Genomic DNA, 121,896 nt, shown 5'->3' on the forward strand with positions numbered 1-121,896 from the left:
TAACTTCAGGTTAGATTAGATATTTTGATAATATCTTTGAGACGAAAAAACTCTAGAAAACAATCTAAAGTTCATAAGGACACCTAGCTGAGTTATAGATTCATTGTTTTAGAATCAAAAGTACAAAGCAGACCAATCGTTATTAGCTGACATACTTTCCTTGCTAAGATTGATTGGTAATAAAAGAAGATGATTAATTCCTTGTACTCATTTCTGCCCTCAAGCTCCTGATAGAAAAAACTGTTGATGAGTGGGTAGATTTAAAGTAGAGCTGACTGACTGTTTTTCATGTATAAAACTTTAGGTTTGTGATTCCTTATAAGACTACCTTCCAAGATAAGTAATAAAGTAATTGATTCTTTCTTTGTAACTGAATATGCAGCCTGCCAGTAAAAGAAATGGCTCCGGGAAAAAAAAAAAACACTCTGTTAATCTATAACAAGTTACTTAGATGCAAATATGTGTAAATTCTTGGGACAATTTTGTTTTAATCATGTAAGGAAGATGAAAAACATGTTTATATCTATATTCATTATGCTCATACACTTGAAGAACAGAATATAACAACACTGTAATTTATATATTGCCTAAAAGATTTTCTTGGGGTATATAAGCTGTAGAGGAAAAATAGAGAGAATAAAGAAGAATAAAAATAGAGTTATAAGGAAAAAAATCAAGAATGAGAGCATTAGAAGGAAAAACATTAAGGGAATTAGAAGGAAAACATCGAGAGAGACCGAGGGGACATTTCTGGATAGAAAATATAGAAGAATAAAGAAGGAAACGATCAAGAGACTATGTGAGTGTCTTTTCCCTTAACCCCTCAGGAAAAAGTCACAGTACACCAACTCCGCAGATTTCCCTCTGAGCCATGCTGCTGCAAGCTAGTCCACCAGGCAGCGAAAGGGGTAGAACTGAGACCACCCACCTCCAACAAGGATGCTCCTCAGCAGGAAATGGCTAAGAAAGGATCTCCACCCCCCACTCCACATTTCTCTACTCCTTCAGGGTTTGGAATGATAGGTTGTCTGTCTTGGTTAGGCAGCTCCAGGAGAGGGTCTGGCCAGACTGCAGAGGAAAACGTGTGCTGCAGACATTCCCATCCCTACAAAGGGTCATAGCTTTCTCTTCCTCTGGCAGACCGCTCGACTTCCCCTGAGAAAGAGTCTGCTCCTTCACTGTGTGTCCAAGAAACACAGTCCTGTCTGCTGAACCATTAGAGACCTGTCTCTTTAGGCTGCCTCGTAGATCTAACACATACGCCCTCCCCCCACACACAGACTCATATGCAAGAAGAGAAAATACACGAAATACATATAAAATTTAGTAATTAAAATTAAAAGGTTCAATTTTAAAAAGTGCACAGAGTAAGGGCTTTACTAAATGTGCTGCCCTGGATTGGAACATTCATTTTTTTTTTCATCTCTCCCACTATGAGATATGCAAGATTTATTGGTGAAATTTGCAATGCAAGTTCCTTGATTCAGACTAGCCAGTGCTGTTTATATATCACAATGTTTCATATCCAAATCTTCTGAGCACTTCCTGTGGAGGCTTTGAAAGCAGCTCAATAATTCTCTGTCCCTAGGTGATTTCTTCCTGTATGGCTTTTTTAATACAACACATAAAATTGATCATCTTCATCATTTTAAAAGTATGGTTCAGTGATACTAATTATATTCATACTGCTGTCTGACAGACCTCTCAACATTTAAATCTTACATATGTATTAAACAACAGCGCCGTTTGCCTCCTTGCTCCGCCCCAAGTAGGTGGTCACTTTCTACTAATGTCACTACTAGTCACATTAGTTGCATGGATGTGACTGAACTAGACACCCACGTGAGCGCAATGGCATTGTGTTTTGCTTGTCTTTCCGTGACCGTCTTATTTCCCCTGGCATGAGATACGTCATTATCCTGTCATAGTCGTCCATGCACGGAAGTGTGATGAGAACTCATTCACCTATTTTTGTCTTTTTCTTTTTCGGGGGAGTGGGGTCATGGAAGACTACAGGGAATGAAAACTAATCCTCCTTCCTCCACTTCCCCAAGAGCTGGGATTACAAATGTGCACCACAAGATCTGGTCTTAATTTACCATTTGCATGCTAGGTTCTACCCCCCCCCCCCAATTTTTCAGAAGTATAACAAGGGGCTACAGAGATGACTCAGTGGTTGAGGGCCGTTACTGCCCTTCCAGAGGTCCCGAGTTCAGTTCCCAGCACCCGTGTCAAGCAATTCAGAGCAGCCTATAACTTCACCTCCAAGAGATGTGACGCCCTCTTCTGGCCTCTGGGCACATCAGCATTCACTGCACTCACCTGCATATGCGCACAGAGACACACATACATATACATAATTTAAAAATAAAATAGAGTATTAAAAGGAGAGAGTTGGCAGGTGACCCCCTTGCATTTCAATTTTACTTCACGTATTTCATTCCAAAGGACATTTACTGTCTATCTTAATGCTGAAATATCATTCTCACCTTGATTCAAATCGTTCTTGTTAATTTATGATTTGCTATAAAAGATATTGTTATAAACATTTTCAAACATACAGAAAAGTCTTGCCTTGGGTTCTAGCTCAGTGTTGGAGTACATGTCTGGTACTACAAAAGACAGACAGACAGACAGATAAGAAAGCCAGATGTAGGGACTCACTGATATAAACGACACTAGCAGGCTGAGACAGAAGCACTGGAAAACAGAAGTTAGTATGCATTTTGGACAAACCATGTTACTCCAGGGAGGCAGAAAGCATAGAGAAGGCTGTGTTTATGCCCAGAGATCCTGGGGCCAATAAAAACCACGTCTCATGAACTCCAGAGTGACAAGGTGTTCCTGGCACCTTGTAGTCAGAGAGACAGTAAAGCTTCAGAAGGTCTGAGGGATCCTTATAAATCAAATGGTATCATCTGACCCTGCACAGATTAGCACTGTTTCACACAAATGTGTGGTCCATGTAATGGTAAAAATAAAATGGCGCCATTCCCCGAGGGGCAGCAGTGGGCAAAGGGCCACGGGCCACAGGGGCAGCAGTGGGCAAAGGGCCACGGGCCACAGGGGCAGCAGGTCCCAGGCAGGGAGTCGCATGGGGGTTAGGCGGGCCAGCCAGACTCATGAGGAGCTGTGGCAGGAAAGACAGAGACAGACAGGCACGCCATGCAGAGAAAATGGGTATTTGTGTGGTTGGTTATGGAAGGGAAGGGGAAAGGCGAGAGGGAAGAAGGGGGATGAGGAGAGAGAGAAAGAGATAGAGAGAGAGGGAGGGAGGGAGAGGAGAGAGAGAGGGAGGGAGGGAGGGAGGGAGAGAGAGGGAAAAACAGAGAGAGAGGGTCAAAGATTCACACTTTCTCAGGTTCATGTCACGAAGTTTTCTTTCTGTGGCGCTGAGAATCTAGTGCCTTGCACACGCTAGTGAATGCTCTACAACTGAGCTGTGCCCCTGCCCTCATGGTCTAGTTTTAAAAGTCATTTCAAGCTTGATTTAGACTTTTACAACATTTATTTTTTATTATCCCTGCTATGTGAGGACTTTCACAACATTTCATAATTCATACAAAACCTTTCCCAGGTTTCCTTAAGAGAAAATGATAGAGACCTATATAAGACCCTGTTAATGGTTTTCTTATTCTGATGGAATAAAGGTAATTAAAAGAAGAGCAGGAAACAAAATTGAAAAGCTGTCTTGAGTGGGCGAGTGCGTGCACTTTACATAGGCGGCTTTGCTGGAAACTGGGAAGATACAGAACGTACATGCATAGGTGGTTTGCGGAAGGATGTTTGCCACACATCCTCTCTCCAGGTTTTTGTTTCTGTTTTTGTTTTTTGCTTTCTGTTTCGTTGTTGTTGTTGTTTGTTTGTTTTTAAGACAGGTCCTTACTATCTTAGTAGCCTAGACTAGCCTTCAACTCATAATCTCTCTGCCACCATGCCTGGCTTAATTTTGAGTTTTAGAAACTAGTACCTGGGCAAATGTGATTATATTGTCTTTATCTTAAGCTTTACAATACATAACTACTGGAAATGGAGAATATTAGCCTTCCGTTTTCTTCTATCCTTCTTTTTAAAATTATTTTATATAGTATTTTATGGGTATAAGTGCTTTTGCTTGTAGGGATGTCTGCGCCACATATGTATCTGGTGTCCACAGAAGTGAGAAGAGGACTTCAGGTCCCTGGAAGTGGAGTTACAAACTGTTGCAAGCTGCCATATGGGTGCTGAAAATCAAACTCAGAGCAGCAATTCTCTTAAGCATCTCTCCAGTTTGCTTCTGGTCTTCTCACCTTGTCACTTAACTATGTGTGACTTCTTCACTGTGACCTTCCAAAAGTTGTTCATTCACTGGGAGTGTGTAATCAGTAAATCTATTTGGAGGCACACAGACACCACAGAGAGGACCCCACAGGCAACCTCACCATCTTGGAAGCACACACCCTTTCCTTAGGGCCTCATGCACAGGCCATGAACCCTTATTACCTGTGTCCCAGCGAGGATATCAGTGTCTGTTGAACCAGCCAATATTAGCCAGGTTTCAAATAGAAATGAAATAACATCAGGCACGCTCTGTTTTGTCCTCACCTGGACTGTGTCAACAAGAGCATCTCTCCTGAGATCACTGTTCTAAAGGTTATGACCACGAGCTTTGCCCCTCCCACGGGCTGCCCATCACTCTCCAACCTCACAAGCAGCAGCTAATCAGAGCAGGCCTGTGGATGACAGTCCAGCCCCTCCCCCCAGCCACATTAGCAAGAAGTCACTAGCTCTTTCCCTCTACTTTTGCCTGTCTGCCCCACACTGCATTGTGTTCTTAACCGGCAGTCTCTGGCTCCCCGGGAAGGTATTACGCTAATGAAAAATGGCCTTCTGTCTGACAGTGGCAGAAACTCATTTGTAAACTGTACCACACAGCCATTTGAGCCATGATGTCCTCTGTCCCCTCCCCAAGCCGGTGCATCTGGGAGTGGCCTAGAATTCTGCCTTTATGTGCAGCTTTCAACTTGTTACCACAGTTGTGTGTTCAAATCAGAACCTCAGGATTACACACCATATTTCTGGCTAACTCATATTTTAGGAAATTTCTAAAAAGTCATGCTGTCAAAGCTTCCATGGTTTGTTGGCATGGACTTAGAACCATATCAAGGGCCTTGCGCTTGCTGAAAGAATAATTCCTCTCTGGATTTCCAGGAAGAAAATAACGTTTTGTGCTAGTTGCTTAGGAAGAAATCTACTTAGACGCTTCAATGAGAGACTGGAATGCAAGCTCATATTGAGTGTCATCATTGGAAGAAAGACGAAGCAAAAGATGGGTCGTCAGGAAGATTTGTTATTTTGTCTTACAAAGACCTGGAAAGAATTCTGTTTCTAAAAATCACAGCTATTTAAAGAAAAACTTCTGAGGCGCCATGCCGCAGCCCCCGCTATAGCTGCCCGATCCTACCGTTCCCTTCCTCTGAGAACATGGCTCTGCCTCCCACATATGCCGATCTTGGCAAGCCTGCCAAGGATGTCGTCACCAAGGGCTACGGCTTTTTCTTAATAAAACTTGATTTGAAGACGAAATCTGAGACCAGACTGGAATTTGCAAGCTCAGCCAACACAGGGACCACCAAAGTGAATGGCAGCCTGGAAACCACATACAGAGCCCACTTTGACCTTTACAGAGAAGTGGGACACAGACAACACCAGGGGCACCGAGATCGCCGTGCAAGCTGACCATTGATTCTTCCTTCTCACCTAACACTGAACGGTAGGGGGCAGGGAGGGGGTGTTAAAAACAAGACAGGGTGCAGGAGGGAACCTATCAGCCTGGCCTGTGATACGGACTTTGACCTCACTGGGCCCTTTGGCTATGAGGGCTGACTGGCTGGGTACCCGACGAGTTTTGAGACCTTGAAGTGCCCAGTGACTCAGAGCAACTCCACAGTTGGCTACAAGACAGGTAGATTCCAGGTTCATGCTAAGGTGACAAGACGGGACAGAGTTTGGTGGCTCCATTTACCAGAAGGTGAACAAGAAGTTGGAGGTTGCTGTCCATCTCTCCTGGGTAGCAGAAAACAGTAACGCTCACTTTGGAATAGCAGCCAAGTATCAGGTCGACCCTGATGCCCGCTTTTGGGCCAAAGTGATCAAACAACTCCAGCCTGGTCAACTTAGGGTACACTCATGCCCTAAAGCCAGGTATCAAACTGACTCTGTCAGCTGTGTGGGATGGCAAGAATGTCAATGCAGGAAGCCACGAGCTAAGCTTGGAATTTCAAGCATAAATGAGCATTGTAAATCGTTAATTTCAAACTATTTTGCAGCATAGCTACCTGCAGAATTTAGTGTACCTTTTAATGTACGTTGGGGATGCAAGAATTGATAGATATTGCATTAGATCTCCAGACTAAAGATGACTTGGCTTTAGGGTGTTTGCCATTTTAGAGGTGGAACAGAAAACCCCATCAGAAAGGGTCTGCGGCACACCACGCCCGTCTGCGCTCTATGTACCACCATACTGTTCGTGAACCAGGCAAGGGGCTGGAGATTGTAACACAGAAAGACACAGAGACACGGGTCATCCTCGAAACAGGAATGCCCCAAGAACGCCCCCTTTATTGTGTTCAGGGGCGGCTTATATAGGGATAGCCAAGCCCCAGCCAAACGCACCAGAAACCATTCCCCCGCCATCAGGAACTCCTGAGGGTCTCGTGCTCAGAGCAGCTGTAGGCACTCAGATCAGGGGAAAACAAGTTGTTTACAAGAAATTCAGAATCTGGGGGTTCACAGCTCCCAACAGGGTCCTTTTAGCTGTAGATGTGGGCTAGGAGGAGCCCTCTGGAGATGTCAGGCCACAGGTGGAAGCTGGGAATGTGTGGGACCCTTTGTAAATCTGTATCTAGTCCACAGGTAAAATTGTGACTTCCTAACCAAGCTTGGTGTCCCGAGACGGTAACTGCGGAGAAGCACGTGCACACCTGTGTGGCCTCTGTTAAAGCCTCACCGGTCTGTATTTTAGCAATTTAATGGGTACATTGTAGAGTCTTCCATTTTTATGGAATTAGCTCCTCCCCTTCAAATGATGTAATTAACATCACTTAAAATAAAACTTGAATAAAATATTAAAACAACCAAAAAACAGGGAAAAGAAAACCTCCATTCTCACTAGCTTTAAATGTTGTCTTGGGAGACTATGCTTTGATGAATTAAGCGATGATTGAAGCCACATGTGGGGTGCACATTTGGACTCCTAGCACGGCAGAGACAGAAGCATGCAGATCTCTCTGTGAGTTTGAGGCCAGTCTTCTCTACATAGTGAGCTCCAGGCTAGCTGGGACTACACACTGAAAGTCAGTCTCAAGAAAAAACAAAACAACAGAACAGGGATGGTAATCTTATATTGACTCACAAGAGTCCACAGTGAAAGCCTTGTGCAGTTGTACATTTGCCTCTGGAAATGGCTTCAAGTGAGATAGCCATCTGGGCTCTGAACCAGAAGGAGGATGAAGGTTCTAACGCAAACATGGGACCCAAATGCAGTGATGCTGCGATTGTGGGGAGGAGGATGTGTGAGCTGTGGAGAGGCCACGCCTGGGCCGCTGCTCTCTTCCTGTAGCAGAAATGGCAGAAGCAGCATAGCAATAGCCACTAATAAAACAAGGAATCTACAAAGAATTTGTCACTCAGGAACAGTTCTGGGCAGGATTTAAAAAAAAAAAAAAAACGGGCTGGGGTGGCAACTGCACCATGGCCCAGGGATGTTTATATAGCAGGCTGGGGCTCCTCCAAGAGTCTGGTTTATTGTGTTCTCCTGGGTTTTCATGAGCTGGGCTAAGGGCTATATAACACTTTGCAATAGAACCCTTCATGATTCAGAACCTCTTTTGCTTGCCATTCTAAACCAAGCACTTGACAAAGAGTCCAGATGGAGACAGAGAGTTTTATTCAAGTTTTATTTTATGCACACGGAATTGAGGCCAGACTGAGTTTCCTCCTTTGAGGGAAAGAGAAATGGGACCAGGCAATGCCCTTATCTTAGAATAATGTGGTTAGAATAATCCACCAAGGTAGACATGTGGGCGGGGCTTATATTCATTCCATAGGAAGGACATAACGGACCATCAATTGGTGGCTTAAAATAATAGAATAATGATCACAGTTTGGAGCTAGAAGCCTGAAACTGAGGTTCAGCAGGCCACACACTCTCTGAAAGCTTTGGAAGAATACATCCTGCTTCTGCTAGCTTCCCATCTTCCCGCAGTCCTTTTAGTCCTTGGTTACAGTGGTCTCTCACCCTGCTCTCTGATCTCCCTCTCTGTCTCTTTCCTCTTCTAGTAAGGATGCTCACCATATCAAATTAATGGTCCCATATTCCAGTATGACATTTTCCTATTTAACTATATATGCAATTATCCAATTTTCAATAAAGCCACATTCTTTTTTTTTAATGTGCATTGGTGTTTTGCCGTGGGTGTGGGTCTCCTGGAACTGGAATTACAGACAGTTGTGAGCTGCCATGTGGGTGCTGGGAAGTGAATCCAGGTCCTCTGGAAGAGCCATTTCTCCAGCCCCATAAAGCCATATTCTTAAGTTCCAAGTATTAAAGCTTCAACACAGTTTGGAGGGACATCATTTGAGCTAGCTAGGTTTTTGTTGTTGTTAACCTGACACAATCTTGAGTCACCCGGCAAGAGGAGCACTTAGTTAGACTGTAGGCAAGTCAATGAGGCTTTGACTGATTGATGTGTGAGGACCCAGCCTACTATGGGCAGTGCCACCCCTGAGCAGGTGGGCTTTGGTCGTATAAAAAAGCAGGCTAAACAAGCCATGGAGCAAGTCAGTAAACAGCTCTCCTCTGACGTTCCTGTCTCTGCTCGGCTTGAGCTCCTCTCCTGACTTCCCTCAATATTGACTGTGATAAAGACATAAGCCACATGTGGTGGCCTCAATGAGAATGGCTCTCATCGGACCATATTTTGAATGTCTGGGTCCCACGTGGTTGACTGTTTAGGGAAGTGTAGGGGGCGCCTTGTCGGTGGAGATGAATCACTAGGTGTGGACTTTGAGGTTTCAAAAGCGCTTTCCAGACTCAACCTCACTCTTTCTCTCTGCCTGTGACTTGTATATCAGATGTGAGTGCTCAGTACTGCTCCAGTGCTATACCTGCCTGCTTCCTGCCATGCTCCCTGCCATGATGGTCATAGATTAACCCTCTAAAACTGTAGCCCCCAGTTAAATGCTTTATTTTATAATTTACGTTGGTCACGGTTTGCAACAGAACAGTAACTAAAACACCAAGCAAGCCCTTTCCTTACAAGTTAGTTGGCTCATAGTCTCCGTCACAGCCATAGAAAGTGGAGTGGAACACAGGGCAGCCCCACACAGGACCTGCTGGAGAAATGACTGAGGCCCCTCCAGCACTTACAACCTGTGTACCTCTGAGACAGTCAATGTGAAGTGTTGGAGAATCCATAAATTACACATGTAAAGGGTCATGGCTACTTCACACGGCTGTCAACGGGGACAAGGCTGGCAGAAGACACCATTCTGACATCTAGCTCTGTGTCAGATTCTGCTTCATTCATATCTGGACGTGCTGGTCTGGCTGCTGCTAGGTGAGACTCGCCTTAGGGCAAAGGGACTGGCCCTTTGTAGCATCAGAGTTAGTCCTTCACTGTGGCTGTGGGGTAAGGGATGTGAAGGCGGAGGTTCCTGAGCAAGGACCCTACCCAAGGAAAGGTCCACACAGTGAATTGCTAGAAGCCAAAGCCCACATTAGTTGAGTGCCATCTGTGCTGACTGATAAATCGGGTCCTTGTGCAGATCTAAAGCAAAGTTTCTCCCAGCTCCCTGTCAAATGGAACACCAAGAGCATCCTCTACAGATGGTAACTGGTGAGTGAAAGAGAAAGGAGTCAGGTTATGATGACCCATACCAACAGATTATCCAAAACTTAAGTTGTGGGCCCACAAGATGGGTTAAAGCATTTCCCACAAAGACTGATGACCTGAGTTCAATCCCTGAGATACACACGGTGGAAGACAAGAACTGACTCCTCCAAGCCATCCTCTGACTTAGACACACACACACACACACACACACACAGGGTTGTGTGCATGACCATACACATACACAAAATAGACTAATGTAATTTTTGAAATTAAAATGCCCCATTAGGCTGGAAGTCTCTCTTTGTAATCTTGCTAGGAAACTCTGCCCACTGTGCCCTCTTAGTCCCAATGCCCAGAGGCTATTAGTACAATTTGCCCTGGTTCACTTTGGCTGCTAAAACCACTGCTAAAATTCAGTTAGACATCTCAGTGCATTTCCCACGCCCATCTCAGGGCAGCTTATGCAACTGGAAGCAGGCTTCATTTTGCTATGAATTATACATCTGAGAGCCCCCCTTATTAAGGGTGATTTAAATAACAGCAGGAGAGAAAACTATTAAACGAGGCATGCTTGTTGTCTTCTGTTTCTAGAGCACGTTCACTCTGTGATGGTGCTGGGAGACACTAGAGCATCTTGCTTGGAAAATGCTTCATAACAGCATTTTGCCCTGAAACTAGTTGATAGTTGGAGAATGATGGGGACTCTGCAAATTGTTACTGATTTCTGCTGCTTTGATTTTCTTCATCCTCTCCTACACAGCTGGCAGTGACTTGCTTTGTGGCACAGACGGTGTGAGAACTTGTGGGGCCATTAGATATGGAATGCAACAACGATGTGGTTAACTGGGGAGACCCTGGACTAAGAATAATCCCCCGAGATGCAGGATAAGGTTCAAGATCTGCCCCCAAGAGCATCAGAGTGGGGCTGATGGGACTTAAAGGGCACTCTGAAGCTTCTCAGAGGGATAGAGGATCAGGCAAGGACCTAAATCTCAGGCCTGCTCAATGGTGGTCTACCCTTTGACCACCACTGCAGCTGAAGCGAAGTGCATTGCTGGGCATCATAGGGTCACGGAGCCCCTTATGAGGTGGAAGAAAAGGGCAACTGGGAGAGGGAAGAGCTTTGCTTCTGGCCGCCTGGATCAGGAGGGATGAAAGTCAGAGGAAAGACTTTGCTGATTTTCTTGATCTACTTTCTATTCATAAAGGACATAATTGGTGGAATATGGTAGCACGCCTTCAATCCCAGCACTTGGAAACGGGAATACGGAGGATAGTATGTCCAAAGCTGCCCTGGGAACATATAGCTAATTCTAGACCACCTTTGAGACTTTGTCTCCAAACGAAACAAAGCAAGAATATCAGGACTAGGCCGGGCGGTGGTGGCGCACGCCTTTAATCCCAGCACTCGGGAGGCAGAGGCAGGCGGATCTCTGTGAGTTCGAGACCAGCCTGGTCTACAAGAGCTAGTTCCAGGACAGGCTCCAAAGCCACAGAGAAACCCTGTCTCGAAAAACCAAAAAAAAAAAAAAAGAATATCAGGACTAAAGTAAAACAGTGAGAAACAAAAATAGTTTTGTCCCCAGATTCCACATCATTCCCTACCTAGTATGAATATGGTCCTGTCTACTCTCCCCACCCGTACACATGCGTGGTTTTATATGAGTTGTGTAGATAGGTAGCAAGAGCATGTGTATGACAGCTACTCGCTATTTCATTTATAATTTACATCTGCCTATATAACTTGTTGACGGGCTATATGTGGAGATCAATGGTTGAACACTTGCCTAGCAGATGCAAGGCGCTGGGTTCCATCCTCAGCAACCTCTCAAATAAAGAAATGGGGTGACGACTGTACTTTCCACTTTACAATCCCTTGTGAGCGCTTCTCCCACAAGACCTTTGTGGTGGCTTGAATGACAATGGCCCTGACTCAGTTACTGCTCTGTTGCCGTGAAGAGACACCAAGACCAAGCCAACTTACTAAAAGAAAACGTTTAATCAGGGGCTTGCTTACAACTTCAGAGAGTTAGTCCATCATCATCACGGTGGAGAGCACGGTGACAGGTAGGCACCGTGCTAAAGCAGCTGAGACTTATGTCCTGAACTGATGGCAGCAGGCAAAGAAAGTGGAGCTGAGCTTGACATGGACTTTTGAAACCTCAAAGCCGGCTCCCAGTGACACACCTCCTCCAACAAGGCCACACCTCCTAATGCTTCCCAAACAGTTCTACTTCCTGGTGATTACACATTCAAATACAGGAGTTTGTGGAGCTCATTCCCATTCAAACCACCACAGGCCCCATGGGTTCACGCCGGAGCCTGGGTAAGAAAGTTGGGAACGATGGATGGGGCAGAGGGCAGAATGTTCTTCCCACAAGGCAGCCTTCTAGAAAGAATTGCATGAACTATGATACGTGAATGCACTTGGAAGCAGGACATGAGGGGACTGCCAGGGCATGTCCCCACTATCTCTATGGGACCGGCAAGAAGAGGCCAGGAAGGAGTATTCTTGGCTCTTTTCACATAACAAATGATGCTGAACGATGCATTCCTTCACTGTGCTCTTATTTGCTTTCGCTGTTTTCTTTATAAGCTTCCTTGGTCATGGCATTTCTCTTAGCAATAGTACAGTATCTAATATAAGAATGTTCTCTGAAATATGATGGTCAAACTCTGAAGTGACTTTTTGACTACCTACCTGTATCCCAGTGTGGACTCTAATGACTGGAGTACGATCAGCTGAGTGTGTTTTGAGTCAGTCTGTGGTAACCAGGGGTGATGAAAACTGAGGTCCTCGTCTGCTTCCTGCTACTGTCAGAAACCTTAACTAAAGCAATGTGGAGAGGCGAGGGCTTCCTCTTTGCCGTCCTCTTCCACCTCACAGTTCATCACTGAGGGAAGTCAAGCAGGACCCCAAGGCATGATACCAAAGGCAGGACCTGAAGCATGAAGGAACTCTGCTCACTGGCTTGCTCAGTTTGCTTTTTCTACACAGCCCTAGCCCACTTGCCCATGGCGGCACTGTCTGAAGTGGGCTTGGCCCCCCCACATCAATCATCAATCAAAAAGAAATTTCCCAGACTTGCCAATCTAATGAAGGCAATTCCTCAAATGGCATTCCCTCTTTCTAGATGACTCTAGCTTGTGTCAAGTTGACAAAAACAAAAGCCACTAATCCCCCACAACCTGGAGAGAGTCAAACCTGTCTGACTTGTGTTCAGCCCCACACAGGAGCCAACAGCCCCTGAGTTAATTGGAGGCTCCTGGTAGAACACAGGGAGAGGGCAACACATTACAGTTCTCCAGGATCCAAAGAGCATAATGCTTCATGGGCTTGTAGAACATCCACATACTTGCCCCCTGGCAGGCAATTCAGCATTCCCAGGCAATCAATACTGCGTATCTAGTGAAGGACACAGAGGTTAACATCTGCGTGCGGTAGAGTTAAGGAAAATTCTAAGTTCAAGTGTATACGTGAGTTAGTTGGCAACTTGATGCTCTATGCCAATTTTTTAAAAAGAAAATCTTATCAAGTGCCTTCTTTTACATGCTTATCATTACATAGATTTACTCAGTGTGTGCTCACTTGTTCATGCTCACAGCATATTATATGTGTGGAGGTCAGAAAACAACTTTCAGACATAAGGTCTCTCCTCCCACCAAGTGGGTCCTCGGAATGGAATTTAGGTCATCAGACTTAAGTCATCTCACCAACCCAATATGCCAACTTCCAGATCAATAGGATCCAGAGTCCTTAAATTATCTTTAGGAGGCAGCCAAGGAGAAAGAATACTAAAGGATATCGTTTGCTTATATTACTTGCCTCTATCTCTGCTAGGTCATCATTCATACGGCCAACAGAGTGGGCCTACCCTGAATGAAAAGCGCTTCCCAATAGTGGATCCTGTGCTCATGGAGTCTGATACGACGAGGAAAATGCATTTTTCTCACCCGCTTGCAGGCCGAGCAACATTCAAACTCATATAAGCAATACACAGACAAGATCTATTATTTTGCTTATTAAGTATCTTGACAGGAGACGGTGACAATTTCCATGGGAACAGCTTAGGGACAGAGATGATAATGATCTAGAATAATTAAATTGCTCTGCATAACAGTTTTGGTTTAGGATAGGGAAGCGGGAGGAAAGGAGTGGGGTGGAGGAAAGCATCTATAAAAGGACAATGCAATGGGAGAATGGGGCTCTGCTGTGGAATGAGACGTCCTCTGGCCACACCAGTCATTATCATCCTCAGAGCACCCATGACAATTCCCGTTCAACCCTCCAGATAAGCCTGCTGATATTTCTTCACAAGAGGAAGGAGTAAAAGGGGCCATTAAATCCTCAAGTAAAATGTGCAGTATGTGAGCGCCAAATGCTAAGGAAACACAGCTGGAAAGAGGAAAGGGAAGAGCAGGAATGCCAGTGCAGGCACAGCTGGATGGGTAGCCTGCTGAGAAGTGTGGAGCTTTCGGAGAAGCAGCAAGCAGCCAGGTAGATATGTGCTAAAGGCACACACACAAGAAAGTAGTGTATGCAAGAGAACAGAACACACAAGAGAACAAAGAACACGAGTGAATAGTACGTACAAGAGAACAGAATGTGCAAGACAACAGAGAACGCAAGAGGACAGAGCACACAAGAGAACAGAGCACACAAGAGAATAGAAAATGCAAGAGAACAGAGAACTCAAGAGGATAGAGCATGTAAGAGAACAGAGCACACCAGAGCATGCAGATGAATAGAACATGCATGCAAATAGAGCATGCAAGAGGACAGAGCACACAAAATAACAGCTTGTGCAAGTGAACAGCGCGTAAAAGAGAAGAGCGTGTGCAAGCGCTCACAGGAGGCCAGGGTGGTCTACTCTGAGCAAGTGAAGGGAGCAGGAGGAAATGAAACCAGACCTTGGCGGCAGAGTAAAAATTCCAGCTTTGGCTGGAGGGTTCAAGCGGAAGCATTAACAGTGTCGGGGTTCAGACTGGAGGTTTCCAGGTTCTTGGCATCATAGTTAAAGCATTGAAATGAGTAGACATAAATTCACAATGCAGCAAAGAGACTTGATTCTAAGCAAAGAGGTTGGACAGGTCAGAACATACTGTGTGAGAGCCGTGGGCCACATGTGTGAGACGGCATAAGGGATCCCAGCTGTGGTTTGGGGCTTTCATGGGGTTCAAGAGAAGGAAGAACTTGGTTGCTAAATGATGTAGCATGTGTGTCTCTTTTCCCTTAATAAATATATTTCAATTTCAGCAGAGGAATGTGTGCAGTGCCTGCAAAGGCCGGAGCTGGAGTAACAAGGCAGCTGTGTGCTGACATGTGGGTGCTGGGAGCTCTGGTCCTACAGAAGAGCAGCAAGGACTCTTAATCACTGTGCTATCTCTCCAGCCCTGCATGTACAGTTCTTTATCTTGATTGATGGAGTAAATTAAGCAGCCTCCCATAATGCACCACATTTTAATCATATGCACACTCAGTTATGCATAGGCATAAAATGGTAAATAGAGGATTCTCCCTAAAAGTTCACTCAGAGGACAGTTTGGCTTAGTGTGCATTAATCCAAAGCCAGTCTAGGCTGAATTGCCCCCATTTCCTGCCCATATATCCTGGAAATGTTTGAATAGAAAATGTCTAATTTAAAAAATTTATATTTTGCTGGGCGGTGGTGGTGCACGCCTTTAATCCCAGCACTCAGGAGGCAGAGGCAGACAGATCTCTGTGAGTTCGAGACCAGCCTGGTCTACAAGAGCTAGTTCCAGGACAGGCTCCAAAGCTACAGAGAAACCCTATCTCGAAAAAAATAAAATAAAATAAAAAATAAAATAAAATAAAATAAAGAAAGAAAAGAAAAGAAAAAAAGTGTATGTGTTCCACAAGTGACTTTGTTTTGTTTTGTTTTGAGACAGAGTATAACTGTGTGCTTCAACTATATTACTCAAAAAATAAAAATAAAACTGTATAGCTTTGGCTGTCCTGGAACTTACTTTTTATACCAGGCTGATCTTGGACTCACAGAAATCTACCTACCTCTGCCTCCTGATTGCCTGGCACAAGTGTTATTTGATATATTCTTATCACAGCCTGAATGGCAGGAGAAGAGCCTGGCATCAGTGCTTCCTGGGTGGTGTGGAGCTGAGACAAACAGGGAGGGAATGGTGTCCAATCATTCTGACATTTTCTCATGGTTTCTTGTCTGGCGACAAAGCCCTGCATTGAGCTGTCACTGGTGCTGCCTTTCACCGACCACCCCTGTGAGGTGCCCGCAGCTAAGGCTCAGACAGCAACTTTCCAACAGACCACGTGACTTTCCAATTCAGACTGTAATGGCTGCACACTGACTCACAGGGGCTCCGAAGCCGGTGCCGCCTCGCTTCTGCTCCGATGCTGGTTCATAGTGCAGTTTTCTCTGCTTCTCAGTGCCGTCTGCCCTTTTGGTGACATAGAAGTGACGCTTCCCAGAACACTGTCTTGTAAATTTGTTTAAGGGATGCTTTCTCTCAATTTGTTTAAGGAAAAATGATTCTTGTGGTTTTCCACGCAGTCTTTTTCGGGCTAATAGTTAAATGACCTAGACCAAGGTGTATTCAGGAAGCCTTGTGGCGGCATCTAGAACTGATTGTGACTCCGAACACTAATGCAGAGCCTTTAATATGCCCGACAATTGCCCTAATGACATATGGCGATTATAAATCATTCCTTTCTAAATCGGTGTCTCCTTTTCAGCATGTCCACTTAACATGTGGCCACTGTGCAAGTCCACAGGCACACTCTGCAGACTTGGCTTCCTGCAGGAAGAAAGGCTTAGCTAACAGAGTAGACTACATTCCCTCCCCCACATTGCCAGCCCTGGACACCCTGTGTAAACAAGATCTGCACCACAGAGCTCCAGTCTGCGTCCACGTGAACCAGGCACCCTTCAGTAAAAGCCAATTATCCAGATTTCTTACGCATGCGTTCCTGCCACTCCTTGTCAATTGTGGAAATCCTTCTACTGCTTCTAAGTTATAAGGATCTCAAGCCATGAAAACGCCACAGCCAACAACGTTACCCACTGGTCCAAGCCTGGTATCATAGTCTGTGTGCTCTGTGGGCATTGTCCCAGTCTGACAGCCTCCATCATACCAGAAAGCTGCCGTAGTAACAGTCAGTGGCAGTTCCAACTCCCTGGGAGCTAACCATTCCTGTGCCTTCACTGGCTTACAGCTGTGAGCACTTGTGACCAAGTGCACAAGAACTATCTCTGGTCCCATGGATGCTCTCAGCAGTAAGTGCAGGGGGTAGGGTATGCCAAAGATTCCATGTACCCAGAAAAGCTGATTGGAGGAAGGGCCTTACTCTTGGTGCTGGCAACTCTGAAGGCTCCCTACAGCATCACAAACTGCTGCATCCTACCCTCCACTGTCTTGTCTCCCTGCTTCTTCTGTGGTCCCTTCCAGCATCCCTTCACACAAACCACTTACACGCTCAGCCTCGTCAGACAAGCCAGCGCTTACTAGATGAGTTGATTCTGCCTTTAGATCTTTTGATTACTGTTGGTGTTGCTATTTTGTTTGTTTGTTTGTATGTTTGCCTTTAGATTCAGCTTTCGTTCTTCAGCCTCCAGAGTAGAAAAAGAAGTGATTATCCACAGAGGAATCTAAACTATGCAAATCCCACTCAGAGAGCAGAGTAAAACTTATGACTTCCGCCACTCTAAATATGCTCACATTCACCAAATACCAGAAAAGATGATGTCGAAAAAGGTTACAGAAAAAAAATGCAACAAAGCAATCAACCCCACCAAACACTCTGAGCCCCAGATGGATAAGCCTCTGCTGGAAGCAGCTCTGATCTCCAAAGTGGGGAGAAAAAAGGGAGAAGCAAGCATCCTCCCCTCCTCCTGTAACCTTCCTCTCCAACATCCTCACTGCCTTCTCCCAGCTTGGCTCACACCCTTGTTGTCCGTCCCTACCTCCAGAACAACCCTCAATGGGGCACAAGAACTTTGTAAGGAAAAAAAAAATGGTACCCTATCCAACTGCCAGGGGCTAGGAAACAACTTAGCAGTGTTTTCTGACTTGAGTTTTCTGTTTATTTGGTTGGTTTTCATGAAATGCCTGTAGCTCAGCTGGCCTGGAACTAGCTGGTCTTGGATTTGAAGTGGTGATGCTGCACATGAATCTAGTGCTATTTTAATTTTTGCCTGTGGCCCCACAGCCCCACAGTCAATACCCCACCAGCCACTCAGGTCGCAGCTTGGAGGGCCTTCTGGTCGAGGCCGCTGTATGTAGGCTTAAAGTAAGTCTCTATTGTTTTACTTAACAACAAAGATTCGGGAGTCAGATATGGGGGTAAAAACCTGATAGATTGGAGAAGCTGAGAAGCAACCAGCTGACCTTGCTTTTTAGCCAGCAAGAAACTTATCTCTTCACTCATCCCAAAACCAAAAGGAAGAGCCAAACACACGCATGCACACACGCACGCACACACGCACGCACGCACACACACACAATTGGGTTTTGCTGTTGTTTTAAACCCTGAACCTTGAATACACTGATCTAAAAATCTTAATATCTTGCAGAACTTTCAGCTTTGCTAGAATTTTAGTGAATTCCTCTGAGTCTTGTATGTACAGGTTTGTCTCATCACAAATTGAGATAGTCATTCTAGATGCCTTTTCTTCCTCTTTCTTGTGTGGATGACTAAGATCGTCAGCACAGTGTGGAATAGAAGTGATGGGAGCAGGCTTCCCAATCTTGCTCCCAATTTCAGAAAGCAGTGAGTAGATGTTGGCTTTTATCCGTCTTCTCTTCCTCACTGATTGTTATTACAAAAGGGTTTCAGATTTGGTCAAATGCTTCCTTTGCATTTATGAGGATAATCACATAGTTTATTGTGTTAGTTGATTACCAGTCGCTAACAACCTCACATTCAGTAGGCAAATCCCACTTACCTACAGTCATTTATGTCCTCACAAGATTTCCGGTCAACAATAGACTATCCATGTTATAGTGGCTCCACAGATTCTATTACCAAGTTATGCCTAACCATCATAGTTTGTGTGAGTACATTCTATGATGCTCACATAGTGATAAAATCATCTAACAATGGATTTCTCAGAAGTATTCCCACTGTTAAGCAATGCATGACTGTACAGCTTTTTGTATGATACTCAATTTAAGTTGCTAGCACTTTGGTTAGGTATTTTTGAATTTATTTTCCTAAGAGCTATTGGCCGATAGTTTTCTTTTCTCATACTGATTTTTCTGGTTTTAGAGAAGCACAAAAATAACCTCACAGAATGAGTTGGGAAATGCTCTGTCTTCTATTTTGTGGAAGACTAGAGTTTTAATCTAGGCCTTTTCCAGCATGGGAAGGAGAGTTACTAGTTAAATTTATTTGTTGCAAGTCTGTTCAGATTCTCTATTTCCTCTGGGGTAAGTTCTAATAGCTTGTGCGTTCTCCCATGAATCTATCTACTTTGTTATTTAACTTGCTGGCATACAGTGGTCTCTTATAAACCTTTTTATTTCTGTAAAAATGGTAATGTTATCTTCTCATTCCCGCCTTGGCTATTTAAGTACTTGTAATGGCTAAACTTGGTTATCAACTTGACTGAATCTGGCATCAGTTAAAACCCAACCAGTTCTGTGAAGGATTTTCTTTATCAGACTATTAAAACTGAAGGCTCACACTAAATGCAGATGGCACAGCTCAGATAAAGGACATGGAATAAGGAAATTTTGCTTGTGTTTGCTTGACTTTACTCTTGCTGACAAGTTCATCTATCCCGTTGCTATGGCATTCCTTGACCAGTATAAGAACCAACTTAATCATTCCTAGTCTGAAGATCAGCAGGTCTCCAGGAATCCTTCAGGCCTTCAGCACCAGACTGGGGCTGCCGAGACATCCAGTCTCATGGACTGTGACAGTGATTGTTGAACTACACCGACCACATTCTGTAGGTCTGTCTGATAAATCCCATATGTACTAAATCCTTATATTATATTAATTCTCCATTCTTTTAAGAGAATGAGGACTAATAGTCTTCTTTTTCTTCTTGCTTGGTTCTTGATAAAACATAAAGTTATCAATATAGTTGACCTTTCTAAAGAACGAAACATTCAGTCTTAGTAATTTTCCCAGTGGTTTTTTTTTTTTTTCCCCAAAGACAGGGTTTCTCTGTAGCTATGGTGCCTGTCCTGGAACTAGCTCTTGTAGACCAGGCTGGCTTTGAACTCACAGAGATCTGCTGCCTCTGCCTCCCAAGTGCTGAGATTAAAGGCGTGTGCCACCACTGCCTGGCTCTCCCGGTGTTCTTTTAGCCTCCATTTTCCTCTCTAATGTTTGTTGCTCTCTTCTTTCCGTTTAATTTAGGTTGACTTCTCTCCTTGTTCTTGTTTTCCTTCATCTTGAAGCATTTTCTAATTGCCCTGTGATTTCTTTCTATTCATTTCACAATCCATGATGTGGCTGTAACACAGGCAGCTTTCTCCAGTGCCTCAGGTGACAGCCATTAGGTTTGTTCTATTTGCAGCCATTTGGACCTCCCTTTTGCAGGGACATGGCATTGATGAGATGCTGCCCTAGGACATAGCTACCAAGGATGCTCCATAATCACACAGCCCTAAAAAATAAAAAATAAAAAAATCAATCATACTTCAACTTCAAATAGTACTCAATCATGTCAGAATCATTACAATCACATCAGCCAGAATTTTAACTAGCCTCAGGCTTCAAACAACCTGAGAGACAGTGTGGCAGTAAAATAAGCAATTATTCCTGACAGGTGAGACGGCTCAGTGGGCAAAGGCACTTGCCACCAAGCCCATCAACCTCAGTTCAATCCACGTGGAAAGGGAACCAATTTTGTAAGTGGTCTCTGGGAGAAAAAAAAAAGAATTATCAACCATTGCTTTTGAGTGTTTGTGTGTGTGTGTGTGTGTGTGTGTGTGTGTGTGTGTGACAGGCTCTCACCATGATGCCCAGGCTGGCTTCAAATTCATAGCAATCCTTCTTCTTTGATTCTCGGGCACTGGGATCAGAGGCGTGAGCCACCACCCCTAGCTGACAAGTGATATTCGATTGAAGAGCCAGGCAAGAGGACTGTCTTGGGGTCATGAGCAACTAAACCCTCTGACTCAATGTCACAATGTCACATTTCACTTTCAGAGGCGCTATAGGAAGTAAACAAAATGGTGCTAATAAAATCTTAGTCACAGAATAAGGTTCATTGCAGAGAGTTTTCAAAATATCACTAAACCTACTAATAAACCTTCCCACGCAGTACTGGAATGGGTTACAATTATTACTTTATCAGTTCAGGTCCTCGTGTATGTGGGGCAAACATTCTACTACCAAACTACATCCCAGTCCTATGATGGTCTATTTGACCAGCTATCCTTCTGATTAATAAGAGCCAAGGAATGATTTATTTGTCTCTGTTTATTATTTTCATAAGTGAAAGAACAATACCAGGCCGTTGACTCCTGTCACTGCCTGAGGACCAAGGCTCCTTATACCTATATCGTCTATGGTATACAGGGAAGGGAAGGGGAGGGGAGGGGAGGGGAGGGGAGGGGAGGGGAGGGGAGGGGAGGGGAGGGGAGGGAAGGGAAGGGAAGGGAAGGGAAGGGAAGGGAAGGGAAGGGAAGGGAAGGGAAGGGAAGGGAAGGGAAGGGATTCCCATCTCTAAACCCAGCGAACAGTTAGGCTAGATTCTACACATAGTTTCTCCCTTTCCCTAAATGCCTCAGGTTTGTTCTCAGAAACGTCTACCCTCCCTTCCCCAGGACACAGAATCAGCATCATCACCAATTGAAATTTCCCATCCTCAGTGTGTTGATGACAGGATTCAGCTGGTGAGTCACAGGAGAGCCTTGTTTCTTCCTCCCACCAGGCTTCTCATTGCTGAATCACTTGGCTGGCTAGTGTTACCAACCTGACAGGACCTGGAATCAACTGGAAGCCAGACTCTGAAGAGGACTTGGGGTGTTTTATTGTATTAACTGAGTGGGAATTCTCACCCATGGGACTGGGCTCTTCCTGGATGGAGCCCTGAACTATGTGAGTGGAGGAAGGGAAGGGACCTGTAGGACGCACTCACCTTTCTCTGTCCCTGATGGTGGATGTGACTGGCCAGCTGCTTCAAGCTCCAGCACTTTTACCTCCCAACCAGGAAGAACCGTAACTGCAGGCCAGAATAAGTCCCTTCTCTCTTAAGTCGCTTCCATCAGGGTATTCTATCCCAGTAACTATTAACATGGTTGAGGTCAGGTGCTTCCATATTCTTGACCTCTTACTTAAGGAACTGAAATAAAAGTCCATACAGATTTGCAAAAACAGCAAGGGACTTTATTTAAAGCAAAGCAATTGAGAGATCAGACGACGCTGCAAGGGAGCACCAGGACACATGAGTGAAGACACCCAAGGCCCCAGTCATTGTTTGAGGTCTCTTTTTTTATAGGGTCAAGAGAAAGACAAGCTTGGTTACTAAGGAGCACGTGGGGTTGGTTTTCTGTTTTGATTGATAGGTCAGGTCATACTTTATAAATTTTTTTTAACATTCCAGTCCCAGTTCCCCCTCCCTCCTCTCCGCCCCTTCCCTCCCCCTTTCCCTTTCCCTCACCCCACCCCTCATCTGCACCTCAGAGAGGATAAGGCCTCCCTCCCCCGGGAAGTCAAATAAGTCTGTCCCAATACCTCACTGAAGCAGAACCAAGCCATCCCCTCCCCACCCCCACCTCCATGCCTAGGCTGAGCAAGGTATCTCCCCATAGAGAATGGGCTCCAGGTCACGCGTTATGGGTAGATCCTGGTCCCATTGCCAGTAGCTCCACATACTGCCTAAGCTTCACCATTAATACCTGCATTCACGTGGCCTAGTTTGGTCCTATGCAGGTTCCCCAGTTGTCTGTCCAGAGTTAGTATGCTCCCACTAGCTCAAGTCAACTGATTCTGTGGGTTTCCCCATCATGGTCTTGGCCCCTTTGTTCATATTATCGTCCATTCCTCTCTTCGATTGTACTCTGGATCTCTGCATCTGCTTCCATCTGTTTCTGGATGAGGGTTCTAGCTTCTCTGGGGTTGTGGACTGCAGACTGGTTATCCTTTGCTTTATGTTTGATAGCCACTTATGAGTGAGTACATACTATATTTGTCTTTCTGGATCTGGGTTGCCTCACTAAAGATGGTTTTTTCTAGTTCTGACCATTTGCCTGCAAATTTCAAGATATCATTGTGTTTTACCACTGAGTAACTGTACCACTGTGAAGGCCCAAAAATATGAGCCTATTTCCACGTTGACCAAAGTTCAGAGTTGGAATTTACCTCTAGTTCCTTCAAGACTATTGTGTTTCTACCTCAAACAAAGGTCCCACCTAGAGGTGGGTCAGAGAGTTCTGCTCACTCATGGTCAACAGGTGTGGCTAATAGCCAGCCCTCGTACTCCAGGAATAGAGAAGATCTGTTCCTACCTCAAACAAAAGTCTAAGGATCCAACTAAGTTCCAGTTCCCTTAAGGAGATAACTTTGATTCCACCCAGTGAGTGGTTTTCCTACAGAATGTTTTAGTCTAGGGTGTGAACATGACTTGTCTTGTTCTAGAGACAGAATGTTTAACTACAGGTGTAGCCAGCGACCTTCAATTGGTCTGTTCACGTCCTTGTATCACGTTAATGTAGTTTTTTTTTAATCTTACTCCTACCTTTAGGAATAGGGGGATTTTAAGCAGTTGGAAATTAAACGTGGGCAAATTTCAGTACTCACTGGAATTCCCTTCCGATACTATCCTATATATTTCTCTGTTTTATTATTTTCTTTCATGTCTCTATATTCTTTACTAATAGTTTCTAAATCCCCATGTCTGCCCTGGCAAGAGGTATTTTTGTTGGGGCTGGTCCCTGACATACCACATTTTCTTTATCCATTCTTCGGTTGAAGGGCATCTAGGTTGTTTCCAGGTTCTGGCTATTACAAATAATGCTGCTATGAATTTTGTAATGGTAAAATGCTGCAGATCCCTGAGTGGCTGCAGTGGGCAGCAGGCCATGAGACCACACCACAGGTCCCCAAAGTGGCAGCAGGCAGTGGGTAGCAGGTCCTGAGAGCAGCCAGTCCCAGGCAGGGACAGTGCAGTTCCACAAGTAGCTGCAGCAGTCCACAAGGGGCAGCGAGTCTCAGGCAAAGAGTGGCATGATGGGTGAGAGACCTTGATGGGGCATCCAGTCCCACAAGGAAAGACAGACGATGGGTATACCACAAGACCATGTCACAGGTCATTGCAGGTCTTTGAAGGCAACTGGTCCTGGGCAGGGAGCCACCCAGTGGGAGAGAGACAGACAGCTAGGCACACCATGCAGAGTGAGGTTGGGTATTTATTTAGTGGGTTATGGAGGAGGAAGGGGAGAAGAGCAGAGAGAAAAGCAGAGAGAGAAGGAGAGAAACAGAGGGGGAAGGGGAGAAGTGGGGAGAAGGGAGAGACAGAAGCTACCTTGGAGAGAGAGAGAGAGAGAGAGAGAGAGAGAGAGAGAGAGAGAGAGGGAGAGGGAGAGAGGGAAAGGGAGGGAGAGAGGGAGAGAAGAAAGAGAGGGAGAGAGAGGGAGGGAGAGAGAGGGAGAGAGAGGGAGAGAGAGAGAGAGAGGGAGAGGGAGAGGGAGAGGGAGAGAGGGAGAGAGGGAGGGAGGGAGGGAGGGAGAGAGGGAGGGAGGGAGGGAGGGAGAGGGAGAGGGGGAGAGGGAGAGGGAGAGGGAGAGGGGGAGGGGGAGGAGAGTGAGAGAGAGAGAGAGAGAGAGAGAGAGAGAGAGAGAGGACTCAGGCTGGAAGCTGAAGATTGCCTCAGCTGATTGGGGAGGGAGTGGGTGTGGCTTGTCTCTTAAAGGGACAGAGCAGATCATTACAAATATAGTTGAGCAAATGTCCTTGTGGTGTGAGTATTCTTCTTTTGGGTATATGTCCCAACATGGTGTTGCTGGGTCTTGAGATAGATTCTTAATTTTCTGAGAAATATCCATACTGATTTCCATAGCAGATGTACAAGTTTGCACTCCCACCAGCAATGGAGGAGTGTTCTCCTTACTCTATATCCTCTCCAGCATAAGTTGTTATTAGTGTTTTTGATCTTAGACATTCTGATCAAAGTAAGATGATATCTCAGAGTTGTTTTGATTTGCATTTCTCTGATGGCTAAGAATGTTGAGCATTCCCTTAAGTGTCTTTTGACCTTTTGAGATTCTTCTGTTGAGAATTCTCTGTTTAGATCTGTACCCCATTTTTAATTGGATTATTTGGTAGTTTGATATTTAGTTTCTCGAGTTCTCTGAATTTCAAGGTCCCTGCCATTACCAAGAAGCATGCTGTAGGCTATTCACAAACACAAGTTAAGCACTTGGTGGTGGGGTCTCTTGAAAGAGCTGCAAGGTTTTTACGGCTAAAGCTGAGCCAGGAAGCTTCTCTTAAATGAGATGCATTTGCCTCTAGCAAACAGAGCTCACCTGAGAAAATGCTGCTACCAAGAAGCCATGCTTAACTCTTTTCTTTTGTGTCTAGAATTACTTCCAAGCTCTCTTAGGTTTTATGTGGATGTAGTTGTCCATGTTGGCACCATTTGTTGGCAGAGGTTTCTGTACTGCCTGATCCCATAGCAGTTCAGTCCCAAAGAAACATACAGAGGCCTATGTTAATTATAAACTGCTTGGCCTGCTAGTTCAGGCTTCTTAATAACTTTTACATCTTAAATTAACCCATAATTCTTGTATGTGTTAGCCACGTGGCCTGGTACCTTTTGTCAGTGAGACATTTTCATCTTGCATCCTCTGCATCTGGGTGACGACTGCAGACTGAGCCTTTCCTCTTCCCAGAATTCTCCTATTCTGGTAGCCCTGCTTATACTTCCTGTGTGGCTACTGGCCAATCAGCATTTTATTAAACCAATACAAGTGACAAATCTTTACAGGATTCCACAGTACAAAATGTCCCATTTTAGAAGCCCCTTCTTACTGGCTTGGAGTCATTTGACTTTTTTTTTATCGTTTCCTTAACACTTCTATATCTATGAAAACATAATGGACACAAAGAAAGTCTTTGGTCAAAAGGTCCTACAACACAGAGTGGCCACTACGAAGAGTTCTGTATTGTTGTATGGGAGTGCTACTTGGGAGCACACTGGTCCAGACTGGGGCTTACTCCCTATCCACAACAGGACCTTCTCAAAGGTGACAGGGAAGGCTAATGTCAGTGTGGGGTGCACAACTGCAATTCCATACTTACGATACTAGAGCAGAAAGATGGGCACTCAAGCAGACCGGACTACACAGAAACCCTGACTGGGTGGACAGGAGAGAAGAAGATGAAAAGCTGAGCCTGTAGGGTACATTGAAATGAAAGAAACTAAGGGGGCTGGAGAGATGGCTCAGCAATTAAAAGCACTGAGTGCTCTTCCAGAGAACCTGAGTTCAATTTCCAGTACCTACATAGCAGCTGATAACTATAGTTCCAAGATCTGACACTCACACAAACATCCATGCAGGCAAAACACCAGTGCACGTCAAATAAAAATACATTATCTTATAAAAAAGGAAGAAAGAAATGAAGCAAAGGCCAAGTGCTCCACATGGACCAAAGGAGTGAAAGGGAAATACCAGCGCTTCGCTGGAGGCCGTGGTTTTAGCTTTCGGATATGTGAGACAGACTCTCACTATGTATCCCAGGCTGACCTGGAACACAGCGGGCTCCTCTTGTCTCAGCTTCCTAAATGCCATAAATGCCGGTACGAGCCACCACCTGCAGCCGGCTAGGTTTATGAAATTGACTACGGCTAGTGTTTATGAAAATCTGCTGTGTGTCAGAGGTTATATAAGCTTTTACAAGCAGACGCACATTCAATCCTTACCATTGCATGGGGTGGTGCTATGGCTTCAACGTGGACTGTCACCCACAGGCTCTGTTTTGAGTACCTGGTCCCTAACTGATGGTACTGTTTGGAAAGGTTAGATAACTTTTGGGACATGCAGGCCGTAGGAATGGACCCTTGAGGGTCTGTCTCACACTTACTCTGGTCCTAGTCTCTGCCTCTGCTGTCTCCTGTCTTGGCACATCAGGAAGCAGGTAGTCACACTGCAGCTGCCACGTCTACCCCACCACGTTGGGCTGTATCCCTCAAAGCTATAAGCCCAAACAGCCCTCCCCTTCCTTACATCACTTCTGCAGGTATTTGGTCACAGCAACAAGAAATGCAACGAATACAGGTAAACACTGCATTCCATGACCCAGTGGTTCTCAACCTGTGGGTCGAGACCCACTTTGGGGTCACACATCAGCTATCCTGCATATCAGATATTTACATTACAATTCACAACAGGAGCAAAATTACAGCTATGAAGCAGGAATAAAGGAATTTTATGGCTGGGGGTCACCACAGCATGGGGAACTGTATTAAAGGGCAGCAGCGTGAGGAAGGTTGACAACCACCGCCTTACACAGTGAGGAAAAGTAACTTGGACAGGAGGACCCTACGCTGCTCGTTATTCGGTGAGAAAACTACAGCTCGGACGGGATAGCTGACCTGCCCAGTGCCAGACAAACTGAAACGGAATCCCTCCGCCTCTCCAGATGGGTTAGGACGTCTGCAGAGGGTGGTCCAGCGCTGGCTGAAACTCTGGACAAAGCCATGAAATAGTCAGCCAACGACATCTCCGTGTACTCTCAGTCCCAGGGGGCCCCAGGGCACCCGAGTTAAGTCAGCTCTAGTAGTTAAAACCTGCCTCCTTCTTTGTTCCCACGACTGAACTTCTTGGCGCACGCAGCTGCAACATCCAACCCCGATTTCCCTGGAATACTGACGCCCTTTCTTTCTTTCGCACACAGAGAAATTCACTTCTCAGACTACAGTGATGGCATTACAAACAGAAGCTTCTGGCCAATGGTTATTCGATGCTAGGAACGGAACTGGACAAGTGCTTTGCATATTTTCTCAGTTATGTCTGCTTCATACAGAGGAGGCTGGGTGGCTGAGCAATTTCATCAAGGCGGAAAAGCCAGTGAAGTTTAGGGCCAGGATCCTACTCAATTGTGTCCTGTGCTAGAGCACTTGAGTCTAGTCCCTGATCCACCACTGCCCTCTGCTGGGCCTATGGCAGCACTGCCGGGATGCAATGGCTACTGCGTTTTTGGTTTGCTTGGTTGGTTTGGGTTTTTGTTTTGTTTTGTTTTGGGGAAAAAAGGTTGTTGTTGTTTTTTTTAAGATATATATATGTGTGTGTGTGTGTGTGTGTGTGTATATATATATATATATATATATATATATATATATATACGTTTCCCTATTCCTTTCCTCCCGCTAAACCCCCCCAAACACACTTCACTTCTGTCTTACAAACTCACGACCTCTTTTTTCTTTAGTTGTTTCTACGTGCATATGTCTACACATACATATTTCTAAACAGGTACTGTGTTTCACTCAGGTCTCTCAAACAGCAGAGGACAGGATCAGCGGTGTTTCTGTCAAAGGAGATATGGAGCAGTCAGAGAGGGAGCGGGGAGAGCATTTCTTGTTCTCCAACCCATTATGGGGCCCCTCAAAATTGCCCCGGACAAGAGTACACATATAGAAAAGAGAATATAGCTCAAGATAGTGCTGCCAAGTGTGCTTCTCCTTTGTAAATAATCAGGATTAAAGTTGGCCACTTCTCAGGAATTCTTCTGTGTAGCAAGGACTCCATACAAAATAAAATGACAATTATTGCTGTAAAACACTCACCCACGTCATTAAACAAGTACAATAGTGTCACACTGCAGGGTCGCTCTGGTTCTTTATACGTGGGTTTCCGGGTTTCTTCTCCCTTTTAAAGAATCAGATACATTTTTAGGTAAATAGGTAGGTAGATAGATGATAGGTAGGTAGGTAGTAGGTTCGTAGATATATGATAAATAGGTAGATAGATGTGCGGGTATTTAGGTAAATAGTAGGTAGGTAGATGATAAATAGAAGATAGATGATAAATAGGTAGGTAGGGATGTAGATATATAAATAGGTAGGTAGATAGATGATAGATAGATAGATAGATAGATAGATAGATAGATAGATAGATAGATAGATAGATAGACAGACAGACAGACAGGTAGATAGATAGATAGACAGACAGACAGACAGACAGACAGGTAGATAGATAGGTAGATAGATGATAGATAGATAGATAGATAGATAGATAGATAGATAGATAGATAGATGATAGTACGGTGGCCTGAATGAGAATGCCTACCATGGGCATGGGCTCGGGTGTTTAAATGTTTGTCCCCAGTTGGTGGTGTTGTTTGGTTCGGTTTAGAAGGAGTATGTCACTGAGGTGGGCTGTAAGGTTTCAACCACATGCCATTACCAATTCCCTCTCTCTGTTTTGTGCTTGGGAGCCTTTAGCTTCTGCTCCAGCTGCCTGCCACCTGCTGCCTCCGCTCCACCCTGGACTCTTATCTCTCTGTAACCATAAGTCCAAATAAACTTCTATAAGTTGCTATTGTCATGGTTTTTATCCAACAAACAGAAAAGTAACTATTACAGATAGATAAGCCAAGTAGCTAGGTAGACAGACAAACAGACAGACAGTTTGTGCATCCAGGCATTTTGAAGCCCATGCTGAAATTCCTCCACTTATCACAGTGTGAAAGTTGTGCCTCTGTAAATTGGGTGGTTCCTTTTGACAGCTGTTCCTGCTTTTTCTATTTCTGTTTGAATAATCAGGAAATCATTTAACATGTACACAAAATCCTTACTATCAACAAAATAAAATTTTTCAAACCTCAAACCATTGAAATCAGTTGTAAACAAGCCAATCAGTTTTTATTCTTAGAACTAAACACTTCCTGTGGAACTGTGCAATGATTATGCCATTTGAAGACACCTGCCTGATTGGGGCCAACTTGTAAAATTCGTGACTTTAAGGAAATCTCTATGATAAAAAGTTTTAGGTCAACTCAAACTTATAAATAAGGGACTAGAGGTGGTCACGGTGTTTTAGGGAGAAAGGGAGATGGCTACTTTCCAGAAAAAGACGTATACACACGAACTATCTTCCGTGGAAATTACTGGACAGGTCTCTAAAAGAAGAGTCCCCAAACAAGGTTTTGATGTCTCCTGGTAATATGCGATTTGGTTCATTAAAATCCTGAAGGAATATTACTTCTACAGGAAAGGGGTGTCTAGTGGTCCTTGTGTTTTTTTAGAAACAGGGTCTCCTGTGCATCCAGTGATGGGCTCAAACTTAGTCATCTCTCCCTGTATTCTCTACCTCCCTCCCACCCTCCCCACCATATTTCTCCTGTCCCCATCTTCACCCACCCCCAGTTCACCCACAAAATTTATTCTATTTCCCCTTCCCAGGGAGATTCATGATACCCCCAGACCTCTTCTCTTTATCTAACAAACAAACAAAAAAAAAAAAAACAGTGTTCTCTAAACTTCACCCTGTAAGACGAAGGTGTTGATTCAGAGACTGCCTTCCTAGAAGACAGGAGTCTCTACAAGGTGGCTTTCATTAAGAGTTACTCTTCAAAATCCTACAATACATTCTGATCATGGCTCCCCCTCATCTCCTCCCAGATCTTCCCCACTTCCCATCCTTCCAACTCCACAACTTTCTTTCTTGAAAACAAAAGGCAGGGCTGGAGAGATGACTCAGAGGTTAAGAACATTGACTGCTCTTCCAAAGGTCCTGAGTTCAATTCCTAGCAACCACATGGTAGCTCACAACCATCTATAATGGGGTCTGGTGCCCTCCTCTAGCCCGCAGTTATACACACAGACAGAATATTGTATACATAGTAAGTAAATAAATGTTTAAAGAAAAGAAAAAAGGCAAAAAAATCAAACAAACCAGATTTTTTAAAAAAGCATGATAAACACATTTATGTATAGACACACACACAAAGGCACAGAGACATACACACACAGAGAAAGACACACCGACATGTAGACATCAGTACACACACCAATATAGAATCAGACTCACAAACAAAAACACACATACACAAAAGCACAGACACACACAGATATACCCAGACACAAACACACACTAAAAATACATAATTCTTAAACTACTACAAATGAAAATTTAGAAAAAATAATTAGGGCTTCCCTTAGAACCATGAGAAAAGTGTTTAATAGTTGTGCATTTACTATTTAGGATCTGGAAATTGGTTTTTTTTTTATAGCAACAAGAATGGTGCCATAATAGGAAAGTCCTAGAAGATGCAACACTTCTACTTTAAAATGAGAATCTTGTGTTTCTGGATTTTATTGCTTGCAATAAAAACAATTTTTTTTCTTTAAAAACAGTACTACTATGTAGCCCAAGCTAGGCTTAAATTTTTAACTCCCCTGCCACACACAGCCTTCCAATTGCTAGGATTATATGTATAAACCATCTATCCCTACCCAGGGACACTTCTAACTTCTCAAAAGAGAAATTCATATTTCAGTATGAAGGACACACTAGGATAAACATGAAAGTTGAATAAATCAGTAAAGGGACACTATGCCCACAATTTCAAATGGTTCAGGAAAAAAAAAAATGTAAAGAGTGCATGAGAAAACACCAAAAAAAATGACAAAATATTAACATTTGGGCAATTTGGTTAAAATGTAGGGTGTTCTTCATGCTGTTCTTGTAACTGCTCTAGAAGCCTGAACTAATCAAAATACAGGGCTAACAGCTGCACCTGAGGAAGGGACCCGCCATGCTCTCTTGTAACCAGTGGCATCCATGGGAGACTGTGCCTGTCATCCATGGAGCTGCCTGGCTACTCCACATGGTGACCACCATGGTAGGTGGGAAGTGAACGGACCCTTGAAGGTACAGGAGGGAACAGCTGCCTCTCAGCAAGCAGCGCTGAGGATCTTCAGGGCACACCGGAACCCATGCATATCTTCTCCAATGCATACACCACACACACACACACACACACACACACACACACTCACAACTACAGGAAATGATAGGGAACCCCAAAAGAGTAAACGTATCTCCAGGCGACACCACTGCAGTTGGGGGACTTGTGGACCCGTCTGTTTCATGAAGAATAATAAATATGAGAAACTTGGGACAAGACAAGGAAGCTAAAGCAGACAAGTGGGACATGTTCCAGACATTTGCTCTACCAGAAAACTCGAGTCTGAGGTGGCAGAAGGACTGGGCAGAGGTACCAGAGATAAGCATCACTCTATACCATGGGCCACACTGGCTCAAAAAGCATGGCTGCATCAGACGGGTCATCATTGTTCCAGCAGAGCGGGCCAGCCACCGTGGAGGATGTCAGAAGACGGCAATCACTGCAGGGAGAGTCAACCACTTTCATCCATCCTTTGCCGTACACTGGAAGCACAAAGCGAGCTTTTTCAAGGGAATGATGGACAAGTCTGATTCTCGGCATCTCTGACTTAATTGGTCTTGGTTACCTGGACTTTTGGAAACTCTGTGATATTTTTAATATGCAGCCAAGAATCTCTGGCTTCAAACACACAGCCTTGAGGGTACTGGGAACCTAAGAGCAATGGGGATTGTGCAGTCAACACCAGAGTTCCCTCCTGTTGCAGAGAGAGTTCCTATTACTGGTCATAGTAAGATGGAATTCGTCCTGAAACTCCTCTACCTGACAATGTGCTCTGACTCCCGCAACTGTTGTTCATCTCTTGCTACCATTCAGAAAGGGTTTTGGTTTTGGTTTTTTGTTTTCTATTTGGAAACTCCCTGAATTTGGCTGAATCTAGAACTGGCGATCAATGTCTTTTGGTAACTACGGGAGACAGGGGCTGTGACTCAGAATGCCATGACTGAGTCCTTCCGTAAGGGTCCTCTTGCCCCGGCTGCTCTAAATCATCAAACATGGAAGACTCTTGTGTTGCTTCCCTTCTTCTTCTTCCCAGAAAACTGAAGGTTGTGTCACTCTTCCTCCTCAGAGAGAAAACACCGCACTTCTAGAACCCTGACCCTCCCCAGGTGGAAATTAGCAGCTACTTCTGTGCCAGGCAGAAACAAGCCTGACTGGGCCTGAAAACAGGATTGTCTGAGGCAGAGCAAACAGTGCACTGATGGGAAGGGACCAGCACCACATGAAAATAGTACTTCAGACCTCAACACTTCTGCTGGTGATTTTATCCAGTTTCCAAACTCTCTCAGTGCTGAAATGACCACACCCCTGGCCCAGACATCCCCGTGAGGCCCAGACATCCCCGTGAGGCCCAGACATCCCCATGAGGCCTAGACATCCCCGTGAGGCCCAGACATCCCCGTGAGGACCAGACATCCCCATGAGGCCTAGACATCCCTGTGAGGACCAGACATCCCCGTGAGGCCCAGACATCCCCGTGAGGCCCAGACATCCCCGTGAGGACCAGACATCCCTGTGAGGACCAGACATCCCCGTGAGGCCCAGACATCCCCGTGAGGACCAGACATCCCTGTGAGGACCAGACATCCCCGTGAGGCCTAGACATCCCTGTGAGGACCAGACATCCCTGTGAGGCCCAGACATCCCCGTGAGGCCCAGACATCCCCGTGAGGACCAGACATCCCTGTGAGGCCCAGACATCCCTGTGAGGACCAGACATCCCTGTGAGGACCATCCACGTTCCCAAGTGTGCCCTATAGCAAACTCTTCATCTTCACTCTCTTTGCTCCATAGCTTCTACAGCTCAAAACTGGTGGTGCCATTCTTCCGGTGGCCAAGAACAATCTCACAGCCATCCCTCGCTCTTCTCTTTCTCTCCCATGTTACATCTAATCTTGTGGCTGATTCTGTTGGTCTGAGCATTGTTCTCCTTCAAACATTGCTGTCGTTCCTCCTGTCTCCCTGCTCCCGCCCTTGTCTCTCTGTGGTATGTCTGTCCTCTAGCAGCTGCTAAATGATCATCTGGAAACATCGGATCAAACAACACTGGTCAAAACTCCCTCTCCGTCAGCATCTCATTTTGCCCTGAGTACAGTTGTCGCTGGAGCTACAATTGCTGCCAGTGTCTCCTCCCGACTCAACATGCTCCTGCCAGAAGGCAGTGGCCAATCCAACTATTGATGAGGTCACTCACATTACTGGCTTAAAGAGCAGAGACAGTGAGTGAAAGAACATGTTAGAAAAGGCCATAAGTTTGGGTTTGGTCATGGAAAGAAGTACCCGCAAGCGCAGGCCCTGGGAGCTACAGGGAATGTGGTGGCTGAAACCCTCAGAATGACAGGAACACCTAGGAAACTAGAGCGGAGCAGAGAAGCTTGAGTGCTCATCCATGAGACAGACAAGTGATAAGCCACTTAGAAAGAAGAAAGGCTGAGAAGTAGCCACAAAGACGGGAAGACTGCCAGGAGAGCTGGCACAAAGACCAAAGACAGAGATGTCTCTAGGAGCAGGGGTGGTGGGCAGGACCTTGGAAAATAACACTGGCTGGACAGTGTCTACCCCCAGTTACAGAAGTAAACACACCAGGGCACCACACTCCTGCCCCACCTTTGGCCTTCAAAACTTCCTGAATGTTGGGGAGATGGCTCAGCAGTTGAGAGCACTTGCTGCTCTTCCAGAGGACCTGGGTTTGAGGACTAGCACCCACATGTTGCTTTACAACCATCTGGAACTACTTCTAGGGGATCTTCTGACCTCCCTGGACACCAGGCGTGCAAGTGTTGCACACACATACAAGTAGGGGAAATACCCACCCATAAAAAAAAGAATGAATCTAATTTTAAAGTTTTAATACATTAAAAAAAATCATCAAAAAACCACTCCCCCAGTGTTGGGGAAATGGCTCAGCAAGTAAAATGCTTGCTGTATAAACCTGAATGAAGATCCCCAGAACTCACATAAAAATTCAATGGGCCTGACAGCCTGCCTGTAATCCCATACTCTAGGAAGCAAAGACAGGGAACCCACCAAACTATCAAAAAGCTGAGCAATGGGTTCAGCGGGAGACCTTGTCTCAGTATATAAGGTGGAGTGCAAACAAGGAGAGGAAGACACACAACATCAACCTGGGAGCCTCCACACACGTGCCCACACATGCAAGTGTATCACACACACACACACACATACACATACATGCAGTGAAAACAAAAACCAAAAAGAGCATACACTTCCGGACTGACAGTGATATCTGTGACACCTGCATTCAGAGGCAGAGGTGAGAGGATATTACATTCAATATCGGCCTAGGCTACATAGTAAGACTGTCTTAAAAACAAACACAGAAACCAACCTCTCGGGAACAGAGAAATGGCTCAGAGATTAAGAGCACTGGCTGCTCTTCTAGAGAACCCAGGTTTGATTCCCAGCCCCCATATGGTAATCCAAAACCATCTGTAATTTCAGTGGTGGGGATCTGTCTTCTTTTGGCTTCTGTAGGTAACAGGCACATGTGTGGTACACACACACACACATGCAGGCAAAACATCCATATGCATAAAATAATTTTTAAAGGGCTTCTCCCATCAAAAACCACACACAATCTACAATTTAAGATATGTTTATTTGTTTAATAGGAACATTCAGGTATATAAATAAGGTAAATACTTTCCAATATACAATATATCACATTCTTACACTGCACTGAGAAGAATCTACATGTGTTCTATACAATCCTAAGTGCAGAGAGAAGGGTAGGGCATGGTGAGAACACTGATTTAGTAAAGCCTGGCTTAGAGAAGTTACCCAACAGGTACACACACATATCTATCTAAGAGAACTAAGGATTGTCACGTGGATGCCAAACAGCCAAATGCTGTGTCCCAGGCCCCCAGTCTGAGGACAGGAAAGTGGCTAGGCAGTGTAAGACTACTGGATTCAGCAGGTCCCTCTACACAATGAGAGAGGCTAAGAAACTGGGGTGCTTTGCGCTGTCTGCCACTGTGATCCCCACTGCTGTTAGGAAAGTGTTAACTTCAGCTCAGACTCCAGAAGGGGCCGATGAGCCCAAGAATCCCAGGACAAATTTTCTGAGGTGATTTCTGACACCTACAGCCACCAAGGAGCACTGAACTGGCCGGAGTTCACCTTTGGTTGTGCGACTCCCACCCCTCCCCTGCTCTTGGTCCTGCTGCTGTACCTGTGACTTCTCCGGAGCCCCTAAGCTGGACAAAGAGTGGCCACCTCCCAGGGTCTTACTTTGTTATTCAGCCTTCAACACCTGCTCAGTGTGTCCCAAGACAGAAACTAAGAAATGAGAGAAACCTTTTATACAAAGAACTCATAAACACGTGTGCACATCCAGCTCACTGCAAAAACACTCTCACCCCTTCTCTACATCAGTGTTCCTTTGAGAGAAGACAGAAAAACCAACACACAAACCTAACGGGTGCAAAAGGAATTCTAGTAAGGGGGCAGAGGTGGCTAAGAAGGTGACACCTAAAAACAATTTCCCTTGGGGCAGATGACCATGTGGTGAGTCCTGAATGCTGTACTCATTCAAAGTCCTTCAAGAGCTAGAGCCGGGCATGGCCAAGGTCTAGGAAAGCAGTGCCCCGGGATCTCTGTCAACACTGGACTTCTCTCTCCAGATAAAGGACTGCCTGGTTCATCAGATGGCACAGTGAAGGAGGGTCAGGGCCGGCAAACACAAGTCCAGAAGAGCAAGTGGAGCTCCAGCCTCTGGATTCTGGCAACAGGCCTGCAGGTCCCATCCATACCCTGGGACACTCCACAGTCACAAGTTCCTACTTGCGTGGTCTGAGAATTTCCTGGGTCATGTTAGCCAATGCAATGCCATTCAATCAAAGGGAAGGCTTGTCCAAGACACACACCCACATTCTCTCTCTCTCTCTCTCTCTCTCTCTCTCTCTCTCTCTCTCTCTCTCTCTCTCTCTCTCTCTCTCTCTCTCCTTCCCTAACTCCCCATGTCCATTCAGAAAACCAATTAAACATTTCTCCATTCATGATTAATAATTATGTGATATGCGATCCTTTGTTAATCTAGAACAGACAGAAACGCATCACCTGGCCTCAATGGTCACCTGCTGTAACCTGTTCTTTTAAGAAAGAAACGCAGGGTGGAACGCTTGTGGTGTCAAGAGCACAGGCAGGGCTTTTAGGCTTCAGGCTGGTGTACTCAGCAGCAGGATTGTTTTCTCTATCCTGTCTACTCCTGAAAATACACACTTGTAGAGAGAACCATGGATTTCTGAACTGTACCAGAGTGCAGGCCTTGGTTGGGGAAAGTGGGGTCCAGAGCAAGACAGGCCCTTGCTGCCCAGGGTCAGAGCAAATACCCTTCCTATGAGCAATCTCAGCCACAGGAAAAGAGGAAGCAGCCTCACATTGTCCCTCAGTCAAGGTGGCTTCGATACCATGGGAAACAGCAAGCTGCTACACAGGGCTCTTCCCACTGAACGGCTGAAGTGCTCCTCTTGGGAGGACAGTGTGGTCACTTTATAGAACACAAACAGCAAACTGTGTGCAGGCAGTGGGAACATGGGAGCTGAATACCCAGCAGCCCAGCAGTGTGGGCCAAACCACTCACTGAGCTCAGTTTAAACAAAATAAAGCAACTACTGTTTATTGAGCGCTGGCTATGTGCCAGGCACCTTGCTAAACACATGCCTTAGCTCAGGAAATCTTCACAGCCAGATGGTTGGAAGTGAAGACTGCCAGCAGCCTGTAACCTGGCCAGATGGAACGCTGTCTGAGCCTCAAGTCCGTCTTCTTCAAATTGTTCTCAATTTCTAACACAGAGCTTCAGTTTTCCTATCCTTAAGATGGGAGAACACCTAGCCAGAACGTCTTCTGGATTAAAGGAGATAACGCATGCAAACCCTTAGCACTGTGCCTGGCACATATTAAGCATTATATGATTGCAATTGTTAATAACACACTGCTGCATTTCGTCAGCTGGAGAATAAGATAAAGAGCCGGGCAGACAGGCACTGACGAAGAGGAAGGGTGTGGACAGGGTCTTCAGACAGCCAATGGATTTGAAGACCACTAGTCATCAAACTCTAGCTTTTGTATATTCTGCCCTTCTAGTCTCAAAACCATGCCATGTCCTAAAACCCCAACACTTCAGCATTCAAAGCACACCTCTAAACTGCCCCCAACATCATGGTCTTTTGACCTTTGGAAACAACAGTTTGGGCTGCCCAGTGAAGCTGCAACCCAATGGTAACAGTCTCCACCCACAGGAGAACCCTGGGCCCAGGTAGGATCCCTGCCAGTCAACTTGAAGCGAGGAAGGCTAGAGGAGGCAGAAGGTGAGCCACATTCTAACAGAACCAGTCAGCAGCTAGGAATGCTCCTAAGCATGGACTCACCCTGGAATAACGCGAGTGAGCACTGGCTAGGATGCTGCAGATGGGCCTAGCAAAGCCCTGAAATAAGGACCCTCCTCTACTCTACCACTTGATCCAAACCCCAGCACCCTCCATAAGGCCCCCCTCAACCAGGGAAACTGAATCAGGAAGTGGACGCTAATAATCTCTTTACAAACAGGATGTTGACTAGTGTGATAACGGGAAAGGAAGTTTCATTTGCCCAAGACAAGGGAGAGTCTGAAGCGCTGCCCAAGAATTAGCCTCCCCTCTTCGGAAGCTGACAGTTCCTTCTGGGCGCTCTCAGTACCCTGTGCTCCAAACAGAGTCCACCCATAGCTGACTACCTTGTGTCAGGTCTCCCTCCTCATCCTGACCTGGGCAAGAAAAACCACCCTCTTCCCCACATGAGCCAGTGAGCAGGAACGGTGGGCACAGACACGAAATACTCTGAGAGATAAGGACAACATGGCCTCAGATGTTCCTAAAAAGAAGCTTTAGCTGTGTTAGTCCACTTTGGGAGTGAGGAAAAGTCTCCCCTGGAGATCTACCTCAGGCTGACTCCACAAGAGAAGTGACTGCCATACAGTCTTGTGTGTGAGACCCCTCTCCTAGGTGCTGACGTCACTCTTCCACCCAGCTCCTCAACAGGGGCTGACCTCAGCTTGCCATGGGCTCGGTAAACTCAGGGACACATTCAAATCTGGCTCTTGCCAATCCAGCAATCAGCCCATAAGGTCTTTGTTGATTCTTCTGAAATATCATAAAATAGTTTCACAGTCCGCCTATGTAAGATTACATGTTAGGTTTAATACCTCTGAAGACCAGTTCATGTTTACTACAGTACATCAAGAATAAATACATTTTAGAAGTGGTTATAAAGCACACACTAAAAGGCTGAGATTGTGAAATAGGCTGTGTGTGTGTGTGTGTGTGTGTGTGTGTGTGTGTGTGTACACTCTCCAATTTCCTTACAGGACTTCACATTCAGAAGTAAAATACAAACACGAACTTTGTTTTCATACTGAGGTGGTAAAGAGGAACAACCATGAACCAACTTACCAGGGAGCCACCCTGGCTTGTTCCGTCAGCCTGGGTTCTGCGACCCCACTATCACCGGTTATAAGCTAATAGTCAGATAAGCACTGGTTCAGGCCTTGCTCAGGCCCCGGGGAACTAAGAGAAAGAACTTCAGGTGTGGGGACGCCAAGGACTAGGCATTCCTGTCCCACAAACAAACTGAGATGCAGTACTCTAGTTCACCCCTGGCTCTCATTCGAGGGGCCTCAGAAGGCTGCTAGGAATAGATGGCATACAAACAGAAAAACAAAACCCTCTAAATTAAAACTGCACAATACTTAAAATCACACAAAGTGGAAATATAAAGCCATGCATGAAAGTGACAAACACTAAATTCATGACAAGGAAAGGCACAAAAATTTTATTTCTGACAAAATGAGTGTAAAGCAAGTTATGTGAGCCACTGAGACCTGCACGGTACGTGTTAAAGTAGTCTCTCGGATCCTGCCTACTTAATGGGACAAACAACATGTTGTACAGACACACAGTGACACTGCTCTCCTGGTACTTGACTGGGAAATTCTCCTGTTTCCCAGGAACTCACAAAAGAATAAAGACCTCTGGCTGGCAGCTCCAGTGAGCACTGACTTTCAGTGTTTTAGGCACCAGCAACCACCCCCTCAACTGCTGCTGCTCAAGAGTGAGTCTTGGCTGCTGGGGACTGGAGTGCCTTCTCTATCTAGTCTGGTGAACCAAGGTCATTTTCAGTCAGAAAAGTACAGTCTCGTTCCTAACTACCACTGAAAATCTTAAGAAGACACTGACTCGTCCTAAGAGCATTTGTAAAATACACCCGAGTGTATTTCCTTTTTTGGGTGCCTAAGACAATGACTCAATAGCAACAGGGGCCTCTAGTGACAGGAACTTCTCTGGAGAGTTACAGAATTGGTGAACTTCCAGGGTAAGTCAGAAAAGGAGAACCCTGAGAGCAAAGCTTCCCAGCCAAGGCCACACAACCCAAACCCAAGGCATCAGGGAGTTCAATGCAGCCCTGGGAGCTGAGAAAGAAAAGCCACAAGGCTGACGTGGAAGTCGAAGCTCAGAGCCAAAAAGCCGTTCCACCCTCACTCCCATGTGGGGCGCATGGTGGCGCACGACAGACACTCTGAGAGCTGTCTGTTTATTGGAGGAGATAGAAAGGCTAACTTGAAAACAAGCTGGCACAGACCAATGTGCTTAAAGCAAGTCTGGCACCCTCCTCAGCAGTGGATACACTATGGCCATGGTGTTAACATGCTTGGGGACAAGTTCTTTCTCTGCCACCTGTGCCTGGGTCTGACAAAGATCCAGCCTCTCAACTTATCAATTTCAGCTTATGCTTAGGAAGGAAAAGAACAATCACAGCTTACACAAACAACAGCAAGAGGTCCCAGAAACATATAAACTACATCTACACTGGTCACATTTCATAAAAAGTATACAATGAGCCTTGAGAAGATTAGCCTTGCCGTAGTACCGAGCAGGACTCAGGGACTCTGTGAGGAAGTCAGGATATGACTGAAACCACGTAGGAAACAAGAGACTTCTAAACACACAGACACACACTCACCTCAAGAGTACTATGTACACAACACAGCAGCAACACAAGTGGGCTTCTAGGCAAGGGGTACATGAACCAAAGCTCTCTGCTCCCCACCCCTCACAAGTCCCCAGATGAATTCAGCAGCAGCAAACCCACAGCACAAATGTGAGGGCCTCAGCTCTGAAAGACACGGTCTGCAGGACCTCCTCCAGAAGTCCTTGGAGTCTGCGTGGTGGGGAAGGCTGTGACAGTGCATTCTACTGCTTATACCTGAAACACTACAGTGTGGGGTTCTCTTTCAGAGTTCATCAATTCTTCACACTTTCTGAGAAAAATGAAGCCTGAAATCTTCTTTCAGTCTGTATGGTGAACGCACACTAGGAGCAGAGCTCCTGTGCCCTCTGCAGGATTTTAGACGCTTATCTGATCAGTAAGCCTCCCCCCTCAGTTCTACAGAGGGCAGCCCTCCACTGCTCCCAGCAGGGATGCTGCAGAAGCCCCAGTGAAAGGTGTCAAGCAAAAGCAATGAGGCCATGAAGCTGTGCAGGTGGGAGAGTCTCTCTACTAGTTAGATGAACCTCTCAGATAGCCCAGAAACTAGATGGGTGGGGGTTAGAACCACCAAGCAGACCCAGAGCTGGGCAACACTGTCTTTCATGTTGTTCAATACCTGTATTTAAGAAACCCAAATGGTTCTTCCCTGTGACTTCTTTGCAACTCAAAGCTATAACTTACTCACAGCCCACACTATAAACAGACTGTATATACAGATTTTTAAAAAACAAAACTCACAAATTTAAAAGGGAGGGAAAAAAAGACAGTGAGTTCTAGCTTTTCATTATCTAAGTCACAGCATTTGGGCTGGCCTTGGTGACCTGCCCCTCTCATTCAGTCCTGCTCCGGCTCTCCTGGCCCTGGGTGGACACTACTCATCTTCCAAGGCAGAGGTCAGAATCCCCTTGTCAGTCAGGTGAGACTTGAGCGTATTGAAGATGTGGAGCTGCTGATCTGGCCGCAACGTCAGAAATTGCTGAATCAGTTTGCTCGGGTTTGGGCCCCTACAACAGAACATGAAGCATGACTGAGCAGGGGTAGTCACTTTGCTGGCCCAGTTATCCAAGTGGAACTCTGATCTATAAATTCACTATTAGTAGAGGGGAAAGACCTCAGACAATCTATAAACATTAACAACTAAAAACCACATTCAAGCTTGGGATGGATTTTACTGAAATTAAGAGACTAATTTGAGGATATCATCATACTTAAAAAATCCAGTCAGGCATGGTGGCGCACACCTTTAATCTCAGCACTTTGGTGGCAGAGGAAGATGGACCTCCAAGTTTGAGGCCAGCCTGGTCTATAGAGAGAACAGCCAGGGCTACACAGAGAAATTCTGTCTTGAGAAAAACAAAAAACAAAAAAAGAAATCCACTCATCTGGTTCGGGTGGAGGGAACCGTACCTGATAAAGCTGGCAATGTACACATTGACAAAGGTGGCCATCAGGTACTGGCAGTCAAAGCGATCCATGATGCCTCCATGACCAGGGATGGTATTGGCAAAGTCCTGTTGGAGGCAGAGAAAAGAAGGGTGAGCCTGGCCTCACAACAACCAAATCCCAGACGAAAAGATCCACCCATAACAGAGCCCTGCTGGGTAGAAAAGGTGATGGAAAGAGATATAGAATCAAATGCTCAGGTAGTCACAGAGTACAACTATAAATTACAAAATGTTCTTTTGTTGAAAGAAACTAACAAATTAAAAACTGACTTTTACTTTGGCTTACTGACCCCCAAGTCCAGCACATGGGTCAAGAAGAGCAGATATTAAGTGCCAAGGTACATAAACTGGTATGGTGGAGGGGTAAATGCTGACAGAGCAGGGCAGAGAAAGGACCGTGGATGGACAACAGGAAGTGAGGGGTGAGGGATAGAGAGGAGCGTTTCCCTACTTTGATTTTAAAGGCTCGTTTGAATCCACTTGCGAAGAATCCTCCAAAGGGACCGATGAGGGAGGCAAAGGTGGAGAGCGCGATGCTGTGGATCTGGAAAGGGTACATCCTCACTGTTTTCTGAAGAGAGTAAGTGGAATTCAAGTCAAGCAATGGGCAAGTCTGACTTTTTACAATTACTGGAATAAGTTAATAAAACTAGTTCTCTCTTTTTCAATTAATCAGAAGACTGAAGGGCTGGAGAGATGGTTCAGTGGTTAAGAGCACCCGCTGCTTCTGCAAGAACCCGGGTTCGGTTTCTAGAACACATGGTGGTTCTGCAACCACCCACAACTCTAGTTCAAGGAGATCTGTTTTATTTTTAAACTAAATCTCAATCTTACGATTTTATCAATAAAGACTCTGGAGTCAGATGCTGGGATGAAAACCTGCTAGCTCAGAGAAGTCGAGGAGCAACCTCCTCTTTAGCCAACTTCAAAAAAGAGAGAGCTTCTCTTCCCCACACTCAAACCAAAAAGGCTGCCCAACTCAAAATCCTTCTCTACTGCTTCCTGTGTGTTTCTCTATTCGTTTTCCTGACTCTCTCTTACTCTACCACTACTTCCTGTCAACTAGTTGCTGGCTCAGCCTCTTGACTCAATTTTGATTTTATTTAATTAACATAATCTCAGGGTACATGGTGTGATAAAAAAATTCCACAACAGGTCTCTCACCCTCTTCTGGCCTCCACTAGCACTGCACACACATACAGCCCTAAAAGCAAAACATTCATACATATAAAAGAAATTAACCTAGTAAAAAAAAAATTAGTCCTTGTTTTTAGTTAAAATCTCTAACATATGGCCCAATAGTAGATAGTAAGATATTCTGGCCTGGAGTAGTGGTACATGCCTATAATCCCAGCACTGGGAAGACAGAAGCAGTAGGATAAGGAAGGAACCATTAGCTACAGAGAGTTTAGGGCCAGTCTATACTACATAAGAACTTGTCTCAAGGGCTGGAGAGATGGCTCAGAGGTTAAGAGCATTGCCTGCTCTTCCAAATGTCCTGAGTTCAATTCCCAGCAACCACATGGTGGCTCACAACCATCTGTAATGGGGTCTGGTGCCTTCTTCTGGCCTGCAGGCATACACACAGACAGAATATTGTATACATAATAAATAAATAAATTTAAAAAAAAGAACTTGTCTCAAACAAACAAGTAATCAACTCCTTATGCTGTTTTGCACACAATATATGAGGAAATCCAGTTTTAGCCTTACAGAGAATATAATTTTAAAAAGATGTGTATTTCAGCAGTCTTCTCAGAGAATTATGGGCATTCTTTATCTTTTCACCAGAACCTGACAGGCATAGTTTCTTAAAGCTTAGGGGCAGGCTGGGGAGATGCTCACCAGTTAAAGTACTTGCCCTACAAACAAGAGGACCAGAGTTCAGAGCCCCAGAACTCATGAAAATGTTGGGTGTGCATGGCTGCCAGCTCTGAAGAGGATCCCAGAATAAGCTGGCTAGCAAGAAGGCATAGTGCTAAGTTCATGATTTACTCAAGAAGCCCTGCCTCAAAAGAATAAGGTAGAAGAGCAATTGAGAAAGATTTCTGTCATCAACCTTAGGCCTCCACACACATATGTATGTATATAGACACCTAAAAATATACATACATTCATGCAACCACACACACACATGAAGAGAAGAAAAATAGCTGAGAGCCAGGTGGTGGCAAACACCTACAATTCCAGCACTCACAAGGAGGCAGAAGGATTCCAAGTTCATAGTGAGATCCTGCCTCACAAAAACAAAAGCCAAAAAAAAAGTTAGGTACAGTGTGGAATCTGAAGTCTTCCTAATGAATTTTTGTGCTTCTTCACATAAATCCATTGATCTACAATGTACTGCGGATGGATCTTTTACCCAGACATGACTATGAACACCACACACTGATCATCTAAGAAACACCAGGTCACTGTTATGCAACTGTGGGCACATTCTGTCATGTGAGGTCAGACAGCTTTGAAGTGCCAGAAAGCCACCATGTTCACAATGACAGGTACATGTTTTCAAAATTCTCATTTTCACCTGAAATGTGGATTTTATCATTGGTAACAACTATCAGTCATTTTCTTTGAAGTGACAGGCTTACTTCATTCTTCTCAAGAAAAATGTCCCATTATACCCAAGTCTTTTCAAATAAAAACTCCATACCAAGAAATGAGCAGCTAGTTGAGCTCACAACTTACACAACTGTACATCTTTCTTTCCTTGGAACACACTATGCTTCAGTATTTGGCAGAAATACTTTCTATGTATTTTCCATTTCAGTACAGAGAATATTAAAATGGTGTCGAGGATCGGAAATATTTTAATGAAGTTACTAATTTTAGAATCTCATCAAGGGCATACACAAGAGCAACTGTCTTGTTTACATTGGCCAGGAAGGTACAGCATGAAGCCAGCCATCAGGAGCTAGTCCAGGCAGGGCTGTAGTTTTAACTCATACCCAAATGTCACAAATTTTTACCACTAATTCTGTATCATAAGAAGATGTCAACCCAGAGAAAGAGGCACATATTATTTAGAAAGCAGCCAGGACTTCACAGACCCCCTTTAAAGAGACCTCAGGGTCCTCTAGGACCCCACACAATAAGAGAACCACTCCTCTAAGTGACATGAGTTGGGGAAAGGTCTCCTCTATCCCGATCCTGACCCAGAGCTCAGAGCTCTGGGAGGAGGGGAAGCTAGTATCTCTGGAGGAAACCCCTCCCTGCAGCCACCCAGTATGTAAGTGGCACATACCCAGCCAACTATCGACTGGACCACTCCAGGGATGTTGTACTCCTGCAGGCGGAAGAGGTCAGATGGCTCACAGTCCACCGTGAAGCTGTTGGTGTCATTGTTGTATTCCACAGGACAGACGAAGCATCTGTACCCAGACATCACATAGGAGAGCTAGGGATGGAGAGCAGAGGGGCAAGCAGGAACATCAGCTGTAGACATCCAGCCTGAATGGCCAGCACCATGATTCTCAGAGTTCCTCCCACCTTGCTCACTGCATGCCATGGGCTCAAAGAAAGGCTTGTGTTTCACTACATGTATATTTTACCTGAATTGTTAAGTAAAAAAATTCTTATGTCTCTCTGGGGACACACACATATATGTCCAAATACAAACCTTGGAAAAAAAAAAAAAAAAAACCCAGGAAAGATCTGAGCAAAGAGCTGTAAGACAATTCTTCCCACCTATGGAGTCCTGCCCCATTGTGCTAAGAATCTCTAAAGTCAGTGCTACGGAGAAGCCATGGTGGCATGGTGGAGATGTGGTAGGGAGGGTACAGTGACAGGCAGCCAACACTAGAAAAGGGAAGGACTGAGAATCAGCAGCAGGGAACGGTGTCTTCAAAGGGCTAGAAGATTGTACTCCTATACAAGCCATATGCAGAAGAAAACCTTGAGAGGAAGCAACACTTCTTACCTCACCCCTTAACCCAAGCTGCCAGTCGCCACCCCAGTCTTAGTTTATTACCTGGTGCCTGGGCATAAGAGGACATATAGGGTATGCATGGGCCCTACACAACTCCCTGAAAACTGGAAGCTGCCATGCCAGTTACGTGTTCTTTTGAGCAAGGTCAGCACTGGGCAGGAAAGAGTCTCTGGTTTGGGAAGACATATTCTCCACTCCTGCACAGGCCTCTGAGGACAGTGTCAGGCCCTGTCCCCTCCCCATCCAGACAGTAGTTATCACCTACCAGAAGGCCAAACACCACAGTGGCAAAGAAGCCCCCAATGAAGCCTTCCCAGGTCTTCTTCGGAGAGAGCTGCAGACAGAAACACACTGTCAGCAAAGGATAAGTCTGTAACTTCAGTTTGGTGCTTGGTTACTTAGGAAAAGTATTTCCAGCCAGGTGTGACGGCACAAACCTTTAACCACAGGTCTAAGGAGGCAGTAGCAGGAGGATCTCTTTGAAGCCAGCCTGGTCTACACAGTGAGTTCTAGACCAGCCAGGGCTACACAGTAAGACCATCTCAAAACCATACAAACAAGAAGTATTTCTACATAAAAACCCTCTTCAATTAATCATATCACTTTCAAAATTCTCCCCAAAAATGTTTTTCTTGTTTCCTATCCTATGTTCTTCAGATTAGTTTTCTTTCTAGTCAATTAGTGACTTACACATTTATTGTATTATAAAAATATACATTAATAATAATAATCAAAGACCAGAGCCCCAAAAGTATGTCTACATAAAAATATTTTATTTGGTAGGTTTTTGGAAATAAGTATTTGCCTATTTCTCTTTGGGCTTCTTTTTCTCTCTTACATATCCCAGGAGTGACAAAAGACAGGACTACAGTAGATCCACACCAACATTTCTTCTCTAATGCACTGACAAGCCATACAGAAAGCACTACCACCCGATGGGACAACCCATATCAAGGTGACCCACTTACCTTAATGAGCGGAGTCCGACCAAAGAAAAAGCCAAACATATAGGCCATAATATCATTACAGATGACACACGAAATGGGAACAATGAACCTAGAAAAAAATCCAAGAGAGGAGTAACTCTACCAAGATGATCTCAGAAGTCTACTAACGAATGTCAGTAATAATTCAGTACCAAGATAACTCGTGGTGTATTTGTAACTCTTTAAGGTTTAAGTTGCAAAGAAAGAAAATAAATATGGGAAGAGGAAAGGAATCAGTGAAGTGGGAAGGAAGAGAGGGCAATAAGGGATGAGTAATGAAAATATATTGTATACACATATGAAAACATAATAAAATACATTACTATGTTTAGTTGATTATCTATAAATACAAATTTAAAAAGAAAGTAAGTCAGGTATGGTTGTACAAGCCTCTAACACAGCCTAGAAAGGATAAAAAAGGATTGCTCTAAGTTCAAAGCTGGCTTAAGCTACACACAGACATCATCTCTAAAAAAAGCAGTGGAAGAATACACACCAATGCTGTATCTAGAGCCTGGCACATGACTGGTATTCAGATGTTCACTGAATGACTGAACAAATGAAGACAGCATTTTATAAATGCCATTTGAATCTCTTTCACTACAAAGTAGTACATGAGCAAGATAATAAACTGCTCAAGGTGGGGGCATTGCTTATTTCCCACCCTTTATACTACTCCTCAAAACAGCAACCTAAAATCTTTTTCTGCCTAGTAATTATCTTTATGTTTTTAAGTAATACACATCATATACGTGATACTTAAACTTCCCATGTTAATTACTAGCACTAATATTCTCTATGTGTTTGAATGAGAATGGCCCCCACAGGCCCATTTATGTGACTGCTTGGTCATCAGTTGGTGGAACTGTTTGGGAAAGATTAGGTGTAGCCTTGGTCTGTCACTGAAAGCAGGCTTTGAGGCTTCAAAAGTCTAAGCGTCCCCCCCCCCTCTCTCTCTCTGTGTGTGTGTGTGTGTGTGTGTGTGTGTGTGTGTGTGTGTGTGTGTGTATGTGTGTCCATCTGTGTCTCTCTCTGTCATGGACTCTCCCCATCCCCAAATACAATGTTTTATTTCATGTTTTGGTCATGGCAACAGAAAAGCAACTAAGACCAACTAAAGCCCAGGGAGTGGGCTATTGCTGTAACAGGCCTGTCCACGCTGTTTGTGGAAGAATGTGGAACTTTGGGACTTTGGACGAGGAAAGTAGTTGAATGCTGTAACAGGACTAACTTGGCAGTTCTAATAGGAGCTTAGTAGCACTGAGTGGACTGTGGATGCTCAGCTCAAGAGGTTTCAGAGAACAGTATTAGCAACTGAGCCAGAGACTACTCTTGTGATAGTTTCACAAAGAATGTGGCTATTTTTGCCCCATCCTAAGAATTTGCCAGAGGCTAAATTGAGTTTTGGACTAATTTTGTTGGCAGAGGAGACTTCGATGGACAGCCTAATGTTGACTCTGCTGTGGTTACTAGTGATCACTCCTCTGCAGATGTTCAATGGAAAGGAGAAGTGGGGTAAAAAGAAATGGAAAGTATTCAGTTTGAGGAGAAAAAAGAACCAAGAAATTTAATGTTGGAGCCAAGGTTTGTGCTAAGAGAGATGAGGAAAAATGGATAAAGTGAGTGCTGCCCTCAAGGTAAGACATCACCCAGCTAAACCTACAACTTGTGAAAAGTTTTGCCTAAGGAATTACCTGTTCCTTAGAGCAACAACAATCAAAGCTTATGCAAATGATATTCAAGGAGGTCAGTTTCCATCCTCAGCATCAACCAAGTGATTCTGGCTTTATTCATGAAAGATACAGAAGCAAAGGGGTTTTGAAATCTTCTCCCTAGGTTAAGCAAAGCTATTGAGGACAGACATATGGCAGGAGAGTCCCTGAATGGAGACCTATAATAGCCTCCGTTGTGTGAAGCTGTCAAAGTAAGGCCTGGATTGTACTGTAGACCCCCAGAATGTTGGAGGTACTAGAGCTGTGAGATACCAGCCAAGGAGAGCTGCACACAATAAGTGGAACAAGCCCAAGAAAAGAAGTGTGCTGTAGTCGGCAATGCGGGGAGGAGACATCTCCACCTTTGACATGAGACATGGAGCTACAGGATTTGGAGTTTGCCATACTGGGTTTGGTCTTGCCTTTGGTCCAGAATTTCCTCACTATACCCCATTTCCTCCCCCTGGAATAGTCATACAACTGTTGTGCCATAGTGTGTTCAAAGTATCTAATTTGGTTTTTTGATTTTATAGGGCATTACAATTAAGAAAATGCCTTAAATCTCAGAGATTTTGTACTGTGAAGCTATTGAGTCTGAAAGATTATGAAGACTTTTAAAGTTCAAATAAATACATTTTACATAAAGATATGGTCACACGCCTACGGGGCCAAGGAATAGACTGTGGTGGTCTGACTGAGAATGACCCCCAGAGCTCACAGACTTGAGCACTTGGCTGTCAGTTGGCAGAACTATTCCAGAAGGATTGGGGGTGTGACCTTGTTGGAGGAGGTGTGTCACTGGGGGCGGGCTTTGAGGTTTCAAAAAGACTTGTCATTTCAAATTAGCGCTCTCTCTGTTTCCTGGTTATAATAAGTTCAGGGTTCAGAGATATGCTTCTTCCTTGCTCCTCCCCTGCTGATATGTCCTTCCCAACAGAACTGGTCCAGTCCGCCCCTCACCTCACTCTGATACTATTCTAAGTTCCTCTGTTCCAGTGTAATATGCTATATGGAAATTGTGGTATTTCCTGGCTTACTCTGAGGGAGTTGAAAGTGACGGGCTCTTCACCTCCCACAGCATCTCCTTCATCGAGGCTTCCAGCCATCTCTATTCTACAGAACTATGATGAGGCCTTCATTAGAAATGCTAATATTAGCCACAAATGATCCTCATGGTATGTTTGGCCCTGAATTTAGCACTTTTAAGAAATACCTAACAAAAACCCAGACAGGGAAGGAGCTGGTGGGGGCCTCCCGGGGCCATTACACTTGTTTTTAATATAATACATAAAGCTAACACTTGCAGGCGCTCTTTAGAGGCGAATGCATTCTGAGATGAAGCCTGTGGGCTTGTCACCACAGCGTTTACCATTCTCTCTCAGAACACCAGCTGTGTCCTGAGCATCCCACTGAGGGCATCTAGCTTCTCCAGTCAGCCTGTGACTAACAACAGACAAGTTCCCACGCCCTTAAATCAGATCACACAGAAGCATACTGTTCTTCTGACCCACTTTCCAGATTCAATTCTCTAGCACATTATTTATTTTTCATCATAAAGGAAATCAGTTTCCCATCTCCTTCTCCCTCTGTATGATCTTCAGCGGGGTCAGGTAACTATAATTCTTGACCTATCTGGTCCTGTCTCTTCTGCCACATGGGGAACTACCCATTTCAAAGCTCCCTGCAATGACTGACCTACTCGCGTGTGCACGCTATGAAATAATATTTTGTAACCGTGAAGACGTGTCATCTGATTGGTTTAATAAAAGCCAGAACAGCCAATAGCTAGGCAAGACTTCCAGGGCAGAGAAAATGCCGAGAAGGAGGTGGAGTGACGAGGCAGGCACGGAGGAAGCAGGAAAGCAGCATGGGCAGTACACGGTAAAGGTAAGTAAGCCATGAGGCAGAAAGTAAATTGATGAAAATGGGTTAATTTAAGTTGTAAGAGCTAAAAACAGGCCTAAGCTCTCAACCGAGCTTTCCGTGTGGTTATTTGGGAGCTGGCTGATGGGAGAGAAAAATCCGCCTCCATGTGTATATTCATTACCTTCCTTGTTTATAGGCCGTAGGAAATCATGATTATCTACATTATCAAGTCTGTTGCCACAGTTTTTGACCTTCGGTTCTTTAACTTTCAATGAACCTGTCAATTTAGACTAGAGCATCTCGGAGTCCAGTTCTGAACAACAGCATCTGCCTCACCTGGGAACAGACTAGAAATTAAATCAGGTGCCACTCCAGACCTATGGGAATCAACTATACTTTGTAAACCAGCCCACAGAAAATTCTGGTGTGCTCATGGTGGGAAGCTTAGAAACGGAGGAGAGATCCTTAGCCTACCTGTGTATGAGAACCCCCAACCTTGAAGGAAAAAAAAATGTCCCAATGTCACTACTTACCATATCATTCCTTCAAACAAGTTATGGATAACAAGATGTGACTGGGTTACGACAATAAGCAAGGTCACATGGGTCCAGCCAAACTGCAAGAGAAAGGAATGAACTCTACCTACCAAGCGTATTGCCAAAGCAGCTTCAAAGAACAGGAAGGGACAAATGGGAAACTACTGAGAACCAGGGAAGACCTGCTTTAACACCTGACTCACTGGCAGGGAAAAGGTCAGAACGAGTTTCTGGAGTAGCAAAGTCCTTCCCAGTGACTGTCCCATCAAAGCAGGGACTAAGTCAGACATGGGTAAGGCATGCCTGAAATCTCAGCGCTTCAGAGGCAGGAGGACTGTAAATGTGGGACCAGTTTAAGTTACATAGTCATACCCAATCAATCAATAACAGAAACCAGCAGGGTCTGCCTCCTACTAGTGAATGAGTCCTTTCCTGCTCTCAAGCCTGGGACATTTCATTTTCCCACTCACAGAGATTGTCTCAGGCCGAGGCAAGGAATGACCAGCACCAACAATGAACAAGATGGAGGCTCTGCAGCAGTGCCTCCACGGCTGCAGCATGGCCTCCGTGGGACCCACCTTCAGAGGAAAGACCTCTGAGGGTGTAATCTGAGAGTCTGGTCTAGGTAGATGAAGGACTGCAGGACTCTTGTCTTCCTGCTCTATGTTCTAGATGAATACAGAACAAGCCATATCAAGTTTTGATTTGTTACAGAAACATCAAAGGCCTAATGAGTTTCTACAGATCATCAGGCCAACAAACTTAGCTGGTTAGTTTCTGCAGATCTTCAAGTAAATCAAGAAATCAATTTCAATCTCTCTCACACACACACACACACACACACATAAAATGCACATTAATACACACACACACACACACACACACTCCCCTTACCATGTAGAACTGCAGTCGGTAATGCTTCTTAACTAGACTCAGCACAAACATGCAGAACCCTAGTTGGAGACAGGAGAGAGGATAAAATTACTCACACTGTATTTCTTCCTCTTTTTCTTTAGCTGAGTTAAGTGGTCTATTGACTAACTTACTTGTAACAATTAAGCAGTACAGAGATTTCAAAGCCCACAGGGAAAATTAGCTTACAGCCAATGTAATCAAAGCTGTCAGCTTGCTTCCTAGCATGGTCAGTTGATATCACAAAATTTTAACCAACTCGTACAAATGAAACAGAGGAACACGATGCCCAGAGGAGAACTGGGAAAGCGCATGATACATACCTGTGAGATACAGGGTAAAGGAAATGAATCGGTGGTATTTACTAAGAATTCGCAAGGGCTCCTCTCTTTGGACCAGAGTGAAGAAGTAATCCGTCACTGTCTCGCCATAGAAGAAGTAGTTTACACACAGAAGAAAGTACCTGGAAATGATGAGAAGGCAGTGCCAGGGAACTGTGTGCAGCCCTCCTCCATGAACTCTCAGAAACCCCCAAAAAAAGAACAGCCCACCACCTTGAGAGCTGATCTAGAAATTTATGGCACATTTTACTTTACTCTCCCTTTATTACAAACCTGGAAGTCTGTCCCCCCCCCCCTTGTGGTGTTCCCACACCCAATCTTGGGACCCTCCAAAGTGCGCCTCAGCCCACCTCCCTAGGGTCACTCCGACTTCGCACAGATCTCTCTCTCCATTTCTGTCAGAAGTGGTTCACTTGGCCTCGTCATTGTCTGTTCTGCTTTATCTCTTCCTTGCTTGGAACACCTGGAACACCCTTCATCTACCCATTGTTTTCATTCATTGCTCCAGCACCATTTTCAGTAGATGTGTGTGTGTGTGTGTGTGTGAGAGAGAGAGAGAGAGAGAGAGAGAGAGAATGGATAGATGGGTAGATGGATGGACAGATAGGTAGATAGATGAGGCATGACCTGATATCCATTACATCATATTTTCTATAGCAAGCAGTAGCTAATGACTTCATTAGGCAACTGAGCTCCGTCTCAGGACATATCCTCCTTTGGAAACCTGGCTGTGACTCAGATCCTTCACCTAACATTAACTATGTATTTGTTTGCATTCTCTCTTCAACTGGAGGAACAAGAGGGGAAACCACAACCAACACCTCCATTATGCTTCTGGATACGGGATCATGCTGCATCAGCTTAAGCCCAAGCCCTCAACAGAAGAAACCAAAGAGCTTATCTTTCCCATCTCTTAATTATGAAAAAAACCCCACACTGGGTTTATTTTCCATTGTGTGGAAAAATTTTCTTTGCAAAGTGACCATAGCAAGGGTCAGGCCTCCTGAGTATGTAACAAAATTCAAAACACAGCTGTCTAACTGGAGAACAGCCACAAAGAGAACATCTGGCCCAGAGGGCAATCCCAAGGGCAGGTGGAGGCTGAGAGTCAGCTTGTACTGTTGAGTGATGTGAAACACACGGAAGAGTGTACCCACGGCTGAGCAAGTCAGCTTCCTTGGTCATCACCACGTTTCTCACGCATAAATCAGTACCATCGGTCCATTAAGTCCCAAGCAGTTAGCACAGTCAGTGAGCCTTCCCAGCTCTGCTAGAACAGCACCACCTGAGAACAGGGAGCCAACAGCAGATGGGCCAGGAAGGGCTCAGAACTCATACTGCTACAGTTCTTTATTTAGCTTTTGCTATTAGGCAGCCAAGTCTTTTTAAGAGAAGAAAACAACGTCTCTGAAGGAGCTCAGATCATAACCATGCTGGCACCCTGAGTGCCTTAGAGGAAGAATGGTTCCAACAGATGAAGCCTCAATGACCCATTGTACTGACGAGGAAATCAAGTTCCAGAGACAGCAGCACTGACACCAGAACCTGCCAGCTCCCAGTGAGTCCAGTGAGTCCAGTGAGGTGCTGGGTTGCAGCATAAAACTAGGCTGATCTCAGGTGGGGACACAAACTGCCATCCCTGGCTGCAGGAACTAAGGAATCCTCCTACTGAGGTAGACTCAGGCCCAGACACATCTGTTTCTTCTAGGGAAGACACCAGCTACCAAAGACTCCTCAGAGACAGCCATACAATCCAGCCTATGAAAGACACAGGCTCAAAGATACCGTGCAAGTCTGTGGCAATGGCTGTCTCCACTGTCTGTAAGTACTACCACAAAGCACATCACCCACATCAGGCAAGGTGCCCCATGGACCAAGAGAACTTACCAGCTGAGGGTCCTGAACCAGGGCAGGTCATAGGAGTGGTATACATTGTAGCCAATAGTGATTATCTCATGGAAACACTTAATCTGAACACACATCACCTGAAAAACAGAAATCGGAGAGCTCTCCTAGGGTCTTCACAGGCCTGCAGCACAGTCATGGCACTTTAGAGATGTTTCCATCTTACACTGATTCTGCTCCCCCCTTCCCTCAGACCACCGCAGGGTAATAGACCTGTACTTCACAATTTCTCATAGTAAGATGCACAGTCCTAGTGTCCTCATTAACCTTTTACTCTAGAACCTTCCAGGACTCAGTCAATCCTTTTCCCACTTTGAGCTTGAATATATAATACACTAGGGGCTCTGCTGCTTTGCTCAGCATCCAGCTGTCACCATCTACAACTGTCTGGAATGGCTGTGTTGATTACATTTTGTCCTCCTGACACAAACTAGCTCAACTGAGAAGAGCGCCTCTACTAGACTGGCCTGTGGGGCAGTTTCCTGATTGATGGCTGATGTGGCAGGCCCAGTCCACTGTAGGTGCTGCCATCACTGGGCAGGTGCTCCTGGGATGTATAAAAAAACAGACTGAGCAAGTCATGGGGAGCAAGCCACCAAGCAGTGTTCCTCATTGTCTCCACTTTAGCTCCTACCTCCAGTTTCCTGCCCTGGCTTCCTTCATGATAGACTGTGATCAGGACATGTAAACCCTTTCCTCCCCAAGTTGCCTTTGATCATGGTGTTTATCATAACAACAGAAAGCCAAACTAAAACAGGCAGGAAGATTGAACTCCTGTGGACTGCAACTTCTTAATGAAAGTTCTGAGTCTATGAGTAAAGCCCCAGGAAAACAAGAAACAAAACCGGAATCTCACACAAACCAGCAGCCAGGGTCCTTCACGCCAGTGACCCTACAGCCGGCACACAAGAAATGGGAGGCTATGCTCTAAGACAGAAGCTTCTGAGAAACTTGGGGCTCCAAGCATTCCCAGAACCAACCCAACACAAGGCACTATTGGCAGCAGGCACTGCAGATGGCCAACCCCACAGGTAAAGCTGATGCAGCACTATCATGGCTTGTCAATGGTACTTACAATCATCATCAAAACCATTGGTCCCAGGTAAATGATAATGAAGAAAAAAGCAATCATGGCCAAAGTCAGGATGCCTCTCACCCACCAGTTCTTCCATCTAGGCAAGAAAGAAAGACCCATCAGGAGCCCAGCGAGAACCAGAACACAAGCCTAAAGGAAGTGAGACTCGAGGGCCCTGCAGGTAGTAATCCTCTCGGAGCAGCTCCTTCACCCCAGCAGAGGCAGGACCTGGCACCACTGCCTGCTCACAGCCAAACTCAGCAGGTGCAGAAGCCACACTAGCACACACCTCAAAGTCTGAGGGTAGTGTGGGGAGAGCCAGCGGATAAGACAGTGTTCTCTGCTCCTGTGTCTACATGGATGGCTTCCATGGCCATTTCTAAGGCTAAAATCATTTTTTTTTCCCCTACAGCTGGCTTCTACACGGCATGGCCCTGAAATCACAATGATAACAGTTGTCTTAGACAAAGAGAGTACCAACTATCACAAACATGCAGCAGGCATATCTATAAGAACTTTAGGCATTAACCCACCCAACCCTTACACAACAGTCTAAATAGGTTTTATTTCAACTCGCATTTTTAAATCAGCATATAATATTTGTACATATTATGCTTAGAAATGGAAACAGGGAGCTGGAGAGATGGCTCAGAGGTTAAGAGCACTGGCTGCTCTTCCAGAGGTTGAGTTCAATTCCCAGCAACCACATGGTGGCTCACACCATCTGTAATGAGATCTGGTGCCCTCTTCTGGCCTGCAGGTAGAACACTCTATACAAATAAACTGGAAAAAAAAGAAAAAAAAGGAACAGATCCTGCAGCAAGCTAATGGTAAACTGGGCTTTGAACCCAGGATCCATGATGCCCTTACCCACAGAAGGCACACAAACACTTTCAGAGAATGCTCTGGAGTCTTACAATTTGTGCTTCTCATACACACACACAGCTGGTGTTTAGGGGACTGGTTTTCTTGAGTCAAGAGTTTTACCCTTGGTTCACTTAAGCTGAGACACTTCTTAGTTCTCCCTGGAGAACTAAATGTTCACAGCAGATATATGTGGAGAGAAAATAATCTTGAACCAGAAACCCTAAAAACCTCAGCCTTTCATGCAAATGGCTCGGTGCACCACTAAGTAGATTACCTTGAAGACAAGTTGGAAAGGGCCCTGTTAAGGACCTCTGGGGTGTCATCTATGGAGGCTGGTGGGGGAGCTGCTTCTGCTCGGCTCTCACTGTCTGATGCAGTCTCTCCATCTATCTTCGCTTCTGACTCCAATTCCTACACAGCAAAAACAGAAGAACAAAGGTCAAAAATGCTGGGTTAACTACTAAGAAGTGAGTGGTTATCATGGAAGATCCACGGAAAAAAGCTCAAAGAGCACCTGGCACAGTGAAGTGACAGAGCAGACGGCACGCAGTAATCCTGACAGTGTTCTGACATGAGAAGAGGCATCTGTGCCGTGCACACCACGGGGGAGAGGAAGGTATGAGAAGACAGACATGGCTCACTTGTATCCGGAGAATGCGAAAAGGAGGAGGCTGTGACTAACTTCCTGAGGGCCTGCCCATGAGCCTGCCATTATCTAAGTACCCCAGGCTCATCCCTGACAGGGCACAAGCACCCAGAAACAGCTATCCATTTCTGAAAACCCCTCTCCACCAGCACTTGAACCTGAGAGTGCAGCCTCTACTGTGCCGTGGCCAGCGGCACTGTCCAGGCTCTCAGAAGAAGCCAAATTTGTGGCTTCTTGCCCCCAGAGACTAGTAAATACCGCCATGCCCCAAAGCCCAGGAGACTTCTGTCCCTCACAAGAATACACTGTGAGAGCTGCCACAACCAGAGTAAAGCCCCACGTTCTGGTCAATGCTCTAGCCAGAACCGGGTACCTCCCTCCGCCTCACACAAGAGGCTGGCCATCAGCAAACTCTGCAATGGAACTCACAGCACTGCCATGCATGATTATCCTCCAGGAAACACCTGCAGAACTGACCTTGTCCCCTGCCTAAGAGGGAGGAACAAAAGCACACCAGCCACAGACTATTCTGGTCCTACAAACCATCTTGTTTCCCAGATCTTTTCTTTCTTGGGAGCAACTGGTCCAGGTGCTGTGAGAAGAGGAGGGGGATCAGATCCCTGAGAACTGAACAGCAGCACCTCTTAGCAATCTGTGGACTCTCTCCAACCCAACACAGTGTGAGTTCAGAGCAGAACTGGGAGGAAAGGAGACACGGTCAGCCCTGTCTACAAACAAAAAACGGGCTCTGGGAAGCCCTCTTGGGCAAATGTCACATATTAACCCACCTCTTCCAACTTCAACATGCTCACCCCACTATATTTTCTTTCAGTCTGGAAATCATTTTATTCTTTACAAAGAAATTTTTAAAAAAACTAAAAATGACATTTTATTAAATCTTCAAAACCTTGTGAAATATGACACAAATCATCACTTTTTAAAAGTTAAATAAATTTTACTCTCTCCCATACATAATTTCATGATTATTGACCAGTGTTATATCTTTTGTGAAATGTTTGTCAAGCTATTGGTAAGCTTTTTCTTCTGAGCTTTCTGTCTTATTAGTTTGTAAAATGTTTTAAATGTACCCTTTTTATTTAAGAACTCTGTCACAGACATGCTCTTTCCCTCAGCCTCGTGTTCTCTTCACCCTGGGACCTTCCCTCTCAATGCTGCTCACAATGAGGCTTCTTTTATAAAACTGTTTCCCGGGCAACTTCGAAACATTGGACCACGACATCTTGTTCTCATTTCCTCATGCCTGGTCCACAGTAAAATGCCTGCTAATGGGTAGGAGAGGAAAGGGAGGAGGATTAATCCCAGGTGTGAGAGATAGAGACCCAGCCACTGCCCTAAGAAAGACAGCTACAGCTAAGCCGTTTACAACTGTGATCAGCCCTGACACGGGGTCCTTGGCTAGCATGGACTGCTGCCATTAAGAGACAGCTGCTGGCTCTGGTAAAGGACCTACAGACACAGCACACCCAGTGAGGAGAAGCCACAGCTTGTCACCACTGGCCGAGATGGCTCTGAATCCTTTGATATTTCCATTTTATGAAAGGGGCTCAGGAGAGGTCCTCCTCATCCTTGCGAGTTCCTTTTTTGTGTGCTGTTTTACAGCCTGTAGATTAAACCGAGCGCCTTGCACATGCTAGGCAGGCATATACTACCTTACTACCACTGCTCTATAGTCTCCAGTCTAGCATAGGTATTCCCTGAGGAGAGAGAGAAGCAAATTCCACTAGAGTTATGTCCTACTTCACTGTCACAGAGACACATGAACACTCCATTACTGGTGCTCTCCTAGGATGCGAAGTCCTGGCACAACGTCAGTTTCCACTCTTTAACATTTACACTCCCACAGCACTGGCCAACGACTAGGTAAGGAGGACAAGATAACAATGCCAAGTGATGTTATCTAGTTCTGATTCCTGGACCTCAGGCTTCCAAACATGAGCACCCCCACTCAGTGACATACTCTAGGAGCATCTAGAAGCCCCAGGAACTGAGCCAAGCACGAGAGAAAGCCCAGCGCAAGGTTATTTTTAGCTTATCTATCCTGTTGTCAAGGAGACTCACAAAGACTGCTGGGTCCCCAGGCAGAAAAGGACAAAAACAGAGGTAGAGCTGGGGAAGCAAGGGGAGGATGCTAAGAACCTCTCTGGCCAGGCAGAGCAGCACCTACCTGCCTGCAATCCTGAGATCTCAGCCCAGGAGGATGAAGCAAGGAGTCTGCTCTGAGACCGAGGCTTGCCTGGGCCTACAGGGAACTTCAAGTCAGTCAAGGATACATAGTAAAACTGTCTCAAAAACAGAATAAGTCTCCATGGGCCTTTTATGAACCTCAAGCCTGATACTACACCTTCCCAAACCTGATTCTACTTCCCCTTAAAAAGAAGAAAAAGCATTCTGAAATACAAGTCAGTAAAAGGAGATAAAGAACTATCGCAAAGTTCTTCAACTGTGTTACTCCCAAGACCCTGAGGTGACTAGGATGAGGGATTAAGAAATGGAGTAGGTCTAAAAGGAACAAGCCTGCAGGAAGGGAACTCCCTAGGTCTCACCTGGATAAACACCTTAGAGCCCCACTTAGGAGTACTCGCTAGACAAAAGGCCAACAACCATCGCTGACACCACACTCCTATGCAACAACCGGGAGCACTGAAGCTGACACCTCTCCAGCTGCGCACACTCACACCCAGGCGCGGCGCTCAGGACCAAGTTCACCAAGGGACAAGAAACTTGTGAGAGCCTACAGCCTGCAGGTTTTCTGGCCTCTCCTCAACTCACAGGCAAAGGCCTCCCACTCAAGACAGCAGCTGCTCATGTGGACACGAGGGAAATGGAGTGCCCACAGCAGCTTCCCCAGTGGGCAGAAGGCAGGGACCTGGAGCCAAATCCTGGCCCAGAATAAAAGCAGCACATTCTGCAGAGAAAAATGAGAAGGGGGCAGGAGGAGTTGCTCTGCAGTGAAGAGGGCTGGCTGTTCTTCCTGAGGACCCAAGGTCAGCTCACAGCACTCACATCTGCTACTCCAGCTGCAAGAGGTCTGACGCCCCCTTCTGGCCTCACCAGGGACAACACACATGTAGCACACACATGAAAAAAAATTTTTTTCTTATAAAAGTAGTTTTTATTTTTTTGTGAGATTCTAGGTGTTTGGTTCTTTTATGGTTTATTTTTTTATATTTAAAATTTTCCATCTCTTCCCCTCCTCCTCCCCCTTCCCTCCCTTCCCCTCCACCCATACCCCCCCTCCCTCCCTCTCCAGGCCAAGGAGCCATCGGGGTTCCCTACTCTATGTTAAGACCAAGGTCCTCCCAACTCCCCCCAGGTCCAGGAAGGTGATCGATCAACCAAGCTGAGAAGGCTCCCACAGAGCCCGTCCATGCAGAAGAATCAAAGCCCAGCGCCTTTGTCCTTGGCTTCTCAGTCAGCCTCCACCATCGGCCACATTCAGAGAGTCCAGTTTGGTCTCATGTTCCATCAGTCCCATTCCAACTGGAGTTGGTGATCTCCCATTAGTTCTGTCCCACCGTCTCCATGGGTGAATGCACCCCTCACGGTCCTGACTTTCTTTCTCATGTTCTCCCTCCTTCTGCTCCTCATCAGGACCTTGGGAGCTCAGTCTGGTGCTCCAATGTGGGGCTCAGTCATTTTCTTCATCTATCGCCAGGTGGAGGTCCAGTCCAGATGGAACTCCACTGCACAGGATCAGGGATTCCTGGCAGGCCAGGCCCGGACAAAAGGGCCAAGGTGGGGGCAGGGCGGGATGGAATATCACACAGCGAACCTGGCAGCACAATCTGAAGGAGCCCGCACTCCCTTGCAGGAATCCTCAGACCTGCCTGGAGGTCCCACACATGAAAATTTTAACGTTTTGGGTTGGTTGTTTCTTCTTTTGTTTTGTTTAAATCAGATGTGGAGCCAGGAAGATGGCTTAGTGGGTAAAGACAGTTGCTGTCAAGCTGATGACCTGAGTTCAGTCTCCGGAACCCACAAGCTGAGAGGAGAGAATTGACTTCCATAAAAGTTGTCCTCTGGCTTCCACATATGCCCCTACCCCTAATGAGTAAATAAATATAATTTTAAAAACTAAAAATTCAGAAGTGCTATGCTCCAGGCAATACCAAGAAAGTCAGAAGCCCAGAAAAATCTTCCACAGAAGGTGGCAGCTTCAGTCTGGGAAGCAAGGCTGACTCATGTCCGTCACACTTAGCAGGCATCTCCCTCTCTGGTCTTACAATAGGGAAAAGACTCCCTTACCTCACACGTTGCTGGGATGGAGTCTGCTGTGGCTACCCTGTCAGTCTCTCCCACACCCACCTCTCAGTAACACGCCCAAAGCACACAGTTCAGAAGCAAGAGAACCTTAAACACCTAGCCAACCTGGACATCACACAAAGGAGGAAGGGTGGAGAGAAAAACATTGGGCTGGAGAAGTAACAAATTATCTGAATGCAGCATTTGCCTGCTGAGTTTCCTTATTTCATATAGGCAGCCCCCCCCCCAAAATTAAGATTCCTTAAACCAATGTGTAATCTCTAACACATGCAGGCTACCTGTTAAAGCAACAATACATGTATGTGCTCACTCTCCACTGGGATGTACACAATACAGAAATGAGGATCTCCTCCTCTACGGATTTGTTATTTTATTTTATACATATAAGTGTTTTGTTCTCTGCATGCATTATGTACATCATATGCATGCTTAATGCCCTTGGAGACCAGAAGAGGGTGTTGGATGTTGGGGACTGTGGACCCCAGACCCTGAATTTCCTGTAAACAACTTGTTTTCCTGTGCTTGCAGCTGCTCTGAGCACAAGACAGGAGAGTGGTTTCTGGTGGGCTTGCAGCTGAGAGTCAGAGTGTGGCCATTAGTCAAGGAGACCCTGTATAATCTGCCCTGGAACACAATAAAGAGGCATTCTTGACTCAAGGGAGCATACTTGGCGTTCTTGTTCAAGGATGGCCCGTGCCTCTGTATGTGGCTGTATGTGTGTTTCAATCTCCAGCTCCTTGCCCACCTCATGAACCATAACTTAGCACATAGAGCAGGCATTAAGCTACAGCTGGATTCTCTGGAAATGGAGTTACAGATGGCTGTGAACCACCATGTGGGTGCTGAGAACTGAACTTGGTTCTTCTGGAAGAGCAGCGAATGCTCTTAACCACTGAGCCATTTTTCCAGACCCTGGGTTTCTCATACATTTCTAAGAATGGGTGGTTTCCTAGCACAAACTGCAGCCAGGGTGTCAGAGTCCCATGCAGGAGGCAGGGAACGTGGGAAGCAGGATAAGTGACACCAGTGCTCTTTGCTGTGTCACTTCCTAGATGAGATCCTGACACCTGGGAGTCTAGTAACTAGGAGTCAACATCTCAGTATCTTGTGGGGTATCTGAGAGGACGGCTGACGGTGCTGTGGTCTGCTCAGGCCCACCACGCTGTTTTTGTCTGGTGCTGGGGCCTGAGCTCTCCTCAAAACCCATGCAATGCTGTTTTCTGTCTGTCCATGAATTAATAACTCTTCAAATAAACTTCATGCACCCAACAATCCAACTCAGTGTTCCTCTTGAACCCACATTCAAGACCTTATACTAGTCTACTGAACATACAGCACCCTCACCAACTCCCAGCTCACATGGACAACACCTAGCCTGCCTCCATTGCTACTCGGTGTTCCTGGAACCCACTCCTGCCTCCTTCCTGGATGGGCACAGGTCAGTGTATGAGGAACAGGTTGCTCCCAGGGCCCCTCCTCCTTCCCAAGAGCCTTCCTTCCTGTCTACTCCACAGAGCCCAGAGCAGAGGATAAGCAGAGCAGCCCCTCAGCCTGCACCCATCCTCCCACAGTCCCTGAGCCAGTCCCAGAGGAGTGGGGATGCTTATGTAAACAGGAAACAGCTCCTCTCTGCAAGGAAGTGAAAACCGCCCCTCTGGATTCACACAGACTCTTCAGGGAGAGGCGGCAGCACTTAGAGTGAGGACACAGGGTGAGTCCTGGACACCAAGGGCCAAGCAAAAAGACACTGTCATTGTTGGAGAAGCTGTTACTCAAAAAGTGCCCCTGACCAGCCTTCCAGACTCTTCACCCCCAGCCCCAGGAGCACACAAGTCTCAGAACAACACAGAAGTCTGGCTCCAACAGAAAGAGATAGTGGAAGGAAGCAGAGAGCCAGTGGGTGAGCAAAGAAGCCTCGTGTCAAGGTCTGGACTTTGCTGTGGTGAAACCTCACTCAGCCCGCAACAGCCTATGCTAACTCATGCCTGCTACTGCTTTCTAGGTAGAACCCCTGTTGTTGACTTACACCCTACTCCCTTCTCATTCCCACTCAATTCTCAGGATTTCATGAAGGACTGTCTTGGGCTCACAAAAGCATCAACTTTTTGATGCTCCCCATGTGACATTCTGACCTTTTAGAAGAAGTGTGACTGGGGCCCAGGAAGACAGAAGTCCCTGTGGACTGGGGACCCAGGTAACTGGAACTCATTCATCCTATTCTATACCCCATTTCTTTACCAGACACTAATTCTCTTTTGTATCCTGCTAAAAACTTCACATTTTACCCCAGTTTGTCTAAGAAGAGCTAAAACCGGGGGCAAGGAGACAAGCAGAACCACTTATCGGGCTTTCATCCTTCATCCCCAAGGAAACGTCAAGTGGTGGCACTTGGCACACTGGTGGCTATGCTCCCAAGCTCTTCCCTTTCTGGGTCCCAATCCGTAAGTTCAAGACTGAAGTGACTCCACAACTCACAAACTGTCTTTTACACTGCTTTCTATGCAAACTGCAAGTCTCCTCCTGGAGCAAAGACCTAGCCCTGCCATCTTAAAAGAAGCCTTGGCCAGCTGCCAGCGCAATCAACTCCCCCACTTATGAGACAAGACCCTGGGAGAGAAACTGCTAGACAGAGGGTGCTTAAGGAATGTCAGGATCCCCATGTCCTCTATGGGAAAGCCCAATAGGTGTCCATCTGAGTTCTTACAGGACAGAAAGATGAACGCCTACATGTGTACTGTATGGGCGGTGGGAACAACTGTTAGGGAGAACAAAGAAATGCTTCTAGCCCTTTTCAATACTAATCCCATTTGACAAGTTCATATGTCTGAAGGAACGGTCAAAGACGAGTTTACTGTGAGTTTGGACCTGTAGAAGCAAAGAGAACTTCCTCCCTGCCCTACACAGATCAACAGGAAAGGCGGCACATAGATTTTACCTCCAGAGGGAAGGGCAATCACAGGGCAGTGAACACTCATGACCCCAGGAAACAGAAGCTTATTATCTACACTCTTCACAAGCACGCTGGCAATTCTGAGGGAAACGAGAGCCAGTGCTAACTGACCAAGTCTATCCTGCATGGAGTCAAGTCCTTCTTCCTGTGATATGGCTCAGCAGCTAGCTGCTGAGGAATCTGGGAAAAGAAAGTTATAACTGCACCTCTGCTGGCCATTCCAGAACATTGAAGCAAGTTCCTCTGGGCGTCAGGAGAGTTAGGAGTGACCACAGGAGAGAAGCACCAAAAGATGCCGGTTCCGAGACTTAGTTAAAAACACACATTGGGGTGTCATTTCTGAGCCCTAACAGAGACACCCCCACCACAGCATGCCCTCCCGCCTTCTAAAAGTCTCAATCAATACTGCAATCTACAGAAAGTACACTCAGCTTCTCAAGATCAGAGTCATTACAGGCTCTCCTTACCAGCAACAGCACTCAGAGAAAACATCAAGGCAGGGGAGGGTGTGCAGATTCAGCTTTTAAAAACCTAATTGAGCCGGGCGGCAGTGGCGCACGCCTTTAATCCCAGCACTCGGGAGGCAGAGGCAGGCGGATCTCTGTGAGTTCGAGACCAGCCTGGTCTACAAGAGCTAGCTCCAGGATAGGCTCCAAAGCTACAGAGAAACCCTGTCTCGAAAAACCAAAAAAAAAAAAAAAAAACCTAATTGACTGTAAACCATTTCACCAATCCAGGCAAAACTATTTAAAAGGGGTAAGGAATGTTTGCAGAGGACACAGCACTGATGACCATGTACCCCATCGGGACTCCCGGAAAGCTACACTGCGCGGTTGCCATGCACTTGCCTGGCCCACTGCCTCACCCCACTGCTTTCCCTCCTCCCTCTTCCCACCACTTCCTCCCAGCCATCTAAGCAGGCTCAACCATACACAACTTCTAAAAGGTCATCCAATTAATGCACTTTCTTCCCAACTCCATAGAAAACCTTAGGGAAAAGCAGTCTCTGGCTGCAGCATCCTCAGAGCACAGCAAGCCAATTTCATCTAAGCCCGGTCATCAACAGAACCATCACTGAACCCTCTGAATGCTCCATCCTCAGCTCAGCAGCTTCTGACACTGCTATTAAAAAGAAGAAAAAAAATTCTGGCTTCCAAGCAGCACAGTCTCCTGTCTGCCATCTGCCTCTCTGGCCAGGCTGTCTCAGCCAGCCTTTTCTTCAGCAGTTCTTCTTTCTCAGCTTGTCCCTTAATTTGGGGGTCCCTCGGGGAGTTGTTCTACCACTGGACATGCTCTAAGTAATCTCACTCAAATCAGGCTTCCACTGTCCTTCTCCTTTAGCGGGGGGGGGGGGGGGGGGGGGGGGGGGGGGCGGGGTTGTGGCGGGGGAGGGGATTGCTGGAGACCAAACCCAGGGCTTTGTACATGCTAGGCAAGCTTTCTATACCACTAAGCGATATTCCAGGCATTTATGTCCAAATACCTCTCTGAGGTCTCTAGAGGTACCTAAAATTTTCCACGTGTCCAAAAACAAATCTACCAGTTCCTTTACAACCCTGTCCTCCTACTGTGTAATTTATCTTAGCAAATGGTGGCATTCACCTTGAATTTCCTAATGTGAAATGTGACTTCTCCCACAATCCTTACACCATCACTAAATTTCTAAAAGCTACCTCGCAGACTGGTTTCAGCTACACTTCATCTTTTTTTATTGTTGGTCTTTTGTTTGTTTGTTTTCAAGACAGGGTTTCTCTGTGAAACAGTCCTAGCTGTCCTGGAACTAGCTCTTGTAGACCAGGCTGGCCTTGAACTCACAGAGATCCACCTGCCTACGCCTCCTGAGTGCTGGGATTAAAGGCTTGGCTACATTTTATCTTACTACCTCTGTGACTCCTGAACTGAAGCTAGTATCACTACCCTCTGCTGAAAATGTCAACAGCCCACTAGCTACATTCCTCCAGCCTTGAACCCACTCTTCCCAACTCTGACTCTGCAGCCAGGGAGGAACAGCTAATCTCATCCCTCCCTGAGGTGGTTTGAATGAGATGCTCCCCTAGGTCCGGGCATTTGAATACTTGGTCCAAGTTGGTGATGTCTGGGTATGATTAGGAAATGGCTTTTCTGGAGGGGGCAGGCTTTGAGAGTTTAAAAACTCCATTCCTAGTTCACTCTTTCGGCCTCCTTTTTGCAGCTCAAGGTGCAAGCTCTCAGCTGCTGCTCCAGCAGCCACGCCTTACTCCACCACCATGGCCTCTAGCCCTCTGGAACTGTGAGCCCAAATAAATTCTTTCTACTCTAAGTGGCCTTGATCATGGTGTTTTATCACAGGAATAAAAAAGGAGCTAACAGCTCCTCCACCCTCGACCTCTTGCAGAGTAGCCCAGTTTCCAAGTATTATGTCTAAATCCTTTCAAACTCCCTTAGGATCAGATCTTGGCTAAACTTGCAGCTCTGTCTCTTGCAGCCATTCTAAATGAGAGCTCGCATTTAAAAACTAGTGAGTTTTCAAACAACCTAATAATGCACCTCAAGACTCTTCCAGAGGACCTGAATTCAGCTCCCAGCAACCTTGCCTGGTGGGGGTCACAACCATCTGTAACTCCAGCTCCTGAAGATCCTGTGCCTCTGGGGGAGCACCTGCATTCACATGTACATACCCATATACAGATAGACTCACACACATAATAAAAATAAGTCTTTTGTTAAAACACAGGTGTTTAAAATTCTTTGTTTCCCACAATTAAATCATTATGTCTCTTCTTTGTTAAGATTTTATTTTTAACTATGGGTAGATGAGAAGAGGAAGTATGCACCATGCGGGTGCAATGCCCACAGAGGCCACAAAGGGCACTGGATTCCCTTACAGTTGAAATTACTATGCAGTTATAACCCACCCAACATTGGTGCTGGCAACTGAACTCAGTTCCTCTGCACAAGCAGTATCCCCTCTTAACCACTGAGCTATTATGTTTCTACAAGAGCAGAAAACTATGTGTACAGGGAGAAAAAAAAAACAAAGCAACAATAACAGAAACACATCAGTGCATAACATATGATAGTCCTAAATCTGCATTGGAACATTTCAAGCAGAATGTCACATCATAATGCATGATACAACAGTATGTACACTGCAAAATGCATTTGTCTTGTGTTCAGAACCAAGGCTACAGTGAAGTCATACAATGCAGCACGGGTAAGCACTGCCAAAAACAGAGCCGACATTTGATGTAAGGAAGCCAGCTATGGCTATCCTGAGACCAGGGGACAGATGTCAAGAAAGCTTCCAAAACAACACGCACATGGATCTGACTCATGCTCAGAGTGCTAATATCAGCAACTGACGAAAACTGTCTTCCTAATGAACATCCATTCTGTAAGCACATTAAGAGGGACAAGCTGAGCATAAAACAAAACAGCTACAACTGACCTTCTAAACAAGACACTCTTCATCTCAGGAAGAAGACGACATGGGAACAAGACAAACAGCACAAGCCATGATCCTGGGAGAAATCAAGTCATCTTGGACTTCATCTTTTTCATCTACAAAAAAGAAAATTCCTATTTCAAGAATAATTAGATAAAATATGACTATATTTTTTTCAAGTAGCACGTTGAGACTCACTAGGTTTTGAAATTAATTTAGCAGGTCACAACTAGCCACACATACACACATGCCAGAAGGCAGGTGGCTTCCAGGAGAGAGGTGAGTGAACAGAAGACATCACACAAGAGCCCCCCCACCCCCAGGGACTGGGGATGTTCTGTTTGATCTGATGCGGCTAAAGGTACGGGTTTAATTTACGAAAAGTCGTTGTGAAATTGCTGTGTGTGGACATTTCTGCACGTCTGTTAGAGTTTAACAAAGATTTACAGAAAGAGTAGATATGAGAAAATCAAACAGCAGCAAACTTTGACATGTTCACAGAGAGATTACTGTTTTGTAGCAGGGACGTGGTGACACCTTTAATCACAGCACTCAGGAGGCAGAGGCAGGCGGATCTCTGAGTTCGAAGCCAGCCTGGTCTACAGAGAGAGTTTCAGGACAGCCAGCGAAGTATTGTTTTGTGAAGCTTTTATTCCCAAATCACATGTACATGGAAGCTGACACACACAGATGAAAACCCTAGTGTTGGGGCCGACAAGGGTGACGGGGCAGACAGAAGACATCCTTTTAACAATGGGCTTGAGGGCAGAGTTCAGTGGAAGAGCACTCAGGTAGCATGTGCTAGGCCCTGGGTGTGACCTCCAGCACCACACTACACCCTTGCATGATACACTCTGAAGAACAGCTTTTCCCGTTGCCTGTATTCACTGTGAGGCTCACCTGTACCAACTGTACTCTTTTAGAAGCCTACTTCCCTGAATAATCCTCAGAAGAAAAACAACCAATAAGGCAAAGGTTCTGTTTGAAGACAAACTCTCAATAGGGTTCAAGGACTTTCTAAAAAGGATATGAAACTAAAGAGCATCAGTGATAGATAGACAAATGGGAAATCCTGTCTTGGAGACATAAACCAGATTACTAGCAACTAAAGGCCAGTTAGAACGGGCCTCAATTTCCTCGAAGTTACCACACAACAGAGGAGCCCGGAGCAATGTCAGGCTAAGAGGAGAGTGGCGGTTTAGTGGTCCCACCATTCCCTCCTCCTGGAGTGAACAAAAATACCTAAGTCAATGTCACCACCACTGATGCATATCTTAAGAGGGCATTTCATTTAATTCTATGTTTTGAATTTATATTTAATAAACTCAGTTAATGTGGGACATTTTGGTAAAATTTAATTGGAAATAATATTTAAATTTTACCTACTAACCTACCCAGGAAGAATAATTAATGTACAAAATTACATTTTTATCAACTTGGGTTTTTAATTACTATTCTGTGGTATATCCAAACACCGAATATTTGAACTGCTTGATTTTATTTATTTCTTAACTCCTAAGCACTTTTAAATAAAATACTTGGTATGTTAATAAAGCATTAACACATATTTACTTGGTACTTCAGCACTAAAATAAAACACTGACAGACCAATTTTCTCTGTGCCTCACACCACCTTCCTCACTAACTCTTCCCTAAATCTCAGGCCTGGTTCTCACTGCTCAAGCAGTTGTTAATCTTCACAGCTGATTTAGCACCAACTCAACCTCAACCTCCTGATACTGGGTCCAGCCATCTGAAAGGAGTCCATGACCGAGTCTGCAAGAAAGCCAGGCCTGTGAGTCCAACACACACACGGCGGCTGCAGAAATCTAAAAGGCCAACCTGAGACCATCTGCTGAGAAGATGGCAGGAGATGCCACCCAGTGGAGATGTGGACAGCGATACCCACAGAAGCAGGGGAAGACGGTACGGAAATGACTGGAGGATCCTAGAGTTTGACAGAGGCGGCTGGGCTCCGCATTTCACACTGCCCCAGGATGCTCCGCTTCCACAGTATGCAAGCCTCAAGAACTCTAGGCGCTAGTTTTTTGGAGTTAATCTTGTATCCTGCTGAAAGTGTTTATGAGTTGCAGAAGTTCCTTGGTAGATCTTTTGGGATCACTTATGTAAACTATCATATCATAGCAAACAGTGAGAGTTTGACTTCTTCTTTTCCAATTTGTATCCCCTTGATCTCCCTTTGGTGTCTTATTGCTCTAGCTATGACCTCAAGAACTATACTGAATAGATATGGAGAGAGTGGACAACCTTGTCTTGTTCCTGATTTCATGGGGGAAGCAATGCATTTCTGAGCATTTATTTACAGAAGCACCCAGGCCATTAGTCCAGTTGAGCTTTACAGCATGTTCTTCTGTCCTTCAATTTCCTGTCAATTAGTCTTTACAACAAAAAGCTCTGATCATTGGCAAGTAGGACTTTTCTAAGAACACTCTTCCATCAGAAGCTACAGAACATATCTGGCTACCTCTATGAGAGCACAATTACCATCTCATTCCATTAATTCAATCCAGGCTGAAACCACTCCATTATTGTTTTAGTAATAATGGAGATTGAACCCAGGGCCTGACCACAGATCTATATCGTTCCCCAGTCCTTAATACTCTATCACTCCTTTGCCACTTCCTATAAAGACAAACTTTCCCTACTCAACTATTTGGTTCAAGGTGCTGACTAGTGTTAGGTTAACTTGACACAAGCTAGGTCATTTTGGAAGAGGAAATCTCAATCAAGAAAATGCCCCCTTGCCAGGCAGTGGTGGTGCACGCCTTTAATCAATCCCAACGCTCAAGAAGCAGAGGATCCCTGTGAGCTCCAGATCAGCCTGGTCTACAGAACTAGTTCCAGGACAGCCAGGGCTACACAGAGAACTCTGTCTTGGAGGGACGGAGGGAGAAAGGGAGGGAGGGAGAGAGGGAGGGAGGGAGGGAGGGAGGAAGGAAGGGGAGAGGAGAGAAAAGAAAATGCCTCCATCAGATTGGCCTGTGGTTATGCCTGTGTGCATTTTCTTGACTGCTGTCTGAAGTGGAAGAGCCCAGCTCACTGTTAACAGTGCTCTCCCTGGGCTGGAAGTCCTGGGTACTATATACAAAAGCAGGCCAAACAAGCCAGAAGGAAAAACTTCATGGGCTCTATATCAGCTCCTGCCTCCAGGTTCCTGCCCTGTCTGAGTTCCTGCCTGACTTCCCTCAGTTATGGAGTGTGACCAGAGTTGTAAGCAGAAATAAATCCTCCCCAGTTGCTTTTGGTCATGATATTTAACGACAATAAGAGAGCCCTAATTACAGATTCAACACAATGCCCATCAAAATCCCAGCAAAATTCTTCAAGGACCTCGAAAGAACAATACTCAACTTCATATGAAAAAGCAAAAAACCCAGGATAGCCAAAACAACCCTGTACAATAAAAGAACTTCTGGAGGCATCACAATCCCTGACTTCAAACTCTATTACAGAGCTACAGTACTGAAAACAGCCTGGTATTGGCATAAGAACAGACAGGAGGACCAATGGAACTGAATAGAAGACCCGGATATCAATCCACACATCTCCGAACACCTGATCTTTGATAAAGAAGCAAAAAATATCAAATGGAAAAAAGAAAGCATATTTAACAAGTGGTGCTGGCATAACTGGATATCAATATGTAGAAGAATAAAAATAGAACCATATCTATCACCATGCACAAAACACAAGTCCAAATGATTCAAAGACCTCAACATAAAGCCAACCACACTGAACCTTATAGAAGAGAAAGTGTGAAGTACACTTGAACACATTGGCACAGGGAACCACTTCCTAAATATAACCCCAGCAGCACAGACACTGAGAGAAACAATTAATAAATAGGACCTCCTGAAACTGAAAAGCTTCTGTAAAGCAAAGGACATGGTCAACAAGACAAAATGACAGCCTACAGAATGGGAAAAGATCTTCACTAACCCCACATCAGACAGAGGTCTGATCTCCAAAATACACAAAAAACTCAAGAAATTGGTCATCAAAAAAACTAATAACCCAATTTAAAAATGGAGTACAGACCTAAACAGAGAATTCTCAACAGAGGAATCTAAAATGGCTGAAAGACACTTAAGGAAATGTTCAACGTTCTTAGCCATCAGAGAAATGCAAATCAAAACAACTCTGAGATTCCATCTTACACCTGTAAGAATGACCAAGATCAAAAACACTGATGACAACTTATGCTGGAGAGGTTGTGGGGAAAAGGGAACACTTCTGCATTGCTGGTGGGAATGCAAGCTGGTACAACCCCTTTGGATGTCAGTGTGGTGCTTTCTCAGAAAATTAGGAAACAACCTTCCTCAAGACCCAGTAATACCACTTTTGGGTATATTTCCAAAGAATGCTCAATCATGCCACAAGGACATGTGCCCAACTATATTCATAGCAGCATTGTTTGTCATAGCCAGAACCTGGAAACAACCTAAATGCCCCTCAATCGAAGAATGGATAAGGAAAATATGGTACATTTACACAATGGAGTACTACACAGCAGAAAAAATAATGACAGCTTGAATTTTGCAAGAAAATACATGGAGCTAGAAAACATTATTTTGAGTGAGGTAACCCAGACACAGAAAGACAAATATCAAATGTGCTCACTCGTAAGTGGCTTTTAGACATAAAGCAAAGAAAAACAGTCTACAATTCAATCTCAGAGAACATAGACAACAATGAGGACCCTAAGAGAGACTGACATGGATCTAATCTACATGGGAAGTAGAAAAAGACAAGATTTCCTGAGTAAATTGAGAGTTTGGGGATCGCAGGAGAAGGCAGAAGGGGAGGGGGAGGAAAAAAGGGGAATGGAGAAAAATATATAGCTCAAGAAAAAGAATAAAAAAATAAGAGAATCCAACTCAGATACATGTGCTTTTGTGTTTAATGAACAAAAATTATATGTATAGGGGCTGGAGAGATGGCTCAGTGGTTAAGAGCCTGAGTCCTGAGTTCAATTCCCAGCCACCACATGGTGGCTCACAACCATCTGTAATGAGGCCTGCAGGAAAGAATACTGTATACATAATTAAAAATAAATAAATATTTTTTAAAAATTATATGTATAGAAACCTTAAAGACAACCACTGGAGCTGAGGAGGTGGCTCAGTGGAAAAGGTGTTTGCTACCAAGTCTAACAGGGTGAGTTTGAGTCCCTGAAAACCACATGATAGAAGGAAAGAACTGATTTCAACAAGTGATCCTATGATCATATATACACCATTGCTCAACCCCATACATAAATGTAAAAAATAAATAAAATTTGTATGTGCATGCATGTATACATGTGTTAGTGTGGCAGCTTATATATGTTTGTATATGTGTATATACATATGTGAAGGCCAGAGGTCAACTTCAAGTGTCACTACTAAGGAGTAATTTGCTTTGTTTTTGAGACAGGCCTGTTGTAAGCCTGGAACTTGATGAGTATGCCAGGCTGGCTGGCTCCAGAGTCATCCGTCTGCCTCCAAAGCTCTAGATCACAAGATGTGCCACCATGTCTAACTTGTCTGGATGGATTCTGGGTACCAAACTCAGTTCCTCATGCTCATGTAGCTAGCAAATTGACGATTAAGCTATTAGGGATGTCCTTGTCCCTAAAATAAACTTATGAACTTGGTTAAATGTTTGATTTGTATATCTACTTTATTCACCTATGTACCCAGAGTCAGGTAAAAATTTCTCTAGAAGGGCTGGAGAGATGGCTCAGTGGTTAAGAGCATTGTCTGCTCTTCCAAAGGTCCTGAGTTCAATTCCCAGCAACCACATGGTGGCTCACAACCATCTGTAATGAGGTCTGGTGCCCTCTTCTGGCCTGCAGGCATCCACACAAACAGAACATTGTGTATATAATAAATAAATAAAATTTCTCTGGAGAAAATGGGTAGCTTGTTCTAAAGTATGTTTCATGTGGAGAAGGAAAGTGCCTCAAAACAATTAATAAGCCACCATTCCCAGTCCACTGTTCACATGGCAAATTAGTACAGCACTACAGTATAAACCAGGCAAGCCAACCCCCAAGTATGCACTGTCCTTACCAGGCTAAAATACTTCCCTTGAAAATCAAGAAGCAAGTTGATGTAGGAGTGTTTCTAGCTATCTGTTGTTTCATTGGTTAATTAATAAAGAAACTGCTTGGCCTGATAGGTCAGAACATAGGTGGGTGGAGTAGACAGAACAGAATGCTGGGAAGAAAGGAAGTTAGTCAATCACCATGCCTCTCCTCTCTGGGACAGACGCCATGGAGCCAGCCGCCAGGTCAGACATGCTGAATCTTTCCCGGTAAGACACCACCTTGTGGTGCTACACACACTACTAAATATGGGTTAAAGCAAGATGTGAGAATTAGCTAATAAGAGGCTGAAACTAAAGAGCTACGCAGTGTTTAAATGAATACAGTTTGTATGTTGTTATTTCCGGGGCTAAGCTAGCTATGCGGGAGCTGGGCGGGATGAAAAGCAGGTCTGCTCAGCTCCTCACTACAGCAAGTGAAGGAAAGATTACAAACACATTGTGGAAACTACGAACTTCCTGTAGAAGGAAATGCATTCAAAGGCTTAAACAATGGACATCCTCTTCTGGGTCAGTAATTCTAAACAAAAGAATCTGCCATGGAGATCGTGCATGAATAAGAGTTTAGTGCTGTATTTTTTTTTAACCACAGCTCTCATACATCATGACTTACAATAGCCAAATATTTTAAAACAATTTAAATTAACTAGTTTAACAGACTAAGGCTCAGCACACAACACAATGGCCTATTGCTATTAAAATGATGGGTGCTGGGGCTGGAGAAATGGTTAATAGAGTACTTCCTGCTCTAGAAGAAGACCGAGTGTGGTTCCTAGCAGCTCATAACATCCTATAACTCCAGTTTCAGGGCATCCAACACCCTCTTCTGACTTCTGCAAATTCCTACACAAATTTATTTAGATACATACACATAAATAATCTTTTTAAATTAAAGAAAACACGGGTGGTGGTGGTGGTGTACATCTTTAATCCCAGCACTCGGGAGGCAGAGGCAGGCAGAGGCAGGCGGATCTCTATGAGCTCGAGACCCACCTGGTCTACAAGAGCTAGTTCCAGGATAGGCTCCAAAGCTACAGAGAAACCCTGTCTCAAAAAACCAAAAAACAAAACAACAACAACAAAAAAAACCAACAGTGAGGGTCAGCAAGATAGCTTACCAAGCCTAGTGGCCAAAATTAAGTTTCCAGAACCCACACAAAAAGAAAGGAAAAAAAAACAAGTTCAAGGTCCATAAACTGACCTCTGCCACATATACACAAATAAATAAATATAATAAAAAATATTTTTAAGGATGCTAAGGAGCTCAAGAGATATCTCAGTGGTTAAGAGCACTGGCTGCTCTTCCAGAGGACTTAGGTCCAGTTCCCAGAGTTGACATAATAGCTCATAGTCTTCTGTAACTCCAGTTCCAAGGAAACTAACACCCACTTTGGGCCTCTGCAGGCATCAGTCACACATATGGTACTAAGATATATACATGCAGACAAAGCACCCACACACAAAAATAAACAAGTTAACTAAATCTTTAAAAAAATACTGAGCTAAAAATCACAATATTCAAATCCTATTTTTAGAAAAATGGGGAAACCATGGGTCATAAAGTAGCTGTATACACAGAATGCAAGAATGTATAAAATGTTCAAAATGAAATGACATAATATATCAAAATATTAACAGTGGTACCTAAACAGCAGAATTAAGACCTTTTCTGTCATTCTTTTTGGTGCTTCTACAATAAGTATCTTTATCTTCATCTGTTTCTTCATAACCATGAATACATTTGAAACACTGTTTACAAAGAACCTTAAGGGCGGCTTCCATCAGCACAAAGGGGAAAGCTGTCAAATTACTCATGGCCACTGGTTCAGTCACACAGCTACCTGCACAGGGGCTGAACCATGTTTGGGTCTCTCATGGGTTCACAGACAGATTTTATTCTGACATGTGCACATATTCATTTGTTTCTACAGTATAGGCCTGGATCATTTCCAGTGAGAAAGTGGGATTTAAACATGACAAAGTGGCAGAAGATGACAACAAAAGATACTTCAGGGGTTGGAACCAAGGACCAAGATCAATGACGCAGAGGCACCCAGCAGGAGGAGGCACCAGGGAGACAGAAAGGAGTCTATGCCTTTGTTCTATAATTCACAGGGTAACTGCAGAAGGCCTAGAAGATGCAGAGCACAGCTGGACTAGAACAGCAGGCGTTGAGAGCCCATCCTGAAGAGCTAGGCGAGACTCAGTGGGAGAGAGTTTACAAAGGTAAAGGCTTCAAGTCCCAAACTACTGGAAATGTGCGAGGGCAGCAGGGAAGAAATCCAGGAAACCAAATCCTTGGTTAAAGCCTGAGTCCTGAACTGGGCAGAGGAGCAAGGAGATACACAAGACTAACAGATTCCTTTCTAATAATTTAGAATAATTTAGTGTGTGTGCGTGTGTGCACATACGTGCGTGCATGCGTGTGTGTGTGTGTGTGTGTGTGTGTGTGTGTGTGTGTGTGTGTGTGAAACCACAAGACTAATTAGGAAACAAGATGGGGAAGACACAGCTCTAAGTCACTAGTGGGGGTGGGAAAGAGTCCATGACAGGCATCTCTCTATATCAGAGATTCAAAAACAATCCGTGGATCCCAGGACCCAAAGAATTTTTCAAATTCTCAATCAAGTCTTCAGGAACACTCAAGATGACTCTGGAGAGACCCTACTGCAAAGAGGTTGATGCCACAGGCGCCAAATCAAAAGGACATCTGATCTTGGCAAGACAGAGCACGGCCTTTCCACAGGTGCCAGCCCTCAGGAGCACTACAGCTTACCACGGAAGGGGGTGTGTCTCTGGGGAAACAGGCAGAGGAAGGAGCCTCACAGTAACCCTTCCCTCAAATCCTGACCCAGCACGCACTGCCACTTAAAATAACACGATAAAATTTAACTTTTTGAGGTCACTCTGTGGATCCAATGCCATCCCTACTGTTGGATAAGCACGAGGTCAAAGATCAGCGACAGGCACAAAGAAGGTGGCTAATTGAGGGTGGGGGTGGGGTGCAACTACTTCCCCACACACAGCTACTACAGAGCAAGACTTGGAAACCAGAAACTCTGCTTAACGCCAGGAACAAATCAGTATTCATTTAACAAGACGCTGGCAAACTTAATAGTCAAGAGCCAAGTCCTTCCAAACTGGAGGAGTGGCTGGACTTTCTAAGCCACAGCCTCCTGCAGTGGAGGATGAGCGCTGTCACCGCAGAGACGCAGGTAAACAAGCTCTGTGAAGGAGTCTGCTCAGGCTACACAACCCCAGAATGCAAGCAATTATGAAAACTAGCACATGGACAAGATGCTTTCAAACAATCCAAAGAATGATTATTTGTACTGTGAAATGTACGACAAAGATTCACTTTGAGTTTTTCAGCTGGGGACAGTGGCACATGCCCATAATCTCAGCACTCAGGAAGCAGAAGCACAACGATCAAGGGTTCGGGGCTAGCTTGAATTCCATGAGATCTTGTCTCGACACTGAGGGCCTGACCTGAGTTCAAACACGAGAAGTGAAAGGAGGAGCACTGGTTCACAAAACTTCCCCAACCTACAGAGAGAGAGAGAGAGAGAGAGAGAGAGAGAGAGAGAGGGAGAGGAGAGAGGAGGGAGGGAGGAGGGAGGGAGGGGAGGTGAGGGAGGGAGGATGGGGAAGAGAGGAGAGGAGATAGACACAAGAGATAGATGGAGAGAGAAGACTGATAGAAGGCAGACGAGGATTTTTTCTCATCGATCGGTCCGAGATCCGGTGAGATGTGATCTCTCTTCTCTCTTTCTCTCTCTCTCTCGTATCTCCGCTCTCTTTCTCGCTGCGAAGCTTCGTCTCGTCCCCGCTCTTCTCTCTCTCGTCTTTGAGAGAGAGAGAGATTTTTTCAGGGCTAGGGGTATAGAATACACACACACACACAATAATTTTTAATTTTTTAAGGGCTAGCAATATAGAATATTTGAAGTAGCAACCATTATGGCCTGGGTTTAACCCCATGTACAACCAAAAACAAAAACAATTGTTTAAATCAGGAAAAAAAAAATCACTGGAAATCAAATAGGTATAGAATCTGTGATATAGATAGGTTAGTTGGCAGACGATCTACCTAGCATGTACAAGGCCTTGGGTTCCAGCCCCACACATGAGCATGAGTATACCGCTGGAACTAAATTATAGATATGACCACATATACTGACATCAACCTCAACCAGAGCCATGAAGTATATCAGAGTCACAGGCAATGTACACAGCTGACTGAAGAGAGAATGTTCTGGGACCTGCTGACATTGATGACTGACGATGCTAGACCACATAGTTCTGATGCTTAGTCATGTCTGGACAGCACTTGCTCTAAGCTTCACACACTGCCCTGAATGGAGTTCTGTGGTGGCCAAGCCAAACAGTGAGTTCCACTCAAAGATGCCCCAGTGGCTACTCTCAGGGCTGGACTTCAAAATATATAAATCAGAGAACCAATAACTGAGAATTGTCTTTCTCTCTCTCTCTCTCTCTCTCTCTCTCTCTCTCTCTCTCTCTCTCTCTCTCTCTCTCTCCCGTTATTGTTTGTTTGTTCTTCTTTTGTTTTGTTTCTCCAGACAGGGTTTCTCTATGTAACAGCCCTGGCTGTCCCGGAACTCACTGTGCAGACCAGGTTGGCCTCAAACTCACAGAGATCTGTCTGCCTCTACCTCCCCAATGCTGGGATTAAAGGCCTGTGCCACCACCACCCAGCCTGGAGAGGCTTTCCTGACCAGGAATAGAACCCAGGCAAGAGAGGTGTAAATCCTAATAACCACTAGACCATGAGGGAGTGCAGTATTTTTTCTTTAAAAAAAAAAATCTCAGCCGGGCGGTGGTGGCGCACGCCTTTAATCCCAGCACTCGGGAGGCAGAGGCAGGCGGATCTCTGTGAGTTCGAGACCAGCCTGGTCTACAAGAGCTAGTTCCAGGACAGGCTCCAAAGCCACAGAGAAACCCTGTCTCGAAAAACAAAACAAAACAAAACAAAACAAAAAAAAAATCTCACCCCCACACTCAAACACGCACTAAAACCTCACTTGCTTTTATATTTTACATTTTAAAAGATGATTTTGCAATCTTTTATTTATAACTACATAAGAAAATTAGGCCTCAAGTAGTGGCACATCCCTTTAATCCCAGCACTCAGGAGGCAGAGGATCTCTGAGTTCAAGGTCATCCTGGCCTTCACATTGAGTTCTGGGGCAGCCAGGACTATATAGTGAGACTCTGTCCCAAAAAACATAAAGGAATTAAAAAAAAAAAACAGACTATAAATTAATGCATTAATTCTATATCCTTAAAAGCAGCATTATGCAATATGAGAGAAAAAAGTTAAATGACTTCACACTATCAACCCATCTACATCTAATAACTAAGTTACTTTAAAAAATATACAAATGAGAGACCAGGCTGGTCTACAGAGCAAAATTCCAGAACAGGCTCCAAAGCTACAAAGAAACCCTGTCTCGAAAAACCAAAAAAAAAAAAAAAAAAAAAGAAAAGAAAAGAAAAGAAGAAAAATATACAAATGCATGACACAGTTTTTTTTTTTTAATAAGATCAGTTTTGTGGGAAAAGTGATTTCCAGCAGTCATAAATGGGTAAGTAACTGAGTCTTTAAAATAAAATATTGTTTTACCAACATAAATACCAGCAAGATAGCTCAATAGGTAAAGATGTTTACTGCCACCCCAACAACCTGAGTGCAATCTCCAGGGTCCAAGAAGCAGATGGAAAAAGCCTGATCCTGCAAGTTATCCTCTGACCTCCACAGTTGCCAATGCACGTCTCACACAGGGATGGTTCAGTAGTTAACAGTACTGGTTGCTCTTCCAGAGGACCAGGGTTCAGTTCCTAGCGCCCACATGGTTGCTCACCACCATCAATAATTCCAGTTTCAGGGGATCTGATGCCCTCTTCTGACTCCGTGGGCACACATGTAATACATAAATATACATTCAGGCAAAACACTGACACGTTTAAAATAATCTTTTTAATTATAAAAATAAAAATAAATAACGTAATTCTGCTTCTGAAAACCTAGTTACAGATCTTAAAATAAACTTTCAGAAGATTAGTCTCAAAATCTACCAGAAAACCATTTTTAATTATTCAGGAGCGTCTTGAAGTTTATCATAGCTAATGCTATGGAAGAAGATAACTACAACCCAGACCGGGAGGCACAAGCCTGTGGCTTGCGGAAGCAGGAGGAACTCAACTTCAAAGCCGGCCTAGTCAACATAAAGACAGAGAAAGCAAAAGTAACAAGAGGGCTGGAGATACGGCTCAGTGGTAGAGCACTTGCTTAATAGGTTTGAAGCCCTGGGACCCACTTTCCTGGTACCAAGGAGACAAAGACTGCACATGCTAACACCTAGTGTTCTTTCTACAATTAAAGTGTGTCATCTGAGCACTGAAAAGTTCATCAAGGAAATGAACTCAAAACAGCTCACAGAAGACCAAGAATTATTCTAAACATAACTTGAAGGTTTAAACACATGGCATGACAAAAAATAATACTAATTTAAATCCTTTAAAAATCTACTTTAACCAGCAGCCACAGTAGCTGATGTGTTCTTACAATGCACCATACTGTCTCAGTGTATACCCCGGGTATACACTGAACCCAGTCAAATGACTGGAAGAAGCCCATGCAATTTCACCATCTATAGTTTAGGGCTTGATGAACTGATTTATAGAAGTGGTAAAATGGCGGAGCCCAGGCACAAGGTAGATTATCTACAGCTAAAACTTGAATTCTCCTTTCTAGTCAGGTGAGGCATACACCTGTAATACCTGCCCCAGGAAGACAGAGACACACAAGCAAGTCTGAAACCGGCCTGTGTACCAGTAGGGAACACAAGACCCCGTTTCAAAATAAATCAATAGATAGACAGGTAGATCAATAAATAACTTGCTGCCTATCTATACTAACTTCATCCATCTAGAATGGAACTTTGAAACAACTAAAGCTGTAATTTTCACACCACTTCAGCACCTAAGTAGAGCGAAAACCCAGAGCCTTCCATTTAAGTCCATAGCAACAATCTCCTGAAACGACAAAACAATCGTTTTCAGTATTCTGGTCCAGGTTTCATCCTTTTGCTTCCTAAACGATGCTGAGAAAACATGACCAGGCAGCACAGAACTCTGCTAAAGCTAACTTCCAGGAGTCGTAGTTCGGCAACTGCTTTGGGACTCCAGATCCCAGAGAACATTTCCTTTATTAGCAACCTGCTTTGAGAATTCCATTCTAGGATGCTAAATATATCAAAATACCTCTTGACCTTTATAAACACATTCTCCAGATTATTTTGATAGTGGTGATTGTCTATTAACAAGACAGATTTGCAAACACAGTTTAACAACTGCAGCATTTAGAGAAATCTTTCAAGACTGTTCCTTAAAAAACTGACCTGAAAACTGTTCTTTGGATTCTTGAAACATGAAGTAACAGAGTTCAAATTCCACAATTCGTTTCCTTAAAAAGGCACAGAAACATAAATAAAAACAAATCTTTTTAATTTTTTTTAAAGCCAGGCAGTGGTGGTGCATGCCTCTAATCCCAGCACTCTAGAGGCAGAGAAGGTGGATTTGTGTGAGTTCAAGATCAGTCTGGTCTACAAAGCAAGTTCCAGGACATCCTGTTACACAGAGAAACACTGTCTCAAAAAAAAAAAAAAAAATTCATTACATATATTATTCATCAAAAGAAAATAATGTATCTTAAAATGTTTCCTAATGTACTTTTTATTAGAAATATTTTTTTATTTTTAAAATCCCATTTTATTCTATTAAAATAATTTTTTATATTTTTACTTTATTAAAAAATCCCATATATGATTTAGATATAATAAACAACCATTACCCTGCATGAACTAATTGCCTACAACAATCTTTTGTACAGAATGCATAACTGCTATATTTTAGGGAGCATACACCTAGCAGACCTCACCAACCACAAGCCTCTGGCACAACACACGTGCTTTAAAAGCACTTGTAATTACTAAGGCTGGACAGCTCCTCAGACCTTCTCTATGTAAAATATGGATGTGAATGGAAGAATCAACCGACACTTAATGCTTGCGGAATGGAGCCAAAAAGCTGGGCAGTGAGTGTAGAAACTGCTTCACCCGCTAACACTAACATCACCACGTTTTATCTTATCTAGTTATTATAGTTAACGGGGGTGGGGGGTTTTTGCTGTAGTCCACCAGTTTAGGCTCCCCACCCCCCCCCAAAAAAAAAACAAACAAAAATTTCTCTATATAGCCCTGGCTGTCCTGGAACTTGCTCCATAGACCAGGCTGGCCTCACTCAGAGGACTCAAGAGATCCACCTGCCTCTGCTTTTGCTGGGCCCGAATGGTGCAGCACAACACTCCGCCCCTCTAGGCCTTCTTTCTTCTCCCACTTCTCCCACCTCCTGGGTCCAGAACCCCCACTAACTAGACAGGGGCTCACAGTGTAGCCTTCAAACTCACCAGCGAGGATCCAGGGCCAATCTACCATACTCAAGGGGGAGATTTGTAAATTCTGTCTTTGCAAGATACTACTAGGAAATCTGGACCTCAGCCCTAAACTTTCTCCAAAGAGATAGAGCTCTCCTCTGATAACCACTGTCTACAGTAGTAACGAAGTTTTCGAAGCCCTTTATCTTTCATCTGAAACATTCTTCCTGGTAAAATTACTGTTGGCGTAAAACTGTCACTAAAGCTTATGCCTATTTCCTTCCTGATGTCCTCTCTAACCAATTTAAACACAGTCAAAAGGTACAAGCTGGCTGGATGGTTCATGCCTTTAACTCTAGCACAGGTAGGCAGAGATGGATGACGTCCAAGCCAGCAAGCAGGTCCTCATGGAGAGATTCTGTCTAAAACCAAACAAAAGTTCAGAGGAAAAAAAGTGGGCGTTGTAGGCTTGATGAAAAAAAAAAAAAAAACCGGAAAGGGGAGGTGATACTAAGCCGGGGGTGATGATGGCCCACACCTTTCACCCCAGCACTATGAAGGCAGGATCTCTAGGTTCCAGCCCAGGCCAGCCAGGGCTACAACACCAAGAAAGCCTATCTCGAACAAACAAAAAGATATTAAACCCTGTCAACTATTAATCAGAGAAAACGCAGCCGATGCTACAATATCGAAGACTGGCTAGAAACCGTCAGAAGAACCCTTATTTCCGTATCAGCTTGTGGGCCTAAGAAAGCATCTCCATCATTCTGGTCCAGGACCCCTCAGTCTGTTCTACACATCACCGATCCTGACCACTAAGCTGAGAAGCGCAAACGCTGCCACACAACGTCCACAGTAACATAAGCACTCTCCACCTTTCCCAACTTCTCCACACAAACCTTGCACTTTCAAAGGAACGCTCCCCACATTGGTTGTGTCCCTGCCAAAATGGCCTCCTCCTTACCTTCCTCCTTTACCCCATCAATGCCCACACTTGGCGCAGTAAACAAACCCACCATTGGGAGCACACACCTGCTCATTTTTGGACGGTGCACCGCGTGAATCAAGACGCCTCCCCGATAGACCCCAACAGATTTAATGTTTTAATCGTGTCCAAAATAGGGTTTTAATCTCCCAGGGAACAAATGCTATGGCCTGAGTCTCCCCCACTCCCCAGTTAACAACAGCATTTTTAAAGCGAGCGGTGAGCCTACATCGCACTCACCGGGCCCCAGGCAAGGTCGGAGGGGTCCAGTCTCCACACCGGGAAGGCCTAGGAAAAGCGTGGGCCCCACCCCCCACCCCAGGGCTCACGCGCTACTCCCTGCGCCCGCGGCCGGCTTACCCCACGACGCCCGCCGACCCTCTGCGCAGCCCAGGCCCGGTGCCGAGGGCCGCTACAAAGGTCAGAGGACGAGACTGCCGGCGCGCCCCCCGCACTCAACGAAGCCTCTACCTTGTCCTCAGGCGGTGCGTCCTCGTGGACAGTCCTCTGCCGTAGCTCGGTCATGCTGGGGACCAAGGCGCGACGTCACCCAGGACGAGCAGCGCCGTGGCCGCGGAGGTCGACTCAGCGCGCACGGCCTCTCCGCGGGCCCGAGCGCCTCGCAGCCCCGCAAAGCCTCGCACAGTTCCTGCAGCCGCGCCGCTAGTCCCGAGCCCGGCCCCGCCCAGCACAGTCGCCGCCGCCGCCGCCGCCGCCGCCGCCCGGAGAGCAGAGCCTCTGCCTCCCTAGAGGCCGCTCGCTCCTCCTCCCGGGAAGCTGTGAGCCAGCGCGCACGCGCATCGCCGCCATCTCGGCCCGGGAGCCTAGACATCCCCCCAGAGGGCGGGGCATAGGGAAGGAAGGGGGTGGGTGCGAGACGAAGATGAAGGAGCTCATTGGACAAGACAGGGAGGGGGCGGGATAAGGGAGCAAAACGAAGCAATGGACGCTTGCGTCCTACCGCGTGTGCCCGCGCAGGATGTAACCCGTTACTGGGAGACGACAGCGCCCCCCGGCGGTCTAGTCTAGCCATCACTTGATGCTCTCGGCCTGGAGTCCAAATGGAGAGAACAGAGGGCTTCATAGCAGAGGTGAACCCCAAACTTATGCGCAGGTTGCCTTGCCAAGCTGTGGTTAGTAAATTAGTGAGCACTGGTTCTGTCTAGGCACCGAGCTCAGAAATCGCTTTGGCTGGTTTGTCAAGTTCAAATCATATGCCTTTTTTCTTCCCAGCACAAGTGAAGAGACAAGTGGATCTGATCTATGTAGCCTGCGCCAGGGCTACACAAAGAAAAAAAAAAAAAAAAAAAGACAAGACAAGCCCCACCTACTGCCTTCCCTGTCCACCACAGAGGCAGTTTCCACTCTGAGCCTCTCCTTTTCCTCTCCCCCAAAAAGGTAGCTGCTGCTGTGGCTCCTCTCCTCCCCCCCTCTTTCCCACTTCTCCCTCTCCCCTTCCCTTCCATAACCCATTAAATAAATAAATACCCACTTTCTCTGCATGGCGTGCCTATCCCTCTGGGTGGCACCCATGGCATGCCTATCCCTCTGGGTGGCACCCGCCACGCGACTCCCTGCCTGGGATCCACTGCCTCTCATGGCCTGTGGGCCACTCAGGGGCTCCCTGCCTGGGACCAGCTGCCTTCAGGGACCTGCGGCATGGTCTCGTGCCCACTGCCCACTGCTGCCGCGCAGAAACAGCGCCGTTTTACTTAACCGTTACACAAAGTATTACAAATTTCTTAAGTCTCTGTCTTGTTTTCTGCTGAAGACAGAATTCAGGCCTAGCTTATGTTAACATATTCTACGAGTAAGCTACTCCCGCAACTGATTTTTGGAATGTTTCTATGGCTCCCCTACATGCCTGACATAGCCTAAGCAGTTGATGAATGGATTTTAAACTTGTATTTAGCTGGCAGCTACAAAATAGTAAGAATTAAAACCCAGCTTATTACCAATATCACACTGTAGCCACTGTTCCCATTAGCTGCCTGAACTCAGTAACAATGGTATTGCTCCAGCATTGCCCTGGCGAAAATCGGGGGCTCCCAGTCCTAAAACATTGTAATCTAACAGTAAGAGGTCTTTGCAACAGGGAAGGTTCAATTTCTTCTTAGCGATTTTGATCTGAGCTGTGAGCTTTCAGAAAATATATGAAAAAGGCATAAATAAATAAATAAATAAATAAATAAATGATATTGGTCTCTGTGAGTATATTTCAGTTCTTGTTAAGATGATTCAAGTGAGCCAGGTGATGGTGGCGCACACCTTTAATCGCAGCACTTGGGAGGCAGAGGCAGGCAGATCTCAAGTGAGTTCATAGGCCAGCCTGGTCTACAGAGTGAGTTCCAGGACAGCTAGGTCTGTTACACAGAGAAACCCTGTCTTGAAAGAAGAGGGGGGAGGGAAGGAAGAGGAAGAGGAAGAATGGAGTCAAAGTGGCAGTATAACACTTAGACAAACTTCAGAACCTCTGAACAATGAATTTTGTTTCCTTTTTAACAACTTTACAAATTCTTAGGTGCTCTTGTTGCTCAGCTGGTTGTTGTTTTTGTTGGGTTTGGGGTTTTGTTTTGTTTTGTCAGATAAAAAGTACCACTGCCTTCAGACCACAAAAGCTGCTCTTTCTTGTCTCTAAAAATAAACATACCGATGATAATTTTAAAATGCTTGTAAATGCTTCGAAGTCTGTATGAGCACCAGTTGGACCAACACCATTTGTCACTGCTTTATCTAGCAAAGCATCTAAAGAACCTAGAGCATCAGTTCAGAGGAACCGCATCTTTGGGACAAGTAAAGCTGTTACTATCCAGATCCTCTCCTTTTGGGTACCAATCATGTAGTTGAAGGGTGTTGCATTGGTCTGTACAAACTCAGTTCTTGCATTTCAAACCCAGTCTAATATAAGAAGGCTAGAGGGCTGGGATGTAGCTCAGTTGGTAGAGTGCTTGCATGGCACCCACACAGCTGGGGCTCAGTCCGCAGCACCCCACAAGCTGGATGTGATGATGGTATGCAGCTGTAATACCAGCATGAGAAAGGTAGAGACAGGAGAATCAAAAGTCTGAAGTCATCTTCATCTATATAGTGAGTTCAAGTCCAGTCTAGAATACGTGAGAGACCCTGTCTCAAAAACCAAAATACAGGGCTAGAGATGGCTCAAAGGTTAAGAGCACCTGCTGCTCTTGCAGAGGTTTGGCTCTCAGCACTCACATGGCAGGCCACAACGTCTTTGACTCCAGTCCTTTGACATACAATATCCTCTTCTGGCCTCTGTCAGCACCAGTAGCACACATAGTACACAGACATACATGGAGATAAAATACCCATTCATATCAAATAAAATAAGCCAAGCCCTGGAAACCAATTAATATAAGTCAGAGTTATGGAGTTGTGAAACATGTATTCAACTAGATAATGCCTTAGAATTTGACCTGAACAAAGTTCTCCGTTATCATCATCAGACCTATCTGGATCACACCAAGTAGTGAATTGAACTGGTTAATTGAACTCACACCTAAAATCAGCATTGTGGGGAGCAAGAATTCATTACTCAGACAGTTCTAGAAGCCATGCTAATAGCACTTTTTGTCAGTTTTAATACCTTTCTTTCAATTGCACAAAAAAAAATCAAAAGGAAAAAAATCTTCCTCTTCCTCACACCTTCAATCCTTCAGTCCCAGCACTTGGGAAGCAGAGGCAGGTAGATCTCTGCAAGTTCGAGGGCAGCCTGGTCTACAGAGTGAGTTCCAAAACAGTCAGGGCTGCATAAGGAAACCCCATCTAGAAAAACAACAACAACAAAAAAAAGTCTCCTCTATTCCCAGACAAAAAAATTTGCTTCCTTCACATTCTCTTATGCCTCCACAATTCCTGGTTTCTTTTCTTTTTCTTTTTTTTTCCTGCTCATTAGTCTTCCCTCTGTCTTAGCTGAGCTTTCTATTGCTGTGAGGAGACACCATGACTACAGCAACTCCCTCTTTTTTTGTTTTGTTTCTTTTTGTTTTTTGAAACAGGGTTTCTTTGTAGCTTTGGAGCCTGTCCTGGTGTGTGCCACCACTGACTGGCAGGAATATTATTTTAAAAGTCGTGTCATTCTTCATGTCTTATCGAATATTTATTTAGGAAAACATAAGCAAGATCTCATAAGAATTTATCGAAGTATTTTTCTTACTGAATTTACATTCATTTGAACTTAAATTTGACAGCCCCACACTGTTCTCAGTTTTGTTTTTTGGTTTGTTTGGTTGGTTTTTTTTTAGGGGGGCGGGGCAAGGTTTCACATAACTCAGGCTGGCTGCAAACTTGTCATGTAGCCAGGGATGACCTCAAACTCCTGATCCTCTTTGGACAGTAGTAGTGTCCTCTTTTAATCCCAGCTTTCGGAGACAGAGGTACGCAGATCTCTGAGTTCAAGGTCAGCCTGGTCTTCAGAGCATATTCTAGGACAGCCAGTACTACACAGAGAAACCCTGTCTTGGAAAAAACAAAAAACCCCAACCCAAACAAACAACAACAACAAAAAAAAAGATTTCAGTTCTGAGTCCAGTTTGCATTCTCAGTTTTATATTCTAGAACCATAGGCTGAGGTGAGCAGGCAAGCAAGCAGGACTTCTTCCAGAATATGAGTGGCTATCAGCCCTTTGCTTTTCAAATGCATATGTTAGGGTTGACAGGTATATGCTTTTGTGGTCAGGTTGCTATGGGCAATGACTGTCTTGGGCTGGGACTTTTCAATTGTTTTGGCCCTTGCCCAGGTCACTCTGTTCTAGGTAGCAAGGTGAAGTTATGTTTGACAACAAGCAGTACAAGCAGTGCTTTCACAAAATAAATCAATAACCAGTATCTAATAATTGCCCTTCTCTACTTCTTACCAACTTTTTTCACCACACCTAACTTAAATGTGATTTCCTCATCTGGAATTTGAGGAACGGTTTTGGGAAAAGCCCACAGATCTATTCTACAAGTTTAACCAGGCATCAGATGAAAAGCGTGCACAATTCATTTATACCTTTCCTACGTGTTAAAGAGATCCCTTGAAAATGAAATTGAATCATTTCAAAGGCATGCTGTAGAGGGGCCCTAAGTTTGAGGCTAGCCCATGAACAATGAGGCTATGTAGCAAGTTCCAGGGTAGCCTGACTCACACGGTGAGACCCTGTATTGAAAGTGGAGGGGTCTGTTTTAACGCTTCCTTGTACCAACGACAAAGGACCGACACAGTCCTCACGATCCACCTTGCCTCTCACCTGACTTGCATCATCTTCAATGGCTCATTACGTTCCAGCCATGTCAGCCTTCGAGTTTTACCACACGCTACTGATTGTACATTTTTGCAGCATGTCTCTCTCTCTCTCTGGTTATCTGTCTGTCTCTCGGCCGGCACTCTCCCACTGAGTTACATCCCCAGTTCTAATGTCTGCCACTTTAATTATTCTATTCTCTCAGCCTATCATATTCTTTCTTCCACTCTTAAAATAGCTAGCATCTCTGGTAAAACACTACCACCTTAGACGGGCCTTCTCCAACTACAGCATAGCTATTTCTAAGTACTTGGTTTTTTTTTTTTTATTTTTTAGAGTTTTAATAGTCAAACACAGAGGTCTGCTTCATTTCAGCTCCTTTACTGCCAAGCCAGGGGGCAGGGACTGTTTCAACTTCTCGGCTTTCTCCTTGTCTGTGATGACCAGGGTGTAAAGGTACCTGCTGCAGTGAACCTTGAACTTCACATTATCCTTGTTCTTCTTGATCTTGACAGATTTGGCATCCTTCCGCCGGGCCGTGAGCAGGAAGTCCTTGATTTCCTCAATTTTCCGAGGCATGGCGACGGGTGCTCGGCGCTGGAGACCGTACCTCGGATTTAACCTAAGTACTTGTTTTTAACTAATTCATGGGCACTGCAGGTAGCATAGCAATGGAGTTTATGTGCCATCTAAAATACCTTCAGGGGCTGGGGTGTGGTTCGGTGGCAGGGCTTGTGCTTAGCTTGCAATGAGACACAGCAACAGAGAATACACAGCTGTTGTCAGCAAAGCAGTACCATGGTAGGTAGGACAGAACACATTCTACAGTTAGCAAAGGAAATGAGATTTTAAGAAACTCGAGAAAAGAAAGCTCTCACAAATATATGTAGCTATATTTAGGGTTTTATTTTTGTTTGTGGTGCTGGAGATTTAACCCAACGTCCTAATCACACACACAAAGTAATTTTGATGTAGAAAGGAATAATTCAGGCTGCCAAGATAGCTCAGCAGGTGGAGGCACTTACCACCAGCCCTGGCAACCTGAGTTCTATCCTGGGAGTCACATGGTGGAGGAACAGAGCTGCCTCTACAGTCTTCCTCTGACCTCCATTCATGAGCTGTGGCATTCATGCACCACATATAAGTAAGTGTTAATAAAACAACTCATTTTTTTTTTTTTTTTTGGTTTTTCGAGACAGGGTTTCTCTGTGGCTTTGGAGCCTGTCCTGGAACTAGCTCTTGTAGACCAGGCTGGTCTCGAACTCACAGAGATCTACCTGCCTCTGCCTCCCGAGTGCTGGGATTAAAGGCGTGCGCCACCACCGCCCAGCATAAAACAACTCATTATACAAAAAGTAAGAAAGTGTCAGCATCAAAACTTACACATGAGGCTGAGAGATGACTCAGAGGTTAAGAGCATTGCCTGCTCTTCCAAAGGTCCTGAGTTCAATTCCCAGCAACCACACGGTGGCTCACAACCATCTGTAATGAGATCTGGTGCCCTCTTCTGGCCTGCAGGCATACATGCAGGTGGAACACTGTACATAATAAGTAATTTTTTAAAAAACTTACAAATAGATGGCAGGAACTTAGAAGAAATTCCAGAGACAACAGAGTAGTATTCTTTTTTTTTTTTTATTTTTTTTTTTTAGTATTCTTTTTTTAAATTACTTTTATGTATATGAGCATTTGCCTGCAAGTATGTATGTATACCACATGCATGCCCAGAAGAGAGTATGAGATTCCCTAGAAGCAGAGTTACAGAGGTTTATAAACTACCATGTGGGCACTGGGAACTGAAGTCAAAATCTTTGCAAGAGCAGCCAGTGGTCTTAACCACTGAGCCATCGCTCCAGCCCTCGATTGGCACTTGAGTTGCTGCATTAACACCCTTAACAAAGCTGAGTGTAATGCATTAAAACAGTAGTGGCATCAACAGAGGGAGAAGTTCTGGATGTAAGAATGTAAGCAAATTGTGCAAACACCTCTCTGTCTCTTGTGACACTGTGGACCCTGCTAGGGCCTGTACAGCTCAGGCAAGCACTCTCCCACTATATACCCCTAACTCCCATGTTTTGACATAAATCTTGGCCCAGAGAGATGGCTCAGTGGTTAAGAGAACTGTCTGCTCTTCCATAAGACCTAGGTTTGAAGCCAGGATGTGGTGGTGCACGTTTTTGATCCCAGCACTTGGGAGGCAGAGATAGGTGAATCTCTGTGAGTGCGAGGACAGACTTCAAAGCTACAGAAAAACCCTGTCTCAAAGGAAAAAAAAAAGATCCAGGTTCAATTCCCGGCACCCACAGGACAAAAAAACTCACAACCATTGCTACCTCCTGTCCCAGGAGATCCAATGCCGTCTTCTGGCTTCCAAGGGTACCAGGCAAACAAGCAAGCACAAAGTGAACAAATATGTATGCAGGCAAATATCCATAAATATTAAATAGATGGATAAATAAATACAATTGTCAGCCTGGTGGTCTCCCTAGCAAACTCCAGTACAGCCAGGGAACATAGAGAGACACTATCTCACAAAAAAAAAAAAAAAAAAAAAAAGCGGGAGAGGGGGTCAAACTGAACAAATCCCAAATCCAATAAAACAGATACCCTCTAGTAGATTTGCCCGAGGGGGTAAATAAAGTAGGGAAAACTGGCATATGGAGTCTGAATGGTCCCAAGTATTCTAGACTGGATGAAATAAGTGAATCTTCAATTCCTTTAGTGAAATAAATAAGTTCATATCTTATCATACCTAGACATATGATTAAAAAAATCTGAGGAATTCTACAAGCCACGATAAGATATTTAAGACAACTAAAGAGTTAGGCCAGAGTCTGTGTTATTGGATTGTGAGTTCAAGTCTGGCCTGGACAACAGTGAGTTTGAGGCATGCCTCAATACATTACAGAGACTCTTAACAGATTGGGGTTGTAGCTCAATGATAAAGAGTTCTTATGCAATTTTCTGGCTAGATCTCCAAGAGAGGAAAAGCAAAAACAAACAAGACTGACCTAAAGAGAAATGCTGTAAACAAGGAAAAGATACACATAACAAGATACCTGATTAATACTATCAATGTAAAATGTAAAATATTCCTTTCCTCCCCTTTGTGTCAGTTTTGGTAGATGGTCAAAGCCTATTTTTTTTTTTTTTCTGAAACTGGGTCTTTGTGTAGCCCTGGAACTTGCTGTGTCCCAGGCTGTTTCAAACTCACAAGGATTCATCTGCCTCTGTCCCTTGAATGCTGAGATTAAAGGTGTGCACCACTTTGCCCAGCTGTTCTGTTTTTTATTTATTTATGAATATGTATTTATTATATATACAATATTCTGTCTGTATGCCCCTGGCCAGAAGAAGGCACCAGACCTCATTACAGATGGTTGTGAGCCACAATGTGGTTGCTGGGAATTGAACTCAGGACCTTTGGAAGTGCAGGCAATGCTCTTAACCTCTGAGCCATCTCTCCAGCCCCCGAAAGCCAATTTTAAAATCCATTACCACCCACCCTCAGTCTTCCCGTGTGCTGGAATTACAGTTGTAAACCATTCTTATCAGCTAAAATATTAAAGTTTTTGAAATTTATAAGCCTTATTATTTTAAAAACTTGCAAATAAATAAAAACATCACACACCAAAACTCTATAACAACTCAATGAATTTCTATACAGTTAGAAGAGGCATTTGAAATAGCTGTGGCGTTTCACGCTAACATTTTACACTAAGCATCAAATATATTTTATCCATCACCAAAAATAAAAAAAACATTAGAAAGAGAAAAACAATTAGTTTTATATCCGTTTGTAGCTGGTGTTTATGACCTGCATTGTTTTCCTCACCCTTATAATCAATAGGAAAAAGAAATATCAGTAGAAAATGCAGCGCCCAGAAACAGTGAAAGACGCTCCACCTGTAATAGCTGACGTTTTCACGAATGGGAACTGATTTTAAAATGAGATTATTGGTGCTTAGTGTCTAGCTCAAAGAGTTTTGTCGAGACGTTGGGTTCATCCCCGGCTTAGATAAGGTTCAGGCTGGGTTCATCTCCAGCCTAAAATTAGGAAAATAAGGGAAACGGGCATTACAACAATCAAGTAGGTGGCACCTGTGGGTTATATATCTGAGAGACAGTAATACTTTGTGGTTCTTTGCAGAAGTGCTCACGGTAAGAAGGTATTCTTTAACCTCTAGGGAGAAAAGTTCCAAGCGACGCACACAGTGAAGTGTTATGAAATCGGGGTTAAGATACGGTGGCCTCTTTATTACTCAATATTTTGCAGCGTTTTCGCTTACGTAGTAGCAAAAGGAACGCGCTTTGTAGTGTTTGATGTAGGTATATTCTTCGGCTTCAGGCGGGCCGCCGCCGCGCATAGCTCATTTCGTACGTGACTTTCATTTCGGTGGCGCGGAAACGTCCCAGGAAAGAAAAAGCAACCAAGCCTACGCCACAAAGCAGGGCCTTGACGACATTCTATGCGGATCCCATGATGCCCCACGCCACCCACGCTCGTACTCCGCAGCCCCGCCTCTGCGTGCGCGGCTGGGCGGGCCTTGAGCGACCCACAGATACGATTGGTCCGGAAGGGGAGGTGGGTGGAGCAGCGCGGTGACGTCGTGACCCTCGAGAACGGGAAGAGCGCGCGCATAGGATGCGGCAGCATTAAACGGTTGCGGGCGCAGCGGGCTCCAGTCGTTTCCTCTGGGTCTTCGCTGCCACTTCTGCATCGCGATCCGGGAGACCTCGGCGGCCAGACCTCGCTTCTGTCAGTCTCTAGCTAGCATCTAGTTGTCGCGACTCCGCCACGATGTTCGAAGCTCGCCTGGTCCAGGGTTCCATCCTGAAGAAGGTGTTGGAGGCTCTCAAAGACCTCATCAACGAGGCCTGCTGGGACATCAGCTCGGGCGGCGTGAACCTGCAGAGCATGGACTCGTCGCACGTCTCCTTGGTGCAGCTCACTCTGCGCTCCGAAGGCTTCGACACGTACCGCTGCGACCGCAACCTGGCCATGGGCGTGAACCTCACCAGGTGAGCGGGTGGCGGGAGCTGGGCCCTAGCCCTCCCGCCTCGGCTCTTGGCGGGGCTCCGGCCTCGTGCCCTCATTGGCTGGCGTGGTAATCAGCGCCTCCTGATTGGGCTGTGGAGCCGGGGGCGGAGCCCAGCGGAGCGCGCGTTCTGAAAAGCCCGCGCTGGCGGCCGCGCGAACCCGCTGTTTCCCCGCCAAAGCCACAAAACGGGTGCCGGCGGGAAAATGCCCGCTTCAGAGATCTGCTCATTAAATGCCAGCAGCTTTTTAGTGGCACAGCCTGATCCTGGCTAATTTTAGCCGCCTATTAAACGTGTGCTAGTGAAAATGTCCACTTAGAGGGACAATAGACCGTTTCTGGTCTTGGATTCTAGAATTTTACTGCGCGTCATTTGTGGGAAAATTTTACCAGTCTTAGTTTTTAGCTTTGCCTCAGCTCCTTGGATTAGTGCCATCTGTGTGCGTGTTCAGTGGCTATGTGTGACTTAATTTTGCTTCAGATACATGAATTAGTATCACTTCTTTACATACTTTAAAGATTTATGAAAAGGCCAGACGTGATCGGGCACACCCTCCAGGACACTGGAAGCCAAGGACACCTTTCTCAAAAAATGTTTCCTCGCATATTGCCATTTAGTGGGTTTTAAGGGCGACAGCTCCCAATAGCATACTTCACTCCGAGGGTATTTGGGGTACCCTTAGCCTGTTTAACTGTTCCTCCATCGGTGTGGGTGTCAAATGGTAACATCTTGAAATTAAGAACGTAGCTGTTGAGCACATGTTGATAAGCCTTGTGTCTTGTTTTCTAGCATGTCCAAAATACTAAAATGTGCTGGTAATGAAGACATAATTACACTGAGGGCTGAAGATAATGCTGATACCTTAGCGCTTGTATTTGAAGCACCAAGTAAGTTAACACCTTTAAAACTCAGTTACAGAAAACAAAGTATGATGCTCTGTTTCTCGAAACTAAACCTCAGAATTACTATGGTTATAAATTTACATCATAGATGTAAGCATGTGCTTCAGTAACATTTGCTTTCCTTTGTTAGATCAAGAGAAAGTTTCAGACTATGAAATGAAGTTAATGGACTTAGATGTTGAGCAACTTGGAATCCCCGTGAGTATCTTGTTTTGGTTTTTCAAGACAGGGTTTCTCTCTGTAGCCCTGGCTGTTCTGGAGCTCACTCTGTAGACTAGATGGCCTTGAACTGCCTGCCTCTGCCTCCTGGGTGCTGGCAGAGTATCTTGTTTTTGATAGTGTATTTTCCCAAGCTGTGATAGCAGCTGATGCATGTTCCACAGTGGGGTTGTGGGGTTTGGAATGAATGGCACAATTTCACTAAGCTCTGACAGTCTAAAATTGAGTTTTAAAGAAATCAGAAGTCTTGCATTCTGCGTTCTGGTTAAGATGCTCAAGAGAAAGTAAAGCAGTCTTCACGCTTGTCATTACTGACCTTTAACTTTGGGGTTTACAGGAACAGGAGTACAGCTGTGTAGTGAAGATGCCTTCTGGTGAATTTGCACGCATATGCCGAGACCTTAGCCATATTGGAGATGCTGTGGTAATATCCTGTGCAAAGAACGGGGTGACATTTTCTGCAAGTGGAGAGCTTGGAAATGGACACATTAAGTTGTCACAAACAAGTAACGTTGATAAAGAGGAGGAAGCTGTAAGTAGCAAGAGTTGTTGCATAATTAATGCCTGAAAGGGAAATACAAGTTTACCTGTTGGGCCAGCTCTCCAGCCCTAGCTTTTCTGAGATGGTGTCTGAGTAGGTCAGGCTGTCTTTGAACTCCGTGTGTTTAGGTGTGCAGCGTTTTGTTTCCTAGAAATGACTGACAAGTATGTGAGGGTTAGCACGTGAACAGAAGAAAATGGTTGGGGTTGTGAAAGTCTTTTGGGATCATGTAGCTTATGAGTTGGAGGTTCGCGTGCTGGCCCATTTAATGGTGCAGAAGCAGGCCGAGCAGAGTTGAGTGTCAGCTTACACTGAGCACAGGCAACAGGACTCTAATTGCAGAGAGAAGTCTGAACTAAATTATTTTAGGGCTAAATATGGTGAAATTCCAGAGTGCTTGGCACAAGTATTATTAACTTGTCCTCTGCATGAATTTAAAATAAATGTATAACTGATAATTAGAATGAATATATGTGTGTGTGTGTGTGTGTGTGTGTGTATACACACACACAATCTGTGCTGAATTACTTCTACTTCCCTGTCAACCTCAGATCTCAACACATTTAATTCCTAAGTATTTTGTTTGATGTATAAGCATTACTACAAGAAAGGAAATTAAGGAATTTTTCAGTATTCACATGTTTGTACTTCATTAGTTTGAATTGGACTTGAATAAAATTGATGCTGATACAATGGAAATTGGTCAACATGTCCCTTAGCCTGCATTCAATCTGTTGGTCTTTTTTATTTTTAGACGTGGTTGTGTGTCAGTGTGAGCCCATGATGTCAGAAAAGGGTGTCAGATCCCTTGGGTCTGGAGTCATTAGATTTGGTTATGAGCTACTGGATGTGGATGCTGGTAACCAAACTTAGGTCTTCTGGGAGAACACTGAGTATTAATTAACCCCTAAGCCAGCTCTCCAGCCCAGGTTACTTTTTGGGCTGGGAGTTGAGTGTCAGGCATTTAACCCAGAACTTTGCTTGTATTCCTACCAGTCAAGTGCTTTACTGGTTAGCTATCATTCCATTTTTTTCCTCTATATATTCTTTAGACGAGATTAGTGTTTGCAGTCTAGGTAAGCTGCCTTTGTTTTGCTTGCTTGGGGTATGATTCTACAGGAGAAACAAGCTACATAACGTTTCTTTTCCTAAGTCTCCTAAGTTTTTATAAGAAACCTTCCAAAGTGGTAACTAAAGGTTTTGCTTTGTGCTGTATATTATGAATTAATTTAAGTTTCTTGATGTTGTCTATAGTGAGCCTGTTTTCTCCTCTAGGTAACCATAGAGATGAATGAGCCGGTTCAGCTAACTTTTGCACTGAGGTATCTGAACTTTTTCACAAAAGCCACACCACTGTCTCCTACGGTAACACTCAGTATGTCTGCAGATGTACCTCTTGGTAAGATATTAACTTCGAACGTTGTTTTGTAGTGTGGTATTTATAATACTCCTTAGTAATTAACTTTTCCTGTCTTTCAGTTGTAGAATACAAAATTTCTGACATGGGACACTTAAAATATTATTTGGCTCCCAAGATCGAAGATGAAGAAGGATCTTAGGCATTGCTAGAATCTGAGAAAACTAATCCCCTTTGAGAACTGCTTCTGAGATGCCAGCATGTTTTAAAGTCTTTTCTGTCGCCGAGTTTGTACCTGAGTACATATGTAGATATCTTCTGTAAATAACCTACTTTTTCTTTCTCTTCTCCACAATTTGTTTAAAAAATAAATTCCAAAGTAAAAACTGGTTCTTTTTTTTACATAAACTTTTTACATTAGAAATACTGGTGATTTTTATAAATGATCTTGACGCTAAATACAGTTTCAGGAAATGTTTTTCAATTTAAATAAAGTTAACTGAATTTCAAGTCAGCAGTGTCTTGAAGCATGACTTCTGAACTCAGTGAAAGTTACCCTTTTATGTAAATGGCTTTGTTTTTGTTTTTTTTTTTTTTCCATTTTAAAGCAGCCTGGAGTTAATGCATCATGGAGGTGACAATAGATGTTTAGCCTTGGTCTGTGATTAGGTTATACAAGAAATTTTCTAGTATGAGTAGTCTTGTTTGAGGTGGAGCTTTTAAAATACTTGGATCCCAGCACAAGAGGCAAGGGGCAGGTGGATCTCTTCCTGGGTGACCAGGACTACATAGACCCCCATTTCAGAAGCCTAATTTAAATCTTGTGGATACTTAATCTAAGCAGGAAGGGTTTAAAAGGCCTTGTGGGTTTGAAAAAAAGTCATGACATGCTACATACTAAAGAGTACTTGAACGTTTTGTATTTACTGTGTGTGTGTGTGTGGAGGCTCACATGTAGAGTGCAGAGACAATTTATAGGCATTGGTACACCCACTACCTTGTGGCTTCCAGGGCTGAGCGCAGTTCTTCAGGCTTGGAGACAAGTGCCTTCACCGAGTAATGATCATCCGAGTTACCCCAGCATCCCGTTCTAATTTTTATGTGGGCATGCATGTAGAAAACCTGGGTTTATGGGAGGGCCACACTTGAGCCATCTCCATTTCTCAAATTAGTTTTCCCATTGTACTTTGTTTGGCGGTTTGTAGAGGATACAACTTTGCTAATTCTAGGAAGTTATTGGTTAGAGCTCATACCCAGTAGCTACTACTATTCAAAGTTTTGTGCCAACTCGCGGAGAAGGAAATTGGCTGCAAATACACCCCACTTACAGAACTCTGGGGTGATTGGGCATGCTTAATGAAGACTGGTCACTGTTACATGATGATAGTTAAGAAATCTAATCTGGGCGGGGTTAGGGAAACAAGCAAAAGAATTTGGGGCTAAGAACTCTAGTGGGTACAGACCAGATTCAGCAAAAGGCTGAATAGGGCAGGGGAAAGATTCCTGGTCAGTTCCTTGCTCACCCCTCCAGATCCCGGGGGCTCAGCTATGCATAGACTTGGGCATGATGGAGTCAGCTGGGACCACATTAACAGCTTTGCTGTGGGTTCCATCCCGGTAGGAGGGGCTCTATCTAGGTTCATGCCACCCACCATATGGAGGTGGCAGGCCCGGGTCACCAGCACAAGACCAAACTGCTGGTCCGCTGGATATTCCTTCCCAACACTCGGGAGGCAGAAGCAGGGGGAACTCAGAATTCAAGGCCGGCCTGGTTAACATAGGGAGTCCTAGGACAGCCAGCGCTACATGGAGAAAATGCAACCTTGCGCCGCTGGGTGTGATGACGTGGCTTCCTGGTGGCGCCACTTCCGGGGCGCCTGTTCGTCCACCTCTTCCGGTGGGCTGGCGCTCTGACCGCCGTTGGCTGTTGGGCAAGTGGTGCTGGTGCGCCTAGCGGATAGGGGGCGGGAGCGCGCTCCCGGAAGCCAGCCGCGAGGCCTCGCCCCGCCACCGAGGCTGCTGCCGGGAACCAGTTTTGTCAGTGCTAAGTTCTCGTGGGTCCTGACCGTGGGTGGCGACGGCGGAGGCCGGCGGGAGGCTGCCCACAGCGCCACGCGCAGGTGCTTGGTGGGGTGCGGGGTGGCGAAGGTTGCGGTGGAGCCGGTAAAAGCATAGTAGAAACTTGGGCTGGTAGTTTTTAGAATTGTCATTTGGGATGTGATAACTCCCTTCTAGAATCCTTGGCTAAAAAAAAGCACAGACCTTCCCTTCTCGTTCATACTCCGCCAACATTTTTGTTTTGATGCAAGTTTATAATGGCAAAGCACGTAACTTTGTAGATTGTAATACAAATCAGGCGTGGTTTGCCTCACAACTTGTTTATTGGTAGCTTGATCTTTCAGGTTTAAGGAATTAAGCATGTTATTGGATGACAACCCAAAAATCTTGGTACTTAACGCAACTTGATCCAACAATTTTAGAAACGCGTTGCCGCTTTTTAATACTCAGCTATGAGCTAGAATGTAATTAACAAAAAGGCAGAAACATTTGGCACCAGTTTTTGCATGCTAGTTACTTTAGCTCGACTGTAATAGCAGTGTCTGACATTTCACCAAGATCAAATGAATACTACACGCCATAAAGGAAATGATGTGCAAAATACCACACCAGTGAAGGCCTGGCTTTAGAAATACTTAGTTTTCTTCTTTGTGTGTTGTTTTGTTTTTCAAGACAGGATTTCTCTGTGTAGCTTTGTAGCCTGTCCTGGAAATAGCTCTGTAGACCAAGCTGGCCTCCAACTCACAGAGATCCGCCTGCCTCTGCCTCCAGAGTGCTGGGATTAAAGGCGTGGGCCACCACCGCCCAGCTTTTTTTTCTTCTTAATGATATAAGCTTTTACATTTACTTTTGCAATTAAAATACCGTTTTGTTTACATAATTTTATGACTTTGTAAAGAATTTGCAAATTTCCATCATGGTAGGGGAGAGCATATGGTTTCACTATGCAGCCAGACAGTCCTCCAACTTCATAATTCAAACCTGTCCTCCCAAGGAGCCGGTATTACAGTCACCTACTGCAGTACTGAGCTCAAATTACAAATTTTTAAAATTTAAACGTCATTCTTTTTAAACCTTACCTACTCTCAAATAATACAGTAGTTATGATTTTGTTACTGCTGTCTGATTTGAATAGTTTGAGTAAAACAGATTTTTTTAATCCATTTTTTCAGGAGCTGCATGATGTGGGAAGTAAAATCACTTGTTTCATGCTTGGGATGGGAGCAGAGAGGCAGGTGGCTCTGAAGTTTCTGGTGTGGTATTGATAGCCAGTAAGTTCCCCACGTTGATGAGATTTTTCAGATCACTTGCTCTTAGGATGGTATTACATCTAGAGTAGACAAAGCGCGGCTGTGAGTGTGTACCGTTGCTTATCCTCCCCTCATCACAAACAAAAGTTAACTTGAAAATAAGCGCCTGAGGAAAGTTAAGGGGCAGGCAGTACTGCAAGGGAGGAGTTGAAAATGTGAATTCGTCTTCACTCACCTCTGTGTGACTTAAGAAGAATTTGGAAACATTGGTGGCAAAGTAACAGGGTCTGATGCTTTGTGAAATGCATCATTCGGTGTCATTCTGTGAAGACAAGCCAGATACACAGAGGAAGTATGCTTAGCGTGTCCAGGAGGTATCAGGTCATTGTAAGGGCAGTGAATCCTAAGTTGCCATGTATGTGATAAAGAACATGATATTCCAGAACTCCAGTGCACAGTACCTGATGCCCTTGCCCATCATGCACTATTATTCCTATGACAGTCACAGTCTTTCCTTCCAGACTAGCTGTGCCACCGTGTTATGATGCCATCCCGTACCAATCTGGCGGCTGGAATCCCCAGTAGTAAAGTAAAATATTCAAGACTTTCCAGCACAGACGATGGCTACATTGACCTTCAGGTAACACAATTGGAAATAAACCAACCAACAAATAAATCATGTAGCTGTGTATCTGTTATCGGGATTAGCAAAAAGCAGGCTTATTTCTGAGATCCTTCCAGCCCCAGCATGGAAGTCTTGGCAGGGCCATTTTAAACAGTTACATGATTACCCATTTCCAGTTTCACTTGAAGTGCTAAAGCGGTGTAGCTACAGCTTTTATTCTGTTATACAGAAAGCATCTTCTTATGTCATTTATTCTGTTATACAGAAAGCATCTTCTTATGTCATTTATTCTGTTATACAGAAAGTATCTTCTTTCCTTATGTCATGGGATGCAGTCAGTTACAGATACTCTTTATGGCAGACAGCAAGTAAATAAGTTTGCGTCCTCTCCTGACGGCAAGTAGGATAGCATCTCCTTTCCCCCACTTTCCCTTAGGATAGAATATTCTAGTATTCGTATTAAAAACACCAGAACAGGGCTGGAGAGATGGCTCAGTGGTTAAGAGCATTGCCTGCTCTTCCAAAGGTCCTGAGTTCAATTCCCGGCAACCACATAGTGGCTCACAACCATAATGGGGTCTGGTGCCCTCTTTCTGGCATGCAAGGAATGCTGTATACATAATAAATAAATAAATCTTAAAAAAAAAACAAAAAACACCAGAACAGTATGTGCTGTTAACTGCTGAGCTACCTCTTTGGTCCAAATTTCAGCTTTCTCAAAGTGCTGCATTCTGAGTAAACTCAGGTCATTATCAATTAATTCCGAGTGAAGTCTGAGCCAAGGGTGAAGTAGCAAGAAGGAATCCATTCTTTTAAATGTAAATAAATCAATTATTCTTTGGACTTATTTGAAGAAAGGTAAGAATAGCTCTGGCGTGCTTCCAAACACTTAACATCAGATTTAGAAATGAGCCAGATCTTAGAAGGTTTGCCTCTAAACCTTTTTAAAAATGTTTTTAGTGGCATATATTATTTGTACATAATAATGGGTTTCATTGTGATATTTTCATACGTGTTCATGCTGTATTTTAGCCACAATCTGTTTCTGACCTTCACCTGAATTTACTCAGAATGCAGTGCTTTGAGAAAGCTGAAATTTGGGCCAGAGAAGTGACTCAGCAGTTAAGAGCACATACTGTTCTAGTGTTCTTAATATTTTATATTTATGTTTAATGTGTAGGAGTGTTTTGCTTTCATGTGCACCATGTGTGTGCCTGGTGCCCAGAGGCAGCCAAAAGCAAGCATTGGATCTCCGGGAACTAGAGTTACAGGTGGTTATGAGCCACCGTGCAGGTGCTAGGAACCAAACCCGTGTCAGTGTACCATGAATATGCAGTACTCAAAGAGGCCAGAAGAGGGTGTGGGGTCATCTGGACCTGGAGTTATAGACTGTGAGTCACCATGTGGGTGCTGGGAATTGAACTCAGGTCATCTGGAAGTCAAATGCTTTGACCCTGGAGGCATCTCTCCTGTCTACAAGTACTCTTCTTGCAGAGAACCCTAGTTTGGTTCTCCCCATTCATGTCCAGTGGCTTACACTGCCTGTGACTACAGCTCTTGGAGGATCCAGTTCCTTTGGCTTGCACAGGCATCCGCACTCACATGTACAGACCTCCACACAGACACTTAATAAAAACAAAGTGAATCTTCAAAAAAAAAGAAGAAAGAAAAGTTGAAATTCTGTTTCTAAACTTTTGCCTGACTGCATGCTAAGTTACCTTCAGTTGGAGAAGTCACCTTTGCACTCTGCAGAGCATGGTGCTCACTCTGAAATCCCCACAGGCTAGTGTAAGCTTCCGTGCACATGTACTTGGTAATACAGCTAGGTGACATTGGCTTTAAAGGGCTTTCCTTGGTTGTAATGAGGAGTCTGGACTGCCAGGAGCATCACCTACTCGTGTCCCTGCTTTGTTGCACTGACTTAAGACTGACTTAGGACATACTTAAGACACTTGAAGTATCCACTTTGCTTCTTAATTACCCTCTCTGCTTTTAAGTACATTGGGCCTAGTATTTTCATAATGTTCTTTGTCATTTTTTTGTTTATTGTTTTTATTTCTCTCTTCCAGTTTAAGAAAAGCCCTCCCAAGATCCCGTATAAGGCCATTGCACTAGCCACCGTGCTGTTTTTGATTGGCACCTTCCTCATAATCATAGGCTCTCTCCTGCTTTCCGGCTACATCAGCAAAGGGGTAAGCTAATGGGCGTGTGAGACTGTGCCATGGGTCTCACCTGTGAGCCAGAACACTCTTTATGCTCCAGATTTAGATTCCACTAAAATCATAAGGCGTGGTTTCCTTTCCCCTTTAAGCAAATGTTTCCATAATTCCTATAGGTACGACTTCTCATGCAGTTTAGAATAATGCAGCTGTGCCTGGCTTCCGGCTTCTAGACTGGTACAAGGCTGTAGCTAGAGTGGCATGCCATCCTTGTAGTGTTGCAGCAGTGTCTGGGGAGAGGCAGTGAGTCTGTGTAAGAGTGTGGCCACTGGACCTTGTGATTGGGTTCCTTTTCCATTGGTTTGGTCAGAGTTCTGTTGAGTTTCAGTATTCAAAGCCTGAGCGGTTCTTGGTAGTTCTTTCCCTTGGGTTATGTTTATATACTCTGTGTCTTAAGTTATCCTAAACAGGTATTCTGATCACAGTGCGGGTCCATTCTTTGACACCCTAGAAAAAAGTGCAGTTCCTACTGGTGTTTTATAGTTCAAAAAGCTAAAATTAAGCATCATCCAGGTGCTCAGATGACAAATAAAATTGTAGGACATGCATTTCAGGAAATGTTACATGCCATTATAGTTTAAGCAAGATTTGGGGTATTTTTGTTTTAAGACAGGGTTTTTCTACACAGCCCTAGCTGACCTAGAACTCACTTGTGTAGACCAGGCTGGCTTTGAACTTAGAGATTCCCCTACCTCTGCCTCCAGGGTTCTAGGATTAGAGATGTGTGCAGCTTATATATTAATTTAAATTACTAAATATTAGTAGTAGTAGTAGTAATAGGGGACAAGAGTGTGTTGTGTTTACAATTTTAAAAAGTAATAGGGAAGTCGCTCATCCAGAAAGTGCTTCAGGCTCTGAGTTCTGGTTCCTAGCACTCAGATAAAAGGCCAGATGTGTTGGCATGCTTCTGTCACCCAGCACTGCAGGGTGGAGGTGGCATATCCCCAGAGCTGGCTAGCCAAACCATTCTAGCCAAATTGGTGAGCTCCAACTTCAGTGAGATGAGACTCTGTCTCAAAAATAAGGCAGAGGAGCTGGAAAGATGGCTTCAGAGTTGAGTGGCTCACAACTGCCCGTAAGTCCAGCTCCAGAGGGACTCGGAACCTCTGCCCACTTCCAGCGACTACTCTTAGTAACTTAATTAAAAATAAATTGAAAATAAATCTTGGGGCTGAAGGGATAGCTCTGTGGTTAAAAACACTGGCTATTCTCCCAGGAGATTGTGTTCAATTCCCAGCACCCACATGGCTGCTCACAGCTGTCTATAACTCCGGTTCTAGGACATCCACTGGCCTCTTGGGATTAGGCACACTTGTGTGCACATACATACATACATACAAGCAAAATACATGCCCTAGATATTTTTTTAATATTTCTTTATTATGTATACAGTATTCTGTGTGTATGCCTGCAGGCCAGAAGAGGGCACCAGACCCCATTACAGATGGCTGTCAGCCACCATGTGGTTGCTGGGAGTTGAACTCAGGACCTTTGGAAGAGCAGGCAATGAATACTCTTAACCTCTGAGCCATCTCTCCAGCCCCTGCCCTAGATATTTTTAATTGCTGTGATAAGACACCATGACCAAGGTAACTTATAAAAGAAAGCATGTAGTTCAGGACTCACGGTTCCAAGGGATGGTAGAGTCCACAACTGTCGGTCTCAGAAGAGCCGGTAAGCTTTTAGACTGTTGAGACTGGGAAAGACTGTTGGGGCTTTTGAAGTTGGACTAATACATTTCACATTATGATATGGCAACAAGTCTGTGGGGGCAAGTGGTGGAATATGGTGGTTTGTGTGAAAGCAGCCTTCATAGGCTCATTTATTTGAGTCTACAGTTGGTGGACTATTTAGAAGTTAGCTTTGTTTTTTTTCTGCCTTATGCTTATGCATTAGATATAAGCTCTTAGTTACTGTTCCAGTGCCCTGCCATGATCCCCATCATGATGGTCATGGACTCTAACCCTTGGAAAGTGTAAGGAAGCAGCCAATAAACTCTTTATTCTGTAAATTGCATGATCATGATTTCTTCATCGAAAAGTGACCAAGATGCCAGGTGGTGGTGGCGCACGCCTTTAATCCCAGTACTTGGGAGGAAGAGGAAGGAGGATCTCTGTGATTTCGAGGCCAGCCTGGTCTACAAGATCTAGTTCCAGGACAGGCTCCAAAGCTACAGAGAACCCTGTCTCGAAAAACCAAAAAGAAAAGCCTTGAGGAAGTTGCTTGAGGTCAACCTCTGGCATATGTGCATACGTGTGCACTTGTAGACACAGATAGTATATACCCACCAAACACACAGGTGTGTGCTCACGTGCTCATGCACACTCACACAGAGTTTGAAAACGTAGAAGGAAATAAGCCTTAAACTTAAAAATAGTTTTTTTTTTTTTTTTTTTTTTTTTTTGGTTTTTCGAGACAGGGTTTCTCTGCAGCTTTTTTTAGAGCCTGTCCTGGACCTAGCTCTTGTAGACCAGGCTGGCCTCGAACTCACAGAGATCCGCCTGCCTCTGCCTCCCGAGTGCTGGGATTAAAGGCGTGCGCCACCACCGCCCGGCTTAGTTTTTCTTTTTTATAATTTTGAATTTGTTGGTTAATTTGTAATCAGAAGGAAACTGGGAGTGTAGTGCTTGCCTAATATGCCCAAGGGTCTTAATTCCATCCCCAATGCAGATAAGAGAAAAGAGGGGTGACAATTTGTGATTGGAAGGAAGAAATACGAAGGTGTAACTTGTGTGGTACTAATATTTTCCTTCTGCCACCAGGGGGCAGACCGAGCTGTTCCTGTCCTCATCATTGGCATTTTGGTGTTCCTGCCAGGATTTTATCATTTGCGCATCGCCTACTATGCATCCAAAGGCTACCGGGGTTACTCCTATGATGACATTCCAGACTTTGATGACTAGCAGTCACCTCGGCCTTCTGAAGAGACAAGGCACCCACTTAAACGTCGAGCAGGAACTATGGCTGAGGGCTGAGGAAGTCTACAGTTTGCAGATGTTTTGCAAGACAATGGCTGGATTGTATGAGTCCTTTTCCAAAATGTTCATGCTTTGTAATTAGCTAATTAGGACATGCTAGTTTTCATCTGCTGGCCCTGGCACAGCTTGACAAGTTTTTCCACCTGCGTATGCATCATGTCAGAACTGTGAGGCCGATTGTCTGGGAAGGCAGGCTGCTCCGCAGTGAAAAGTGCTACCCTTGGGGCGATCCTCCCTTTTGCCCTCGTCGTCAGTTTTTGTAGCATATGGAAAATGTATTATGTATAGTTTCTTATTACTAAGTAATTTATTTTTAAAATATCTATCTTACCCCTCACACACTCCTCTACCTGCACATCATGGTAAAATTAAAATATCTGTCTTATCCTATATGCTCTCTACCTTCATATTCTGATAAAACTAAATATATGTGATCCATCTATAATAGGCTTTTTGTTTGTTTGTTTTGGTTTTTCAAGACAGGGTTTCTCTGTGGCTTTGGAGCCTGTCCTGGAACTAGCTCTTGCAGACCAGGCTGGCCTCGAACTTACAGGCTAACCTCCCGAGTGCTGGGATTAAAGACATGCACCACAACCGCCCAGCTCGTAATAGGCTTTTTTTAAAAAACTGACAGCAACCTAGAATTTTTAAACCGCAAAGTAGGTTTTCAAAACGTAAGCTTCGCTGGATATGGTAGCATATGCCCTGATCTTAGCACTTGGGAGGCAGAGGCAGGCGGATCTCTGAGTTCAAGGCCCGACTGGTCTACGCGTGGAGTTTTAGGACACAACCAAGGCTGCCAAGTGAGACCTCTGAAATAAAAAAACAAAACCAAAATACTTCCTCTGGTTTCTCCACAAAACTCAGGTGAGCCTGCTTTCGTAGATCAAGAGGGTACGTGACTCGTCTTTAAGGATGAAACTTGGGCTGTTTCTTAGTAAAACTATAAAAGATACGTGTGCTTGGAGTTTATAACCTTACTGCTGGCACCTGGTACTATGACATCATTCTGCTCAGTATTACTAGACTTGGCCAAGATCCCTGCTAATGTATTAGGTCAAATTTGGTTTTCAGCTTGCAAAAAGTGACATTTTAAAAAAATACTAAAGTGTCATAATTCAAATTCTGGAGTTAAAATGATTTTCTTTAGGCATGTTTTAGAAAAGCATTCTAATGATTTGGTGCGTTTAATTCCAGTACCCAGGAGTGCCTTTGTTTTTGGGTAACTGGCTGTATGAGTCAGACTCTGCTTTCCAATCAGTTTTTTTCCTCTGAGGTTATGGACCTGGGCAGCTAGAAGTCTGGACTGTCATCAGCTAAGATTTGCAAGATTGTGAACAGGGGAGTTTGGGGGGAAAGATAATTTTTGGATGTGTTGAAACTAGATGTCTGCTCAGCATCCAAGGAGAGTTATGGAGAGGGAGACAGTTGCAGAGTTGTATGTCTGGGAGTCAGATTGGGTTTGTCTGGAGGCAGAGATGTTAGTTAGAGTCGGTGTTTGGATAGCATTATCAGAGCCATGGGGCTAGAGCTCACCAGTGGACTCACACACTTAGAAGGAGACAACTGGCTGTTCAGCCGAACCAAAGATCTTGGTGGAAATTATAGGGTTGATGCTACAGAGAATAACAAATGATAGAAGGGCATAGCATTCAAGGGTAAGATCTGTTCGGGTTCATCTCCGTGTTGCCCACGTAAGTTCCTTGTGTTACTTTCCAGACAGTTGTGAGCATAGAAACACATGCCCCTGGTGGGCATGGTAGTTGGCACACACTTTAATTCCAGCACTCTAGAGGCAGAGGCAGATAGATCTCTGAGTTCAAAGCCAAGCTGGTCTACTTAGTGAGTTCTAGTACATCCAAGGCTATATAGTGAGAGCCTGCCTCAAAGAAAACAAACCAAAAACAGGCCCAGTCATATGGTTCTGGGTCCCTTTTTGTCTTTTTTATGACACACAGCTTTATATACCCAGGGAAGCCAGCCACATTTCCCCCAATGCCCGGTCTGGAGGCCTCACTGTTGCTAACACTCTACATCAGCCACACCCTCCTCTTACTATGTCAAAGGTGGACTAGTCTATACTGTGTAGGTACATAACCAGATCATCCTAAGACTACTGCCTGGAGCTAGAACCCTCCTCTGATGTCCCATGTCATACTAATTCATTTTAGTGGCCGGTCTCATTAATAAGAGATACACAAATATCTCTTTATTGAGCTAAAATCAGACTTATATGCATTGACTATAACTGTATTCTTTGGTGCTTTATAGAAAAGGTCTAGATCTCCATAACGATGGTAAGCTTTTTTTTTTAAGATTAAAAAAAAAAGTAATGCATATGCGTGAGAATTTGGCACGTGTATGGGTGCCCACAAAGGCCAGATCCCCTGGAGCTGGAAGTACAGGTTATTAAGCTACTAATATGGGTACCAAACTCAGGTCCTCTGGAAGAGTGCTACTTGTTCTTATTCACAGAGCCATATCTCCAGCCCCTGGTAAACATTCCTTAAACTGTTTGCTGAGACTTTGTGCACAGTCCTTACAGTAGGAGCAGTAGAGACCAAGGCCGTTTATCAAACGAACATTTGCCCGAAAGCAGAAAGCAGCCTGCCGTCTTAGGCTGTTGACTAGACTAAATGGCACAAGTCACTGTGACCACTATTACACTTTCCAGGAAACACAAAGCAGACACTGCCTCAGTTGCTCCTGGTGTTCTGCATGTGGTGAAGACCAGACCCAAACATTGCCATTGTGGTGGCAAGTGTCACACGTGGCCAGTATATCAGAAATGAATTGGCCTCTTCCATTCTTCCTGGAGGTTCAACAAGAAAAGATGGGTGGTCCCTGAGGAGCAGAGGTGGCAAACTAATCGTCATCTGTTGGCTTGCGTTTGTTTAAAAAGAGTTATGTGATGTTACGTTGGAACAGGTAAAGGTAGCTTGAACTGAGCAGGATTTCCCAATTCACTGCAGTAGTCCCCACTACGTGGTTATATCTTTACCCAGACTACAAATTTCCCTGCAATAATGATTTGTCTTTGTGTTTATATATGAAGAGTCAAAATGTAGACATTCCATTTTCCTTTGCAGTTTGGGTAGGTAAGCTGGTTTTGCTTAATGCAGGCTTCCCCATGTGGTCCTGCGCACGCCGCCATGCAGGCAATTGGCAGTGGTGATGAGTCAGACCTCCACCTGGAATTTGTTCCATGGGTCCAGAATCTACACTGGACATCTAGCTCAGAAGAGCGTCTGGTGTACAACAGAGGAACCCAGTATTAGGGCAACTCCACAATGTGATTTCTTGCCTTTGAAGTATCACTTGCCAATCATTTAGCTTATTGACTTGTTACCTTAATCTTATCCTGAGGATTCTTGTCCCAAAGGCATGTGGTTTATGGTTTAAAGCATTGGAGGAAAGGGCGCTCCTAGCTATGAGGTGTTGGACACATTACCTTGAGCTTTGCTTGTTACATGGGATACATTTCCTTAGGGATGCACTGGGAGAGTTCAGGGACGCAGTTTTGGAGGGACTCGTGCACAGAGCTGAGACCATCAGCATCCGCTGAGAAAGCTGCTGCTGAGAAAGTGACTGCTGAGAAAGTGAAGGCCGCTCTGTCAGAGGGCGGGGCCACCAGGGCCTCACCTGCCGCCCTTCCCTTCTGAGGAGCCGGTTCCTTGACAGCTGCCCCAGAGGCAGGGCTGCTTTCCTAGGTGGACGTAAGGAGGGTGTGAAGTAATCCTTTGTCTATGTGTGGCTGGGCCTGGGCCTTTGTGTGCCCCTGTTGTTGTTGGGTTTTTGTTTGTTTGTTTGTTCTTTCTCTCTTTTTTGTGGTTTTTTTGAGACAAGGTTGCTCTGTAGCTTTGGAGCCTGTCCTGGAACTTTGTAGACTAGGCTGGCCTCGAACTCAGAGAGATCCACCTGTCTCTGCCTCTTGAGTGCTTGGGTTAAACGCATGTGCCACTATCACCTGGCCAATGTGCCCCAGTTCTTTTTTTTTAATTTTATTTTATTTTATTTATTTATTATGTATACAATATTCTGCATGTATGCCTGCATGCCAGAAGAGGGCACCAGACCCCACTACAGATGGTTGTGAGCCACCATGTGGTTGCCGGGAATTGAACTCAGGACCTTTGGAAGAGCAGGCAATGCTCTTAACCTCTGAGCCATCTCTCCAGCCCCCGTGCCCCAGTTCTTAAAGGCGTAGACAGAACCTTGCAGAGAAGACCTTGGAGGTGAGGTGTGTGACCTCCTGAAGCTTGCCCTTTCTGTTCTACTCTTGTCTTGCCCCTTGCTACTTAGAAGCTGTCTTCTTTTTCTGTGGCTGTGAAGAGACACTTATAAGAGAGTTTACTGGGGCCTTGCTGAGGTTCAGAGGGTCAAAGCCCATGGCCATCATGGCAGGGAACATGGCAGCAGGCAGGCATGGCACTGAGTACCTGAGTGCTTACATCTGAGCTACAAGTACAGGGCAGAGGAAAAGAGCTAACTGGGAATGGCCTAGTGATGGACCTCCTAGTCCTACCTAAACAGCTCCCACCAACTGCTGACCAGTCACAAATACACGAGCCTGTGGGGGCCATTCTCATCCGGACCATCCCAGGAGCTTGCTCTGACCCAGCAGAGTACCACTCGGGAGCTGTCAGAACCCAGCATTGGGAGCTGCGTTCCATCAGCTTGTAGTGTAACAAGATCCTGGGATTTTCGTTATCCCTGAGCCCTCAGCACCTCCTATTCCACATCTTCACTCTAGGCTAGTGGTTAGGAGGGGGAGACAGTCCGGGAGACGTTGCCCTCTGGAGCTACCCTAACTCTAACCAAAACCAATGGGGCGGGAGGTGAGGAAGCTTTCCAGAAGGCCAGGGCAGGGAAACCGTGCAGAAAGGCTCTCAGAAAACTTCCATGAGGAATGAGAAACCAACACAGTTCCAAGATGAGGACAGAGCATCCTGCTCAGTTTCTCCCCTCCAAGAGAAAGGAAAAGCCTTTCGCAAGCTTGACTTAAGTCCTGGTGATGGAAGGCGGTTGCTTTCCTCATCTGTGAGTCTGACAAGCCCATCCTTCCATCCTTTCCAGTAACTTGAGAAAACCGTCCGTAAACGCTCCAATCTGAGCTAATCCTTTGAGGTTTTCTCTGAACTCATAGAATCTGCTTCCCTGAGGCTGGTGGCTTCTGACGCTGAAAGTGGCAGCAGCGGAATCGCCAGCAGCCTAGGAGGGTTTATGGCCTGGCACAGTTGAGGCTGGCACGTCTTACACTGGAAGCAGGTGTTGGGTGTGGCCACACGAGCAGCCCCAGGGCAAGCCAGGCCACCTGCTCTGGTGTCTGCCGCTTTTATTATGCAGCGCTGTAGGAAGGCAGGGTCTCACATGAATGTTGGTTTTGTACCCTGAAACTTGACTTAGTTTGATTCAGGAAGTTCGGGGAGTGGCTGTAGTATTGTTTCTATACTAAGGTCATGGTATCTGCACACAGACTGATTTCTTCCTCTCTAATGTGGACACCGCCTTCCCGGTTCTTCTCCTTGCCTAACTGCCCCCAAGCCTCTCCATACCGCGCTGTTCAGAAATGGGGAGATGGGCAGACTTATTTTCTCCTCAGTCATAGCGGGACACCTTCCAACCTTTCCTCCTAGAGTATGGTATTAACCAGTGTGTGATGTGTGAATGAAGGTTCCCAGAAAGAAGCTGACCTTCCACTGAACCTTCTGCAAGGCTGATTAACTAATTAGAACTTCAAGGATTGTAGAGAGTTTGGAATGTTGCGGGTCCGGGCCTAATTACAGTTTCCCTAAATAGGCATTCCTTGCCCACTTCTGTGTCTGACCTAACGTCCTGTGACTAACAGGTAAAATCCTTCGGAACATATTAACAAAACTCTGGTTTCCACCAACTGAAAAAGCCAAGAATGTCATCAGAGAGCATCTGAGGCCTGTGGTGAGGTTTCCTGGCTTGCCATAACCCACCTTCCTAGTGTTTCCACCACTGTGTCTGAATAGTGCCTCCACTGATGTTCGTTATGTTACTATAAAAACTTCCTCAAACTGCCTCTGCGATGGAATGTGGAATTTGGAGTGACCTAAATCTATGTTCATGGGCTATGGTCACTCAGTTTTGGCTCAAGAATAAATTCCTCCGGAACTGGAGAGATGGCTTAGCAGTTAAGAGCATTAGCTGCATTTCTAGTGAGCCTGGGTTTCATTTCCATCACCCACATGGTGACTTACAGCTGTCTTAACTCCAGTCTCAAGAAATACGACACCCTCTTCTGGAGTTAGGCACCAGGGACAGATGTGGTGCATAGTCATGCAGGCATAATACCCATACATATAAAAATAAATTTTAAAAGTATAAACAATCTCATATACCATTTGAGATAAATGTGTTGGTGTTGATGTATAGGAGGACATCAGAGGCCAGCCATTCAGCTATCTACAGAGTAAGTTTTTTTAATTTATTTTATTATTATTAATATTTTATGTTCATTTGTGTGAGAGTTAAATGCCCTGGAACTGGAGTTATAAACAGTTGTGAGCTGCCATGTGGGTGCTGGGAATTGAACTCAGGACCTCTAGAAGAGCAGCCAGTGCTCTTAACCACTGAGCCATCTCTCTAGCCCACAGAGTAAGTTTTAAGATTTACAGAAGTAAGAGAACAGTAAAAGGCCAGAAGCAAAAGGCATGGTCTTTATTATTCAAAGGTATATTCCTTCTGTGCTTACCTTCTTGAGAGCTTTTGCCGTAAAAGGATGCTAAGGTTTTGGGGGTTTTGTTTTTCAGATAGGGTTTCTCTGTATAACCACCCTGGTTGTCCGGAAACTCAATTTGTAGATCATGCTGGCCTCAGACTGGTCTTGAACTCACAGAGATCCGCCTGCTTCTGCCACCTGAGTGCTGGGGTTAAGGCAGTGTACCACCACTGCCCAGCAGAATGCAGAGTTTTAGTAGACAATTTTCTACATCTTTTAAGGTGATAAGTACTTTTTTTTTTTTTCAAGACAGGGTTTCTCTGTGTAACAGCCCTAGCTGTCCTGGAACTAGCTCTTGTAGACAAGGCTGGTCTCGAACTCACAGAGATCCACCTGCCTCTGCCTCCCTGCGTGCTGGAATTAAAGATGTGTGCCGCCACCACCCAGGTGATCAGTACTTTTTGTTTATTCTGTAAATGTGGTACATTGTTGGTTTGCCTATGTTGAACTGGAAACATCAGAAAATGGTAAAGCATTCCTTATTTAATGGGGAATTCACCCAAAGAGTCATGGAGTGGTGCTGGTGTTAGGCCAAGCCTCTTGTTTGTTCTGAACATTGATCATGAGGTCTCCTACTCTGTTGCTGTGCTGGCGCTTCCGGAGCTCTCCTCCAGCAAGGGGCAGGAAAGCCTTCTGTCTCCAACAGTTTATCAGATTGGCATCAAAGACATTAATTTCTCATCGTGCAGAGACTGATTTTGCAATCTATAAAAACCAAAGGAGGCAGGTACAGAGTCTATAATGGCATATCGAGTATTGGCAGAATGGACCTGCATTTGCCTGCCTACCAAGCCCCAGATCACTGAAACTAGGCACTAGAGAGTACTTTCGGAGCAAAATATCTCTTTGTTAAAACAGCTCAACTTAAACATTAACCACCAAAGCAGAGCAGGAACTTTGAAGTTCACTCTATCATACAACTAGATCCTTTACACATTTTTAACTATAATCAGTCATGGCATTAATCTAACCTTGGCTTTTATCTCAAGCCTTTGATTTAAAATTATATATGAATTCACCTTGAATTCTACCTTTTTCCATGAAGTTATATGTCTGTAATTTGAGCACCTACTGTAGACATAGCACTTTAATCAGGAGTCAAAAGGAATCACCTGCAGTCTGATGTCCTCTTCTGACCACTGTGGGCTCCAGGCGCACACCCGCTGCACAGGCAAACATGCAAGCAAAGCCCTCATGCACACAATTAGTTGAAACTTGCCTCAGAAGGGACCAGCTATTGAAGGAAATTCATTCTGGTGGACTGAAAAAGGTGATAAAAATCACTTTTCAGGGGCTATAGAAATGCCTCAGCAGTTAAGAGCACTAGTTGCCCTTCCAGAGGACCCAGGTTCAATTCCCATCACCCTTATGGTGGCTCACAGACATCTGTAACCAGTTTCAGGAACTCCAATGCCTTTTCTGTCCTCCGTGAATTCTGCTTGCATGTGGTGCACAGAAATACAACTCAGCGAAGCACCCATACACATAAGAATAATAAAATAGTTAAGAAAATATTTAAAAAGTAACTTCAAGTCAGACATGGTGGTGCACACCTCCCAATCCCAGCACTTGGGAGGCAAAACAATCACTTAAATTAAAGCCGGTCTGGTCTGTGTACTGAGTTACAGGACAACCAGGGCTACATAGAGAAACTCAATCTCAAAATAAAATAAAATAAAATAAAATAAACCAAAACTAAAAGTCTTACTCCAGGGCTGACGAGATGGCTCAGTAGGTAAAGAGTTTGCTGCTCAAGTATGAGGACCTGAGCTTGAGGACCCAGAATCCAAGTGTAGCCAGGCCAGGTAGCGTACATCCTTTACCCCGTTGGGGAATAGTGTGTTAAGGTGTGTTACTTTTGTTTATGCTGCATTTGTTTACCTCTGTGAAGCTGTGGTACTTTGCCTGTCTAGAACACCCGATGGTCTCCTAAAGCTCTGAATGGCCAATAGTGAGGCAGGAGAAAGGATAGGTAGGGCTGGCAGGCAGAGAGACTATATAGAAGGTGGAATCTGGGAGGAGAGGTAGCCAGAGAAGGAGGAGGAGGGCATTAGAGCCCGGCCATCCAACTATCTACAGAGTAAGTTTTAAGATTTATAGAAGAGAACAGTAAAAGGCCAGAGGCAAGAGGTAGACAGAATAATGCAAGTTAAGGAAAGCTGGCAAGAAGCAATCCAAGCTAAGGCCGGACATTTATAACTAAGAATAAGCCTCCATGTGATTTATCTGGTGGCGGGCTTCCCAAAAGAGCAAAAACATCTTAACACTACATTACCCCAGTGCCCTGACAGCAAGAGGAGAAGCAGACTGGGCCGTTGAAAGCGCAGGAGCCTGCTAGCCTGTCCTGTGAAGCAGCAAGCAGCAAAGACATCCTGTCTCAGGTGGAAGGCAAAGATTAACACTGAGATTGTCCTCTTTGCACACACACACACACACACACACACACACTTCTTACATCCTTATACGCACACACACAGTCTAGCCTGTAACTGTGACTCTGGTAGAATGCTTTTACCTTGCATGCCTAAGGCCCTGATTCCTAGCACTGAAGAAAAAGTCTTAGGGTTAGAGAGATGGCTCACTCGTTAAGAGCATTTGTTCAGGTCTTAGCACCTGCATGGCCACTGAGCTACAGGGGACCGAGTCTCTCTGAATTCTGTGGACACCAGCATGCATATGCCGTCTCTCTCACACACACACACACACACACACACACACGCAAATAAATTTTAACCTGGGGAGTGGTGGTACATGCCTTTAATCTTAGCACTAGGGAGGCAGAAGCAGGTGGATCTCTGTGAGTTCAAGGCCAGCTTGGTCGACAGCTAGTTCCAGGACAGCCAGGACACAAAGAAACCCTCTCTCAGAGAAACAAAGTATATGTATAAGAACAAAAAAAATATAAGTATGTATATATATATGTATATATATATATATACACATACACATATATATAGTTTTTTAAAAGTCTTCCCTAAATTTTCAGACCTAGTTGATAATATGCTGTGAAATTCCTAATAACCCTTGAGGGCTGTGGGTGACTTCAGAGTCTAGACCATGAAGAATGTTTAAATGTGTCGCTGTTTACAAACCTAGTATAACCCTCATAAAGTCTTGCCCAAATTAATTTCCAAATATTGATTTTAAGATTATGAATAAGTTATGGAAGGATAAAGCCTGGCTTTTGATTAAAATAAGTCGGCAAAGTCAAGGGTATTGTGTTATATATTGACCTGCCTTAACAGGTGAAGCAGGGAAAATTGTGTGACCGTTTTTGATAGATACCAAAGTCTGCAGCAGGTAAAGCTGAATACCCATCCTGCACTTAGTATTGACAAATAAACCCCACCCAGCTTAACCGATGGTGGCACCTAACCCCATAAAACATGAACCATTACCAGCAGACATCACAACTAACAAAATGTCAGACGCATTCCCATTAAGATCAGAAGCAAGGGGGGGTGCCTACAGACACCTGTCATTTTAGATAATGAGACCACAGCAGGCATAAATCTCAAAGCACACACTCAAATTCTAAAAACATACGGCTTTTCTTTTTTATTTTTTTATTTTTTTATTTTTTTTAAATGTATTTATTTTTATTTTATGCACATTGGTATTTTTTCTTTTTTAATTAAAAAAAAAATTCCACTGAATTTTGACTTTCTTCCATGTGATGTCATCATTCTTCCAGGTGATGGAAATCCACTCCATCATTAAGGGAGTATTCCCCTTCCTGGAAGCTTTGTCATCTCATTTGGGAGCAAGGAGGTCACGTAGTGTTGAGCTCCACGGAGGGAAAGCCCCTGACCTATGAGCATATACACTAGTATTTAGTTTGTAGGTTTTATTTTTTTTAAGTTTATTTTGTGGGGGCTGGAGAGATGGCTAAGTGGTTAAGAGCATTGGTTGCTCTTCCAGAGGTCCTGAGTTCAATTCCCAGCAACCACATGGTAGCTCACAGCCATCTATAATAAGATCTGGCACCTTCTTCTGGTGTGCTGGTGTACATGCAGACAGAACACTGTATATACATAATAAATAAGTCTTTAAAAAATACTTTGTGTGTGCACGTGTGTGTGAGCGCGGGCATTATTTCAGAGAGTACACATACGTCACAGGGTGTGTGTGGATTCTGAGGACAACTTTGGGGAGTTGCTTTTTGCCTTCCACCTTTTGAGACAGGGTCTCTGTGCCGTGCTGTGTAGTCCAGGCTAGCTGACCTGAAGCTAGTTCTGGGTGGTTCTCCTGTTTGTGCCTCTCATCTCCTTACAGGACTGTGTCCGGCAGGCCACCAGGCGTGTGCCAGCAGTGCTTTTACTCGCTGCGCCATTTCCTTGTCCCTGAGCTTTTCTTGTTTCATTCATATGATTTTTGAGGCCGCGTGTGTAGCTCAGGCTAGCCTTGAACTTTGCCCTTCCTTCTAAGTGCTAGGTCCCACATGTATGCTGAGGCTACCATTTGCTAAAAGATGACTTGTCTAGAGTGTACACAACGTAACTTCTGTGGGGCTCCCTTGAAGCATGATTAGTAAAAACACAGAGAGAGAAATTGGGGTTCAACCTGAAGGTCAGAAAAGCAAAATAGCCAGCCACTGGCTCTCACCTCTGCCTCAGCCCTAAAATGTCAATCCTGCCTCCAGGAATCTCAGAATGACCAGTAGGGCTATTTTACTCTCTGATCTTCAGGCAAGCTTTCTTTATTAAAATACAAATGAAATATCACTACAGTCCCTGGGCTCCCCTGAGAATCCTCTTTCCGTCTGTGTCTCTCAGATGTTTCTGCCTCTCAGCTGGACATGCAGGAGCAGTTGTGCCTACATGGTGTGAGTGTCCAAGGATTTAACAGCTTTGGGGAGGTCCTTCTAGGCCCATGTCAAGTCATGCTGCTGCCTCCAGCACAGTGCTCTTGGGGCTAGCTCTGCTGCCCAAGTGAACCCATAGTTTGTAGTTCCTTGAAGAAGCGTTAGATTTGCTGCCTCTTGGACACTGCTGAGGAAAAGGTCATAGGTCTCCCTAGATTCCAGTTGTCTGTCTGCCTGGGGTCTCTCTCTCCTGACAGATATACCCCTCCCAGCTCTCACCATCTCTTTATGCCAGTGCCTGGAATCCCGGACCATGAAGATAGGGTGGATCAATATCTTTCAGTGTTGAACATTTGCTTCTAACTCATTTTTTCCCTCAGAATCTAGAGGCTTTCATTAATCTTAAGAGGCACTTTTTAGCCGAGTGCATACACCTTTAATCCCAGCACTCTGGAGGCAGAGGTAGGTGGATCTGAGTTGGAGGCCAGCCTGGTCTATAGAGTAAGTTCCAGGACAGACAGGGCTACACAGAGGAACCCTGTTTGGGGGTGGGGAGAGGGAAAAGAGGCTCTTTTAAAGCCATCTGTGGTGGAGAGTCAATTCTCTTTGACTTCCATTGATCTGTACTTCAGTGACATCTGTTTGTCCGTCTGGAAATTGTGCCCTTTGATTGGTTGTGGCACCATCTGGGAAAGCTCAGGAGGGCTTGCTTGTTTTCCATATCTGTGACACCCAGCTCAGGGACTTGGGTCAACGTTGAGGAACTTGACATATGGTCACTCTGTCATCTGCTCTTCCATATCTGACAGAGACTTGACAACGTGACTTTCTTTTCCTCCATTCTGCTGCGTTACCTCTTCCCTAAGCCAGGAGGCAGAGAACCCTCAGCACTGCCAAGCTAGAAAGAATGGGTCGTGAGATCCCAGAAAATAGTGGAAATGAAAATTGTGTCATCTAACATGACAAGTTTTATTCTTGCCACAGGAATGAGAAGTGCCTAGGGGGAGAGAAAGTGAAAATCCAGTCACAGTTTGTAAGTCTATTATAACCCTCAAAAAACAAGAGAATGTCTTAAACATCAGAGCCAAGTTTAGTGGCTGGCGCAGGCCTTTGATCCCAGCACTCACAAGGCAAAGACAGAGGCAGGTAGATCTCTGTGAGTTTGAGGCTGGCCTGGTCCACATAGTGAGTTCCAAGACAAGTAGGCCTACACATGAGATCCTGTCTAGAAATAAATTTAAAATATAATAAATCAGCACAAATAAGAGAATTTAGTAAAATAAATGAGAATATAAAAGTTGAGGGTGTTTCCACTTTAGCATGATAATATCTAGATAATACTTATCTCCATGTTCAGTAAAACAAAGTCTCATTCACAAAAACTGAACATACTTGAGGATTAAGTTAATGGAAAGTTACTTTTTTTGTTGGTGTTGTTGGTTTTTTGTTTTTGTTTTTGTTTTTGTTTTTCGAGACAGGGTTTCTCTGTGGCTTTGGAGTCTGTCCTGGAACTAGCTCTTGTAGACCAGGCTAGCCTCGAACTCACAGAGATCCACCTGCCTCTGCCTCCCGAGTGCTGGGATTAAAGGCGTGCGCCACCACTGCCCAGCAATGGAAAGTTACTTAACCCATTTAATGAAAATCATGGACTCTTCCTGAGATTCGTAATAATTATTTTGTTAGTTTATTAAGTCTCAATTTTCTAAAGCAAAAGTTTATCTACAACTGCAGTTCTATCCTAATTAAAGTCCTACAGGAAAAGTAGGGAGGGGTCTCAAAGTGGTCCTAAAGTCTATCTAAAAATCAAAGCTATAACGCTATAACATAAGCCAGAGAGAGTTTCAGAGGGACTTGAGAAAATGATACCCTCTGACATCACAAGCATTCCTGCTCCCCCCCCCCCCACCAGACAGGCTTTCTCTGTAACTTTGGAGCCTGTCCTGTAACTAGCTGTGTAGACCAGGTTGGCCTTGAACTCACAGAGATCTGCCTGCCTCTGCCTCCTGAAGGCTGGGATTAAAGACATGTACCACAACTGCCAGGCCTTAAATGGCTAGTTATGCAGAAGTTAAAATGGTGATTGTGTATAGGCCTCTACAGGAAAATCAGCAGGAAGGAATCTGGCCAAGAAGAAGCCCCAGCTGCGGTGGTAGCTGTTGGTTAAAGTGCCTGCCACCCAAGTATAAGACGTTCAACTCCAGCCAGGCGGTGGTGGTGCAGGCCTTTAATCCCAGCACTTGGGAGGCAGAGGCAGGCAGATCTCTGTGAGTTCGAGGCCAACCTGGTCTACAAGAGTTAGTTCTAGGACAGGCTCCAAAGCTATAGAGAAACCCTGTTTCAAACTCCCCCCCCCCCCGCCGCCAAAAAAGAGGTTCAGCTCCCTAGGTCAACATAAGATTAAATAAATAAAATCTAAAAATAAATAAATAAAAATCCAAGATATTAGTAGAACATTAAGACATAGAAACGTGTAGGTCCCTATGTGACCACACAAACCACGTAGTCATGATGCTGGCCCTAGCTATGATTGATTTACTGATATCTTCCCTTCTCACTTGAATGAATTTCCCTGCTAATCTGTCTGAGATCAACCCTTCCTGAGGGCAGCAGTGCTGGTGTGTAGGGTCCATTTGTGATGCCATCAGTCAGATGTCCTCCGGGCTCCTGATCCCTCAACCTGATTTATTTTCCTTCTAAATCATCACCACCAACTACCACAGTATATATTCCATGATATATATGCTCCTTTACTGTGTCCCCCCCCCCCCACTAGAATGCAATGCATAGAAGCACAGACTTTCGTTAGTTTGTATCACTTCAGATTTCTAAGCCAGCCGTTGTTAAATAAGCGTTTCCTGAGAGAAGGAGTCCATGAATCAGAAGACATAGCATGCCTGTGCACACTGGTGGGTCCATTGCTCGGCCAGTCGCACGTCTGTCCAGTCCTTTCACAGCATTCTCTGGGGCACAAAACAAGCCCACAGCATCTGCCTTGGAACATTCCCTGTCTGTGAGGGAGTGGGTGTTTGGGTCCTGATGGGGTTCTGAAGCATGATGTCACAGGATACTATGAGGTTGTGTGCTGTGGAGAAACCAGTTTTTAAAAATATTTATTTATTTATTATGTATACAATAGTCTGTCTGTGTGGATGTCTGCAGGCCAGAAGAGGGCACCAGACCTCATTACAGATGGTTGTGAGCCACCATGTGGTTGCTGGGAATTGAACTCAGGACCTTTGGAAGAGCAGGCGATGCTCTTAACCTCTGAGCCATCTCTCCAGCCCGAAACCATTTTTTTTTTAAATCAGTTTTACTAGCTGGGCACAGCGGCACACCTTCACTTTCTAGCACTGGGGAGGCAGAGGCAAGTGATCTCTTTGAGTTGCAGCCTGGCCAACACATGGAGTTTCAGAACAACCAAACCTACATAGATCCTGTTTGGGGGGGAGAGGAAGTAGGTTTTACTAGGGCACAACTCCTTTGCCATAAAATGTACTCAATTCTAACTTCACAGTTGGATGAACTCAGAACTCAGACACGTGTATGACAGCATTCTATAGAATTCTAAAGTTGTGCTTAACATACATACTTTTAAGCGTCCCAATACAGTCATATTTATTTATTTGTGTATATTTTTTGTTTGTTTTGTTTTTGAGACAAGGTTTCTCTGTAGAGCCCTGACTATTTTGGAATTTGCTCTGTAAAACAGGCTGGCCTTGAACTCAGAGATCCACCAGCCTCTTCCTCCCAAGTGCTGAGATTAAAGGGGTGTGCCAACTCTTCCCAGTTTATTCAAATGTTTATGTATTTATTTGTGCATGCACATATGTGTGCACACATGTACCCTGTGGCTTGTGCATGTGGTGAAAGACAGCTCTAAGGAGTCTTTTCTGTCCTCCTTCCCGTGGGATGATGGTCAATCCTGAGCCGTGATGCTGGTCCAGTTTAAGTGTTGTTAGGTTGCAGGTTGGCAGTGTTAAGCACACCGCTGTACGCTGTGCCTGAATCTTTTCATCTTGCAAACCAAGCTCTCTACTCAATGGACACCAATTCCCTTCCCCCTCCCCCACGGAAAGGGCTCTTTTTGATTCACCCTTGAAAGTGGAACATTCAGGATATTTAAAGAACGCCTGAAAATGATCTCAAAATACAGCTGCTTCCAAAAAGAACCAGTGAATCATTCAGGGCTCATGAGAATGCAAATTTTAAAAACACTGTTCAAATTGACTAAAATTTACAAGGGAATGTGGGAACTGCTGTGCTGAATCCTCCCCTACCCAGGGTTTGAGTGATGTGGCCAGGCCTGCATCTCTTTCTTCCTGTATCATGGTCTCCGGTGTGCTCTCCGCAGACAGCCTAGGTGCACCGGGGATTATAGACTGTGCCATTTCTCCTCCTTTCAGAGTCTTCTTCCAGGGCTTCCCAAACTGGCTGACCTGTTTCCTCCTAGAAACGAGAGCCGAGGCCTCCTCAGGTCTCTGATGGGTCAGTCTGGGTCTGACGGCCATGATGACCAAAGCAATGAACCTGTTTCCGGGTAGTGAACTAGTTACAGTACTTGGCCTCTTTCTCAGGTCATCAAGCATCAGGGAGGCTGGAGCCAGATTCTCAGGATGCTTCAAGCTCCTGTGCATGGCCAAGTCTCCCCTGAGGTCCACAGGTAGAAACATCCCAGGGTGAGTTCTGCTTGGCCACCGTGGATTGTGTC

The 121,896-nt window shown here is 44.9% G+C and overlaps 4 protein-coding genes and 1 pseudogene across 8 annotated transcripts; 3 read left to right on the forward strand and 2 right to left on the reverse strand.

The window, feature by feature from the left end:
• Positions 1 to 5,463: 5,463 nt before the first annotated feature.
• Positions 5,464 to 6,269, forward strand: LOC119815567 (annotated as a pseudogene).
• A 33,268-nt stretch (positions 6,270 to 39,537) lies between these two features.
• Cds2 (CDP-diacylglycerol synthase 2) lies at positions 39,538 to 83,896 on the reverse strand. 2 transcript variants are annotated; one of them, XM_038329802.1, is made up of 14 exons: positions 83,676 to 83,895; positions 67,660 to 67,772; positions 56,627 to 56,763; positions 55,486 to 55,582; positions 54,393 to 54,490; positions 52,488 to 52,627; positions 52,147 to 52,205; positions 51,250 to 51,332; positions 47,121 to 47,208; positions 46,418 to 46,486; positions 45,469 to 45,621; positions 42,676 to 42,795; positions 42,187 to 42,290; positions 39,538 to 41,783 (listed from the first exon to the last, which is right to left on the reverse strand). In XM_038329802.1, the coding sequence occupies exons 4-14, from the start codon at positions 55,540 to 55,542 to the stop codon at positions 41,651 to 41,653; spliced, it is 1,104 nt and encodes a 367-aa protein (XP_038185730.1). In that variant the 5' UTR covers positions 55,543 to 55,582; positions 56,627 to 56,763; positions 67,660 to 67,772; positions 83,676 to 83,895; the 3' UTR covers positions 39,538 to 41,650. The 2 variants fall into 2 exon arrangements, with proteins under 2 accessions (XP_038185730.1, XP_038185729.1); XM_038329801.1 differs by lacking the exon at positions 67,660 to 67,772 and having other exon boundaries at positions 83,676 to 83,896.
• A 4,872-nt stretch (positions 83,897 to 88,768) lies between these two features.
• LOC119815723 (60S ribosomal protein L38-like) lies at positions 88,769 to 89,064 on the reverse strand. The gene has a single exon (XM_038331998.1). The coding sequence runs from the start codon at positions 89,024 to 89,026 to the stop codon at positions 88,814 to 88,816; it is 213 nt and encodes a 70-aa protein (XP_038187926.1). The 5' UTR covers positions 89,027 to 89,064; the 3' UTR covers positions 88,769 to 88,813.
• A 4,022-nt stretch (positions 89,065 to 93,086) lies between these two features.
• On the forward strand, positions 93,087 to 97,020 carry Pcna (proliferating cell nuclear antigen). The gene is made up of 6 exons (XM_038330422.2): positions 93,087 to 93,469; positions 94,277 to 94,374; positions 94,520 to 94,587; positions 94,946 to 95,140; positions 96,425 to 96,548; positions 96,629 to 97,020. The coding sequence occupies exons 1-6, from the start codon at positions 93,249 to 93,251 to the stop codon at positions 96,706 to 96,708; spliced, it is 786 nt and encodes a 261-aa protein (XP_038186350.1). The 5' UTR covers positions 93,087 to 93,248; the 3' UTR covers positions 96,709 to 97,020.
• Positions 97,021 to 98,416: 1,396 nt separating this feature from the next.
• Positions 98,417 to 106,081, forward strand: Tmem230 (transmembrane protein 230). 4 transcript variants are annotated; one of them, XM_038330286.1, is made up of 5 exons: positions 98,417 to 98,626; positions 99,737 to 99,835; positions 100,323 to 100,454; positions 102,509 to 102,631; positions 105,476 to 106,081. In XM_038330286.1, the coding sequence occupies exons 3-5, from the start codon at positions 100,356 to 100,358 to the stop codon at positions 105,716 to 105,718; spliced, it is 465 nt and encodes a 154-aa protein (XP_038186214.1). In that variant the 5' UTR covers positions 98,417 to 98,626; positions 99,737 to 99,835; positions 100,323 to 100,355; the 3' UTR covers positions 105,719 to 106,081. The 4 variants fall into 4 exon arrangements, with proteins under 4 accessions (XP_038186214.1, XP_038186213.1, XP_038186212.1 ...); XM_038330285.1 differs by having other exon boundaries at positions 100,336 to 100,454; XM_038330284.1 differs by lacking the exon at positions 99,737 to 99,835 and having other exon boundaries at positions 98,419 to 98,626; positions 100,336 to 100,454.
• The last annotated feature ends 15,815 nt before the right edge of the window (positions 106,082 to 121,896 follow it).

Source organism: Arvicola amphibius, chromosome 5 (assembly GCF_903992535.2).
Source record: "Arvicola amphibius chromosome 5, mArvAmp1.2, whole genome shotgun sequence".
Lineage (NCBI taxonomy): Eukaryota > Metazoa > Chordata > Mammalia > Rodentia > Cricetidae > Arvicola > Arvicola amphibius.

Coding starts and splice junctions, on each gene's coding strand:
- Tmem230 (XM_038330286.1), top strand. CDS start 100,356: ATGATGCCATCCCGTACCAATCTGGCGGCTGGAATCCCCAGTAGTAAA. Junction 100,455..102,508: donor ATGGCTACATTGACCTTCAG/GTAACACAATTG, acceptor TCTCTCTTCCAG/TTTAAGAAAAGCCCTCCCAA. Junction 102,632..105,475: donor CCGGCTACATCAGCAAAGGG/GTAAGCTAATGG, acceptor TGTTCCTGCCAG/GATTTTATCATTTGCGCATC.
- Pcna (XM_038330422.2), top strand. CDS start 93,249: ATGTTCGAAGCTCGCCTGGTCCAGGGTTCCATCCTGAAGAAGGTGTTG. Junction 94,375..94,519: donor GCTTGTATTTGAAGCACCAA/GTAAGTTAACAC, acceptor TTCCTTTGTTAG/ATCAAGAGAAAGTTTCAGAC. Junction 95,141..96,424: donor TTGATAAAGAGGAGGAAGCT/GTAAGTAGCAAG, acceptor TTTCTCCTCTAG/GTAACCATAGAGATGAATGA.
- LOC119815723 (XM_038331998.1), bottom strand. CDS start 89,026: ATGCCTCGGAAAATTGAGGAAATCAAGGACTTCCTGCTCACGGCCCGG.
- Cds2 (XM_038329801.1), bottom strand. CDS start 83,729: ATGACCGAGCTACGGCAGAGGACTGTCCACGAGGACGCACCGCCTGAG. Junction 46,487..47,120: donor GTCGGACTCCGCTCATTAAG/GTAAGTGGGTCA, acceptor TTCTGTCTGCAG/CTCTCTCCGAAGAAGACCTG. Junction 42,291..42,675: donor AACGAGCCTTTAAAATCAAA/GTAGGGAAACGC, acceptor TGCCTCCAACAG/GACTTTGCCAATACCATCCC.